This window comes from Saccopteryx bilineata, chromosome 4, assembly GCF_036850765.1.
Source record: "Saccopteryx bilineata isolate mSacBil1 chromosome 4, mSacBil1_pri_phased_curated, whole genome shotgun sequence".
Taxonomy (NCBI): domain Eukaryota; kingdom Metazoa; phylum Chordata; class Mammalia; order Chiroptera; family Emballonuridae; genus Saccopteryx; species Saccopteryx bilineata.
The window spans coordinates 262,066,668-262,188,563 of NC_089493.1; the positions used below are offsets into that span (position 1 = coordinate 262,066,668).

Here is a 121,896-nt window from a genome sequence, read left to right on the forward strand (position 1 = left end):
TTTATGAATTTGACTCCAAAGGCAAGAGAAGTGAAGGCAAAGATAAATGAATGGGACTACATCAGACTAAAAAGTTTTTGCTCTGCAAGAGAAATTGACAACAAAATAAACAGACAGCCAACTAAATGGGAGATGATATTTTCAAACAACAGCTCAGATAAGGGCCTAATATCCAAAATATACAAAGAACTCACAAAACTCAACAACAAACAAACAACCCAAATAAAAAATGGAAAGAGAACATGAACAGACACTTCTCCCAGGAAGAAATACAAATAGCCAACAGATATATGAAAAGATGCTCATCTTCATTAGTTATTAGAGAAATGCAAATCAAAACTACAATGAGATACCACCTCACACCTGTTAGATTAGCTATTATCAACAAGACAGGTAATAGCAAATGTTGGAGAGGCTGTGGAGAAAAAGGAACCCTCATTCACTTTGGTGGGAATGTAAAGTAGTACAACCATTATGTAATAAAGTATGGTGATTCCTCAAAAAACTGAAAATAGAACTACCTTATGACCCAGCAATCCCTCTACTGGGTATATACCCCAAAAACTCAGAAACATTGATACGTAAAGACACATGCAACTCCATGTTCATTGCAGAATTGTTCACAGTGGCCAAGACATGGAAACAACCAAAAAACCTTTCAATAGATGACTGGATAAAGAAGATGTGGCTCATATACACCATGGAATACTATTCAGCCATAAGAAATGATGACATTGAATCATTTACAACAAAATGGTGGGATCTTGATAACATTATACGGAGTGAAATAAGTAAATCAGAAAAAAACAAGAACTGCATGATTCCATACATAGGTGGGACATAAAAATGAGACTAAGAGACATGGACAAGAGTGTGGTGGTTATGGGAGGGGGAAAGGGGGGGAGGCAGGGAGGAGAAAGGGAGAGGGGAAGGCAGAGGGGAAGGGGCACAAAGAAAACTAGATAGAAGGTGATGGAGGACAATCTGACTTTGGGTGATGGGTATGCAACATAATTGATTGACAAGATAACCTGGACATGTTTTCTATGAACATATGTACCCTGATTTATTGATGTCACCCCATTAAAATTAATAAAAATTTATAAAAAAAATTTCAACAAATTGAACAGCTATAATGCAGAGAAAAAAATCTCAACTGGGCTCACAGTTCTCCTTAAAAGATCTGCGCATGGACTGACTAAAGGTAATAAGGGTTGAGAAGGGTGGGGTTGTAGGGTGGAAGATAGACACACTCACAGTCAGCTCTGGAGAGGAGAGAAACCCAGACTGTCTGTGTTTTAATCTGCCAGGGCTCCAGAGAGGAGAATCCCAGAGTGTCTGAGTCATCTTTTTTTTTTTTTTTTTAAGTTTTGTATTCTTTTTTTTTAATTGATTTTAATTTATTATATTTACATGGATTCTAGTGTTGCTCCAAATGCATCCCCCTCCCCCGGATTCCCCTCAGCATCTCCCTTGCACCCCTCTCCCTGGCGCCTTCCCTCCTTCCCTTCAGGTTTATCTCATCCTATCATCCCCTTTCCCTCTGTCCTCTTTTGATCTGGTCCCTTTGATCTCTCCACTGTCTCAATTCCTTTTCTCAGTTCACATTGTTCATTGGAGTCCTCAAATGAGTGAGGTCATATGATATTTTTCTTTTTCTGCCTGGCTTATTTCACTTAACATAATAGTTTCCAGGTCCATCCACATTGTTGTAAAAGGTAAGATTTCCTTCTTTTTCATGGCCCCATTGTATTCCATTGTATATATGTACCAAAGCTTTTTAATCCACTCATCCACTGATGGACACTTGGGCTGTTTCCACATGTTCGCTAATGTGAACAATGCTGCCATAAACATGGGGGTGCATTTCTCTTTTTCAAACAGTGCTATGGTGTTCTTGGGGTATATTTCTAACAGTGGGATAGCTGGGTCAAAAGGCAGTTTGATTTTTAATTTTTTGAGGAATCTCCATACTGTTTTCCACAGTGGCTGCAACCAGTCTGCATTCCCACCAGCAGTGCAGGAGGGTTCCCCTTTCTCCACATCCTCACCAACACTTATTCTGTGTTCTTTTGTTGATGAGCGCCATTCTGACTGGTGTAAGGTGATATCTCATTGTGGTTTTAATTTGCATTTCTCTAATGATTAGTGATGTTGAGCATTTTTTCATATGCCTATTGGCCATCTGTATGTCCTCTTTGGAGAAGTGTCTATTCATTCTTTGGCCCATTTTTTTTTATTGGATTGTTTATCTTCCTGATGTTAAGTTTTACAATTTCTTTATAAATTTTGGTTATTAACCCCTTATCAGACGTATTGTCGAATATGTTCTCCCATTGTGTAGCTTCTTTTTTTATTCTATTCTTATTGTCTTTAGCTGTGTATAAGCTTTTTAGTTTGATATAGTCCCATTTGTTTATCCTGTCTTTTATTTCCCTTGCCCGTGGGGATAAATCAGCAAATTTATTGCTGCGAGAGATGTCGGAGAGCTTACTGCCTATGTTTTTTTCTAAGATGCTTATGGTTTCACGGCTTACATTTAAGTCTTTTATCCATTTTGAGTTTATTTTTGTAAATGGTGTAAGTTGGTGGTCCAGTTTCCTTTATTTTGCAGGTAGTTGTTCAAGTTTCCCAACACCATTTGTTAAACAGTCTGTCTGTACTCCATTGTATGCCCTTACCTCCTTTGTCAAATATCAGTTGTCCATAGAGCTGTGGGTTTATTTCTGGGTTCTCTGTTCTGTTCCATTTATTTATATGCCTGTTCTTGTGCCAGTACCAACCTGTTTTGAGTCAGTGGTCTTGTAGTATAACTTGATATCAGGAAATGTGATGCCTCCCACTTTATTCTTCCTTTTCAAGATTGCTGAGGTTATTTGTGTTCTTTATTGGTTCTATATAAATTTTTGGAGTATGTGTTCTATATCTTTGAAATATGTCATTGGTATTTTAATTGCTATTGCATTGAATTTATAAATTGCTTTGGGTAATATAGACATTTTAATGATGTTTATTCTTCATAATCATGAACACAGTATATGCTTCCACTTGTTTGTATCTTCCTTGATTTCTTTTATCAGTGTTTTATGATTTTCAGATACAAGTCTTTAATCTCCTTGGTTGAATTTACTCCTAGGTACTTTATTTTTTTGCTTGCAATAGTGAAGGGTATTGTTTCCTTAATTTCTCTTTCTTACAGTTCATTGTTGGTGTATAAAAATGCCTGATTTCTGAGTATTAATTTTATATCCTGCCACCTTGCTGAATTTATTTATCAGATCCAGTAGGTTTTTGACTGAGACTTTAGGGTTTTCTATATACAATATCATATCATCTGCAAATAATGATAGTTTTACTTTTTCTTTTCCAATTTGGATGCCTTTTATTTCTTCTTCTTGTCTGATTACTGTGGCTAGGACTTCTAGAACTATGTTAAATAAGAGTGGTGAAAAGAGGCACCCCTGCCTTGTTCCTGATCTTAAGGGGATTGCTTTTAATTTTTGCCCATTGAGTATGATGTTGGCTGTGGGTTTGTCATAGATGGCCTTTATCATGTTGAGGTATGTTCCCTGTATTCCAACTTTGCTGAGAGTTTTGATCATAAATGAGTGCTGGAATTTATCAAATGATTTTTCTGCATTTATTGAAATTATCATGTGGTATTTCTCCTTCCTTTTGTTTATGTGATGAATCACACTGATTGATTTGCGAATATTCTACCAGCCTTGCCTCCCCAGAATAAACTCCATTTGATTATGGTGTATGATTATTTTCATATATTGCTGGATCCAGTTGGCTAATTTTTTGTTCAGGATTTTAGCATCTAAATTCATCAGGGATATTGGCCTATAAATTTCTTTCTTTGTGTTGTCTTTGCCTGGTTTTGGAATCAGAATTATGCTTGCCTCATAAAAGGAGCTTGAAAGTCTACCTTCCTCTTGAATTTTTTGAAATAGCTTGAGAAGGATAGGAATTAGTTCTTTTTTGAATATTTGGTGGAATTCACTTGTGAAGCCATCAGGCCCAAGACTTTTCTTTGTTGGAAGTTTTTGATAACTGTTTCTATCTCATTTGTTGTAGTCGGCCTATTTAGGTTTTCTGATTCTTCCAGATTGATTTCTGGAAGATTATATGTTTCAAGAAATTTGTCCATTTCATCTAGGTTGTCTACTTTTTTAGCATACAGTTCTTCATAGTATTTTTTTATGATCTTTTGTATTTCTGTTGTTATTTCTTCATTCTCATTTCTATTTCTTCATTCTCATTTCTATTTTATTTGATTCCTCTCTCTTTTTTCTTGGTGAACCTAGCTAAAGGTTCATTGATCTTGTTTACCTTTTCAAAGAACTAGCTACTTGTTTCATTAATCCTCCGTATTGTTTCTTTAGCCTCTATGTCATTTATTTCTGCTCTGATCTTTATTATTTTCTTCCTTCTACTACTTCTGGGCTTTACTTGCTGTTCTTTTTCTAGTTCTTTTAGATGCAGGGTTAAGTTGTTTATTTGAGCTTTTTCTAGCATCTAAAGGTATGCCTGTAATGCTATGAACTTCCCTCTCAGTACTGCTTTTACTATGTTCCATAAATTTTGAGTTGTTGTATGCTCATTATCATTTGTTTCTAGGAATTTTTTTATTTCTTCTTTGATCTCATTGTTAACCCATTTATTATTTAATAACATGCTATTTAGTTTCCAGGTGTTTGAGTATTTTTCAGTTTTTCTGTTGTGGTTGATTTTTAGTTTCATGCCATTGTGATCAGAGAAAATACTTGATATGATTTCAATCTTCTTAAATTTGTTGAGACTGATTTTGTGCCCTAACATTAACACCTGAAAAGAATGTATATTCTGCTGCTTTAGGGCGAAATGTTCTAAAGATATCTATTAACTCCACTTAATCTAGTGTGTCCTTTAATCTTCTGTTTCTTTGTTAATTTTCTTTTTGAGGATCTATCTAGTGATGTTAGTGGGGTATTGAAATCCCCTACTATTATAGTATTGCTGGTGATCTTGCCCTTTAAATCCATCAAAGTCTGTTTTATATATTTAGGTGCTCCTATATTAGGTGCATAGATATTTATAATGGTTATATATATATATCTTCCTGTTGGATTGCTCCCTTTTTCATTATGTAGTGACCTTCTTTATCTCTTACTATAACCTTTGTTTTATTTTATTTTATTTTTTTAAATAAATTTTTATTAATGGTAATGGGATGACATTAATAAATCAGGGTACATATATTCAAAGAAAACATGTCTAGGTTATTTTGTCATTAAATTATGTTGCATACCCCTCGCCCAAAGTCAGATTGCCCTCCGCCACCCTCTATCTAGTTCTCTGTGCCCCTCCCCCTCCCCCTAACTCTCTCCCTCCCTCCCTCCCACGCCCTCCCTCCCCCCACCCCTGGTAACCACCACACTCTTGTCCATGTCTCTTAGTCTCGTTTTTATGTCCCACCAATGTATGGAATCATGTAGTTCTTGTTTTTTCTGATTTACTTATTTCACTCCGTATAATGTTATCAAGATCCCACCATTTTGCTGTAAATGATCTGATGTCATCATTTCTTATGGCTGAGTAGTATTTCATAGTGTATATGTGCCACATCTTCTTTATCCAGTCTTCTATCGAAGGGCTTTTTGGTTGTTTCCATGTCTTGGCCACTGTGAACAGTGCTGCAATGAACATGGGGCTACATGTGTCTTTACGTATCAATGTTTCTGAGTTTTTGGGGTATATACCCAGTAGAGGAATTGCTGGGTCATAAGGTAGTTCTATTTGCAGCTCTTTGAGGAACCACCATACTTTCCTCCATAATGGTTGTACTACTTTACAGTCCCACCAACAGTGAATGAGGGTTCCTTTTTCTCCACAGCCTCTCCAACATTTGCTATTACCCGTCTTATTGATAATAGCTAATCTAACAGGAGTGAGGTGGTATCTTATTGTAGTTTTGATTTGCATTTCTCTGATAACTAATGAAGCTGAGCATCTTTTCATATATCTGTTGGCCATTTGTATCTCTTCCTGAGAGAAGTGTCTGTTCATGTCCTCTTCCCATTTTTTTATTGGATTGTTTGTTTGTTGTTGAGTTTTATGAGTTCTTTGTAAATTTTGGATATTAGGCCCTTATCTGAGCTGTTGTTTGAAAATATCATTTCCCATTTAGTTGGCTGTCTGTTTATTTTGATATCAGTTTCTCTTGCTGAGCAAAAACTTTTAATTCTGATGTAGTCCCATTCATTTATCTTTGCCTTCACTTCTCTTGCCATTGGAGTCAAGTTCATAAAATGTTCTTTAAAACCCAGGTCCATGAGATTAGTACCTATGTCTTCTTCTATGTACTTTATTGTTTCAGGTCTTATATTTAGGTCTTTGATCCATTTTGAATTAATTTTAGTACACGGGGACAGGCTGTAGTCGAGTTTCATTCTTTTGCATGTGGCTTTCCAGTTTTCCCAACACCATTTGTTGAAGAGGCTTTCTTTTCTCCATTGTGTGTTGTTGGCCCCTTTATCAAAGATTATTTGACCATATATATGTGGTTTTATTTCTGGGCTTTCTATTCTGTTCCATTGGTCTGAGTGTCTATTTTTCTGCCAATACCATGCTGTTTTGATTGTCGTGGCTCTATAATATAGTTTGAAGTCAGGTATTGTAATGCCCCCAGCTTCATTCTTTTTCCTTAGGATTGTTTTGGCTATTCGGGGTTTTTTATAGTTCCATATAAATCTGATGAGTTTTTGTTCCATTTCTTTAAAAAATCTCATAGGGATTTTGATGGGAATTGCATTAAATTTGTATATTGCTTTGGGTAATATGGCCATTTTGATTATATTTATTCTTCCTATCCAAGAACAAGGAATATTTTTCCATCTCATTGTATCTTTTTCGATTTCCCTTAACAATGCTTTGTAATTTTCATTATAAAGGTCCTTTACATTCTTTGTTATGTTTATTCCTAGGTATTTTATTTTTTTTGTTGCAATCGGGAAGGGGATTATTTTTTTGAGTTCGTTTTTTTTTTTTTTTTTTAAATAATTTTATTTTTTTTTAATGGGGTGACATCAATAAATCAGGATACATATATTCAAAGATAACAAGTCCAGGGTATCTTGTCGTTCAATCATGTTGCATACCCATCACCCAAAGTCAGATTGTCCTCCGTCACCCTCTATCTTGTTCTCTCTGTGCCCCTCCCCCTCCCCCTTTCCCTCTCCCATTCCCCCCTTTCCCCCGTAACCACCACACCCTTATCAATGTCTCTCAGTTTCACTTTTATGTCCCAACTACGTATGGAATAATGCAGTTCCTGTTTTTTTTCTGATTTACTTATTTCGCTTCGTATCATGTTATCAAGATCCCACCATTTTGCTGTAAATGTTCCGATGTCATCATTTCTTATGGCTGAGTAGTATTCCATAGTGTATATGTGCCACATCTTCTTTATCCAGTCATCTATTGACGGGCTTTTTGGTTGTTTCCATGTCCTGGCCACTGTGAACAATGCTGCAATAAACATGGGGCTGCATGTGTCTTGACGTATCAATTTTTCTGAGTTTTGGGGGTATATACCCAGTAGAGGGATTGCTGGGTCATAAGGTAGTTCTATTTGCAGTTTTTTGAGGAACCACCATACTTTCTTCCATAATGGTTGTACTATTTTACATTCCCACCAACAGTGGATGAGGGTTCCTTTTTCTCCCCAGCCTCTCCAACATTTGCTATTACCTGTCTTGCTAATAATAGCTAATCGAACAGGTGCGAGGTGGTATCTCATTGCCGTTTTGATTTGCATTTCTCTAATAGCTAAAGAAGATGAGCATCTTTTCATATATCTGTTGGCCATTTGTATTTCTTCCTGGGAGAAGTGTCTGTTCATATCCTCTTCCCATTTTTTTATGGGATTGTTTGTTTGTTTGTTGTTGAGTTTTATGAGTTCTTTGTAAATTTTGGATATTAGGCCCTTATCTGAGCTGTTGTTTGAAAATATCATTTCCCATTTAGTTGGCTGTCTGTTTATTTTGTTATCAGTTTCTCTTGCTAAGCAAAAACTTCTTAGTCTGATGTAGTCCCATTCATTAATTTTTGCCTTCACTTCTCTTGCCATTGGAGTCAAGTTCATAAAATGCTCTTTAAAACCCAGGTCCATGAGTTGAGTACCTATGTCTTCTTCTATGTACTTTATTGTTTCAGGTCTTATGTTTAGATCTTTGATCCATTTTGAGTTAATTTTTGTACAGGGGGAGAGACTGTAGTCCAGTTTCATTCTTTTGCATGTGGCTTTCCAGTTTTCCCAGCACCATTTATTGAAGAGGCTTTCTTTTCTCCATTGTGTGTTGTTGGCCCCTTTATCAAAAATTATTTGACTATATATATGTGGTTTTATTTCTGGACTTTCTATTCTGTTCCATTGGTCTGAGTGTCTATTTTTCTGCCAATACCATGCTGTTTTGATTGTCGTGGCCCTATAATATAGTTTGAAGTCAGGTATTGTAATGCCCCCAGCTTCATTCTTTTTCTTTAGGATTGCTTTGGATATTCGGGGTTTTTTATAGTTCCATATAAATCTGATGATTTTTTGCTCTATTTCTTTAAAAAACGTCATTGGAAGTTTGATGGGAATTGCATTAAATTTGTATATTGCTTTGGGTAATATAGCCATCTTGATTATATTTATTCTTCCTAGCCAAGAACAAGGTATATTCTTCCATCTCATTATATCTTTTTCAATTTCCCTTAAAAATGGTTTATAGTTTTCATTATATAAGTCCTTTACATCCTTTGTTATGTTTATTCCTAAGTATTTTATTTTTTTTGTTGCAATCATGAAGGGGATTATTCTTTTGAGTTCGTTCTGAATTGTTTCATTGTTGGCATATAGAAAGGCTATTGACTTCTGTATGTTAATTTTGTATCCTGCGACCTTACTGTATTGGCTTATTGTTTCTAGTAGTCTTTTTGTGGATTCTTTGGGGTTTTCGATGTATAGTATCATATCATCTGCAAAAAGTGATACCTTTACTTCTTCTTTTCTGATATGGATGCCTTTTATTTCTTTGTCTTGTCTGATTGCGCTGGCGAGAACCTCTAGTACCACATTAAATAAGAGTGGAGAGAGTGGACAACCCTGTCTTGTTCCTGATTTAAGGGGGAAAGCCTTCAGTTTAGTGCCATTTAATATGATGTTAGCTGATGGTTTATCATATATGGCCTTTATCATGTTGAGATATTTTCCTTCTATACCCATTTTGTTGAGAGTCTTAAACATAAAATTGTGTTGTATTTTATCGAAAGCCTTTTCTGCGTCTATTGATAAGATCATGTGGTTTTTGTTCTTTGTTTTGTTGATATGGTGTATTACGTTAACCGGTTTACGTATGTTGAACCATCCTTGAGATTCTGGGATGAATCCCACTTGATCATGATGTATTATTTTTTTAATATGTTGTTGTATTCGATTTGCTAGTATTTTGTTTAGTATTTTAGCATCTGTATTCATTAGAGATATTGGTCTGTAGTTTTCTTTTTTTGTGCCATCCTTGCCTGGTTTTGGTATGAGGGTTATGTTGGCCTCATAAAATGTGTTTGGAAGTATTGCTTCTTCTTCAATTTTTTGGAAGATTTTGAGTAGAATAGGAACCAAGTCTTCTTTGAATGTTTGATAAAATTCACTGGTATAGCCGTCAGGGCCTGGACTTTTATTTTTGGGGAGGTTTTTCATGGTTTTTTCTATTTCTTCTCTACTGATAGGTCTGTTTAGGCTTTCTGCTTCTTCTTGACTCAGTCTAGGAAGGTTGTATTGTTCTAGGAATTTATCCATTTCTTCTAGGTTGTTGAATTTAGTGGCATAAAGTTTTTCATAGTATTCTACAATAATTCTTTGTATACCTACGGTGTCCGTGGTGATTTCCCCTCTTTCATTTTGGATTTTGTTTATATGAGTTCTTTCTCTTTTTTCCTTGGTAAGTCTTGCCAAGGGTTTGTCAATTTTGTTGACCTTTTCAAAGAACCAGCTCCTTGTTCTATTAATTTTTTCTATAGTTTTTCTGTTTTCTAATTCATTTATTTCTGCTCTGATTTTTATTATCTCCTTTCTTCGGCTAGTTTTGGGTTGTCTTTGTTCTTCCTTTTCTAGTTCCTTAAGGTGGGAGGTTAAGTGGTTCACTTGGGCTCTCTCTTGTTTGTTCATATATGCCTGAAGTGATATGAACTTTCCTCTTATCACTGCTTTTGCTGCATCCCATAGATTCTGATGTCATATTGTCATTTTCATTAGTCTGTATATATCTTTTGATCTCTGCACTTATTTCTTCTTTGACCCATTCATTTTTTAAAAGTATGTTGTTTAGTTTCCACATTTTTGTGGGATTTTTTTCCTCTTTTTTGCAGTTGAATTCTAGTTTCAAGGCTTTATGATCAGAAAATATGCTTGGTACAACTTCAATTTTTCTGAATTTGCTGATGTTATTTTTGTGGCCCAACATATGGTTAATTCTTGAGAATGATCCATGTACACTGGAGAAAAATGTATACTCAGTCACTTTGGGATGAAATGTCCTGTAGATGTCTATCATATCCAGGTGCTCTAGTGTTTTGTTTAAGGCCACTATGTCTTTGTTGATTCTCTGTTTGGATGACCGATCTAGAGCCGTCAGCGGTGTATTGAGGTCTCCAAGTATGATTGTGTTTTTGTCAGTTTTTGTTTTAAGATCAATAAGTAGCTGTCTTATATATTTTGGTGCTCCTTGGTTTGGTGCATATATATTAAGAATTGTTATGTCTTCTTGATTCAGTGTCCCCTTAGCCATTATGAAATGGCCATTTTTATATCTGAGTGCTTTTCCTGTCTTGTAGTCAGCATTATCCGATATGAGTATTGCTACACTTGCTTTTTTTTGGATGTTATTTGCTTGGAGTATTGTTTTCCAGCCTTTCACTTTGAATTTGTTTTTATCATTGTTACTTAGATGAGTTTCCTGTAGGCAGCATACAGTTGGATTTTCTTTTTTAATCCATTCTGCTACTCTGTGTCTTTTTATTGGTGAGTTTAATCCATTTACATTTAGTGTAATTATTGATACTTGTGTGTTCCCTATTGCCATTTTATATCTTGCTTTCTGTTAGTTTTGTGTCTTGTTTGATCCTTCTCTTTCATTTTTCTATCTTTTGTTTTTATTTGGTTGTATTCCATACATCTTTCCTCTGTTGCAATCTTTTTTATCTCATGTGCTTCTGTGGTGGTTTTTTCAATGGTGGTTACCTCTGAGTAATGAAAAGGGTCCCTACCCTGTTCATTGTAGCGAACTATTTTGTGAGTACTTTTGCACTCCATCGTCCTTTGCTACTGTTAATCTTCATCTTCTCCCCCTCTTTCTTTTTGTTGTTGTCACAGTTTAAATTTGGTTTTATTGTGTTCTTCTTGGAGCTTTTACTTGTGGCTGGTTTTTTTTTTCTTTGTATCTGATTGGAGAACCCCCTTTAGTAATTCCTGGAGTGGGGGTTTTCTGATGATAAATTCCCTCATCTTTTCTGTATCTGTGAATGTTTTTATTTCTCCTTCATATTTGAAGGATAGCTTTGATGGGTATAGTATTCATGGCTGAAAGTTCCTCTCTTTCAGGACTTTAAATATTGGGGTCCACTCTCTTCTAGCTTGTAGAGTTTCTGCTGAGAAATCTGATGATAATCTAATGGGCCTTCCTTTATATGTTGTATTCTTCTTTTCCCTGGCTGCCTTGAGAATTTTTTCTTTGCTGTTGGTTTATGTCAATTTCATTATGATATGCCTTGGAGTAGGTTTGTTGGGGTTAAGAAAACTCGGTGTTCTGTTTGCTTCTTGAATTTGGGGCTTTAGTTCTTTCCACAGGCTTGGGAAGTTCTCATCTATTATTTGTTTTAGTATGTTCTCCATTCCATTTTCTCTCTCTTCTCCCTCTGATATACCTATTATTCTTATGTTATTCTTTTTGATGGAGTCAGATAATTCTTGTAGGGCTATCTCATTTTTTTAAATTTTTGAGTCTCTTTCTTCTTCTCTCTGTTGTGCCTCAAGTTGCTTGTCTTCTATTTCACTAATCCTCTCTTCTATCTGACCTGTTCTATTAGCTAAGCTTGTTACTTTGTTTTTCAGCTCGTGAATTGAGTTTTTCATCTCTGTTTGATTTGTTTTTATAGTTTCAATTTCTTTGGACATATATTCTTTGTGTTCTTTGAGTTGTTTTCTGAGCTCCCTAAATTGCCTTTCTGTGTTTTCTTGTATATCTCGGAGGATTTTTAGGATTTCTATCTTGAATTCTCTGTCATTTTGCTCCAAGGTTTCCAATATATTAAATTTTTTCTCCATAGATTTTTCCTCATCTAGCTGTGTTACCTCTCTTTCTTTTGTATCCATAATATTCGATTTTCTCTTCCTTAATGGCATCTGAGGGTGGTTTTGTTGATAGTATTAATGAGATTTAATAAAGAATAAAAAGTTAAAAAAATAAATAATCAAAAAGAGTTGTTTTTTTTAAAAAAATTAATAATGAAATAAAAATAAAATGAAATAATAATTTTTTAAAAAAGGAAATTATTCCCCCCCTCCTTTTTTCCTCTCCTCTTCCCTTTTTTTTGAGAAAATCTTGTGGTGAACTGTGAATTATAACAAACAATGCCTGTGATGGAGGGCCTGAATTGGGGAAAAGTAATAAAGGGGCAAAAAAAAAAAAAAAAGGGGGGGGTATGGACCCACAAAAAGCATATAAGGAAAAAATTTGGGTCAAGAATAAAATGATTTACTTTTAGGTGTTGGTTGTCTAAGAGTTATGATGAGAGGAATAAGAGGAAAATGGAAAAATGGGGGGACAAATTAAAAAAATACTATTATATTTAGTGGAACAAGAACTAGATAAAATGGAGAGCCAGGGATGGGAGCACTGCTAGTGAGTTAAAAAGGTGAAGGAAAAACCCCCCAAAATGCCACAAACATAAGTTTGAGTCCCAGATAAGAGAATTTGTTTGTTATTGAGGTTTGAATGAGAGGAGATGTAAAGGAGAAAGGAAGAAACTAATATAGAGGGAGAAAAGAAAGAGAGAGAGAGAAAAAAAGAAGGAACCTTAAAAGAAGAAAAAAGAAAGGAGAGAGAGAGAGAGTTAAGGATTTTGGAGTACAACCCTCATAGACAGAAAGGAAGAGGAGAAAAAAGATAATGGGAGATGTAACACTTAGGGGTAGTGTAGTTCAAGGAGAGGAGAGAGTAAGACCAGCAGAGAGTTAATTGGCCAAATTGGAGGAGGAAAAAACGTATCAAGAATGAAGATAAGAGAAACAAACGAACAAATATAATAAAATGGGATAGGTTATAAAGTCAGCAGATTATTCTTGATTTTGAGAGGTTATCTTCTTGCTTTTTCTTTTCTCTCCCTCTTCCTGGTCGGTGACTCTGTACCCCAGGTTCTGCCCCTTTGGCACGCTCAGGTAGAGGTTTGCAGTTGATAAGTCTCTATGGCAATGTCATGTATTGTGCTTTAGTCTCGTTGGGAGTCGAGGCTCACTAGCATTTATAGGCTCCGACAGTGAGAAAGTCCGTGTTCCTGGAGCCTTTCTCCTAGTCTTTCCTTCCTCAATTAGTAGCCTGATAATCCAGCTATGGGGTTGCTGCTGCCTCTGCCTGGATAGTAAGAGGCTCAAAGAGCTGGCAACTCCCCAGTCTATTTCCACTCAGCACAGGGCTCTGGGTAAGGCCCATCAGGTTATCATCAGAATTCTCAGCAAGAACTCTACAAGCCAAACTCTCCAAACATTCAAAGTACTGAAAAAGAGGAATTACCAGCCAAGAATACTATATGCCTATCTACTCTTATTGATCAATGTCACTCCATTAAATTAAATTTTCTAAATAAAATTATTTTTAAAAACTTACCCCTTAAAACAAAACGAGCCCTTGCTGGATAGCTTAGTTGGTTAGAATATCATCCTGAAACACAGAGGTTACTGGTTCAATCCCTGATCAGGGTACATACAAGAATGGCTGGATGTTTCTTTCTCTCTCACTCTCTCTCTATCCTCCTCTCTTGCTGAAATAAATTAATTTTTTTAAATGTTTAAAAAACAAAACAAAACAAAAAAATTAAGCATTTAAATGCCATATGATCTAGCAATTCATTTTCTAAGGATTTACCCCCCAAATAGGGAAACACTTATTTGTAACAATGTATGTACCCTTATTAACTGCAGCATTATTTCCCAAGTGAAGACATAGAAACGACCTTAGTGCCCATGATTGAAAAAATAAATAGCGGTGCACCTATACAATGGTATTCCAGCTATAAAGAAGATAAAATATTATTATTTGTGACAATATAAATGGATCTGGAGGGTCTTATGCTGTGAAATAAGTTAGAAAAGGACAATAACAATAAAATTTTATTCATATGTGAAATATAAGACAAAAAGTAACAAAATATCAAAACAATCAAAACCAGACTCATAGCATGGTGGTTACCAGAAGGGAAAGGGTCAGGATAAAGAGGTTCCAATATAGGTAATGGAACAAAACTAGACTTCAGATGTGGAATATGAAACAGAGTACACAGATATCTGGTAGACCTGAAAATTATATAATGTTATTGATCCATTTTACCACAACAAATTTAATAAAAAAATTAAATAAATGGTTCTTTTTACTAGTTTCTGTATGAATAGCCTCTGAACTCATAAAAGTTTAGAGCTGTAATTTCCTGGATATCTAATTAAGGCAGGTGGTGTCTGTCCAGCTGTGTCAGCACAGAACCTGCAGCAGGCCTACCTTTCCCTGCCCTTGTGGAATCTTAAAGTTCCCATCAGATAAAATACCTCTTCCCGTCCTCCTTAGGTGGGGCAGAATTTGTTTCTAAACAGTTCCCAAAGTTTTACACTCTGTAGGCCGAAAAAGGGCAAAACCCAGAAGAACCATAAAAAGGAGTAGGGAGAGAGCTCATTCCCTTCTGGCAGACACAGGAAATTTATAAAATTCAATGAAACTTCCAAGCAAAAACAGAATGAGAGTGAGGAGAGGGAGACATTTTACTTGAGCACAAATTTGCCAAATGTCCCAGTAATCATTATTAATATATTCTAATGCAATATTTAAGAAATCAACAGTAATGCAAAAAAGTGAGAAACAAAATGTCAAAATTTGAAATAAAGGCAGGGTCTGCAGGTTAATTTTATTTAAGCATCAAGATTCACCTAGGTAATTACACACCTCTTGCAAGGAGGAGGTGTTCTCATTTTGCAGCGTACACTGAGGAAGAGTTCACATTTTGCAGCTTACACTGAAATGCATCAAAAAATTAAACAAGTCAATGGGTAGATGGATAGATGATAAAGAAATGCTAATCATAAAATCTGGATGGCATACACACAAGTGCTTATATAACATTTTTTCATTATTTTGTACTATTTTTCTGTATTTGAAAACCATTGTTATAAAATTGAAGGTACTGTTAGCAGTATTTATTAAGTTTAAACATTATTCAAAGTTCTCCCATCTCACTTCCCATACCCCTACTCAAGTCAAACTCTCATCATCTCTGATGGAGACAAACCAGAGCTTCCTGGTTGATGTCTTTCAGAGGGCAACCTTTGCACATTTAATCAGGGTGTGCCCAGGATTGACTCTCCCACACCAGGCACTGCCAGTACTTCATCCAGGTGACAGGTGACTGCCCCAGGTGTGGTCCCAGTTCCCCTCCTCAGACCTCCTGCTGTAGCACACTGGAGTCTTTGCAGGACCTGCACACTCCCGGCTACCTCATACATTCTCACTTTTACTCATGCTGCTCTGCTTGCTTTATTCCCTCCCAATTGCTTCATATTTAATATTTCTCTCAGAAAATTGAACATGGTGATTGAACACGTACATTTACCTTTGAAGCATCCAGGAGCCCCACAAAATGCACTAAAGGTCTTTCTTTTTTTTTTTTTTTCTACTACTAAATGGTTGAAAGTGGACACTGGAGAGAAAATCTAGACTGGGGGTCAGGCAAGGCAAGGTGCCAAGGTGTTTGTTATAAATCTTATAGGACTGTCTCTCTTCTTAAAGTATGTTCATCTGTAAATTTAATTGTTTTTAAATGAATTTTGAAAAGCCCCAGATCAGGAGTCACCTTCTCCCAACCTCCTTTGGGATCAATGGCCTTCTCTGTGCTCCCAGACCACCAACCAGGCTGACCTCCACGTTGAATCAATCTGTTCAGGGTGTTGATGTTTTTCCACCGGGAAAATAGGAGCCTCTTCGTTTGCCCAGAGTGTTGTTCAGAAAATGTGGATCTAGACAGAAGCCTGGACAAAACTTTCATGTTCCCAGGCATGCGTGAGATTCAGATGAACATTTTTTTTCTTAATTGAATTTATTGACATGGGTTAACATCATTATACAAGTTTAGGGTGCTCAATACTACAACACATCTCTGTATACTGTATTGTATGTTTACCCCCCCAAGGCAAGTCTTCACCCATCACCATTTATCCACCCCCCCCGTACCCTCCTCCAACTCCCCCAACACATCACCACACTGTTGTCTGTGGTCACAAGTTTTTCTTTTCTTTCTTTCTTTATTTAATTTTAATGCAGTTACATTGATAAATCAGGGTACATATGTTCAGAGACAACATCTCCAGATTATTTTGACATTTGATTATGTTGCATACCCCTCACCCAAAGTCAAATTGTCTTTCATCACCTTCTATCTGGTTTTCTTTGTGCCCCTTCTTTACCCCTACCCCTCTCTCTCCTTTTTCACCTTCTCCCCACCCTCTCATCCCTCCACTTCATTACCATCACATTCTTGTCCATGTCTCTGAGTCTCATTTTTATGTCCCATCTATGTATGGATTCATATAGTTCTTAGTTTTTTCTGATTTACTTATTTCACTCTGTATAATGTTATCAAGGTCCATCCATGTTATTGTAAATAATCCTATGTCATCATTTTTTATGGCTGAGTAGTATTCCATAGTATATATGTACCAAAGCTTTTTAATCCAATTGTCCACTGACGGACACTTGGGCTGTTTCCAGGTCTTCGCTATTGTGAACAATGCTGCCATAAACATGGGGGTGCATTTCTCCTTTTGGAACAGTTCTGTGGTATTCTTAGGGTATATTCCTAAAAGTGGGATAACAAATTATAAAACATTGATAAAAGAAATCAAGAAAGATACAAATAAGTGGAAGCATATACCGTGCTCATGGTTAGGAAGAATAAACATCATTAAAATGTCTATATTACCCAAAGCAATTTACAAATTCAATGCAATACCAATTAAAATATCAATGATATACTTTAAAGATATAGATCACATATTCCAAAAATTTATATGAAACCAAAGAAGAACACGAATAGCCTCGGCAATCTTAAAAAGAAGAATAAAGGGGGAGGTATCACACTTTCTGATATCATGTTATACTACAAGGCCATTGTACTCAAAACAGCCTGGTACTGGCATAAGAACAGGCATCTATTAATAGATCAATGGAACAGAACAGAGAACCCAGAAATAAACCCACAGGTCTATGGATAATAGATATTTGACAAAGAAGGTAAGGGCATACAATGGAGTAAAGACAGCCTCTTTAATAAATGATGTTGGGAAAATTGGACAGTTACCTGCAAAAAAATGAAACTAGACCACCAACTTACACCATTCACAAAAATAAACTCAAAATGGATAAAAGACTTAAATGTAGGCCGTGAAACCATAAGCATCTTAGAAGAAAACATAAGCAGTAAGCTCTCTGACATCTCTTACAGCAATATATTTGCTGATTTATCTCCACAGGCAAGTGAAATAAAAGACAGGATAAACAAATGGGACTATATCAAACTAAAAAGCTTTTGCACAGCTAAAGACAATAAGAACACAATAAAAAGACAAACTACACAATGGGAGAACATATTTGACAATATGTCTGATGAGGAGTTAATAACCAAAATTTATAAAGAACTTGTAATTCTCAACACCAGGAAGACAAACAATCCAATCCAAAAATGGGCAAAAGAGATGAATAGACACTTCTCGTCTACGGCCATACCACCCTGAACGCTCCCGATCGCGTCTGAATAGACACTTCTCCAAAGAGGACATACAGATGGCCAATAGGCATATGAAAAAATGCTCAACATCACTAATTGTTAGAGAAATGCAAATTAAAACCACAATGAGATATCACCTCACACCAGCCAGAATGGCGCTCATCAATAAAACAACACAGAATAAGTGCTGGTGGGGATGTGGAGAAAAGGGAACCCTCCTGCACTGTTCGTGGGAATGCAGACTGGTGCAGTCACTGTGGAAAACAGTACGGAGATTCCTCAAAGAATTAAAAATCGAACGAGTTTTTTTTTATTTGTCCTTTTTTGTTCAATCCCTCCACCTCCTTCACTGAGCCTCCCTACCCCCGATAGCTGTCAGCCTGCTCTCTCTATATGTCTGTCTCTATGTTGCTTGTTAGTTCATTTTGTTCATTAGATTTCATATATGAATGAAATCATATGGCACTTGTCCTTCTTTTTAATGTTGTGAGAAACTTTCATAATATTTTTCATAGTTGCTGCACCAATCTGCATTCCCAGCAACAGTGCACACGGCTTTCCACATCCTCGCCAAGTTGTCGCTTCTTAATTGACGGTAGCCATTCTGACAGGCATGAAGTGATATTGTGATTGTATTTTGCATCCTCTGATGATTAGTGATGGTGAGCATTTTCATGTTTATTGGCCATCTGTCTGTCCTCTCTAGAGAAGTGTCTATTCAGGTCCTCTACCCATTTTTATTTAATTTTATTTTTCAATGAAGTTATTGGGCTGATCCTGGTTAACAGAATGACACACGTTTCAGGTGTACAATTCTACAGCATATCTTACGTACACTGTATTGTGTGTTCACCAGCACCCCTGAGGCAAGTCTCCTTCCGTCATCATTTATCCCCTTTATACCCTCCTCCACCTCCCCCTTGGCCCAGCAATCATCACACTGTTGTTCGTGTACATAAGTTTTGGGTTTTCTTTTTGGTTCTTTTTTGCTCAATCCCTTCACCACTCTCACCCAATACCCATGACTGCTCTTTATCTGTGAGTCTGTATTTTGCCTATTAGTTCATTTTGTTCTTTAGATTCCATATATGAGTGAAATCATATGGTGTTTGCTGTCTCTGACTGGCTTTTTTCACTTAGCATAACCCTCTCCAGGTCCTTTCATGCTGTCACAAAAGGTAAAATTATTTTTTATGGCTGAGTAGTATTCCATTGTGTAAATGTACCACAGGTCTTTTATCCACTCATCTACTGATGGACACTTGAGCTAGTTCCAAATCTTGACTACTTTAAATAACACTGCACTGAACATAGGGGTGCATATATTATTTTAAATTAGTGTTTTGGGTTTCTTTGGAAAAATTCCCAGAAGTGGAATTTTTGAGTCATAAGACAGTTTCTTTGTGTATGTGTGTGTGTGACAGATAGAAAGACAGAGGAAAATAGAAAGGGAGAGAGATAAGAAGCATTAACTCTTCATTGTGGCTCTTTGGTTGTTCATTGATTGCTTTCTCATAAGTGCCTTGACTTGGGGGTTCCAGCTGAGCCAGAGATTCGTTGCTTAAGTTGGTGATATTAGGGTCATTCCAGTGACTTGGGCTTCAAGCCAGTGACCTTTGGGCTCAAGCCAGCTAACATGGGGCCATGTCTATGATCCCACGTTCAAGTTGGTGAGCCTGTGCTCAAGTCAGATGAGCCCATGCTGAAGCCAGCAACCTCAGGTTTTGAACCTGTGTCCTCAGCATCCCAGTTTGACACTCTATCTACTGTGCCACCACCACCTGATCAGGCAAAACAGTTTTATTTTTAATTATCTGAGTTAGCTTCATACTCCTTCCACAGTGGCTCTATTAATCTGCATTGTCACCAACAATGCAGAGAGATTTTCTTTTCTCCACACCCTTGACATCACTTGTTTGTTGATTTACTGATGAAAGCCATTCAGATAAGCATGAATGGCTTTTTTAATGGGCTTTTCATTGTGGTGTTAAGTTGTATGTGTTCTTTATATATTTTGGATAGTGATACCTTGTCATTGGCAAACATGTTCTTTCATTCAGTAGGTTGTCTTTTCATTTTGTCAATGGTTTCTTTTGCTGTGCAACTTTTGTTTAGTTTGATATATATACAGTGTGTCCGTAAGGTCATGGTGCACTTTTGACCAGTCACAGGAAAGCAACAAAAGACAATAGAAATGTGAAATCTGCACCAAATAAAAGACAAACACTCCCAGTTTCTGTAGGATGATGTGGCAGCATGTGCGCATGCACAGATGATGACGTAACACCGGGTATACAGCGGAGCAGCCCACAGCCATGCCAGTCGAAATGTGGACAGTACAGAGGAAAGTTCAGTGTGTTTTGTGGCTCGCTAAATTCAAATCTATGACCAAAGTGCAACATGGATGTTGGCACATTTATAACGAAGCGCCACCACATAGGAATAACATTACTCGGTGGGATAAGCAGTTGAAGGAAACCGGCAGTTTGGTGGAGAAACCCCGTTCTGGTAGGCCATCAGTCAGTGACGAGTCTGTAGAGGCTATTTGGGATAGCTACCTAAGGAGCCCTAAAAAATTTGTGCGTGAGCCCATATCAAACTGCATTGAATAGGTATGAAACTGGGGGAGTTTTCCTTTTATTAGGTGCAGATTTCACATTTCTATCATCTTTTGTTGCTTTCCATGACTGGTCAAAAGTGCACCATGACTTTACGAACACACTGTAGTCCCATTTATTTATTTTTTCTTTTGTTTCTCTTGCCCACAAAGTTGTGTCAGTAAAAATATTACTAAGAGATATGCAGAGATATTACTGCCTATATTTTCTTTTCTTTTTTTTTTTTTGAAGCTGGAAACGGGGAGAGACAGTCAGACAGACTCCCGCATGCGCCCGACCGGGATCCACTCGGCACGCCCACCAGGGGCAAAGCTCTGCCCACCAGGGGGCGATGCTCTGCCACTCTGGGGCATCGCTCTGCTGCGACCAGAGCCACTCTAGCGCCTGGGGCAGAGGCCAAGGAGCCAGCCATCCCCAGCGCCCGGGCCATCTTTGCTCCAATGGAGCCTTGGCTGCGGGAGGGGAAGAGAGAGACAGAGAGGAAGGGGGGGGGTGGAGAAGCAAATGGGCACTTCTCCTATGTGCCCTGGCCGGGAATTGAACCTGGGTCCCCTGCACGCCAGGCCGACGCTCTACGGCTGAGCCAACCGGCCAGGGCCTGCCTATATTTTCTTTTAGGATTTTTATGATTTCAAGTCTTACATTTAACTCTGTGATCCATTTTGAATTTATTTTTCTATATGGTGCTTGAATCTGTCCAGTTTTTCCAATGCCATTTAGTGAATAGACGATCTTTACCCACGTTATGTTCTTGCTTTCTTTGTCATATATTAATTGAACATAGAGGCATGAATTTATATCAGGGTTCGCTATTCTGTCCATTGATCTATCTGTCTGTTTTTCTATGCCAGTATCATGCTGCTTCGATCACTATAGTCCTGTGGTATGTTTTGATATTAGGTAACATGATGCCTTCAGCTTTGCTCTTTCTCAAGATTGCTGTGGCTATTTGGGGTCTTTATGGTTCCATATAAATTTCTTGATTATTTATTCTAGTGTCTGAGAAATGTCATTGATACTTTCAGAGGAATTGTGTTGAATCTATAGATTGTTTTGGCTAGAATGAACTTTTTAACCATGTTCATGCTTCCTATCCATGAACTCAGTATATGATTCCATTTATTTGTATCTTCTTCAATTTTTTTCTTCAATGTCGTATAATTTTCTGAGTACTGGTCTTCTAGCTCCTTGGTTAAGTTTTTTAGTTATGTTATTTTTTAAATAAAATTCTAAATGGGATTGTTTTCTGTTTCTCCTTCTTATAGTTCCTTTTTGGTGTATAAAATGCAACTTATTATTGAATGTTTATTTAGTATTCTGCTGCTTTACTGAATCCATTTGTCAGTTTTAGTAGCTTTTTGGTGGAATCTTTAGTTTTCTCATATATAGTATCATGTCATCTGCAAATAATGACAATTTTATTATTTCCTTTCCGATTTGGATGCCTTTTATTTCTTCTTCTAGTCTTATTGCTGTGGCTAGGACTTCCAGTACTATGTTGAATAAGAGTGGTGAAAGTGGACATCCCTGTCTTGTTCCTGATCTAAAAGAAACACTTTTACGTTTTCATTGTAAGGTATGATGTTAGCTGTGGTTTGTCATAGATGGCCATTTTGTTGAGGTATGCTCCCTCTATTCCTACTTTGCAGAGAGTTTTTAATAATAAATGTGTGCTTGATTTTTCAAATATTTTTTCTACATCTATCAATATTATCATATAATTTTACTCTTCATTTTGTTTATGGGGTTTATTACTTAATTGATTTGTGTATATTGAAACCCTTGCATTCCAGGAATAAATCCCACTTGATCATCGTTAATCATTTATTGTTTAGTAGCATGTGGTTTAACCTCCTTTAACATGTGTTTGTGTGTTTTTCAGTTTTTTTTTCTTATACTTGATATCTCGTTTCATACCACTGTGGTGAGAAGACATGCTCGATAAATTTTATCTTCTTAAATTTATTGAGACTTGTTCTGTGGCCTAACATGTGGTCTATCCTTCAAAATATTCAGGTGCACTTAAGAAGAATATATATTCTATGCTTTGGGGTCAAATGCTCTATAAGTATTAATTAATTCCATCTAGTCCAATGTGTCATTTAAGGCTGCTGTTTTCTTATTGATTTTCTGCCAGGAAGATCTATCGATTGTTGTCAATGAGGTGTTAAAGTTTCCTACTAAGATTGTATTATTACCGATCACTTCATTTATGTCTATCAACATTAGCTTTATGTATTTAGGCACTCCTATTTTGGGTGCATAAATGTTTACAAGGATTTTATCTGCTTGTTGGATTGATCTCTTTATCATCGTGTAGTGTTTTTTTTTTTGTCTTTTAATGTAGCCTTTGTTTTAAAACCTATTTTGCCCTGGCCGGTTGGCTCAGCGGTAGAGCGTCGGCCTAGCGTGCGGAGGACCCGGGTTCGATTCCTGGCCAGGGCACATAGGAGAAGCGCCCATTTGCTTCTCCACCCCTCCGCCGCGCTTTCCTCTCTGTCTCTCTCTTCCCCTCCCGCAGCCAAGGCTCCATTGGAGCCAAGATGGCCCGGGCGCTGGGCATGGCTCTGTGGCCTCTGCCTCAGGCGCTAGAGTGGCTCTGGTCGCAATATGGCGACGCCCAGGATGGGCAGAGCATCGCCCCCTGGGGGGCAGAGCACCGCCCCTGGTGGGCGTGCCGGGTGGATCCCGGTCGGGCGCATGCAGGAGTCTGTCTGACTGTCTCTCCCTGTTTCCAGCTTCAGAAAAATGAAAAATAAATAAATAAATAAAGCCTATTTTATTTAAGTGTTGTTACCCCAGAGTTTTTGTTTGTTTGTTGTTATCTGCATGAAATATCTTTTCCATCTCTTTACTTTCAGTCCATGTCTTTCCATCTGAAGTGGGACTCTTGTTGATAGCATATATATGTCTTATTTTCTTATCTATTCAACTACTCTATGTCTGTTGATTGCAGCATAATTTATTTACACTAAAGTGATTAATAAGTACTTATTTCTTGACATTTTATTATTCATATTTATGTTTCTCTTTTTCTTCCTTATTTTTTTAAAGATTTTATTTATTCATTTTAGATAGAAGAGAGAAAAAGAGAGCGAGAAGTGGGGGAGGAGCAGGAAGCATTAACTGCCATATGAGCCTTGACCAGGGAAGCCAGGATTTCGAACTGGTAACCTCAGGGTTCCAGGTCAACACTTTATCTACTGTGCCACCACAGGTCAGGCTAAATACTTTTTTAAAAAAGATTTTATTTATTCATTTTAGAGAGAGAGGAAGAGAGAGAAGTTGGGGTCTTTCTTTTTCTTAAATAGTCCCTCTAACATTTCTTGTATTACATATTTGGTGTTGATAAATTCTTTCTGCTTTTTCTTGTCTGGGAAGCTGTTTATTTCACCTTCAATAATAAATGATAGCCTTGATGGGTAGAGTAGATGTGGTTGCAGTTCTTTTCATTTGTGCCAACCCCTTCTGGCCTGAAAAGTTTCTGTTTAGAAATCAGCTGACAATCTTATGGGAGCTCCCTTACTGATAATCAGCTATCTTTTTCTTAATGCTTTTAAGATTCTCTCTTTGTCTTAACCTTTGCCATTTTAATTATGATGTATCTTAGTATGGGTCTCAGTTTGTTTGAGACTATGTGCTTATTGGACTTGCATGTATATATTTTTCACCGAATTAGGAAAATTTTCAGTCATTATTTCTTCAATTAGGTTCTCGGTCCTTTGGTCTCTCTGTTCTCCTTCTGGTACCCCTATAATGTGGATATAATTATGCTTGATGCTGTCCTAGAGGTTCTCTTAACCTATATTTCTATTTTTAATTTTTTATGTTTTTTTGCTGTTCTGACTGGGAGTTTTGTTTTGCTTTTTGCTACCTTTTCTTCCAAATTGCTGATTCGATCCTCAGCTTCAGCTTACCTGTTTTTTTTGTTGTTGTTGTATTTTTTTTTCTGAAGTTGGAAACGGGGATGCAGTCAGACAGACTCCCGCATGCGCCCAACTGGGATCCACCCTGCGGGCCTACTAAGGGGTGATGCTCTGCCCATATGGAGCGTTGCTCTGTTGCAACCAGAGCCATTCTAGCACCTGAGGCAGAGGCCACAGAGCCATCCTCAGCGCCCGGGCCAACTTTGCTCCAATGGAGCCTTGGCTGCGGGAGGGGAAGAGAGAGACAGAGAGGAAGGAGAGGGGGAGGGGTGGAGAAGCAGATGGGCACTTCTCCTGTGTGCCCTGGCTGGGAATTGAACTTGGGACTCCTGCACGCCAGGCCAACGTTCTACCACTGATCAAACCAGCCAGGGCACAGCTTACCTGTTTTTGATTCCTTCTATCATATTGCTCATTTCAGATATTGTATTCTTTATTTTCAACTGATTCCTTTTCTGTGTGTGTATGCGTGTTTTCAATAAAAATTTATTTTTCTTTTTTTTATAAATTTTTATTAATTTTAATGGGGTAACATCAATAAATCAGGGTATATATGTTCAAAGAAAACATGTACAGATTATCTTGTCATTCAATTATGTTGCATATCCATCACCCAAAGTCAGATTGTCCTCCGTCACCTTCTATCTAGTTTTCTTTGTGCCCCTTCCCCTCCTCCTTCCCTTCTCTCCCCCTCTCCTCCCCCCCGCACCGTAACCACCACACTCTTGTCCATGTCTCTTAGTCTCGTTTTTATATTCCACCAATGTATGGAATCATGCAGTTCTTGTTTTTTTTCTGATTTACTTATTTCACTCCGTATAATGTTATCAAGATCAAACCATTTTGTTGTAAATGATCCGATGTCATCATTTCTTATGGCTGAGTAGTATTCCATAGTGTATATGTGCCACATCTTCTTTATCGAGTCATCTATTGAAGGGCTTTTTGATTGTTTCCATGTCTTGGCCACTGTGAACAAAAACCAATTCCTTTTTATAATGTCTTTGTGCTTTTTTATGCTTATCATTTTTTTTAAGTTTCCAGTAATTTCATCTATTCTTCCCCTAAGTTTCTTCAACATTCTCATAACCATTGTTTTGAACTCTGTGTTTGGTAGATTGTTTGTCTTCATTTCATTTAGTTCTTTTTCTGGAGATTTCTCTTATTTTTTTCATTTGGAGCACGTGTTGTGTTTGTTTGTTTTTCTTCATTTTAGCTGCTTCTCTGTGTTTTTCTGTGCATTAGGTAGATCTACTATGTTCCTAGTCATGGTAGGGTGGCCTTACACTGTAGATGTTTAGTGGTGTTCAGTGGCACAGTCTCCATGATCACTCTGATCTAGGTGCTCTAGCATTATCCTTAGTATGGATTATGTGCACCTTTTTATTATACTTAAATATTTATTGCTGTTGGCATATCCATGGGTGAAACTGACCCTCAGACTTGTTGGCTGTGAGGATTGGCCCTGACTACATTACACAGGCTGCTGTATGGAGGCTGATCCCATGAAGTAGAATTTTTCCCAAAAGGGACTGATGCCCAAGGAGATCTGTCTTTGGGTTTATCACTTTTGGAGCCAATCAGGTTATGTTCTGTTGTGGTCTCAAGCCAGGCACCAGGTATGTTGTTTCTGAAGTTTTTGGGGATGCACTTCAGTGAAAATTAATGTCATATTTGGCTTGTGTCTGGCCCTTGCAATCTGTTAGGAGTTACAAAGCAATCCATGTTTGGTATCTGTCTATAATATGTCTGGATGAATGCAGGATGAGCCCAGCTGTGTTCCAAGGCTGGTTGTCAAATGTTCCACCTCTGGAACAGGTCAACAAAAGACTGAAGGCAACCCAAGACCCACCACCACCTGCTGGTTGCCCATTCATTTTGGCCATTTAAAGAGCCTCAGTTGTCACATGAATTGTGTGAGGCAGGTTCTCAATGAGTCACCAGGTAGGGGTGAGTGGTGGTCATCAGGTTAATACAGATTAAAATTAAGCACCAGTGCTAGGTCTAAGGCCACTTAGCAGAAGTCTCAGGGAACACCAAAGACAGTCACCACCTTCCTGGGGACAGTGAACCCTTGATGTGGGGCAGGACCTTGCTGAGTCTTCAGGGTGGAATCAGTAGTATTCATCAGGTTAAAGCAGATAAATATTTGACCATGTGTAAGGAGGGCTCTTCACAATTATGGTGGCTCCTGTTGAGTGCACTGGAAGATGACCCTCACCTTAAAGCCACATAACTTTGTCATTCCCTGTGTTTCTCTGGCATCCCTGAGCTTGCCTGGAATTCCTTGAGAGATTTTCAAGCAATACTGCAGTACAGTCCAGGCTTCCACCATTGACAGAACCCATAGTGGTGTCTGAGTTTGGCAGGGCCAAACTTCAGGGCATCATCAGGGTGAGGATAGTGTAGCTCCCAGGCTAATGCAGTGTGGAGGGTGTGCTCAATCTTGGAAAGATGGCCTCCATGGGTAGTAGGGAAATGAGACACAAAGCCGGGACATTGGCAGCTGTTTATCCAGCCCTCTGCAAAGCCACACAATTCAGTCTCTCCTTGGATGACTCTGGCACTCTCCAAACTGCCATCCTTCTGCTGGAGCCCAAAATGAGTGCCCTTTAGTGAGATTTTGTGTGCAAGTCCTTTAGGTGGATGCCTAGGTTTCTAGCTGCCTACTGTCTCACCTGGTTGGACTGAATCCCTGATGATTTTCACAACTAGATGTTTTGTGGGCTCCTCTTTCTGGCCCTGGTACTGCAGGTTGAGGAGAATGGCATCAACCTGGGGCTTCTTGCTCCTCATGGGGACCTCTGTAGCTGAGATATCCCTCCAGATTCTTAACCACTGCATGTGCGTGTAGGACCAGCCCATTTTGCATCTCTGCCCCTCCTACTGGTCTCAACATGACTTTTTATATCTTTAGTTAGAAGACTTCTGTTCAGCTAGTCTCCAGATTATTATCCAGACTGATGGTTCTATAATTTAGTTGTAATTTTGATGTGGTCATAGGAGGTGAATGCAACTTTTACCTGCTCTGCCATCTTGGATCTTCTACCCTCATTTTATCTTTGTTCATTAATCATGTTATGGTACTAATTGTAGAAATAAGACATATAGCAGTTTTGAAAATGCACACAGATGCTCAAAGAAATGTAGCTTTTTAACTTTTCATGAATAAGATCATCATCCCCATGAGACCTTACCTGGAATAAAAGAATTATTTGTTTCCATAAACCAACTTCTTGGTTTCATTTGGGTAAAAATTTCTCTGAGTTTGGTCTTGCTGACCACCACTTTTCCTGCTCCTCCCAGGATAAGATTGGGATATTTATAGATAGGACTAATGAAGGGTGGGTCTCAGACCATCACCTTGCCCTGTACTTGGCAGGGGATGTCTCCTCCCTGTCCTGGTTCTGCAGAAAGTCTTCAAATGTCCATGTTACATTCATGGTTCTATGAAACCTGAGAGTCTCCCCTGCTGACTTAGGGGCTTCTCACTGGCATTGAGGGCCCAGCCCCACCCTCCACCCTTGATGAGAGGGTTTTCTCACTACTCTGTGTGTGGGGGAACCCCTTAGCCATCCTGTGACATCCATGTGCAGGACCACAGGCTCTCCTAAGATCCTGTTAAAGGCTGCATTGTGTCCCCCACATTCAAAATTTATATGTTGAAATCCTAACTTCCAGCACCTCAGAATATGATTGGAGTTGGAGGTAGGGCTTCTAAGTGCTAATTAACTTTAAATGAGAACATATCAGTAGGTACCAATTAATATGACTGGTATCCTTTTAAGAAAAGGGAATTCAGATAGACAGATACAGAGGAATTACCATGTGAAGACATAGGGAGAACATGGCTATCTAGTAGCCAAGGAGAGAGACCCCAGAAAGAACCAAACCTGCCGACACTTTGATCTTGGACTTGAAGTTTGCATAACTGTGAGAAAATTAATTTCTGCTGTTTAAGCCACCATTCTATTGTAGTTTGCTATGTTAGCCGTAGCAGACTAATATAGACCTAATCTTTTTCCCTTGTGGACCAAAAAGAGGGTGTCTGTGGGCTCAGTGATTGTACAATACTTATGTTTCTATCTCTCCAATTAAATTATGAAATCTTCCTTTGTAGGAAGAACAATTTATTCACTTCTATATTCCTCAGGCCTAAGAATTCTATACCTGACATGGAGGTTTTGAATAAATACGTGATTGAAGGAATCAATTTTGCAAAACCACCCTCAAAGTTAATAAGATGGAGAGTGCTGCAGTCACGTCACTCTGTATAGTCCAATTAATTATTAGTACCTGTTTTTAGGGCATAACATGAAGGGTCAGAGGTACAATGATGTAAGCCACTTGCAAATCACTGAAATAGGGAAGGTTGAGCTTTCAGTAAACGAGGCCAGGATCCAGGGACCATTGAAACCTGGTGCAGCTAGCCTGAAACCCAGTGCCTATTTATGGCAAATGCACATAAGTCAAGTCAAGATAAGTCAATTCATCAAAACCATAAGACAGTAAGACCTAGACTACTCTGTTATTTCCATAAATCTACAAAAATAGAGAAAACAGTAAAGTTTGTTGAGGGATAGAACACCACTACACCAATGTGGCCATAGGATGGGGACAGTAAAGTGGGCCAAAGAAAGGGACAATGCAGGTAATAGAGCTGATGTCAGGAAGAATATGAGTCCAGTAATAATAATAATAATTAATAATAATAATAATGTGTTTATAGAAAACCCACTTCTTCACACCACAGTGCAGCATCACAGAGGCCAAGGGTGGAGAATAAACAAGACCTCAAAGAGTATCTTCCAGAATTCAGTGACTGAGTCATTCAGCAAATTGGATCTTCTGCAAATTCAGGGGTCCCCAAACTACGGCCCACAGGCTACATGCGGCCCCTGTAGGCCATTTATCTGGCCCCTACCGCACCTCCAGAAGGGGCACTTCTTTCATTGGTGGTCAGTGAGAGGAGCACTGTTTTCTTACTTTAAAATAAGATATGTGCAGTGTGCATAGGGATTTGTTCATAGTTTTTTTTATAGTCCGGCCCTCCAATGGTCTGAGGGACGGTGAACTGGCCTCCTGTGGAAAAAGTTTGGGGACCCCTGTGCAAATTGTTTTTTAGAAAATTGGGTTGCTTCCATGACTTCTGCATCTCAGAGAGTGCTGGTCTAAATGTGTGAATCTTAACAATGACCGGCACTGTTGTTGGTTCACTATACCTGGAATCAGTTTAGAATCTCATCTGTATTAACTTCCATAATCCTCATAATTACTCCATAAGGTAAGTGCTATTATCATTCTTGCTTCACAGATGAGGAATCTGAGATTTCACAAGTTAAATAACTAGGTCATCAGCTTGTAAGTGGCAGATCTGGTTTATGAATGCAGGGAGAGACTTCCATGTCAACCACCACACCCTACTGGCAGTGGTCATCTTTACCTTCTCATCAGGACAACTGCTGGGACCCTACTCCTTTACATGTGTACACACACACACACACACACACACACACACACACACACACACACCTAGCTATCATCTATCAATATAGAAAAGCATGAATTTACACAACACATTCAGTTCCAATCTCTGAGCCTACAAGATTTATTCTTCTGGTTTTCTCTTTCTGAATCAGTGACATTCTTCTCCAGTAGTGAGAAGACTGACTTGCATTATCCAAAATACATTTACTTATTTAATGAACCCTTCTTTATGTAGCCAAACCTGTGCCATCCCTTTCTACTCACCTATCTTATTATATCAAATTGGAATTCTGAAAAAGGCCCCATCCAGCCAGTGATGGCCAAAAACTTTGAGTCATTTGTTTCTATAGGTTCCTTGTACTGTGCACTAAAGCATTAGTTAATACTATTGTGAAGAGATTTTTATTGAGTTGCTCAATATAATATATGATATAGAATATTTAAAATAAAATATGTAATACAAATGTTGTTACCACAATAATTCTTGTCTTCATTAAAGTTTGTTGATGAAATTGTTGAGAAATTTGTATTCTTCATTAGTCCTTTGTAAGAGTAGATGGAGTAGATGGAGACAGTACTATAAAAACCCAATAAGCTGAGTCCACATATCTGGCACTTATTCAGTCACCTTTATTATATTATAAAATATATGTATAACATTCTGTATAGATACCAAAAAGGCTAAATGAATGTACAGATTCCTAGTCATTCATCAAGCTCAGTAGGGTAAGTTTATCTTCATTTCTGGGTTTTATTCACAAAGTACATTGAGATTTCTGGTGTTGGAAGATACAACTCCCTTGAGGAACAAAGTGTTAAGTCCTCAGGGAAAGTCAGGCTTTACTTACAGTCCCTCAAGTCAGCCATTGGAATAATGTTTTTTTATTTTTATTTTTATAAATAAATCTTTATTAATGTTAATGGGTGACATCAATAAATCCGGGTACATATATTCAAAGAAAACATGTCCAGATTATCTTGTCATTCAATTATGTTGCATACCCACCACCCAAAGTCAGATTGTCCTCTGTCACCTTATATCTAGTTTTCTTTGTGCCCTTCCCCCTCCCCCTCTCCTTCCTTCCCTCCCGTGCCCCCACCCCACCCCCCATAACCACCACACTCTTGTCCATGTCTCTTAGTCTCACTTTTATGTCCCACCTACGTATGGAATAATGCAGTTCTTGTTTTTTTCTGATTTACTTATTTCACTTCGTATAATGTTATCAAGATCCCACCATTTTGTTGTAAACGATCCGATGTCATAATTTCTTATGGCTGAGTAGTATTCTATAGTGTATATGTGCCACATCTTCTGTATCCAGTCTTCTATTGAAGGGCTTTTTGGTTGTTTCCATGTCTTGGCCACTGTGAACAATGCTGCAATGAACATGGGGCTACATGTGTCTTTACCTATCAATGTTTCTGAGTTTTGGGGGTATATACCCAGTAGAGGGATTGCTGGGTCATAAGGTAGTTCTATTTTCAGTTTTTTGAGGAACCACCATACTTTCTTCCATAATGGTTGTACTACTTTACATTCCCACCAACAGTGAATGAGGGTTCCTTTTTCTCCACAGCCTCTCCAACATTTGCTATTACCTGTCTTGTTAATAATAGCTAGCTAATCTAACAGGTGTGAGGTGGTATCTCATTGCAGTTTTGATTTACATTTCTCTAATAACTAATGAAGATGCACATCTTTTCATATATCTTTTGGCCATTTGTATTTCTTCCTGGGAGAAGTGTCTAATCATGTCCTCTTCCCATTTTTTTTATTGGATTGTTTTTTTTTTCTGTTCTTTTTTTTAAAATTAATTTTACTAGGGTGACATCAATAAATCAGGGTATATATGGTCAAAGAAAACATGTTCAGGTTATCTTGTCAATCAATTATGTTGCTTACCCACCACCCAAAGTCAGATTGTCCTCCGTCACCTTCTATCTAGTTTTCTTTGTGCCCCTCCCCTTCCCCCTTTTCCTCTCCCTCCCCCTCCATAACCACCACACTCTTATCAATGTCTCTTAGTCTCGTTTTTATGTCCCACCTACATATGGAATAATGCAGTTCTTGTTTTTTTCTGATTTACTTATTTCACTTCGTATAATGTTATCAAGATCCCACCATTTTGTTGTAAATGATCCAATGTCATCATTTCTTATGGCTGAGTAGTATTCCATAGTGTATATGTGCCACATCTTCTTTATCCAGTCTTCTATTGAAAGGCTCTTTGGTTGTTTTCATGTCTTGGCCACTGTAAACAATGCTGCAATGAACATGGAGCTACATGTGTCTTTACGTAACAATGTTTCTGAGTTTTTGGGGTATATACCTAGTAGAGGGATTGCTGGGTCATAAAAGTAGCCTTCCTTTATATGTTGTATTCTTCTTTTCCCTGGCTGCCTTGAGAATTTTTTCTTTGTCGTTAGTTTGTGCCAATTTTATTATGATGTGCCTTGGAGTAGGTTTGTTGGGGTTAAGATAACTCAGTGTTCTGTTTGCTTCTTGAATTTGAGGCTTTAATTCTTTCCACAGGCTCAGGAAGTTCTCATCTATTATTTGTTTGAATATGTTCTCCATTCCATTTTCTCTCTCTTCTCCCTCTGATATACCTATTATGTTACTCTTTTTGATGTAGTCAGACAATTCCTGTAGGGCTTTCTCATTTTTTTAAAATTTTTGAGTCTCTCTCTTCTTCTCTCTGTTGTGCCTCAAGTTGCCTGTGTTCTATGTCACTAATCCTCTCTTCTACCTGGCCTGTTCTATTAGCTAAGCTTGTTACCTTGTTTTTCAGTTCATGAATTGAGGTTTTCATCTCTTTTTTGATTTGTTTTCATAGTTTAATTTCCTTGGTAATAGGTTCTTTGTGTTCATTGAGTTGTTTTTTGAGCTCCCTAAATTGCCTTTTTGTGTTTTCTTGTATATCTCAAAATTTTTAGGACTTCTATTTTAAATTCTCTGTAATTTAACTCCAAAGTTTCCAATCTATTAAAAAATTTTTTCTATAGACTTTTCCTCATCTATCTGTGCTATATCTCTGTCTTTTGTATCCATAATATTCTATTTCCTTTTCCTTAATGGCATCTGAGGGTGGTTTTGTTAATAACACTAATGAGAATTAATAAAGAGTAAAAAGTAAAAAAAAATAGACAATAAAAAATAATTTAAAAATTATTACTATTTCTCTTTTTTTCTTTGAGAAAATACCATGAAAAACAGAATTATATAGTGTTAACGAAACAAAAACTACCTAGAACAGAGGACCTGAGTTGGAGAGAAGTGACAAAGGGGCAAAAAACGAGGTAGGGACCCACAAAATGCAAAAAAGGAAAAAATTTGGATCAAGAATAAAATAATTTGCTTAACAATGATGGTTGAATGAGAGATATAGTGAAAGAGATATGAAGGAAACAAGAAAAAGAAAAAAATTACTATTGTATTAAGTGGAACAAAAACTACATAGAATGGAGAGCCGGGGTTGGGGGGAATGCTAATGAGTTAAAAAGCAAAGGAAAATTTGAATCCAAAATAAAATAATTTGCTTGTGAGTGAGGATTGAATGAGAGGAAAAGTAAAAGAGAAAAGAAGAAACTAAGAGAGAGGGAGAAAGAAGAAAAATAAAAAAAAGAAGTAAAGAAATAAAAGGAGAGAGTTAAGGGTTTTGGAGTGTAACCCTCATAGAGAGAAAGAAAAAAGAAAATAAAATAAATGGGAAATGTAACACTTATGGGTAATGTGGTTCAAGATGAAGAGAAAAGAATAAGATGAGCAGAGGATAAAAAGACCAAGGTGGAAGAAGAAGAAAAAAATAAAGGTAAAAAATGAAAGAAACAAAAAAAGTGGAAAAAGTTATAAAGACTGTGGATTATTTTTGATTTTGAGAGGTTATCTTCTTCATTTTTCTTTCCTCTCCCTCTTCCTGGTTGGTGGCTCTGTACCCTAGGCTCTGCTCCTGTAGCACGCTTAGGTAGAGATTTGCAGTTGATGAGTCTCTATGGCAATGTCAGGGCTCAGTCTCGTTGGTAGTTGGGGCTTGTTAGCATTTGCAGGCTCCAACAACGAGAGAGTCCATTTTCCCGGAGCCTCTATCCTAGTCTCTCCTTCCTGAATTAGCAGCCTGGTGATCCAGCTATGAGGTTGCCCCTGCCACTTCCTGGAGAGCAAGAGGCTTAAAGAGCTGGCAAATCCCCACTCTATCCCCACTCAGCTCAGGGCTCTGGGTATGGCTCTGTCAGTCAGAGCCGCCAGCATAATCAAGCAGGGCTTGGAGCCAATTGCTCTCAAGGTGTCTTTCTAAGAGCCTCCAGGCATGTCCAGTATGCTTCAGCACTCAGTGGGACCACTCTCCCCAGGCTTTTTGCACTTTGGAACCTGTTTTGGCTGGGAAGAAGATGCCCTAGGTACTACCTGAAGAACAGGAGGTCTTAAAAGCTGACAAGTCCCTCTTTTTAATATATAGCCCTGAGTATGAAAGCTCTACCAATCAGAGCCACCAGCTTAAGCAGGTAGGGGGGCGTGTTAACTTCTGTTCAGTTCCCCAGCTATATCTACTTAAATTTGCCTTAGCGTTCCATGGAATTGTTTCCTGCAGGCTTCTTCCTTCTTAAAAGGCCTACAGCCTATCCTGCCTAACTTCTGCAATGTTCTCTGAGGTTTGTTCCATAGGAATGTGTTTTTCACCCTGTATTGGCTGACAGGAAGTTGCCCCTGCCCCTATGTGCATCGCAAGAGGCACGAAGTTTCTTATCTTAGATCGCTGATCTGAGAAAGACCTTGTCAATTAGAGCCACGTAAGTCAGTTGAGAGGTGAGCAGACTGTTGGTTAAGCTAATTTCAGCAATTGAATCCGCAGATCTGCTCCAGAGACAGACTGCAAGCTGCTTGCATGCCCCTCCCACTAGCACTTCCATATTTTTTCTTCCCCAGGATGTTAACCTGAATGGCTGGGTGAGGCGCCCCACCCACCTGGAGAAGTCTGGGTGTAGGGAAGTTTGTTTTCATGCACTCCCCGTGCAGTGCCACTGTTTGGGGAGCAGGGATTACACTGAGACTCTGGTTGCAGCCCACACAGAGGCCTCTCACTCTGTCCCTCTGCCCAGCAACATGGATGCCCACTCCCAGGGTGCTAGGAAGAACCTCTTGCACACTATTCATACTTGCTGACCCAGATATCAGGGATAATGGTGGCTGCTGCTCGCCTGCCTTTGCTGGGGTCTGGCACGGGCGTTAGCTCACGTGGGCTGAGTCACTGTGGGCACACTCTTTCCTTGGCTTGTACGTCTGTGCCACAGCCCGGCTCCCTCTGCGCTCTCACTCTCTCTCAGTTCCAAGTGAAAGCAGCCCTTGCTCAGGTTAGTGAGGAAGGTGGAGTGTTCTGTTCTCTGTCTTTTTTTTTTTCCAGGTTGATTATATATTTAGTCAATTTTTTGCTCAATCATACCTTCGTGTTCAGTGTGTGGGACTTCCAGACACTCCAAGGATAGAATTTTCTGTCACTGGTTGTAAAACTTGTTGAAATTTTGGGGAGAGGTATTGGGAGTGCTCCTCATGGTGCCATTTCTCTGACGTCACTCCCTTGAGCTTGACAAATCTTTAATAAAAAAATAATAATGTTAAAAATATAAAACATTCTCATGTATTACAATCCATTCATTTCCTACTGCTCATGTTCATGGTTGTGGATGACTGGAGCCAATCACAGTTGTCCTCTGGGACAATACCAAATTTTTATTGGATAATGTGTAATGTACACAGGTCATTGTATGGCTCTCACGGGATTATATTTTAAAATATGTGGCATTCATGGCTCTCCCAACCCCTGGCTTAAAGGATAAGGGAATAAGCTGACAATGCTAAGGGATGTCCTAGTTTCTAATCTAGTTCCTGAATATCTGAACCCCCAGCATGACCTTACTTGAAAATTTCTCTGCAGAGGCTTGTATGTAGGCAGAACAAACATGTAAGTGAAATGAAAACCACCGGATAGGCTTACACTGACTCACATGTTGGCTAGTGATGAGGAAGTAAGAACAATTCTTCCTTCTCTGACCCTAGGAATCTCCATTTACTGGAGAAATGGCATAGGAGATATTGTCCCAGGATTCCAAGATGGCTGCAGAGTAGGTGGAAGCTACACTCAACTGCTCTCAGCCCTAAACCAGATTGACAGCTCAAACATAGGGCAAACAACCTGGATAACCAACTGAAAGCTAGTTGAAGTGAAATATAACCAAAGATTTACAGAAGAAGCCACATACAGACTGGTAAGAAGGGCAGAGACACAGAAAGAGTTAACCTCCATACCCAGGTGCTGCCGCTGAGATGCTGGAGGGATACTGTGGTGGCACAACTCCCTCTCCTAAGGAGCATGGGGTTTCAACCCCATGCAGGAATCCCCAACACAGAGCAACAGAGATGGGAAGAGGAGCCCACATAGCATCTGGTGGTGAAAATCAGTGAGGATTCGGTCTGAGACACCAAAATTCTACCTTCCCAGGGAAGAGCGCTCCTATTGTTAAGCACTAACCTGAGGAGTTCACTGCCCATCCCAGAGGATGGCAGGACCACTCTGCAATGCTTGGTCCTAGGGAGGGGTCTGCTAGCAGCATCCAGCAGTGTCTTCTGGGGCACTGTTTTTTTCTGGGAAGGTTCTTGGCAGAGACTCAGATAGTGTAAACTGTGTAGCTTTGGAAACAGGGCTGGTCTCCTTCATCTTGAGGGCAGAGTTGGTACCCTCCCCCAACTTGTTAAATCACTTGGTTCACCCTCTAGCTGAGTTCAGCCACCCTGGGAGATCAGGGTGCCATGCGCAGAGCCATGACTTTCTTGGAGCATGTCTCCCAGGAAAGCTTTTGTCCAGAATCTGATGGGCAGGTGCTGGGGTGTGTGGTTACTTTGTGTGGGGGGCAACTCTTATCTCCACTGCAAGCTCAGCCTGTGCTACCCCAGAGGACTTGAAATAAGTATCTCAAAGAGATAACCACTCTCCATGTTTATTGCAGCATAATTCACAATAGCCAGTACGTGGAAGAACCTAAATGTCCATCATTAGATGAATGGATAAAGAAAATGTATGTATATACAGTGGAATAGTATTCAGCCTTTAAAAAAAAGAAAATGCGAACAGACACTTCTCCCAGGAAGAAATACAAATGGCCAACAGATATATGAAAAGATGCTCATCTTCTTTAGTTATTAGAGAAATGCAAATCAAAATTGCAATGAGATACCACCTCACACCTGTTAGATTAGCTATTATTAACAAGACAGGTAATAGCAAATGTTGGAGAGGCTGTGGAGAAAAAGGAACCCTCATTCACTGTTTGTGGGAATTTTTTTTAATAAATTTTTATTAATGGTAATGGGATGACATTAATAAATCAGGGTACATATATTCAAAGAAAACATGTCTAGGTTATTTTGTCATTAAATTATGTTGCATACCCCTCGCCCAAAGTCAGATTGTCCTCTGCCACCCTCTATCTAGTTCTCTGTGCCCCTCCCCCTCCCCCTAACTCTCTCCCTCCCTCCCTCCCTCCCATGTCCTCCCTCCCCCCACCCCTGGTAACCACCACACTCTTGTCCATGTCTCTTAGTCTCGTTTTTATGTTCCACCAATGTATGGAATCATGTAGTTCTTGTTTTTTTCTGATTTACTTATTTCACTCCGTATAATGTTATCAAGATCCCACCATTTTGCTGTAAATGATCTGATGTCATCATTTCTTATGGCTGAGTAGTATTCCATAGTGTATATGTGCCACATCTTCTTTATACAGTCTTCTATTGAAGGGCTTTTTGGTTGTTTCCATGTCTTGGCCACTGTGAACAGTGCTGCAATGAACATGGGGCTACATGTGTCTTTACATATCAATGTTTCAGCTCAGATAAGGGCCTAATATCCAAAATTTACAAAAGAACTCATAAAACTCAACAAACAAACAAACAAACAAACAATCCAATAAAAAAATGGGAAGAGGACATGAACAGACACTTCTCCCAGGAAGAGATACAAATGGCCAACAGATATATGAAAAGATGCTCAGCTTCATTAGTTATTAGAGAAATGTTTGTGGGAATTTAAAGTAGTATAAATGGAAGAAAGTATGGTGGCTCCTCAAAAAACTGAAAATAGAACTACCTTATGACCCAGAAATCCCTCTACTGGGTATATTCCCCCAAAACTCAGAAACATTGATACGTAAAGACACATGCAGCCCCATGTTCATTGCAGCATTGTTCACAATGGCCAAGACATGGAAACAACCAAAAAGCCCATCAATAGATGACTGGATAAAGAAGATCTGGCACATATACACTCAGCCATAAGAAATGATGACATCGGATCATTTACAACAAAATGGTGGGATCTTGATAACATTATACGAAGTGAAATAAGTAAATCAGAAAAAAAACCAGGAACTGCATTATTCCATACGTAGGTGGGATATAAAAGCGAGACTAAGAGACATTGATAAGAGTGTGGTGGTTACGGGGGGTGGGGGGAGAGGGAGATGGAATGGGGGAGGGGGAGGGGCACAAAGAAAACTAGAAAGAAGGCGACAGAGGACAATCTGACTTTGGGTGATGGGTAAGCAACATAACTGATTGACAAGATAACCTGGATATGTTTTCTTTGAGCATATGTACCCTGATTTATTGATGTCACCCTAGTAAAATTAATAAAAAAAAAAGAAAATGCAGTCATTTGTGAAAACATGAATAAACCTAAAGGACATTAGCTAAGTAAAATAAGCCAGAAGCAAAAAGACAAATACTACATGATATCATTTATATAAGGAATTTAAAGTGGTCAAACTCAGAGAAGCAGAGATTAGAATGGTGGTTGCAAGGGGCTGGGGAGGGAGAAATGGGGCTGTATTAGTTAGAGTTTACAATGTTGTAGTTATAAAATATAAATATGTCCTAGAGATCTACTGTATAGCATAGATCCTATAGTTAACAATGTTTCATTGTGTACTTAATTTGCTTAGAGGAAGATCTTATGTCACACATTTTTATCACCAAAAAAACCCAACTTTATTTTTCTTTTAATTTTTCCTTTGATATGGAGTATATAGTTTCCAAATATTTAGGACTTTTCAGGAGATATTTTTTGTTACAATTTCTTCTTGTATTTTCTTCTGAGAAAATAGTTTGTATGACTTCAATTATTTTAAAATTTATTGATACTTTTATTATAACCCAGAATATGGTCAATCTTGATAAATGTTTCATATGCACTTTTGTTGAGTGACGTGTCCTGTAAGTGTTAAGTAGGTTTAGTTAGTTAATAGTAACTTATTATTTCTTCAAATATTTTTTCTGTACCTTTATTCTGCTTTTTCAGATTCTAATTATATGTTAGAATGTTTAAGGTTGTCCTAAAACTCACACATGCTTGGTTCATTCTCTTTTTTAAAACTATTTTATATCTGGTTTTATTTTGAATAGTTTCTATTGCTATGTCTTTATGCGCCTATTTTTTCTTTTACAGTGTCCAACCTGATGCTAATTTCTCCTGTAATTTTTTCTTTCAGACATTGTAGTATTCAATTCAAAAAACATGTTTGTGTGTATGTGTGTGTGTGTGTTATCTTCCTTGTCTCTACTAACATGTTTAATCTTCTAACATTTTAAATATATGGAATGCAGTTGTAATAAGTGTTTTAATGTCCTCATCTGCTAATTCTGTTCTAACCAACATAATCAATTTCAAATTGGTCTATTGAATATCATCAATTCTGGTTTGGTTTCAAGCCACAGATTTAAAAAAATTATTAGGAGCAATATTTTCCAGTTTCTTTACATACCTGGTAATTTTCTATTGGGTGTCAGACATTGTTGTGTGCTTGATGTTCTTATATTTCAACAAATATTCTTGAACTTTGTTCTGAAATATAGTTAAGTTATTGGGAATCTGATCCTTTTGGATTTGACTTTACACTTTGTATGCTGAATTATAACAGGATTTAATCTAGCTCTAATTATGCCTCTCAACTGAGGCAAGACCCTTTTGAGTTGCACCCAGTACTTCAAAACTAGTTTGACTTGTGGAAACAGACACTACTTCTGGCTTGGTTCAGATCCAAGTAGTGTTTCTTCAAAATTTTCAGGTAGTTCTTTATTGTCTCTTTTGGTAGTTTCATCAAGCAGATGTTCTGATCAATACTTTGCTAAATGCCTAAAGGAGAGCTCCTGTACAATTTTGCATTTCTTAATATGTGAAATTTTCTTCTGTCCAGTACTTTGCTCTGCAAATTCCAGTAAGCTTGGAATTTTTAGACTCTTAAGTCTATCTTTACAATTTAATGAATTGGTTTAGTTTTACCTGGTTTCTTCCTCCCAGCACTACAACCTGAAAATTCTCAAGGAATAGGTCATATATGTTATATCGTTTTTGGTTTTTTTGTTTGTTTTATTTTGTCTGATGTCCAGTGTCTTAAACTGTTGTTTCATACATTTTGTGAAGTTTTTCAGTTGTTTCAGGCAGAAGAGAAGGTCCCACCCATGTTACTCCATTTTGGTCAGAAGCAGAAGTCCCTTTAAGTATGTATTAAGCAATTATAAAAGGATTTATTTCTCATATTTAAATAATCTCTTTCCTTCTTATTTAAAAAAATTATTTTTCAATTACAATTTACATTTAATATTATTGTGTATTAGTTTTAAGTGTGCAACACAGTGGTCAGATAATCATACACTTCACAAAGTGTTCCCCTGATATTCCAGTACCCACTCGGCCCAACAGTTGTTAAAATATTATTGACTATATTCCCTATACGGTATTTTCCATCCCCATGACTCTTTCATAACTATCAATTTGAACTTCTCAATGCCTTTATCTTTTTCACCAGTCTGTCAAACCCCTCCCTTCTGGCAACCATCAGTCTATTTTCTATGTATACAAGATTGTTTTAAAATCTGTTCATTTATTTATTTTGTTCTTTGTATTCCACATATAAATGAAATCATATGGTATTTGTCTTTCTCTTAAAGCAGTCCTGCTAGGAAAGTTCATAATATTACAGACCTACTTCAACAAGCAAAAGACAAAAATCTTAAACACTTTAACACTACACCTAAAAGAACTAAAAAATAAAAGAACAAAAAAAGTCCAGAGTAAATAGAAGGAAGAAAATAATAAAGATTAAACCTGAAATAAATGACACAGAGACTAAAATAATTACAAAAGATCAATAAAACCAAGAGCTGGTTCTTTGAAAAGATAAACAAGATTGACAAACCTTTAAGTAAACTCATCAACAAACAAAGAGAAAGATGATCCAAATAAATAAAATCAGAAATGGAAGAGAAGAAGGAAAAACTGACAACAGAAAAATACAAAGGATTGTAAGAAAATACTATGAACAACTATGTGCCAACAAATTGGACAACCTGGGCAAAATGGATACATTCCTAGAAACACACAACCCTCCAAAACTGAATTAGGAAGAATCACAAAACTTGAGAAGATCTACTACAACTAATGAAATTGAAGCAGAAATAAAAAAGTCCCAGAAAAAAAAGAAAGAAAGAAAATTCTGGACCAGAAGTCTTCAGAGGCAAATTTTACCAAACTTTCAAACAACTAACACCTATCCTCAAACTATTCCAAAAAATTCAAGAGGAGGGAAGACTTCCAAGATCATTTTATGAGGCCAGAATTATCCTAATTCCCAAGCCAGATAAAGACACTACAAAGATAAAAAAACTATAGGCCAATATCCATGATGAACATAGATGCTAAAATTTTCAACAAAATATTAGCAAACCAGATCCAGCATTATACTAAATAGATCATGTCATGATCAAGTGGGATTTGTTCTAGGGATTCAAGGTTGTTACAGTATACACAAATCAGTAAACATGATAGACAACATAAACAAAATGAATGGTAAAATCATATAATAATATCTACAGATACAAAAAATACATTTGACCAATCCAGCACTCATTTATGATGAAATATATGGTGTTGGAAAATGATTTGACTTTGGGTGATGTGCACACAACACAATCAATAGTTCAAATGCTATAGAGATGTTCACCTGAAACTTATGTTCTCTAATCTAACTGATCAATGTCACCCTATTAAATTTAATTTAAAATAAAAAAATTATATGATCTTGAAAAACTCTCAGCAAAGTGGAAATGGAGGGAACATAACTCAATGTAATGAAGGCCATAATATGACAAACCTACCTCAACATTATATTCAATCAAATCTAAAACTAAATGCATTTCTCTTAAGATCAAAAACAAGACAAGGATATCTGCTTTCACTACTTTTATTCAACTAAGTACTGGCAACCTTAGCCATAGAAGTGAGACAAGAAGAAAAAAATAAAAGGCATCTAAATTGGAAAGGAGGAACTAAAACTGTCATTAGCCACAGATTATATGATTTTGTATATAGAAGACACTAAATACCCCACTGAAAAACTATTAGATCTAATAAATGAATTTGGCAAAGTAGCAGGATATAAAATTTATATTTAAAAACCTGTGACATTTTTTATACACCAATAATGAAAGATCAGAAAGAGAAATTAAGAAAGAAGTCCCATTTACTATTGCAACAACAAAAAATAAGTTAACTAGAAATAAATTTAACCAAGAAGGTAAAAGACCTGTACATGGAAAATTATAAGGTAATAAAGAAAAAAAATTGAGGAAGATACAAATAATAGAAGTATATACCGTGTTCATGGATAAGAAAATTTACATCATTAAAATGTTCATACTACCCCAAGTAATCTCTAGATGCAATGCAATTCCTATTAAAATACCAGTGACATCTTTCACAAAACTAAAACAAATACTTCAAAATTTATATGAAACCAAGAAAAGTCTCAGCAATCTTGAGAAAGAAAAACAAAGTTGGAAGTATCACACTGCCTGATATCAAGCTATATGACAAGGCCATTATATTCAAAATAGCATGGTACTGGCATAGAAACAGACATATAGATCAATGAAACAAAAGAGACTATAGAAATAAACCTTTACATTTATGATCAATTAAATTTCACAAAGGGGGGTGACGTCACGGAAATGGCGCCGTGAGCAGCGCGTCCGACAGCTCTCCCCTAAATCACAACAAATTTATCAACTAGAAACAGAAAAATTTATCCTCGGAGCATTCCGGAGTTCCACACAAACTGATAGCGAAAGGACTGTTATCACTTGAATCTGAGAGACGAGGGTGTGGAGGAATCTACCGCAGGGACGTTCATTTAAGCTGCGAGGAAGTGCGCCTGTGGTGAGTCAGCCCACACTTGGGAGCCGCGAGCCACCGCCGCGAGCCGCCGCCGAGAGCAGCCGCACGCGCGCCCGTCTGGTTGGGCACCGCTAACGTTCCCAGCGGCCCGCACACTGCGAGTGAGAGTCGCCAGCCACCGGTGCCCGGAGCACCCCATTCACGCGCCCAGAGCGCCCTACTGGCCCGCACATCCAGGGTGCTCCATTATCCTGTGCCTGGTGCGATCCAGCCGCCAGCGGCAGGGCGAGCGGGAGAGGCTTGGGAGATTCTCTCTGTGGGCGGGGCACCTCACCCAGCCATTCAAGCTAACAATCAAGCGTTGGGGGAGGGGCGCGCGCAGGCAGCCTAAAATACCTTCGGAAGCACAGCTGCGACCCAATCACTGAAACTAGCTTAACCCATGAAATCTGCGCACCCTCGGTTCTAATTGATAAGATCTCTCTCAGTTCAGCGATCCAAGACAAGAGGCGTGATATTTTTTAGTGCCTCTCGCTAAAGGGGCGGGGGCAACTTCTGATTGATAGAGCCTCCATATTCAGGGATAAACGCTAACAAGAAGGACTTGGCAGATAATAAGATCTATACTACACTAGTCGCAAGAAGAGACTAGTGCCTCTTCTTCCCTGCAAAAACAGGCTACAAAGTGTGGAAAGCCTGGGTTGAGAGGTCCAACTAAATGATAGGCGCTGAACAGTCACCTTGACAACAATTGACTCCCACCCCCGCCTGATTACACTGGAGGCCCTGACTCTCAGAGCCTTTCCCAAAGCCTTGAGCTGAGTGGGGATAGAGTGGGGATTTCCCAGCTCTTTGAGCCTCTTACTCCCCAGGCAGAAGCAGTTGCAGCCTTATAGCTGGATCACCAGGCTGCTAATTCAGAAAGGGGGGACTAGGAGAGAGAATCCAGGAAAGCAAACTCTCTCATCGTTGGACCCTGCAAATGCCAACAAGCCTTGACTACCAACAAGACTAAAGCCAATTATATGACATTGCCATAGAATCCCATCAACTGCAATCCCTACCTAAGTGTGACACAGGGGCAGAGCCTGGGGTACAGAGTCACCGACCAGGAAGAGGGAGAGAAAAGAAAAAGGAAGAAGTTAACCTCTCAAAATCAAGAAAAATCCACAGACTTTACAACTTGATCCACTAATTTTTTTTTTGTTGTTGTTTGTTTCTTCTATCTTATTGCCTTTATTTCCTCCACCTTGGTCCTTCTATTCTCTGCCCATCTTATGCTTCCCCTTTCTTGAACTACACTACCCATGAGTGTTGCATTTTATTTCTCTTCTTCATCCTCACCCTCCTTTAAGGTTACACTCCAAAACACTTAACTCTCACTCTCTCCTCTTTTGTTTTTTTTTGTCTTGCTTTATTTTGTTTTTTTCTCTTCCTATTTTATTTCTTCCTTCGTTTTTCTCTTTTTCGTATTTTTTCCTTTCTATTCGTTTTTTTCTTTTCTCATTTTACTTTCCTCCCATTAAATCCTCAATCACGAACAAATTAGTTAATTTGGGACTCAAGGCTTTTTTTTGGCTTTATTTCTCTTTTTTGCTTTTGTTTTTATTTTTTTTTCTTGTTTGTTTATTTTTGTGGCATTTTGGGTCCTCCCAACCCAAGGTCTCCATTGTATTTAATCTTCGCTCCACTTAATACAACAGATTTTTACTTATTATTTTTATTTTTTTTCTTCTTTATTCTTCTTTTTTGTTCCTTTTTTCTGGTTCCCTCTTATCCCTCTCATTATTTCTCTTAGTTGACCATCACTTACAAGCAAATCATCTTATGCTTGTCTAAGATTTTCTTCCTTTTTTTTTTTGCATTTAGTAGGTCCCTACTCCCTTTTTTTGCCCCTTGAACTCTTCACCCCAAATCAGGCCCTCCATTATAGGCACGATATTTCCCTGAGGAGGGAAGAGGAGGGAAAGAGAAGAAAGAAAAAAGGGGGAAATAATAAATTATTACTGTTTTTTTTTTGTGGGGTGTTTTACCCTTTTTTTTTCTTTTTTTTTACTTTTTACTCATTATTAATTCTAATTAGTGCTATCAACAAGACCACACTCAGATGCCAATAAGAAAGAGGAAATTGAATATTATGGATACAGAAGAAAGAGAGGTAACACAAATAGATGTGGAAAAATCTATGGAGAAAAGACTTAACATATTGGAAGCCTTGGAGCTAAATGACAGAGAATTTAAACTAGAAATCTTAAAAATACTCAGAGATATGCAAGAAAACACAGAAAGGCAATATAGGGAGATCAGAAAACAACTCCATGAACACAAAGAATATATGTCCAAGGAAATTGAAACTATAAAAACAAATCAAACAGAGATGAAAAACTCAATTCACGAGCTGAAAAACGAGGTAACAAGCTTAGCTAACAGAACAGCCCAGATTGAAGATAGGATTAGTGAAATAGAAGACAAACAACTTGAGGCACAACAGAGAGAAGAAGAAAGAGACTCAAAAATAATAAAAAATGAGAAAGCCCTACAGGAACTGTCTGACTCCATCAGAAAGAATAACATAAGAATAATAGGTATATCAGAGGGAGAAGAGAAAGAAAATGGAATGGAGAATATACTCAAACAAATAGTAGATGAGAACTTCCCAAGCCTGTGGAAAGAACTAAAGCCTCAAATTCAAGAAGCAAACAGAACACCGAGTTTTCTTAACCCCAACAAACCCACTCCAAGGCACATCATAATAAAGATGACACAAACCAATGACAAAGAAAAAATTCTCAAGGCAGCCAGGGAAAAGAAGAGTACAACATATAAAGGAAGGCCTATTAGATTATCATCAGATTTCTCAGCAGAAACTCTACAAGCTAGAAGAGAGTGGACCCCAATATTTAAAGCCCTGAAAGAGAGGAACTTTCAGCCAAGAATACTATACCCATCAAAGCTATCCTTCAAGTATGAAGGAGATATAAAAACATTCACAAATACAGAAAAGATGAGAGAATTTATCAACAGAAAGCCCCCACTCCAGGAAATACTAAAGGGGGTTTTCCAACCAGATTCAAAGAACAAAAGAAAACACCACCACAAGTAACAGCTCCACCAAGAACACAATAAAACCAAACTTAAACTGTGACAACAAAGGAAAAAAACGGGGGAGAGGATGGAGATTAACAGTAGCAAAGGACAATGAAGTGCAGAAATACTTATAAGATAGGGTACTACAATGAATATGGTAGGTACCCTTTACATTACTTAATGGTAACCACCCTTGAAAAAACCACCACAAAAACACTGGACTTAAAAAAGGTAGCAACAGAGGAAAGAAGTATGGAACACAAACAAACAAAAACAAATGATAGAAAAACAAAAGAGAAGAATCAAACTAGATACAAAACTAACAGAAAGCAATTTATAAAATGGCAGTAGGGAACCCACAAGTGTCAATAATTACACTAAATGTAAATGGATTAAACTTACCAATAAAAAGACACAGAGTAGCAGAATGGATTAAAAAAGAAAATCCAACTATATGCTGCCTACAAGAAACACATCTAAGCAACAAGGATAAAAACAAATTCAAAGTGAAAGGCTGGAAAACAATACTCCAAGCAAACAACACCCAAAAAAAGGCAGGTGTAACAATTCTCATATCTAATAATGCTGACTACAAGACAGAAAAAGTACTCAGAGACAAAAATGGTCATTTCATAATGAAGACATAACAATCCTTAATATATATGCACCAAACCAAGGAGCACCAAAATATATAAGACAGCTACTTATTGACCTTAAAACAAAAACTAACAAAAATACAATCATACTTGGAGACCTCAATACACCGCTGACGGCTCTAGATCGGTCATCCAAACAGAGAATCAACAAAGACATAGTGGCCTTAAACAAAATACTAAAACACCTGGATATGATAGACATCTACAGGACACTTCATCCCAAAGCAACAGAGTATACATTTTTCTCTAGTGTACATGGAACATTCTCAAGAATTGACCATATGTTGGGCCACAAAGACAATATCAGCAAATTTAGAAAAATTGAAATTGTACCAAGCATATTTTCTGATCATAAAGCCTTGAAACTAGAATTCAACTGCAAAAAAGAGGGGGAAAAACCCACAAAAATGTGGAAACTAAACAATATACTTCTAAAAAATGAATGGGTCAAAGAAGAAATAAGCGCAGAGATCAAAAGATATATACAGACAAATGAAAATGAAAATACGACATATCAGAATCTCTGGGATGCAGCAAAAGCAGTAATAAGAGGAAAGCTCATATCACTTCAGGCCTATATGAACAAACAAGAGAGAGCCAAAGTAAACCACTTAACTTCACACCTTAAGGAACTAGAAAAAGAAGAACAAAGACAACCCAAAACTAGCCGAAGAAAGGAGATAATAAAAATCAGAGCAGAAATAAATGAAATAGAGAACAGAAAAACTATAGAAAAAATCAATAAAACAAGGAGCTGGTTCTTTGAAAAGATCAACAAAATTGACAAACCCTTGGCAAGACTCACCAAGGAAAAAAGGCACAGGACTCAAATAAATAAAATCCAAAATGAAAGAGGAGAGATCACCACAGACATCATAGATATACAAAGAATTATTGTAGAATACTATGAAAAATTATATGCCACCAAATACAACAATCTAGAAGAAATGGATAAATTCCTAGAACAATACAACCTTCCTAGACTGAGTCATGAAGAAGCAGAAAGCCTAAACAGACCAATCAGCAGGGAAGAAATAGAAAAAACTATTAAAAACCTCCCCAAAAATAAAAGTCCAGGCCCAGACGGTTATACTAATGAATTCTATCAAACATTCAAAGAAGACTTGGTTCCTATTCTACTCAAAGTCTTCCAAAAAATTGAAGAAGAAGCAATACTTCCAAACACATTCTATGAGGCCAACATAACCCTCATACCAAAACCTGGCAAGGACTGCACAAAAAAAGAAAACTACAGACCAATATCTCTAATGAATACAGATGCTAAAATACTAAACAAAATACTGGCAAACCGAATACAACAACATATTAAAAAAATAATACATCATGATCAAGTGGGATTCATCCCAGAATCTCAAGGATGGTTCAACATACGCAAAACGGTTAACGTAATACACCATATCAACAAAACAAAGAACAAAAACCACATGATCTTATCAATAGATGCAGAAAAGGCTTTTGATAAAATACAACACAATTTTATGTTTAAGACTCTCAACAAAATGGGTATAGAAGGAAAATATCTCAACATGATAAAGGCCATATATGATAAACCATCAGCCAACATCTACGCATAAAACTGAGGACTTTCTACCTTAAATCAGGAACAAGACAGGGTTGTCCACTCTCTCCACTCTTATTTAACGTGGTGCTAGAAGTTCTGGCCAGAGCAATCAGACAAGACAAAGAAATAAAAGGCATCCATATCGGAAAAGAAGAAGTAAAGGTATCACTTTTTGCTGATGATATGATGCCTATACATCGAAAACCCGAAGGACTCCACAAAAAGATTATTAGAAACAATAAACCAATACAGTAAGGTCGCAGGATACAAAATTAACATACAAAAGTCCATAGCCTTTCTATATGCCAACAATGAAATACTAGAAAACGAACTAAAAAAAATAATCCCCTTCACGATTGCAACAAAAAAAATAAAATACCTAGGAATAAACATAACAAAGAACGTAAAGGACCTATATAATGAAAATTACAAAGCATTGTTAAGGGAAATCGAAAAAGATACAATGAGATGGAAAAATATTCCTTGTTCTTGGATAGGAAGAATAAATATAATCAAAATGGCCATATTACCCAAAGCAATATACAAATTTAATGCAATTCCCATCAAAATCCCTATGAGATTTTTTAAAGAAATGGAACAAAAAATCATCAGATTTATATGGAACTATAAAAAATCCCGAATAGCCAAAACAATCCTAAGGAAAAAGAATGAAGCTGGGGGCATTACAATACCTGACTTTAAACTATATTATAGGGCCACGATAATCAAAACAGCATGGTATTGGCAGAAAAATAGACACTCAGACCAATGGAACAGAATAGAAAGTCCAGAAATAAAACCACATATATATGGTCAAATAATCTTTGATAAAGGGGCCAACAACACACAATGGAGAAAAGAAAGCCTCTTCAACAAATGGTGTTGGGAAAACTGGAAAGCCACATGCAAAAGAATGAAACTCGACTACAGCCTGTCCCCGTGTACTAAAATTAATTCAAAATGGATCAAAGACCTAAATATAAGACCTGAAACAATAAAGTACATAGAAGAAGACATAGGTACTAAACTCATGGACCTGGGTTTTAAAGAACATTTTATGAACTTGACTCCAATGGCAAGAGAAGTGAAGGCAAAGATAAATGAATGGGACTACATCAGAATAAAAAGTTTTTGCTCAGCAAGAGAAACTGATATCAAATTAAACAGACAGCCAACTAAATGGGAAATGATATTTTCAAACAACAGCTCAGATAAGGGCCTAATATCCAAAATTTACAAAGAACTCATAAAACTCAACAACAAACAAACAAACAATCCAATTAAAAAATGGGGAGAGGACATGAACAGACACTTCTCCCAGGAAGAGATACAAATGGCCAACAGATATATGAAAAGATGCTCAGCTTCATTAGTTATCAGAGAAATGCAAATCAAAACTACAATGAGATACCATCTCACTCCTGTTAGATTAGCTATTATCAACAAGACGGGTAATAGCAAATGTTGGAGAGGCTGTGGAGAAAAAGGAACCCTCATTCACTGTTGGTGGGACTGTAAAGTAGTACAACCATTATGGAGAAAAGCATGGTGGTTCCTCAAAAAACTGCAAATAGAACTACCTATGACCCAGCAATCCCTCTCCTGGGTATATACCCCAAAACCTCAGAAACATTGATACGTGAAGACACATGTAGCCCCATGTTCGTTGCAGCACTGTTCACAGTGGCCAAGACATGGAAACAACCAAAAAGCCCTTCAATAGAAGACTGGATAAAGAAGATGTGGCACATATACACTATGGAATACTACTCAGCCATAAGAAATGATGACATCAGATCATTTACAGCAAAATGGTGGGATCTTGATAACATTATAAGGAGTGAAATAAGTAAATCAGAAAAAAACAAGAACTACATGATTCCATACATTGGTGGAATATAAAAATGAGACTAAGAGACATGGACAAGAGTGTGGTGGTTACCAAGGGTGGGGCGAGGGAGGACATGGGAGGGAGGGAGGGAGAGAGTTAGGGGGAGGGGGAGGGGCACAGAGAACTAGATAGAGGGTGGCGGAAGACAATCTGACTTTGGGCGAGGGGTTTGCAACATAATTTAATGACAAAATAACCTAGACATGTTTTCTTTGAATATATGTACCCTGATTTATTAATGTCATCCCATTACCATTAATAAAAATTTATTATAAAATAAAAAAAATTTCACAAAGAAGGCAAGAACATACAATAGGGAAAAAACAGAATCTTCAATAAATGGAGTTGGAAAAATTGGACAGATACATGCAAAAAAATGAAACTAAGCCACCAACTTACACCATACACATGAATAAACTGAAAATGGATAAAAGACTTAAATGTAAGTTTTGAAATTATAGAAATGCTACAAGAAAATATAGGCAGTAAAATTTCAGACATTTCTTTTATCAATGTTTTTTCAGATATATTTCTTCAGGCAAGGAAAACAGGAAAAAATAAATAAATGGGTCTACATCAAACTAAATATCTTGCGCACAGCAAAAGAAACTCAACAAAAGGGAAAGACAACCCACTTAATGAGAGAACATATGTGCTGATGCATCTGATAAGGGGTATATATCCAAAATTTATAAAGAATTTATAGAACTCAACACCAGGAAGACAAACAATCCAATTAAAAAATGGGCAAAAACCTGAATAGACACTTCTCCAAAGTAGGCATACAGATGGTGACTGGATGTATAAAAAAATGCCCGATGCCACTAATCATTAGAGAGATGCAAATTAAAACCACAATAAGATATCACCTCACGTCTTTCAAAGTGGCTGTTATAAATAAATCAACAAACAAGTGCTGGTGGGAATGTAGAGAAAAGAAAACCCTGGTACATTTTTGGTGGTAATGCAGATTGGTACAGCCACTGAGGAAAACAGTATGGAGTTCCTTCGAAAAAATTAAAAATGAAATTGTCTTTTGACCCAGTAATCCCACTTCTGGAAATATATGCTAAGAATCTTAAAACACTAATTTGAAACACCATGTAAACCTCTATGTTTATTGCAGTGTTATTTACAATAGCCAAGAACTGGAGACAGCCCAAGCCCATCAGTAGATGAATGGATAAAAAAGCTGTGGTACATTTACACAGTGGAATACTACAGGGTCATAAAAAAGAAAGAAATATGAAGGGTAACATTAGAGTAATAGTGACATGAGAGATACCCTTGATCTCTCCCCTTGAATTTCAATGAATTGATTAGCTGTAACAGAGTAAAAGAACACCAGCTTGGATCACAGGCTTGCCTAAAAAGATATGCACATGGAATCAGCTAAAGGTGAGAAGGGTTGGGAAGTGAGGAAAAAGGTAAGATACACTCAGACTCATCTCCAGAGAGGGGAGAAACCAGAAGTGACTGGGTTTCCTTCTGCTGGGAGAAGCTGTGAGGTGTAGGGGCAGTGCAGAGAATACTAAATTAAAGCACGGCAGAATGAAATCTTGGCCAGAGTTACCACAGGCAGCCTGTACTCAGGACAGAAAAACAAAGTGTGCCCCCTCAGCCTCCCAGATCCCTCTCCCTCATCTCGCGGGTACAGAGAGGGATAGAGACTTACCCCACAGCTAGTTCTACAGAGCCACTCTATCTCCTGAAGGACAGAGGTGTGCTGTGTCTAGTCCCCTTGTCTGTTGAGATGTGGGGAAGAGCTCCCAGAAGACTGAGATCACCATTACAAAAGTTGTAAAGCCTTCACAACATGACTCATGCACCATAAGAATGTAGCCGCACCCACATCATTATGACAACAACATCTTAACGAACGTCAGCTCAGGAATTTCACCAAGCTAAAACTTGTAATACAGTGCTGCCTACTGGAAGAAAACAAAAACCTCTTAAAACTGAAATCTCATTTTTCTTTTGAACTTCATTTTCTTTCATTTTTATATTTTTTATTCTTATTTTTTTGTAGATATTTTGTGATTTTTTAAAATTATGTTTTTGGTTTTCATTCTTTTTTTTTGTGGTTTTCTTTTTTAATTTTCATTATTTTTAAACTTTTTCAATTTTTCATTGTATTTTTATTTTAATTTTTTAGTTTTTTTTGTTAGATTTCTTAATAATACTATCTTCAAATGTCATCAAGGAAGAAGAAAACAAATACTATGGCTACACAAGAAAGAGATGTAGTTCAGAAAGAAATGAAAAATCTCAAGAAAGCAATCTCAATCACATGGAAACCTTGGAGTTAAACAATAGAGAATTCAAAATTGAAGTTCTCAAAATGCTCAATGAAATGTGCAAAAATAGTAATAGAAAATTTAATGAGCTCAAAAAACAAAGTAATGAATAAAATGAGTACTTCACCAAGGAGATTAAAACTTGAAAGACAGGGATGAAGAACTCAATACATGAGTTGAAAAATGAAGTAGTAAGTTTAGCTAATAGAACAGGCTAGATAGAGGAGAGAAGCCATGACATCAAAGACAGGCAACTAGAGATGCTACAAAGAGAAGAAAAGAGAAGCTCATAAATTTGAAAGAAGTTATAGAGCTCTATAAGAATTATCTGACTCCATCAGAAATAACAATATAAGTAAGAAAAATGGGTGTATCTGAAGAAGAAGAGAGGGAGAAGAGAATGGAGAGCCTATTCAAACAAGTAATTGATGAGAACTTCCTATGCCTATAGAAAGAGTTAAATTCTTATAGCCAAGAAACAAACAGAATACTGAGTTACCTCAACCCAAGCAGACCTTCTCTTAGGTACATCATAATAAAATTGTCAAAAATCAATGACAAAAACAAAATCCTCAAAGCTCCTAAGGAAAGAAGAACCTATTATATATAGAAGAAAACCCTATATATAAAGGAAGGTCTATTAGGTTATTATCAAACTTCTCTGAAGAAACTCTACAAGCTAGAAGATAGTGGACCCAAATGTTCATAGTACCTAAAGGGAGGAATTACCAGCCAATCATACTATATCCATTGAAGTATCCTTTAAATATGAAGGAGAAATAATTTTTGCAGACATCCAGAAGCTGAGGAAATTTATCACTAGAAAACCACCACTACAAAAAATACTCAAGGAGGTTATAACAGGATACAAGAACAAAACAAAACTACAAGTAAAAGCTCCAACAAGGTTAAAATAAAAACAGAGATAATCTGTGACAACAATAACATAAAAAGGGAGAGGATAAAAATCTGCAGTAGCAAAAAAGAATGGAGTGCAGAAGCACTCATAAGACAAAAGACTCTTGTATATAGAAAAATGTTTCTCTTAATAATCTTATGGTAACCCCCATGAAAAAACCAATACTGAGACTCATAGGTATAAAAAGTATGGAATACCACCAAACAAAACAACCGAAAGAAGCACAAAAGAGAAGAACCAAAGGAGACACAGAGTTCCAGAAAACAAAACATAAAATGACTATAGGAAATCCTCAACCATCAATAATTACCCTAAATGTAATGAACTGAACTCACCAATAAGGAGGCACAGAGTAGCAGATTGGATAAAAAAAGCAAAAACCAATTATATACTTCCTTCAAGAGGTGTATCTAAACTGCAGGGACATAAGTAGACTCAAAGTGAAAGGTTGAAAATGATTCTCCAAGAAAATAATACCCAAAGAAAAGCAGATGTAGCCATAATAATATTTGGCAATGCTGACTTCAAGACAAGAAAGGTAACGAGAGACAAAGATGGACATTTCATAATGATAGAGGGAACATTGTAGCAAGAAGATATAACACTGATTTATATATTTCCTGATTCATACACTGAATCAGGAAGCACCAAAATACAATCATACTTGGACATCTCAACACACCATTGACGGCTTTAGATAGATCATCCAAACAGAAAATCAATAAAGGAATATTGGCCTTAAATGGCACAGTCGACCAAATGGACATAATAGACATTTACAGAACATTCCATCCCAGAACATCAGATTATACATTTTTTTCCAGTGTGCATGGAACATTATCAAGGATAGACCACATGTTTGACCACAAAACTAATATCAACAAATTTAAAGGATTAAAATTATACCAAGCATATTCTCTGACCTTAGAAATTTGAAATTATAATTCAACTGCAACAAGTAAGTAAAGAAACTCACAAAAATGTAAAAATTAAACAACATACTTTAAAAAAAGTGACTGGGTCAATGGAAAAATAAAACAGAGATCATAAGAGATATACAGACAAATGAGAATGACAACATGGCATAGCAAAACATCTGGGATGCAGTGAAAGCAATATTAAGAGTTTATATCATTACAAGCTTATATCAAGAAACAAGAGAGATCCTAAGTAAACAATTTAACATCACATCTTAAAGAACTAAAAAAAGAAGAAGAAAGGCAACCCATAGCTAGCAGAAGAAAGGAAATAGTAAAAATTAGAGCAGAACTAAATGAAATAGAGAACAAAATTGGCAGAAAAACAACAAAAATACCTAACAATAAACTTAGCAATGTATGTGAAGGACCTATATACTGAAAACTACAAAACATTATTAAAAGAAATTGAGGCCTGACCTATGGTGGTGCAGTGGATAAAAAAAGCATTGACCTGGAACTCTGAGGTCGCCCGTTCAAAACCCTAGGCTTCCCTGATCAAGGCACAATGAAAGTTGATGCTTCCTGCTCCTCCCCTGCCCTTCTTTCTCTATTACCCCTCTCTCTTTGCACCCACTTCTCTTTAAAAAATGAATAAATAAAAAATTTTTAAAAGAAATTGAAAAAGACACAATGAAATGGAAAAATATTTCATGCTTGTGGATTGGAAGAATCAACATAGTTAAAATGACCATATTACCCAAAGTAATACACAAATTTAATGCAATCCTCATTAAAATATCAATGTTATTTTTTAAAGAAATAGAACAAAAAATTACCTGGTTTGTATAGAACCATATAAAACCCTGAATAGTCAAATCAATCCTGAGAAAAAAGAACGAAGCTGGAGTGTCACAATACCTGACTTCCAATTTATAGTGCAGAACCCCTGTAACCAAAACTGCATAGTATTGGCAGGAGAACAGACATTCAGACCAGTGGAACAGAATCAAGATCCTAGGAATAAAACTACATATATATATGGATAAGTAATCTTTGGCAAAGGAGCCAAAGACATACAACGGAGAAAAGAAAGTCTCTTCAACAAATGGTGCTGAGAAAATTGGAAAGCCACGTGCAAAAGAATGAAACTTGACTACAATTTGTCCCCATGAACAAAAATTAATTCAGAAGTAGAACAAAAACCTGAACATAAGAGCTGAAACAATAAGTTACATAGAAGAAAACATAAGTACTAAACTTACAGACTTTGGCCATAAAGAACATTTTATAAATTTGACCCCAAAGGCAAGGAAGTAAAGGCAAAAATAAATGAATGGGACTATATCAAACCTAAAAGCTTATGCATATCAAAAGAAACCGACAGCAAAACAAAAAGGCAGCCAACCAAATGGGAGATAATATTTACAAACAACAGCTCCAATAAGGGGTTAATATCCAAAATATATTAAAAAAACTCACAAAGCTCAGCAACAAATAAGCAAACAAACCAATTAAAAATTGGGGAGATGACCTGAGCAGACACTTCTCCCAAGAAGACATACAAATGGCCAACAGATATAAAAAAAGATGCTTGTCTTCACTAGCTGTTAGAGAAATGTAAATGAAAGCTAAAATGAAATACTACCTCATGCCTGTTAGATCAGCTGTTATCAACAAGACAGGTAATATCAAGTGTTGGAGAGGTTGTGGATAAAAAGGAACCCTCATTCACTGATGGTGGGAATGTAAACTGGGACAGCCATTATGAAAGAAAGTATGGTGGGCCTGACCAGGCGGTGGCTCAGTGGATAGAGTGTTGGACTGGGATGTGGAAAGTATGGTGGTTCCTCAAAAAATTAATAATAGAATTACCATATGACCATCAATTCCTCTACTGGGTATCTACCAAAAATAACTCAAAAACGTTGTACATGAAGACACATGCAACTCCATGTTCATTGCTGCATTATTCACAATGGCCAAGACATGAAAACAACCAGTGTCCCTCCATAGAGGACTGAACAAAGAAGAAATGATAATTATATACAATGCGATACTACTCAGTCATTCAAAATGATGACATATTGTCATTTACGACAACATGGATAGACCTTGAGAACATTATACTAACTGAAGTAAGTAAATCAGAAAAATTTATGAACTTGTCATTTCACACATAGGTGGGATATAAAAATGAGACTCATGGAGATAGACAAAAGTGAAAAGGTTACCAAGGGGAGGAAGTTGTGGGGGAGGGATCTGGAGGAGAGGAGTAAAGAGGGACAAATACACAGTGATAGAAAATGACTTGACTTGGGGTGATGGGCACATAACCCAATCAATAGTTCAAATGCTATAAAAATATTTACCTGAAATCTATAGACTCTTATTGATCAATGTCATCCCATTAAATTTAATTTTCTAAATAAATTTAAAAAGAAATAAAGAAATCTTACCATTTGTGACAGCATGGATGAACCTAGATATTATTAGGCTATGAAATAAGCCAGGCAGAGAAAGAGATTTTAGATCACTCAAGGCTCTGTCTTCTTAGTTCTTTACCTCCTTCTCCATTTAATAAATATGAATTTGGATCCAGCACTGTTATTTTTAAATTAATCCCCTTCCTGAATGTTTTCTCAGCAGCAATGAGAAATATTAGAGTGGGGATACATTTGGCCTGATATAAGCAATCATGAAGGAAGAGGAGCATCATCTGTGAGAAATAAAACAATTCTAACCCTAACCCTTAGAATCTAAGATTTCTAAATTGAGGACACTACCTATGTGACATCAGGCATTCCAACCTGAAGGACTCATCCTGAATCTCTTCTGGAAACCATTTCTCAAAATGCGTAGTTAGCTGTGTTGTATGCCTTGAGATTGGAATTCCCAAAGGTCTTTGTTTGGAGTTTACTTGAGGGAGTCAGGAGAATGAGATATTTTGGAGAGTGTGGCTTTAAAGATAACATGGGATTATTATTTTCCCAGGGCCAATTAACTGTGGAGCAAAACAATTCCTAGGGGCTTCTGGCTTATTCTTCATCTTGGAATCCACATTTCTTTTTAAAATAATTGATGCTTTATTCTGTAGCTTTTTCCTTTTAATTTATTTATTCATTTTTATTAGAAAAAGAGAGAGGAGAGAGAGAGGATAGAGATACAGACAACAGGTGGAGGAGCAGGAAGCATCAACTTCCATAGGTGGCTTGACCAGGCAAACCTGGCGTTCCGAACTGGCAACCTCAGCATACTTCATCAACTCTGCCACCACAGGTCAGGCAGAATCCACATTTCTTTAGCCCCTTTCTATTCAACCCTTTTGAGAACAAAGTCTGATAAACATCTAGTCTTGAATGTCCACACAATGCTGTTGAGGGTTTCCCATGTGCCATAGTCATAAAAAGAAGTCAAAGAATGGAGGCAGGAAATCACCACTAGTATATCCCACCCATATTCCAGTTTTATAAATGATATTAATATAACATTAATGTAATAATATACTATTACATATAATTATAGTATATTATATATATCAGTCTAATATATTATTATAGTATTACATTAAAAATGTCAAGAGAAAAAAAAATGTCAAGAGATTTCAGTTACAGGAGTAAAATAAGAAAATGGCATATTCCTATATCACTTTCTTATTTACTATCATGTCATTCTTATATACCCTGTGCTTCCTCACCATAGTAAGGATATGTTGAACTTCTTTGTTTCCCTATCTCAGTGCAGATACTAAAATTTTTTATTTCACTGAGTTTATTTTGGCTCCATATTGTTGCTTAGTTTTAGAATAGATTCTGTGTATCATCACTTTCTTCAAAACCTACTATGTAATGCTTTCACCTGGTGCTCTCCTCACCAGAATATGATATCTCTAAATTACATTTATATAATTTGTTTGACAAATATTTGATGAGTATGTCTTAAGCAACATTGTAGGGTAGCAGGTATATAGTGCCCACATGTAAAACAAATATGAATGGATAACAAAGCATGAGCCATATATATGCTGTCTATAAGAGACTTACCTCATGATAAAAGGTACACACAGACTGAAAGTGAAGGAATGGGAAAAAATATTCCATGTAAATATAAATGAAAACATAGCTGGGTTAGCAATACTTATATCAGACAAAATAGACTACAAAACAAGGCATTTAAAAGAAAGAAAGAAAGATATTACATAGTACTAAAGGGATTGATCTAACAAAAGGATGTAACACTCGAAAACACAAATGCACCCAACATAGGAGCACATACATAAAAAGAAAATTTTGTTGGACATTAAGGGAGAGAGTAATACAGTCATAGTAGGAGATTTTAACATTCTACTGAGGCCCTGGCCCATGGCTCAGTGGTAGAGCATTGGCCCAGCGTGTGGAAGTGCCGGGTGTGATTCCTGGTCAGGGCACACAGAGTGATCGTCAGCTTCTCCAACCCTCCTCTTCCCCCTTCTCTCTCTCTCCCTCTCCCTTTCTCTTCTCCTCTTGCAGCCATGGCTCTAATGGTTTAAAAAAGTTGGCCCTGGGTGAGGATGGCTCCATGGCCTCACCTCAGCAGTAGCCTCAGATGGGCAAAGTATCCGCTGGTAGGGAGCTTGCTGGGTGTATCACAGTCAGGGCACATGCGGGAGCCTGTTTCTCTGCCTCCCTGCCTCTCAGTTAAAAAACAAAAACAAAAAACAACAAACCAACACTTCACTGACATCAATAAATAGATATTCCAGACAAAAAAATATCAACGAGGCAACAGCAACCTAAAATAACACACTGGAGCAGATAGATTTATAATTTATATTTACAGAACATTTTATCCCAAAGCAGCAGAATATACATTCTTTTCAAGTGCACATGGAACATTCTCTGGACCACATTTTAGGGCACTAAGGTTTTTTTAGTTCTCTTTCATTGCTCTGTCTTTTCAGACCTCTTCAGGGCCATGGAAAATGGCTTTTGTTCCCTGAGAAAATAGATGTCTTCACTGTGTCAGGGGACCAATTCCATGGGGGAATGTGGTGAGCAATGGGGTTCCAAATCTGTGAAATCCCAGTGTTGTCCCCTGAAGTCAGACACGGCTAGCAGAGCAGCTGTGATGTGTAGGGATGGGGTGAACTCAGGGAAGCTGCCTCCTGCCTTTGTGGCTTTGCTCTCCCAGTAATGGTGACTGGCAGATCTCTGCAGCCTCCCTCTGTGTCTTCAACCTACCCTACGATTAATCGCAGATTGTGCCTGTTGCTCAGGGAAAACCTGTTTCTGTAGTACTAGCTCTTGGGTTTGCAGATAATGTGCTCTGCAACCCAACACTCACTGCTACACCTTCTCCTGGACCTGCTGCCAGCTATGGGAGTGTGAAGAAAGGCAGCCAGCTTCCATGGTTTTATTTCTCTGTCTGCAATATCAATTGCCAGACAAGTGTGGCTACATCTCTCTGCATGTCCCTGCCCAGGTCACTGGATTCAGTAGAAGCTCATATGACCACTCCTGCAGGGAGTGCCAGCAGCAACCTGATTCCTGCCCTCTCCAGGATGAGACCTACAGAGAGCTCTGGGCTGTGAGCTCTGAGCTGCATCCCTGGCACCCTCTCAGCTCTTCTTTCTTCCCACCTGTCACTTGCCCACCTTCAGATGTTTCAATGTGGAGATCACTTGGACATGTTTGTACATTGAGCAGTGAATCCTTTGTGGAATTGTAGCTGTTAAAATTGTTAAAACTTCAAGGGGAGAGACAAAGGGGACTTCTCATGCTTCTATTCTTCTGACATTACTCCAAAACATCATTATTTTCAATAGAAGCAATTAAGCTTTTACTGTATTGAACTATGCCTCCATTTACTAACCGTGGATCAAAAGAAGCAGGAGTCAAATGAATGGGGGCATCCAGTAATTTTCTTAAAAGGTGAGATATTATAAGTTCCAAAGATGGATTTAAAAGGACCAATGGCAATCCTTATGGCCAAAGTACTGGATGGTCTCTACAAATTTTGCCAATTGAATTTTAATAATGCCATTAGTACGTATGACTAAAACTGAGGCTTGAGGATGGTAAGCACAACAAAAATATAAGATCAGCCAACTGCACAGATTTGTTGAAGTACCTGACTAGTTAAATGTGTTCCTCAATCACTATGGAGTTTGAGAGGAGTTCTCCAGGCAGGGATAATCTTTCCTAACAGGACTTTAGCCACAAAAGGGGAAGTAGCTTGTCTACAAGGGAAAGCTTCAGTTCACTGAGAAAACATACAGATTATGACTAACACATATGCATATCCATGAGATGAGGGAAGTTGTATATGATCTATTGCAGAGGCAAGGCTGAGTTCTTCTCACTGTGTCAGTCAGGTGATGCATGGTCAATTCATCTCTTATCTGATGATACTTACCTGGTCAATTGATTAAGGGAGTGTCTCCCAGGGTCCTCCACTGTGAAGTTGTCCTTCCTCTTTGCAATTAAATGATATTTTGAGCAGTATTATTTGAAACTGTGTAAATATACTCACCCAGTTGCAATTTATCCATTTATTTGTAGATGTCTGCATGCACTCATCTTTCCTACTTCATTCAATGTGTTATAATTTCTTGCCACCATTATTTATTATGAGGCTCAAAGTATCCATGGTTTGGTCAGGGGAAGCCCCTTAGCCTGGCTTCTATGTGTTTTTGACATGTCCCCCTCTTGCTTTCTAGCACAAGATGTTTCAGGCTCATCTTGTATCTTCTCAGCCCTGGCCCTCAAATCAGCAATTTCTCCAAGGAGCCTGGGTCCCTTTAGGTGGAAATGGTTTTTATAAACCAAGATTTGGGCATGACGTGTGCTCATTGTTATAAAGTTTTTAAGCCCTCTCAGTGGAGAGAAATAGAGAATGTGTGCTTTTAAACACAAAATGCACACGAATATCTATCTTTCTATGTATGTAGTATGTATGTATCTATCCATTCATCTATCTATCATCTATTTATCTATCAATCTATCTATCATCTAATTTATCTATCTTGAAAAGCATAAATTTACATAATCTGTTCATCTCCAATCTCTGAGTCCATTGGGTTCATTCTGTTTTCCTCTTTTTCTGAGCCAGAGACTCCCTTCTCCAACAGTTGGAAAACTGACTTTCATTATCCTTAATATGTTTACTTCTTTGATCAATCCTCCTCTACATAACCAATCCTTGCTCCATCCCTTTCCACTCATGAATGCCCTCCTTATCCTACTTGGATTCTCCACACCCTATTTAAGTTCTGGCTGCTTTCACCAGGCCACCCCTCTGCATGGGCACTTTGATCACCTTATGTGGGCTCCCACACCCATACTGGGCTACCCCCAATGTGGACACCTTACCACCCTATTTGATCTCCAAGTTCAAACCACTATGACTCCTTTTTCTGCCCTGCATGTCTGCCCATAAAGCTGTGCTGTGCCTATTGGCTTTAGGAGTGAATTATCCCAAAAGGAAAGGAAAAGGAAGGGAGGGGAAAGGAAGAGAAGGGGAAGCAAGGAAAGGGAAGGGGAAGCAAAGGAAAGAAAGGAAAGGGAAGGGAAGGGAGGGGATAGGAAAGGAAGGGAAAGAGAAGGGAAAGGGGAGGGAAGGGGAAGCAAGAGAAAGGAAAGGGGGAAAACGGGAAAGGATGGGAGGAAAAATAAAGGGGAGGGGAGGGGCAGAGAAGAAAAAGGAGAACCCTGTGCAGCTTCTGAAACTGATGAATGCTTATACATTTCTGCTCAATCAATTGACCAATCAATTATCTTTCTTCAATGTTCATTGTGTTAAGAGAGTTAGGAGTTGAGGATAACATACAAAGAATATAAGAAAACATGTTTCCTGTTTTCCAGAAGCATCAGGCAAGATGAGGTAAAACATTAAATCAAAACTAATAACATAATAAATCCTACAGCTGAGTGTTCAAAAAAAGATAGAATAAAATTATGAATGTATTTTCTAAACAATGGGAAAATCACACACGGATAACTCTCATCTATCTTAATATATCAAATTGGAGTTCTGAAAAAGGCCCCACCCAACCAGTGATTGTGATGGCCAAAGACATTTAGTCAGTGGTTCCCACTGATTTTATTCTACAGATTTTCCCCTACTGTACATGAAAGCAATAGATAATACTATTGTGAAGATGTTTATTGAGTAGCTCAATATAATATACAATAAAGTATTCAAAATAAAACATGTGATAACAAATGTTACTACTGCCATTTCCACAATAATTCTTATTGTCATTAAAGTTTTTTGACAAAATTGAAGAGAAATTTGTATTCTTGACTAGTGGTAAGGAAGAGTACATAGTACTAAGTGAGGGTGGATGGAGACAGAAGTGTAAGAGCCCATTTAGCTGGGTTTTCATATCAGGCACTTATACACTGCTCACAAAAATTAGGAGTTCAGGAAATGTGCAGATACTCCAGTACTTTCAGCCTTTTATATAGTGTATTTTCACCAATAAAATAAAATTGGTTTTGCATTTCATTTGCATAATCAAACAACTTTCTTTGACTTGTCATTTGCTTTTATGATGTTCTTGTTTAATAAAAAAATCAAATGCTTCTTTTTTATCTTCATATTCATTTTGATATATCCCCTAATTTTTGTGAACAGTATATTACACAATATATAACAATCTGTACAGACACTGAAAAGGCTAAATAAATGTACAGAATCTTTAGTCATTTATCAAGTGCAGTAGGGTAAGCCCATCTTCATTTTTGGGTTTTCTCCACAAAGATCTCTGGTGTCAGTGGATAGACACTTTGTTCTTCTCCCTTGAAGAACAAAGCGTTAAGTCCTTAGGGAAAGTCAGGCTCCACATACGGTACCTTCTCTCAACTCAGCCTTAAGAACAATGGGTTTTTTTGGTTGAATAAGTCCTGTAAAGGTTACTTCCAGAGGAATCTGCAAATATTAAAAAAGCTTGTGACTACCAACTTTAATGAAATACTGTCAACAACAGAAGCAAAGGAGATGAGATACATTGAGAACAATGATGTTTTATATACTAATAAAAATTACTTTTAGCATAATATATCTTTACTTCTTTACACATATTTAATAAGCTGCCTCAAGACTGGTCTGTGAAAGCATTCATCAAAACATTCATTCAAGAAAATATCAATAAACACCTTTTCTGTACCATGCCAGAGACCAAATGATGTTGGTTTGTGTTTGTTTTTTGTTTAAATTTTAAGCAAAACAATGAATTTTTAAAATTTAAATCAGATTTGTAGGCATTGTGGCAAACTATTTGGAAAAGCCATAGAGAATTAATTTTGTCTATGCTTGAACTTGCAAGGTGATCCTAGTACGTGTTATACATTTTAATTATTTGAAACATCCTTGCCTTCTTAAAAGTGCAGTTACCTCTCCTAGTAGAAACCTTCCAGTTTCATTATGGAAAAGGTCTTTGTGAAGCATTGTGCCTGTTTTCTAATATGTTCCCATGTGGAGTGTAAATGGTGAACTTCTGAAGACCTATACAGTGTTTTGACCAACTTTAGTTCTATTCTCAACAATTTAGTGTTGGGAGAGCCACCAACAGAGTAACCTTCTGATCTCAGTTGACTTAAGGGCAGAAAACTGTCTGTAGAGTGAGAAGCACCAATCATGGGTGATGAGGAGCTTTTGGGTAGTGTCTGCCCCACAGTAGGTGTGCTGGAGGCCCACTACTTCTCAGGGCTGAGTCCTCTGTTTGTACACACTTACAGGGCTGCTACATAGCTGCCCAAAGCCACAACTAAGATGGAAATCATCCTCATCCTCCACCTCTTCTCTGATAAAGTCTACTTAAGAAAAAGAGCTGCATAATACATGCATGAGTCCTAGAAATAGGCTTTATTAAAGGGCCTCGCTTGACATGAATCAATGGCAACTATTGTTCATGTTCTTCAGAAGACAGATTCCAGATCTTTCTATTAATGTAAAACCTTTTAAATTTCAAATTGCATGCATAGATTTCCCCTGTACACAGACCAACATACATAGAAAAAGCACATTGCAAACATTGTTTGTTAAATTTTTTGAATTAAATAATTTAAAATTTGTATCCAATATCGCCAAATCAACTGCAAAATCTCTACAAGCAATTCCTGGATGACTGCCAGGTACCATTGCGAACAAATGAAAGGAATAAAATGAGGTGATAGAGTAAAAGACATTCATAGGTACAAATAAAGCAGAGAACCAACTGGATGGTTTAATGAAAAAGTATTAAATTAAGTGGTATGAGTGATGATACCAGCCTGCAGTAGCAAAACCAGATCAGAGGAAAAATTGGGCTCTGGACTACATGTGGAAGACTTTTGGAGACACTTTGGGAGTAAACTAGGAGTTAAAGGATGAGAACATATTGAGAAAGATTTTTATTAGGATGTAAGAAACCCAATTTAATTGCAGCATGACTCCCAGAAGCAGAGTTAAAGTAGCCAGGATGGCCATGGACTGTGGGACTTCTTCACATCAGGCAGAAATGTTGTAATCAATGATTCTCAACCTTAGCTTCAAATGGAAACATAAGGGGGTGCTCTTAAAGCTGCACAGGATAAATTATTTTAGAATCTGAGATAACCTAGGAATAGAGTTTTTAAAAGTATCCCACTGATTTAATTGTGTAGCCAGTCATCGAGAACCACTATCACAAGAGCTTCTGTCACTTCTGGTGGAGAAGAGCATCATTCAAATTGACGACCTTGTTATTATCAATGTACTGCAGGACTGTGCACAGTGCTTTTCCTTTTCTTCCTTCCAGTGGGTGTAAAACCAAATTTGAAACTTTGCTCAAAGGATTCTGCATCATCATGTCATGCTAACTGCATTGATTCTAGATGGCCTTTATAGTTTGGCTATTTATAAAGCCAAAGGTTTAGCACTCCAGACTAATGGGACCTTAAAGGTCACAGGTGGCTCCAAATTGATTCTCTGGCCAACAGAACAAAGTACTAGACAATGAATGAGCACATTCATGCATATATGTGTGTGTATACACAAACACCTCAGTTTAAGAAAAACTCTCAATCAATCATTATTTATGCAGGCAGAGTGGTAACATGTTAAGTGGCTGACCTGTGTTTCTTTGCAAGGTTTCATGGAGAAGTTCTGCAGAACTCTGATGATAGCAAGTTTCATGTTCATGAGAGCGAACCTCATGCCAATACAGTTTCTGGGTCCAGTTCCAAAGGGCATGTATACGTAAGGATTTATGCTGTCCTTGTTTTTCTTACTGAACCTGGTTTCACAAAAGTATATAAAAACATGTTAATGAAACAAAAAAGTCATGATAGCTACATATTGGGGTTGTTCTCACTTAGGCTCCTCAATCAGTCAAATCTGTATACTTCTGTGGGCTAGTCAGTGAGATCCTGCTATGGTTATTTTGCTGTGCGAATTGTAAGCTGTAGATTCTTTCCATTCCATTTACCCTATAGGAGCTTTTAGTCTCAAGAAACAAGATGAATGCTGTTTAAAGGAAAATTTATCTTTAAACACTGAAATTACATTTGGTTGTTGAGATGTTCACACTTTGAAAGGCAAGTAGGAAATGAGACTGATTAAAGGAAAGATAGGTTCCAGCTTTCATCAAACTCATGTTGGTCACATGCTCACGCAGGAAGAAAGTAAGACTCCTATCTCTCGTTAGTCACATTGTTATTTTTTTCCTTCCCTTCTCTTTCTTTTCCTTACTTTTCCCCTTCTTCCCTTCCCTCTCCTCCACTCACCTCTTCCCTTCTGTCTCTCTCCCTCCCACTGAATAGCTTAAGTCAGATAACTTACATGGGCATATCCTGCTCCTCTAGTATCAATATAATCACTGGTTTCCTTGTCTCTCTGTTCCACTACGCTATAAATTCCTTGAAGGTTAAGCCTATGTTTTGTTCAAGTTTGATTCCTCAATATTTGATTATATTAAGGAAAAATGTGGGTTTGGGAATGTAATAATGGCATTGTGGTTATGTATTTAAAAAGGCTCTTATATTTTGGAAAACACTGGAATATTTACAAATAGTATGCCTTAAAATAATATGGAAGTCAGGAGGATGGTAGTACAGGCATGTGGATGGGGCGGGGACATGGGTTGATGGCTATAAGGCTGGTGCTGAGTACACATAGACGCATTAAAATTATTTCATAAACTTGTCATAGAAAATGCTTTTTTGCCCTGGCCGGTTGGCTCAGCGGTAAAGCGTCGGCCTGGCGTGTGGGGGATCCGGGTTCGATTCCCGGCCAGGGCACATAGGAGAAGCGCCCATTTGCTTCTCCATCCCCCACCCCCTCCTTCCTCTCTGTCTCTCTCTTCCCCTCCTGCAGCCAAGGCTCCATTGGAGCAAAGATGGCCCAGGCACTGGGGATGGCTCCTTGGCCTCTGCCCCAGGCGCTAGAGTGGCTCTGGTCGCGGCAGAGCGACCCCCCGGAGGGGCAAAGCATCGCCCCCTGGTGGGCAGAGCATCGCCCCTGGTGGGCGTGCCGGGTGGATCCCGGTAGGGCGCATGCGGGAGTCTGTCTGACTGTCTCTCCCCGTTTCCAGCTTCAGAAAAATACAAAAAAAAAAAAAACAAAAAAAAAAAAAAGAAAGAAAATGCTTTTTTTTATATGTCAAATACACATACATTTGTGTAAATGTCAAAAATTCCTCATAGTAGCCATTTTAAAAATATTTAGATTTCTCATGCCTTGCCCACTTCCTGACACTGATCTTTGTTGATCAAAGAGAAATAGAGTCAGTGGTTCTGGTTTCATGAAGCTACAGTAGGGAAAACTACTGAGCTTGGAGGAGCCATAGAGATCCCTTGGTCCAGAAAACAGACGGTTTGGTCATCTCTGACTTATTCTTTTAATAAGCATTATGTGTAGATACTAATCTACTACAAAGAACACCATGGCAAATGAGGTAAGGTTCTTCCTATTAGAGATCTTAGAAAAATCTAGATCCCAGTTAGTGCCCTCAATAGTTCATTCCACTTTTTCGCACCAATACAATAAATGGGAACAACAGCTCTCTCGAGAGTTTAAGCTGTGCCCAAAGCTGGACGTGGCTCTGAACACTCAGAAGAACATGTTAAATATCACCCTAGGGAGTTTGTCTCAGACTCTAGAGAGCAGATGACTTCCCTTTGGAAGAGTCACCATATACTGAGAGTAGGAGGAAGTATACTGAAGTATACTGACACAGGACTGCAGTCATAGACAGCACCAAAGGATCTCTGTTTTCCTCTGTGCTCAAAGAGGCTGTTTAAGCTATTACGGATGAGGACCTCTCAGGCTGTCAGCCTGCACTGCAATAAATGCTAGGGACACGGCAGCCGATGTAAAAAAACAGAATGTGGGAACACTGGTAGTAAATTTAGAGAGCTAAAGAAAACAACATAGAAAAACTTAAAGAAATGAAAAAGCCTATGTTTCTAAAATCAGATAATGATTAATTTCTGGTATTTGCATATAGACACACACATAAACATTTATACATATGTATGTTTATATATAATGGTTATATATAATAGACATTGTTTATATAATTTACAGTTAAATAAGCAGTATAAAATAAAATACATCACTCTTTTAGTTTGAAAAATCTATATATGCTTAGAAAAATGTTAATAATGATGTATATCACATTATTAATGAAGTTTATCTTAAAATATTAAGACTATCAACAGATGCAATTTTCTGTAGTCTAGAGTTTGTAAAATATTGTCAACGAACAATGATCACTTTCATAATAAGAAAAACAAAATTCTAAAAAATGTACATATAAATTATTGTACAACCACAGTTTCTCATCTGTACTAACAGATATCAGAATACGCCCCAGCCAGCCTGGATCATGGGGGTTCCCTTTCCCAGAGGCCCAGTACCTTTCAGGACGGAATTCCTCAGGCTCTGACCAGTGTGCTGGGTCATTGTGAAGAACATAGGTTGGCACCATCACCACTGTCCCTTTGGGAATGAACACACCATTGATTTCCACATCCTTCTTACAGAGCCTCTCGATTCTGCCAGCAAGTGGATATATCCTGAGAGATTCATTCAACACCATGTCAAGATATTCCATCTGTACCACAGCATCATAGGTGGGAGGTGCCTGGGAAGAGAGAAACAGATTTTGAAAATTGAGATTTGAGATCAACTTTCAACTCAATACGGTTTATAGAAATGTTAGGAGCTCCAAAGAATAATGTGTTTCGGTAAAAGACCTTAGGACTTAATAGACATTTTAACATCTATCATGTCCTTTCACCTGATTATTGGCCCATTGAAATGTGTGAAGTAGTTATGACTATGGGAGACCTTTGGGACAATTCCCTAAGCAAGACCTGAAATCCTTACATTATCATGTAGTGATTTTCTTCTCATGTAAACAAATGTGACTAATAGACTAGGACCCCTACTTTTAACTGAAGTATGCCAAACTCACTGTTTCCTTTCAAAAGGGAAGCCATAATTCTGTACCAAAGAAAGAGAATGTGTAAAAGAGCAAAATCCCTATTTGGCATACTGATTTTTAGTTGAAAATCCTGCTTGCTAACTCTTTAAATGATATATAAAATCTGGAGAGAAACACTGTATTATATAGAAACTCTACAAATAAGTTAAAGAGAAACGAGTTCCTTTCTAAATCAAATTTGGCAAAAGACCAGTATGGCAGTATTCCAGCTAGTAGGGCACATAATTTCATTCTAGTGGAAGTTATAAAGAGGGGGGACCTCACTCGGTCCCTACTGCCTTGCTGGAACAGTCTCCAGGCTGTGGCTTCAGGCCTTGACTACAAACTGTGAAGATCTAAAACAAGCATCTTCAACCCCAAAGCCCAATCTTTTCATGCCAGGAAGAATTCCAGTTTTGTCAGCTATCTGAAAACAGTATGGGTAATATATAGTATCACTTGGTGTTATATTGAAGAGGCAATATTGTAGAAGTTAAGGCTTTGGATAGTGGCATCTTACCACTACCATATGACTTGTGTATAAAAGTTATTTCACATCTCTGTAGCTCAGTTTTCTGACATTTACATGAAGATAATTAGAGATGACACTTCATAGGGCTGTGTGGCAGACAATCACTACTCACCCAATATCCATGTAGTCGCCACATCTCCCAGCCCACTGGAGGCTAGGGGAGATCAGCTTTGAGAATGGACTGTGAGCTGAGGTGACATATGTCAGTTCAGGGCCAAAACATTAAAAAAACCAGTGAGCAACACTCTAGTTCTTTATTGCCCAACCAATATGAAGGCTGTATGTTCCAGAGAGTGCACTACTAGAAGGTGGGGCCCTTTTAGCTTATATTTCCAAGAAATTATGTGAAGCAGAGACTCCCATCCCATCCTCTTCTAACAATCCATTTGGACATGTGAGTGTGGAAATAATCCTTTGCTATGTAAAACCACTGAGAATAGAGGGCTAATTAGTAGCTGTGGCATAACTTAGTCTAGTGGTTCTCAAAATATTTGAAGTCGGGGCACACTTAAAATCCTACAAATAACTGTAGGCGCACTATATAAAATTTCTGAGAAATATGTTATAATAATTAAGTCAAATATTAAGAAAAAATATAAAGTCCAAGCGTGCTTTTATGGTAATTAAATTAAATAAATATGACAAAATTAAATTTAGTCTGACATTAAAAAACATGTTTATGTTACATTTTTTGAGTTATGCTTTTTAGAATTTGTAAGAAAGTGGGGTTAAAAAATTTTAAAAACTGACAAAAAGTTATCTTTTTATATATATACATACATTCTTAGTAAGATTTAGTAAATTTGGCAGGTCCTGGCACAAATGTGTTAAGTGTTTCCATTCTTGTGTTTATGAGAAACATGAGCCTGATGTGTCCTAGTGATTTCTTCAATATTTGGGCATATATTTGAAAGGCAAACTCTCATTTCCTCATCAATACATTGAAGAATTCTTCTCTTTTTACTCTTAATTGTGTTGAGTGCAGAAAACGCCCACCATACATATCATCTTAACTTTACACCAAACAAAGGCTAGAAGAAACTTGCCTCCAGTCTTTCTGGGGAACATGGGGGGAGGTAGTGTAAACAATCCAGCACACAGCTTAACAGCCTTTTGCAATGTAATCAGGCAAGTGAAGTGGGTGGGGGGTTTGACAGACTGTCAGTTTACAGCCAAGTCCCCACACCTCTGTCCCCCAAAAATCTAAACTCCAAAAACCCTGTTGGTTTTTTGATCCCCAACAGGAGCATATTTCTCTGGAATACCATAGGCTCACCTGGAAATCTTCTAGGGCGCACCAGTGTGCCCTGACACACACTTTGAGAACCACTGACTTAGCCTATCCTGACTAATACATAATTTTTCAATTGAATTTATTTGGTGACGTTGGTTAGAAAGGTTTCAGGTGTACAATTCTATAATATATCATCAGTATATTTTATTTTATGTTCATCACCCCAACTCATGTCTTTTCCATCACATTTATCCTCCCTTTACCTTCTTCTCCCTTCCCCTCAGATAATCACCATGCTATTGCCTATGTTTATGAGGGATTTTTTTGCTTAAAACCTTTACATTTTTTATGCAGGCCCTCACCCAACCTCCCCTATGACAGCTGTCAGTCTGTTCTCTATCTGTGATTCTGTTTCTATTTTTGATGTACATTTTTAAAAAATATTAAATTCATTTATATATATAAGGCATTTAGAACAGATGTATATATGTAGTAAGGAGCATATGTTAGCTATCAGTGTTGTTGTCATTGTAGTTATTATAAGAAAGGGAAAACATAATGCTTTAGCTAGTCTGTCTCTTAGTGACCTTCCCATCTTACTACAATCAAATGAATCCCAGTATAAGCTTACCCAGAGAAGAAAGATAATCTCTAATTTAGTGGGATGTTAAAATGTATCTTTACCTTATATCTGAAGGACCTATGACACAGAAAGGTCTTAACTCTTGTCCAAAACCACAATCTGGACTCAAACTCATGTCTCCTATTTTCTACCCTATGTTCTTTCCTGCATACCAGACTTGTACTAGACCACAAAGTTTTTCCAACGTAGTAGATTACAATGATGGTGCCAATTCTCCACCCCTTCCAATATCAGTGCCCTTAATCATCTAACTTCTAGCCCTCCCATTATGATGCTGGGGTTGGCCATGTGCCATGCTTTAAACCAATGTAATGTTGGCTAAGTGTGGTGCAAGTAGAGTTTGAAAGGCACCCGTATAATGGGATACTTGTCTGGAGTATCAGAAACAGGTGGAGTTACCCCACCAGTTTAGCCAAGGCCATACTATCGAGACAAGAGCCAGATCAAAGCAAGTCCAGTCAAATATCAATGTGTAACTACCCAGACACTTGCACAATAAATTGCTATTGTTAATTGCCACTGAGGTTTGTTTGGTTTTTTTCACTGACACAACAGGACACTTTTTTCAAAGATCTTATATATCTGTAAATAACACACATTACATATATTTCTTTGTTTTAGTCTTTTTACATCTTCCTAAGTAGCACAGGTAAAGGAACTGATGCTTATGCTCTTGAAAAAAATTCTCCTAAGAAGTGGTGAGGAGGCATGCTTGCTAAAGCTTTACTTTCTCCCTCTCTCTTCAGGTATCACCCACTCACCTTATTGGGAAACGTTGCATCAATCTCCTCCTGCAGTTTCTGCTGCACATCAGGATGAGTGGCCAAAAAGTACATAAGGAAGGAAAGGGAGCTGCTAGTGGTCTCATAGCCAGCAAAAATAAAGATAATAGATTGGGCCACAATCTCCAGATCAGACAGCGCTAAAGGAGAAGAAAGGTATTTTATAAGGCAGGTCAATGTACAACATCACAGAGTAAATGATAAGAAATCCAAATGAAACTCCCAAACCTCTATGGGAAAAACTGAAAAAGCAATTCAGCTTAAATTGGAATGTGTATGTTTCAGAGCCATAAAAAGACAAAAATTTGTCTTAATCTAGTTTTTCCCCAAGGTTTATACTGTTCTTGACCTTCTCCTTCCAGTTATACCAACCTACCCACAACATAGCTGTGTAATTTCAAAAGATAGAATAACTGTGTTACATGCTCAGTGTTATCAGTATGTTCCTTGGAGAATCCTAAAAGTAGTTTAAGTACAAGTAATAAAGGATAGTATTCTACTCCCTGGAAAAAGTTATATTATTCTAGATAAAATATACCCAGAAAATTCTTGACTTTGCACTATGGCTTATGCAAGGAAAAATTAAAGGATCTTTCCTCTAAACATGTTTTCAGAAAGTTAAGAGAATAATATTGGGATATACATGAAATATGGTTACTCTAAATATGTCCAAAGACCAGTATCATCAGCAGTATCTGGAAGGTTATTCGAAATGTGGAATCTCAAATTCCATACTAGAACTATTGATTCACAATATGAACTGTCAAGAGATGTGATGATTTTCAGAACAAAAACAAATAAATCCAAAAATTTATATGAAACAACAAAAGACCCTAAATAGCTACAGCAATCTTGGGGAAAAGTTGTTGAGGGTATCACACTACCTAATATTAAAGTATACTATAATACTATAGTAATCAAAACAGCATGGTACTGACATAAAAACAGACATATAAATCAATAGAACAGAATAGAAAGCCCAGAAATGAACCCATCATTTAGTTTATATATGGTGTCAGGTGGGTACTTGAAATATTAGAGATATCATTCTGTAAAGTATATGATTGTCTAACCAACAATCTAACTGTACACCTGAAACTAATACAAGATAATATTAAATGTAAACTCTAATTAAAGAATAGTATTTACAAAAGAGATGTGATTTGTGTGTACAATCTAGCTTGGTAAGCATGGATTATACCTTTAAGAGACATCAGGTAATTGAAGACCTGGGACACATTTCTTCAAAATGAATGGTCTCAGATATGTGCAAAAATGACAGATAGAAAAAAAAAGAATAGAAGATTGGTGACTGGTCTTAGTCTGTTTTGTATGTGTGTGTTTGTGGCATTAAAATAGCAGAAGAATGTGCCAATAGAAGGGCATTGGACAGTATGAAATATAAAAATGTAGGGTTCAGTGACTGGAATTAGCAATGTTTATTCAATCACAACCTGAATATCATCTTTCTCAGCACGTAGCCCTTCTCTCTGCTCTATTTTATGCTCAGCAAATAGCTCCTGTGTTCAAATCAACCTCATTTTATATTTTACCCTTAGAGATACAAAGCATGGTTAAGCTCTACTCTGTTTGCAGCATATTAGGACCTTTAGACATCTAGGGCATTAAAATAAACACGGTGCTCACCCAACCATGTAATTTACAACTCAAAATAAGTGTACAAAGGTCGACATAAAGTTCTGATTTTCTAATGGGATTTCTGTGATGTTTTGGGGGGGATAAATTCAACTATCAAATTCTTTCCCACAGTTAGCATATACCCCATAATATTCATAGCTTAAGGTTGTGCTGTCTAATATGGTAGCCACAAGCCACAAGTGATCATTTAAATTTGCATTTTAACTAATTAAAACTAAATACAATTTAAGATTATGTTTTTGGTTGCACTAGCTACAAAACTAATGCTCAATAGCCACATGTGTCTAGTAGTTACTGTATTGAGTAATGCATATAACCATATTTTTTGTTCCATAAGACGCACCTGACCATAAGACACAGCTAGGGTTTTAAGGAGGAAAATAAGAAAAAGTATTCTGAATGAAATGGTGTGTTAAAATATTTAATAATATACTGTATTTTTCATTTCATAAGACACATGGGCATTTTTTCCTCCACTTTTAGGAGGGAAAAGTGCGTCTCATGGAGTGAAAAATACAGTACAGGTATACAATTTCCTTCATCATGAAGGTTGTATTGGACACTGTAGATAGATATATGGGTGAACAGATAATAAAAGAAATAGAAAGGAAGATAGGATGGATGGGTGGATGGGTGGATGGAAGGAAGGAAGGAAAGAAGGAAGGAAGGAAGAAAAGGAGGGAGGGAGGGAGGGAGGAAGGAAGGAAGGAAGGAAGGAAGGAAGGAAGGAAGGAAGGAAGGAAAGAAGGAAAGAAATAATTCTAAACTGATATCCATGTATAGTGCTGTGTTAGAGTCATCTCATACCTGCGTTCTAGAAACAAATGTTAAATATTTAGATAGCCATTTTGTGAGATGCTTGTCAAACTATTGGTACTTTAAAATTAACCATGATGGCATTATTTATATTATGGAAATAAACTTTAAATCAAAGCATTTTGAGAGGCAGAGATGGAGAGAGATTATGTTTACATCACTGGTCTACTTATAGGTATATATGGAAATATTTGTTAGCCAGATCTATGTAAATATATTTGATGTTCTTAGGTTTGTTCACCAAGGAGAGCTAGAAACAAAAACACCCTGGTAGGAATGAACACGCCCAGATCACAGAGTTTGGTTTCTAAATATCACTTCTAACTAAAATGAACCAGAGCTCCTTTGAGAAGTGACTGATTTGAGGGCTGATCTGGGGAAATAAAGAGAAACCAAGAATGTACAACACCAAGAGTGAACCCTAACAGAAACTCATGTGTGAATATAGGTTCACTGATTGTGCCAAATGATCCACACCTGTGAGGGATTTGTCATCAGGGAAGCTGTGTATAGGTAGGGAGAAGTAGTGTACTGGAAATCTCTGCACTTTCCACTCAATTTTGCTGTGAACCTAAAAGTGTCCTAAAAAATAACATCTTTTGGAAAAATTAAAAATTAAAAGGGAGGAAGGAACCCAGAGCCCACTTAAAAAAACTCCAGTGAACAAACCTGTGAGAATTTGGCCATCAAAAAAAAAAAAAAAAAAAGAATGATGTAAGAGTGTAAATTTATAATATATTAGTTCATATTGATATAAATAAAAAATAAGAATGAAAAGGTTTTCCTTACAATGAAGCAGTAATTCATGAATGTAAAAGAAATGAAAAGAAAGCTATCATTTTACCATTAAAATAATAATGATTTCAGTTAAAATCCAATAATGGATTATAAAAGTAGTAGGTGAAAGTTTGAAGAGGAACAGAATATTTACTTAGTCTCAACAGCTTCCCAAAAGTTGCTTATTAATATAAGAGGAAAATTAAACTTCACAATTAATCTAGTGAACACAATTTTAACCAAGAGTTCCAGGTTAAGGTTACCAACACTGGGGCAATGTGCCTCCTAACATGATGAAAGCTTAATGCAAATTTCCAAACAGAGGTTCTGAGTCAGTGGGACTAGGTGAGGCCAGTAAAGGACACTGAAAACAAGCTCTCCAGAGGTTCTGATGAAGGTGATTCACAGACCACTGCTGACTTTTGGGCATAAAATTATTGTTTATGGCCCTGGCTGGTTGGCTCAGTGGTAGAGTGTCAGCCTGGTGTGTGGAAGTCCTGGGTTCAATTTCTAGCCAGAGCACACAGGAGAAGTGCCCATCTGCTTCTCCACCTTTGCCCCTCTCCTTTCTCTCTATCTCTCTCTCCCCCTCCCGCAGTCAAGCGGCTCTATTGAAGCAAAGTTCCCCGGGTGCTGAGGACAGTTCCATAGCTTCCACCTCAGGCGCTAGAATGGCTTCGGGCTCAACAGAGCAATGCCCCAGAGGAGCGGAGCATCACCCCCTAGTGGGCATGCCTGGTGAATCCCAGTCAGGCGTATGTGAGAGTCTTTCTCTCTGCCTCCCTGCTTCCCACTTCAGAAAAATACAAAAATAAAATAAATTCTTGTTTATGGTGCCCTTTAAGCTTGGAACAAAATTGTCTCTGCATGCCTGTAGAAAGTGGCTACTATTTATATCTAAACATGTAGGAAATAACTCTGCACCAGTAAAAACAGCAGTTAACTGCAAAGCAAGGGTTAATTAGAGACAGGAGATCTTGCAGTGTGTTGGCCATAGAGAGACACTGTCCTGGGTTACTCAAGTGCATGTACGCAGAATTCTTGGAGGAATGCCTGCAAGAACCAGATGTCCTTTGTGATTGATAAGCTCTGAGACTCGGACTCTTCTTGTGCCCCTCTTCATGAAAAGAAACAGTAGATATGCAGGGGTGGGAATGAAACGAATGGGAAAAAAGGCTTGTGTAATTTTCTAGTTTTAACTGCTGAGTTATGGCTTTTGGAACTCAATGAATATGCAGTGGTGCTGTTTCTTGGGGCTAGACCCACCTAAGAGTTTCAGTCCTCTGCCCGTTGTATATATAATCTGGTGTGTCTTTTGCCTTGCGAGTCCAAACCGTAAAGAAATTCTTAACATAAACATGTCTTTCTAAATTTGGCTGAAATTCTTATCTGCCAGGAAAACTTCATGCACATTTTCAGAACCAGCTCCCACTTCGGAGCTTCCCAACAATGGCCCTCTGAAGAACACCTTGTTTACCTTTGTGGGAGTCTGTTTCTTTGGACTTCTGGGAGTTCATCATCAGCTGAAGCAAATCCACCCGGTGCTGAAAGCAGAAGGAGAAATTTCAATGTTAGAAATAAGTCAAGAGTGCAATATTCAATTTCTTTCCTGATAATATGGTCCCATTAAGTCCAGAAGTGTGACCAGTGCTGCCTGAGTCATTGCGAATAAAAACATCCAACTACTAATCTTAGAGAGCAGGATGTTTCCCTGAGACAGGCGTCCCCAAACTACGGCCCGCGGCCGCAATGCGGCCCCCTAAGGCCATTTATCCAGCCCCCACTGCACTTCTGGAAGGGGAACCTCTTTCATTGGTGGTCAGTGAGAGGACCACTGTATTTGGCAGCCCTCCAGTGGTCTGAGGGACAGTGAACTGGACCCCTGTGTAAAAAGTTTGGAGACCCTGCGAGAAATGCAACCATTATATCCAGGTGCTTTTTGGTCCCCATCTCTCTGATCTTCAGCTTCTCTGGCTTTTGAACAAGGCTTCCTGGTTAAAGAGTTGCCTGCTCCGTCTCTTGTCAGACCTGCTAGTTCACAAAAAAGTCTCTGACCTCAATCATTTTTTTTCTCTAACCTTAATTCTTAATAAATGGCCACACAGATTAATCTCTTGACATTTGAAGACTTTATTGGAAGTTTTTCTGTGAGCAGTTTCAAATGTCTCCCTATCCCAGAACTCTCCACAACATTCAGTGCAATCCTGGGTACCTGGCCCTATCCCCATGGCCTGCAGACATTTGCGTGCTGGCCCCCAGGCCTGTGAAGGCAACCTCAATGCCCAGAGAAGACACCTGCCCTCTCAGTCTCTGAGCAGGCTTCAATTTAGGATCAAGTGTGCTCCACCAGCTTCCGGATGGAAACTGTCATTGCAGAATAGATCAAAGAGGCTTGGAATTGATGTGATTATTTTCCAGTTTAAAATCTAGGGAATTATGATACCAGGAAAATAATTTTTAAACAGTAATTTTTATACTTTGATTATTTACTGAAGGTTAGTGCTAAACTTCTATCTTAATAATATTCATGCAGTAATATAATCTTTGTGCCTATTATTACATTTTAAACAATGTCTCTCTGACTTAGTTTTACTTCCTTTCTTAACCTTCACCTTCTTCATTCTCCACAAAATGTTTTAACTTTCCTCCTGTAAACCTAGAGTTCTGTGCCTACCTTAAGAAAAAGAGGCCTGACCTGTGGTGGCGCAGTGGGATAAAGCATCGACCTGGAGCACAGAGGTCGCCTGTTTGAAAACCTGGGCTTGCCTGATCAAGACACATATGAGAGTTGATGCTTCCTGCTCCTTCCCCTTCCTCTCTCTCTCTCTCTCCTCTCTAAAAATTGAATAAGTAAAGTCTTTTTAAAAATGCAGGAAAAAAAAACCCCTAATATAAAACAGTGCCTGGCCTGTGGTAGCGCAGTGGATAAATCATTGACCTGGAGCACTGAGGTCACTGGTTCAAAACCCAGGGCTTGCCTGTTTAGAGCACAAATGGGGGGTAATGTTTCCTGCTTCTCCCCCTTCTCTCTCTCTTCTCTAAAATAAATTTTTAAAATGTTGAAAAGAAAAAGAGAAGTGTGCATATCATATGTATACAGTTCAATAAATTATCAAAAGGTGAATACACACATGTAACTACAGACAGATTTTACCTTTTCTTTATCATGAAGGCGACTTTCTTTCATCCTTTTTACAGATTTTTTGAAAAAATCAGTAACACTTTTTGGAAACATACAAATATTTAATGCTTCAAAAACTGGGTTAAGGAATGGAAAGAGCGCTGTAAGAAAAAAGAAAGCCAATAAAAATATGAAATGTACCCAGAGCTATTATAATTTTCTCTACCAAACAGAAGAGTAAAAGACACCAGGCTCCTTAACCAGAAGCCATTCCCTCTATGACCTTTGCTCAGACACAAGGCCATGACTGAGCAAGGGCATGTCCACACATGCGGGGCACCACTATACCAGTGAGGTCAGTAGCCCCTTCTCATCTTTTGGGTGACTAAAGGAACAGGATTACATTCTGGAATGGCTTTGCCTTTTATCTATTAAACTAGACTGTCTTTGAATAAACCAGACTAGATTCTGATACTTTAATTAATGACATTGTTCAAGAGATAGCAGTCAGGTGCACATGCATTAACAATGTGAAACACTATTATATCAAAATATCAACAATTATTGTATCTAAGAGTTTAATTATAGGTGAGTCTTATGTAGATTTAACACATTTGCTATTAGACTTAACGTGTTTATTTATAGAAATAGACAACTTAACTTTAAAATTTTTATAAAATTGCAAAGGATACACCCAGTATGGCCAAATGGGAGGGAGAATAAACTTATAGAACTCAAACTTCCTGATTTTCTTTTTTTTTTTTCTCTTTTCTTTCTGAGTAGGGGAAGATGTGGGAAGACTCTCACATGTGCTCAGACTGGGATCTATTTGACAACCCCGTCTGAGGCTGATGTTTGAATCAACTGAGCTATTTTTAGCACCTGAGGCTGATATGCTCAGACCAGCTGAGCCATTTTCAGTGCCAGGGTGATGCTCAAACCAATCGAGCCGCTGGCTGCAGGAGAAGAAGAGGGAGGGAAAGGATAGCGGGCATAGGGAGAGCAGCAGATGGTCACTTCTCTTGTGTGCCCTGACCACGAATCGAACCTGGAATGTCTATATGCTGGGCCAGTGCTCTCTCCACTGAGCCAGCCAGACAGGGTCCATCCTGATGTTCAAAACTTACCACAAAGCTATTATAATTAAGGCACTGTGGTACTGGCATAGGACAGACATATAGATCAACAGAATAGAATTCAGAGTCCAAAATAAACTCATGTGTCTAAGGTCAACTAAATTTTCTTTCAATTACATTTAAATTATTAAATTATTTTTAAATTACAGTTGATATATAATATTATACTAGTTTCAGGTGATCAATATACTTAGTAGACATTTCTATACCTTATGAATGATCACCCTAATGAGTCTATTACCCATCTGACACCACAAAAATTATTACAATATTATTGACTATATTTTCTATTTGATACTATACATCCCTATGACTATAGTTTATAACTGACAATTTTTACTTCTTAATTTGTCATACCTTCTTCACACATCCTCCCAATACCCCTCCTATCTGGCAGCCATCAGTTTGTTTTCTGTATCCTTGAGTTTGTTTCTGTCTTGTTTGTTTGCTTGTTTTGATTCATCTTGTTTTAGATTCTGCATAGAAGTGGAGTCATATGGTATTTGTCTTTCTCTGTCTGACTTATTTCACTTAGCATATACCTCATAGGTCCATCCGTGTAGTCAAAAGTGGCAGAATTTACTTCCTTTTTATGGATGAATAGTATTCTATTGTGTGTGGGTATGCATGCCTGTGTGTATATTATATTTTCTTTATTTATTTATCTGTCAATGGAAACTAGATAGTAAACTAGGTGTACATTTTAAATAGATGAGTTATATAGTGTGTGAATTATATCTCCAATAAATCTTTTAAAAGAAAGAAAGAAGAAAGGTAGATGGGGAGAGAGAGATGGTAGGAGGGTGGAAGGAAGAGACAAAGGGAGGGTGGAGTGAGGGAGAAAGAAAGAGGAACATAGCAGTCTACATACTTATTAAGAGAAGAAATGGATCAAGGAAGTTAAATTTTAAGAGCTTCTTGGTATTTTCCACAAAGGGATCTTGTGGATTGCTGAGGGAATCGATGTTCACTCCAAATGATGTGCTAGTAATTACGTCCATGCTGTAGGCCCCAAAGAAGCTGGGTAGAGAAAGAAAGACATGGACAATTAGAGTAAGCACCTCTTTAATATCCTCATCCAACACATACAACAAGAACGGCATGTAAACTCATGTCCAAGTAAAGAGTCACACAACTGTCCAAAGCACCTGCTGGAGCATCTGGAAAATCTATGCTCTTGTCACACTCATCATGACGTGTTTTCAGGTGCCAATGATGCAGCTGGCCCTGTGCTGGGGTTATGGTGGCACTAAGGCAAGTTAGACCCAGGTATGGGTGCAGGGAGATCAGTCAGAGGATTGGAGACCCATAACCAGACAAATTACAGTGGTGTGCTTTGAGTCTGGACAATAGTAGCTGTACTGTGCTCAAGCAGGACAGAGGGTAGATAACTAACTCTTTAGTGGGATCAAGAAAGCTGACATTGGTCTGAGTCTTGCCTCACCACAGTCTCTATACTCAGAGCTGATTCCTCTTCAGCCCATCACAGAACAGCGGCACCCGGCTCGGAGTTGCCAGGAATGTCATCCCTCCTTCTCTATATTCCTGCTAAAGCTCCTGAAAGACCCCCTCTCCTCAATTCCAGTGATCTGAGATCACCCCGAGGGCAGACTCATTTCTGTAAAGTGTAAGAAGAATGTCCCTGGTTTAAAAATAATAAAAATAAATCAGTCTAAAATTGACCTGAGGGAATCCCATAGGTAAGTGATCTTATGTCCCCAGTTTTGCTAGTTTACATCAGCTGCTCCTGCATAATTAAAAATACCTTACTCTAGACAATAAGTGATATGGTCACCCAACCCCTAGTCTGTACTGGACCTTCTCTCTTTTGGGAATAAAGAAAGGAGGAATGCTGGTAAGATTTAATATTTAGTATTTTGCTGGTACCCTCACCAAAATCATGAAGGGATTTAAGTTGTTCCAAGTTTCATGTTGTAGCATCCTTGCCCTATCCACTGCCCATAAATATGCACCAGTGCCTTCCTCTGCCACTATCTCATACTCTACATTAAACACTTTATAGTATGATTGTGTTTCTTGTTTTTAAACTATGTATTTTTGTCTTCCAGAGTATCCAAGGTAACAATTAAGTGGACAAATTAATCCTCGGTTATATACCCAAGAGAAGGCATTTCTCTCCTAGCTGCCCTCCTTTTCTGGGTGAGCCACATCTTGGTGGGTAGCCCATTGGAGTTCAAACACCACACACCTACTTCTGTTTGGTCACAAGAGTGACTCAACAGTGGGAATTGCAGCTCTGTGATGGCAGCTGCAGGTTCTCAAGGCAGAGCTCAGAATCCCAGCATCTGGGCTCCTACTTACTCTTTCAAGTTGACAGGTTTGCCTTGTTCTGTTTCCTTCCTCAAGTTGTTCACCAACACATCTGCATACTGGTGAATGATGGGGAACATCTAGACACAAAATATAACATTATCCAAAGTTAATTGTGAAGAATCAAGTCTTGGAAGGACCTGGCTTTCACAAGCATGGAGAAGTAAGTGATATTTTATAGTGAATCTTAAAATGTCACTGCTCAGACATAAACTAAAAGACCACTTTTAGGAAGCTCAAATTCAGCAGCTACCCTTGGAAAGAAACTATCATATTTTCTACCTGTCCTCAGATGCTTTATTTAAGTACCTGATTAAATGTCCTCTTATATTCCTACCTCCTTGAGCTTTCCACTGGTGAAGGTTGGAGACAGCAGTGTTCGTACTCTCTTCCAGGTTTCATCCTCAGCCACAGAGATGGCACTTTTCATAAACCCAACTGGACCAAAAGGCTAGAATTAAAAGCAAAAGACATTTTTCCCTTCATAACTTGTGCAGGTCAGAACAGTTGTAGAAATTTTGTTAAAGGGGCATAAATTATTCAACAAATATTTAGTAACTGTCTACATAGTATCATGCCTTGTGCTAGAAACTCTATAAATACCTATCCTCAATGTCTAGCACCCTGTGAGAATGGAGGAGACCTTCAGCTCTCTGATATGGTTTCTAGTCTTTATTCTAATCACTTTTTTAATGCAAATGAATCATGTGATAGGGAAACTGCTTTTCCAGGGGAATAGATAAGAATAAGACCTATTACATTCTTCAGGGTTATGCACAATAGGAAGGGATTCTTGTCAGATAGCCAGATAGTCTTGGCAAACAGTATATTGCCTCAGACCAATTCCATTTTTACTTATATGTGCAACATAACCAACTTTAAAAAGGATGTCTTAATATGGTGATTTTAAAAAGTGATTAATACTTAAAGATTAGAAACCTATTTGCTATTATTAAAAAATTATAAAATTACACAGAAATCTTTTTCTCTTACATTTTCCTACCAGGAATAAAAGAAAAAAGGAAGAGGTAATTTTATTTCTCGGGATGGGACTGGTCTATCAAACCAACCTATTTGAGTCTTTCTTCCACCTTTTAACACTACATTTTGTTTTAAAATGTATTTCTCCAATAAGCACTCCTGATAAAAACTTACCCAGTAGGAAGAGAGGAAAACTTTCTCAACTTGATAAAGAGCATCTACTAACAAATGTGCAGCTAACATCACATTTGATCATGAAAGCCCAGAGCAACAGCACCAAGATGGCAGAGAATCCAGCTTCTCTTCCCCACAAAGAACAATTAGACAGCTATCCACACACAGAAATAGGTCTAGGAGAGTTCAGTAGTTCACTCAAGAGGCTAAAGCAAGAGAATGACGCAAACACCCTGAGAATAACTGCACAAAATGGAGGAGAATAGTTTCATACTGCCTGCATCATCTCATCCCCAGGCTGGCACTGCTCAGTGCCAGGAGGGAAATCCTCAGCCTGGGAGACTCCCCTTCCTACAGAAAACAAACAAACAAGGTAAATAGTAATGTTCTGTAACCTTTTAGGATGCTGTATAAATGGCCTGCTTTGGTTTCACTATAGCAGCATAGATGAAAAATCTAGTGACAGCAAAACAAAGAAGAGCAAGAACTGCCAGTATCAGTCATTTGTCAGAAGCTGTCATGCTTTTCCATGTGCTACTCTGCAGAAGACCCCAAAAGGCTGATGCTGAGGAAACCAATAGCCATCACAGCCACTGTGAATTCCCTGCTGAATTTGCTGCTGAAGCTCCACAGAATTTCACATTTTCAGATTCTAGCAGCCTGAATTCTGCCTTACTACATCCCACACCCACCAGTACTGCCGTAAGTTGTGCTACCACCTTGAGACATTGGATCCATTCCAGCAGCAAGTCCTGGCATATGTGGCTGACCATGTGCTTAACACTAGCCTAGCTCCCTGAAGCTGTTCAGGGACCTGATAGCCCTGACTCTTGTTAGTGGACTAAACCACATTTGTCCACAGCTAACCCTTGCAGCTGCACACATGCACACTGTCAGCCTCAACTCCAGTCCCCAGTATTCACTGCAGTGCATGTGCTTGCAGCCAGCCCATGCAGCCACATGAGTGCACACTCACAGCTCATGCACTCTAAGCAAACTGTGCCCACAGTTGGCCTCAGTTCCTGACACTGGTTCAGGCCATTACCATTGGGCATACATATGCAGTTAGCACCCACCAGTGAATGCTTTATATGAGCAACTTTGGCTACTACTACTGCCTGACAGTCTCTTGCTTCTGGACCTGTTGTTGCTGTGATGACCCCAGAAGCTCCTGCAGCTACGGTGGAGACTGAACAGCTCATGCTGCCAAGAATCGTGCAGTTGACGATGTTGTGAATTCCAGCTGCCTAAGCAACCATGCTCTACTGACCTAGAGTCACAACACATGCCCAAACTAGCACTGAGGACCAAAGAACACTCCGATATGTCCCAAACCCCAAGTAAAGGTCTTTCTGTAAGTCATTTCATAAAGTCTGAAGAGTTGATGGGTTCTTCAAATACACAGACACTATTGAAGAATGACAAGAATCATGAAGAATCAGGGAATTATGACACCACCAAAGGCACATAATAAACTTGCGGTAACTGACCTTATAGAAATGAAGATCACAAATTCTGTGACAAGGGATTCAAAATAATTGTTCTAAAGAAGCTCAGAGAGCTACAAAAGAAAATTTAACAAGATCATTTGTATTTCTTCTTGGGAGAAGTGTCTGTTCATGGGAGGGGGTTGGGGGAAAGGTATAAAGAGGGACAAATATAAGGTGACAGAGGATGATTTGACTTTGGATGATGGGTATACAACATAATCAACTGTCCAAATGATGTGAAGATATTTACCCAAAATCTATGTACTCTTGTTGATCAATGTCATACTGTTAAATTTAATTTCAAAAAAAAAAAAGGTCATTTACTGTAATGTTTTCCAAAATTTTCATAATCCCTGTAGTCTTGCAATGGTGTCAGTGTGTTGTTGTTAACCAATTTAATTTTAAAAGTTTAACTACATGGACAAAACTACAATAACAAAATAAGAAGTTGAACAAAGATATGCAAAATACAAAAAAATGAAAGCTGAAGAGTACATGGCTGAACTAAAAAATGCAACAGAGCTACATGAGCAGACTCAGTAAAGCAGTTGAAGAATCAGTGAACCTGGAGACAGATTATTTAAAATCATCCAGTCACAGGAGGGAAAAAAGAATGAATAGAAATAAAGAAAGTCTAGAGAACTTATGGGATACTATCAGATAGAATTTGCATTATGGGGGCCCTAGAAGTTGAGGAGAACAAAAGGGCAGAAATGTTATTTTAAAAAATGTCTGAAAACTTCCAAAATCTGTGGAAATACATGGAAACTCCAGCACATGAAGCTCAAAGGTCCCCACCAGATTGATCTAAAAGTACTTCATCAAAATACATCATAATAAAGTGGTCTAAAATCAAAAACAAAGAGAAAAATCTTAAAAGCAACAAATGAAAAGTTTTTATCACATATAAAAGAACCCTTCTAAGGCTATCAGCAGATTTCTTAACAAAAATCTTGAAGACCAGAAGACTGGGATGATATATTCAAAGTATTGAAAGAAAAAAAAACCTACCAATCAAGAATAATTTATTGAGAGAAATGATTCTTCAGAAATAAGGGTGCAACAAAGACATTTTCAGACAAACAAAAGCAGACAGAGTTCATTATCACTATAACTACCTTACAAGAAATGCTAAAGGGAGGTCTTCAAGATAAAATATAAGTATACTAACCAGTAACATGCAATCATATAAAAGTATAAAACTTGGTAAATGTAAATATATAGTTAAATTCAAAATACAGTAATATTGTAATGGTGGTGTGCAAAAACACTTATAATTCTAGTGTAAAAGTTAAAAGACAAAATAATTAAAATAACTATAGATAAAATAATTTATTATTGACTATATAATACAATATAAAATGTAAATAACATCAAAAACTTAAAATAGGTGGATAGTAAAAGCATTGAACTTCTGATTGAGAACAAAGTTAAGTTGTTATCAGCTTAAATAGACTATTATATCTATAAACTATTTCATGTAAACCTACTGGTAACCACAAAGCAGAAACCTATAAGAGGCACAGGAAATAGAAAGGAAAAGAAATCAAAGCATATGACTATAAAATTTTATCAAATCCAAAAAAAAATGACAAGAAGAAGAGAGGGATAAGGAACAAAGGATTTATCACACCTGGATTAACAAAATGACACTAGTAAGTCCTTATACACACACACACACACACACACACACACACACACACATATATATATATATATATATATATATAATGAGTTTTATTCAGGCTTGAAAAATTAGAAAATTCTGTTATTTGCAATAACATACATGAACCTGGAGAAAAAACATGCTAAGTAAATGAAGTTAGGCACAAAAGGACATATATTGTGTGATCTCACTTGTACATGAATCAATAAAAAAGTCAAACTAAGAGTAACAAAATAGAATGATAGTTATCAAAGCCTAGGAGTGTGGAACTAAAATACTAATCAAAGGGTACAAAATTAGTTATAAGAAAATAAGTATGGAGACCTAATGTACAGCATGGTGACTATAGTTAATAATACTGTATTGTATACTTGAAATTCACTGAGGAAGTAGATCTTGAGTGTTTTTACCACACACTGAGAATATGTCAACTCATTTATAGAAATTATTTTATAATATATGCATATATAAAAATATCACATTGTATGCCTTAAATATGTACATTTTATTTGTTGCAAATAACTATAAAATTTTTTTTCCTAAATGAGAAGTAGGGAGGAAGAGAGGCAGACTTCCACATTCACTGCAACTGGGATCCACCAGCAAGCCCCCTATAGAGCAATGCTCTACCCATGTGGAGCCGTTGCTCCATTGCTTGGCAACCAACTTATTTTTAGCACCTGAGATAAGGATATACTCAGCTCTCAGGACGAACTTGTTCCAACCAAGCTATAGCTGTGGAAGGGGAAGAGAGAGAGAGAAGAGAGAGGGAGAAAGGTAGAGAAACAGATAGTCACTCACCTGTGTGCTCTGACCAAGAATTGAACCCGGGAATCAAACCCAGGACATCCACACGCAGGGCTAACATTCTACTACTGAGCTAATCAGCCAGGGAAAATATACAAATTAAAATGGCAAAACCCAGAATACTTTCTTCTAAGATCAGGAATGATACAAAAATGTCCACTCACACCACTCTTATAGAACATCATACTGGAAGTCCTAGCCAGTACAGTAAGACAAAAAGAAGTGAAAGGCATACAGATTGGAAAGGAAAATATTAAGTGTCCTTCTTTTCAGGTGACACAATTGTCTGTGTGGAAAATTTAAAGGAATATTAAAAGAAAACTCTAGAGCTAATAAATGAGCTCAGCAATGTTGTAAAAATACATGCTCAACAAACAAAAATCAAGCCTGCCCATGTGGTGGTGCAATGGATAGAGCATCTACCTGGGATGCTGAGTACCCAGGTTCAAAACCCCAAGGTGGCTGGCTTGAACACGGGCTCATCCAGCTTGAGCATAGGGTCACCAGCTTGAGCAAGGGGTCGCCAGCTTGAGCATCATATCATAGATCTGACATCATGGTCACTAGTTTGAACCCAAAGTTGCTAGCTTGAGCAAGGTGTCAGAGGCTCAGCTGGAGCCCCCAAGTCAAGGCACATATGAGAAATGATCAATGAACAACTAAATTGTCACAACTATGAATTGACATTTCTCATCTCTCTCCCTGTCTGTCTGTCTCGATGGCAATAAAATAAAATAAAATAAAATAAACCACATTTTAATATAATAACAATGAATATTTGAAAACACAATACTATTTATCATCCATCACGTCAAAGAAAATGAAATTCTTTAGGTGAAAATTTCACAAAACATGCATAGGATTTCTATGCTGAAAACTACAAAAACTGGTGAAAGGAATCAAAGAAAACCTAATAAAATGAAGAGATATACTATGTTAATGGATTGAAAGGCTTGACTTAGTAACAATATAGATTTTCCCCAAATTGATCTATATGGTTATTTTAAACGCTTATCAAAATCTTAACAGGAAGACAATTTGACTTTGAGTGAGGGGTATGCAAAATAATCTGGAGATGTTTTCTCTGAACATATGTACCCTGATTTATCAGTCACCCATTAAAATTAATTTAAAATTTTTTTAAAACTCTAATAAATATTACACAAAATACTAAAAAAAAATCTTAACATCTTTTTGTAATATAGACAAACTTATTTTAACTTTGAGTGGAAAGTTGAAGGACATAGAATATCTAAGACAATTCTCAAACAAAAAGTGGAAGGAACCATTCTACATGCTAAGAATTATTATATAGTTACAGTAATAAGATTGTGTGGTACTACTGGTGGAGGACAGACACATAGATCAATGAACAGAACAGAGAATGAGAAATAACCTACACAAATTGGCCCAAATGATTTTTGACAATGGTGCAAAAGCTATTCAAGGAGGAAGGAAAGTCTTTTCTTTCTTTTCTTTTTCTGGTCACTCCTTTATTGCACATTCCAGAGCCCTTCTGTATGTGCTCTGCGCCGTATTACAGCTCTATTTGCAGAGTCTATGCCTGGCATTAGTTCTTGGTTTATTATGTATGTGTCTTGTCTCTAATTCTTTGGGACTGGAAAATGGCTTCCATTTCTTTTGTATTTCCTCTGTCCCCTGTGGTGCCTAGCACAGTGTGGTGTGTGGAATAGGAGTTCAGTTAGTGCTCAGTATCAGAATGGCTGCCTGTGGGTCCCAACCACACACATCTGGAGAGAACAAAACCCAGCCTCTCCTCTAATGTTCTCTAACCCAGCACCTCTTTAGCAGGACCTGCCCTTGTTTCCAACAGTTCCTGCAGTCCACTTCTTCTCAAGATTCATATTGCTAGGGAGTAGGCAGATCTCATCTGTCAGTACATGAGACCAAGCTCAAACGACAATCTTTTTGGCCAGTTCAAGCTTCCACTAGAAACACTAACTTTGCTTCTCAGATATATGAGCCTCACAAGCATATGAGGTATGTGCCCAAGAATCTTGGGGTCCAGTTGTGCATGCAGGTGTGGCTTCCTTAGGTCCAGCTGTGTGTGCAGGTGTGGCTGCCTTAGGTCTGGCTGTGTGGCAATATTCAAAGATATAGTTGTTTAGGAAAACAATACAGGGGCTATTAGGAGAGGAGGCCTTGCATTTTTGTGCTGGTCTCCCCTCCCTGTTTTCCTTCCCCCTATCATTCCCCACACTGCAGCCTGAGACTCTTGTCTTCTAGGCAAGGCCGCCAGACACTCCTGGTGTCTCTGTGGGCTGGTTCCTGACTACCTTCTGTGGGAAGAGTGGGGGAAGGGTATGGAGGGGGCTGGAGGAAGGATAGCCTTTTCACACATGGTTCTACAACAATTACACATCCATAGCAAAAAAGAACTTTAACCTATACTTCCCTATACAACAATTAATAGATCATATACTTAAATGTAAAACACAAACCTATATACTGTGTAGAAAAAGAGAAGAGAATTTGGGACCTAGGGCTAGGTGAAGAGTTTTCGGACTTGGCACAAAAGGCCTAACTCATAAAAGGAAAAATTGATAAATTAGCTTCACTAAAAACAAAAAAAAATTTGCACTGCTAAAAACTCTGATAAAAGGAAAAGACAAGGTACGCATTGTGACTACAAAAGAATAGTAAGAAGGAGAGTTGTGATGGAACAGTTCTGTATATTGATTGTGGTAGTATTATACTTACACAAATCTAATACATGATAAATTTTTATAAGCAACACACACGTAAATGAGAGCACATAAAACGGATGAACTCTGAATAAGTTTTGTGGATAGTACTAATGTTGATTTCTTGCTTTAATATTGTACTACAATTATACAAGATATTACTATTGGTTGAAACTGAATGAAAGGTACATGACATAGGACCTACCTGGATATTTTGGGGACAACTTCCTGTTAATCTATTATTAATTCAAATTAAAATTAAATAAATAAAAATTTAAATTAAAAACAGAATGGGTGCCTACCCGCCGGTTTGTGAAGACAGTATAGCATTCTTTCACTAGAACTGTTTTGATCATGTCTGGATCAGTGATAGCCAACACAGGCCGGCGACCATCATAGAACCTGTGTGGGGAAAGCAGAGCTGATTAACATAACAAGCCAGTTTCTGCAGCTGGAGCCACTCCTGGAAGTCCAAACTCCATTCTGGTATTACATAATCCATATTCCTAGAGATTGTGGTTAGAAATAACATTAGAAAATTCAAGTCTAGGTGGTGTGTACATGAGTATTTCCTATGCCATTCTTTATAATTTTGCATGTTTAAAATGCTTCATATCAAAAGGAAGTTAGTAAATAAATAATGCCAAGTCAATTATCTGAGAACAGAAAACAAATAAGGCCAGTCCATCCATTCATTCAGTCACTTAAAAATATACTTTTGAAAAAAATATATATATACACTTTTGAATTTATATCAAGAACATAAAAATGCATATTATATGATATTAGATAAAAGTGTAGACATAGTGATCATAAATATGCAAAAATGTGCCTGCAAATAAAAAAGACTTATTTTCAAAAAGATTTAGTAAGAATATGAATGATTTCTTTGCCCTATTAGCTAAATTTTGTTCACTAGTTCACAATTGCTTAAAAGAAATATTTAACTATTAAAGAGAAGTCCTTTGTAGAATCAAATTTAGAAATATTTAAAATAAAAGGACAAAGAGAATTAAAAAATACAAAGGAGCACATATAATTAGTTTTAAAAATACTTTTTTATTAGTTATATTTATTCTGTAAGTGGTCCTGAGTGGGAATCCAGCCCCATGAGGGTGACATCTGTTAGCAGCAGGGCCAGCCCACTTTTGACTGACATACCACACAAAGCTGACTCTTTCTGTGTGATATATCCCAATTTCTCTTGATATCCTGACTGGTTTACTACAAGTTTAATTACATGAGGTTTACGCTAAGTTTAATAACACTGTCTTCTGCAATTTTATTTTTTATTATAAATAATTTGCGTTAGCTAGAACAAAATGGAAGATTTTCTATAAGTGTTACCTACTTTGATTCCTCAGAGGAATTTCAAATGGCTTTGTGATCACACATAAAAATGGAGGAAAACCACCTGACCTGTGGTGGCACAGTGGATAAAGCATCAACCAGGAATGCTGAGGTCACCGGTTCAAAACGCAGGGCTAGAGGTCAAGGCACATATGAGAAGCAACTACGAGTTGATGCTTCCCACTCTTCTACCCTGCCTTTCTCTCTCTCTCTCTCTCTCTCTCTCTTTCTCTCTCTCTCTCTCTCCCATCCTCTCTCTTTAAGGTCAATAAATAAAATTCTTAAAACTTTTTTTTAATGGATGAAAACTTCTGCACTAATTCTGCCCATTTCCCCAAAAATCTAAAACTCAGAGAAGATTTAAGTAGGCGTCAAGTACATTTAGTGTTAAAGTAGTGATGTAAGCACCTATGGTGGCTCTCAGGCTGATCAGATTGATCATATTTCTTGGATGATTCCTCTCTCCCCATTGTGTTTTTCAAAAACACCTGGGTGGAAAGACCTAAGGCTTTGGGTAACACTTTGCATGTATGATCTCACAGAGTCCTTGGGTTTGTTGCACTACCAGGTAACATTCATATTCTTGGATCCTGATTCAGATTCTCCAGATTTGATGTTGCTGGGGCGGGGGTGGGGGTAGGTCCCAAGACTCTGTATTTAACAATCTTTCCAAGGTGGTTCTTGCACACACCTGAGCATGACAACCATTTTCTAAAAAAAGAAACTGCATCCAGAGCTCACAAGTAGGGACTGTAGAAAGCTCAGTGGAATCTAGGCCACTGGTGACCCACGTTGTGTGGTATTTCTATTTCACGGTATAGCCTTTCTGGACCATGCAGACTCAGTGGACCTTATGGTTTTTCAGGATTATAAAGAAGATGAAAAAGTACTGGGAAGTAAAGCGTTTTTCCCATGTGCTTCTAGGACACAAGCACCACGTCACACCTCTCCTGCTTCCCTCAACACACTGCCAGCGCTCCCCCTGGGAACAGCTGCTGCAACTGGCTGAGGTCACTTTACAAAATCCTCAAGTCCATTGACCTGCCAGGAAACAGTGTGGTTCAGAAATATCCTGCCTCTCTTCAGAGTTATAGATTAGGGTAGATAAAGCAATACTTGTACAAATTAAACCTCTAGTGAGAAGTCTTGGTTTAAACATTTTTTAAAACCCAAACTCCAGACCCCGGCTGGTTGGCTCAGCGGTAGAGCCTCGGCTTGGTGTGTGGATGTCCCAAGTTTGATTCCAGTCAAGGCACACAGGAGAAACGACCATCTGCTTCTCCACCCTTCCTCCTCTCCTTTGTTTCTCTCTAGCTTTCTCTTCTCCTCTTGTAGCCAAGTTGGCCCTGGGCTCTGAGGATGGCTCCATGGCCTTGCCTCAGGTGCTTAAATAGCTTGGCTGCCAATCAACAGAACAATAGACCCAGATGAGCAGAGCATTGCTTCATAGGGAGCTGGCTGGGTGAATCTTGGTTAGGGCACATGAGGGAGTCTGTCTCTCTGCCTCCCTGCTTCTCACTTAAGAAACAATAAAATAAAATAAAATAAAACTCCATACTTGCAAAGAAAGTTTTTAAAAAGCTGAGCAGATGTGGTTTCCCATTCTGCTTTTCTATACCTACAGTCCTTTTTCAAAAGGATGCAACAAATCCAAATATAAAATTATGGATTTGGGCTTCTAATTAATAGTCAATCATGTGAGAAGGGTTATGATATGCATTTATGATCATATAGTAGAAGGGTCTGAAATAATGCATTTTATCCAAGTAAAGCAGACCTAAGGAAGGAAAACTGGAGAAGAGGGAATAATGAGACACTGGCCAGAAAGGAACACCACAAGTCCAGGGCCATCAACATCTAGAGTAATAAGAGCCTGCAACTCCCCAGCTTGATTCTGAATGCAGACCTGGACACCTGGTGACATCGGGGATCCCTGCTAGGACAAGTCTACAACAGCTTTACAATAGCTGACTTCCTACCAAGAGGCTCTGGGCTGAGACTGTCCTCCAAACCTTTGCAGCCCTTGTTGTAACAGCAACTCTATCCAATGGAAGTTTCCCAAATACTTACCCCCACATATTTCCATACTTTTTAAAAGATGCCATGTCAAAGTTCCCAAAACCCTGAAGGAGAAAGAAAATTAGATTATTAATCTAAGTGTACTGAACTCTAACTCTAATTCCAACCAAAATGACCTGAATCCAATGATATCAGGCTGTCTTTCACTGAGAGATAGAGGGAAGCCCTTATTCAGACATGTCTTGAGGAACATGGAGAAATTGAAAAGAGAATTGAAATGGAAAATCTAAAATCACACTTGATATTTCTCCAAATAGTGTTGATACTCAGCTTACCCTTGTCTAGGATACTGAGTAACTCCTTGTCTTTCTGAAGGGTTTTTGTTGTGCATGAGCTGCCTCAAATTCTCATAACCTCCTGAATTATTACCTCCACAGACATTCCAGAACTGAAGCTGAGGAAGAGGATGAGAGACAGCACACTCTTTCATCTCCTCGTTAAGCATCCTTTTCATTGATATGATGGGCCCTCTCTAGAACTCTAGCAGAATTAGGAAGTTCAAGACACCAGTGACCCCTTTAGTCTAGAACAGTGGTTCTCAACCTTTCTAATGCCGTGACCCCGCAATACAGTTCCTCATGTTGCAGTGACCCCAAAGCAAAAAATAATTTTGGTGGCTACTTCATAACTGTAATTTTGCTACAGTTATGATTCGGAATGTAAATACCTGATATGCATTATGTATTTTCCGATGGCTTTAGGCGACCACGCTGGGGTCGCGACCCACAGGTTGAGAACTGCTGGCCTAGAAGATTTAAGCAAGTCCAAGACATCTTGGTTGAGTGAGAAAGTGAGTGTGTGAATGAATGAATGGCAGTGACTCGCTTCCCAGTTTTCCAGCTCAACATGGGAATGAGGGAGATGCCACCACTCCACAAGGACAGAGGAAACTAAAACTCTCTGAGTTTTCACTTCTATAACTTACTAAAGAAATCTTCCCATTGATAAGTTTCAGCTGAGATATTAGATATTTTAACTCTGCAAAAGAAGGTCCCAGAAATGTGGGTATTGGGGTCTATCTATGAGAAGGTGATCTGGGAAGGTGTAAAGGAAATGATTGTTTTTTAGAGGCAAGAAAGTATGGGAAGTTCTCAGACAAATGAAGCATTGAGACCTGAGCTGAGAGAATTAGAATCTGAGAATCAAGCCTGTCCCTTGCAGGAAAGGAAACCTGAGGCAGAGAGCAGTGGGCACACAAGACTCTGCCTGCGGGCCCAATAAAGAGAGCTCATCACTTTCCGTCCAAGGGTCAGGCCCTGGGTGCAGCATCAGGGCTGGATGAACCACAAAGACTTCACCCAAGTTCACAGTCCATGTGTCTGTCAACTAGTACATTTCATTCAGGTAATTTAATTTAAAAATAATTTTGTCAAATCCTTTCCTGTTAGTAATTACATTTTAAGTAACTGCGTGTTTTTTTTTGTTTGTTTGTTTTTTACAAAAAACCCCTCCACAATTCATTTAGAAGTTAAATATCTGAAGTTGATGTACAAATATCATCTTGTCTCAGTTTCACCCACTCCCACTTAGATTCAGCCACAGGGCAGAGAGGTAAAGTAGAAAGCTCTTGTTCCGTCTCTCAAATACCCTCAATGATGTCAGGAGAGCGAGGGGTGAGTTGGAGCCATGGAAATAAATGCAGGGATTGAGTTCAGGTACGGATATGCAAATTACCCAATGACAAATTCATGGGCTTCCTATTATAGTGAAGTTTCAAAGAAAAACAAAACAAAACAGGCTAACAGCCTAACAACCTAAGAACAGGAAAGTCTGACTCCTGAGTATCCAACTTCATGAGGCGCTACCAGGACCCCTCCATGCTTTTCTCCTAATACTGAGTACGATGATGTCTTCCTGGGAATCTGCACTGGCAGGAAGAAAATGCTGCTCGTGACGCTCACAGCTGGAACGTGAAGTCCTGTGCTGAATCAGCCAGAGAGCTCTGCTGCCCATGGAGGCAAAATCTGAGGCTCCTAACAGCGGACAGAGCCCTGGGGTAAACCCCGCCCTGCACTGGGCGGGGCCTCTGATGCCCTTTCTGGACAGTGTGAAACCTCAGAACCCAGGAGTCCCTTTTACTATGGAGCTAAACTGGGATTTGTAACCACAGAGAAGCAAAAGAGGAAACTCAAACAACACTCACCTTCCGGTAGGACAGAACAGTTCCAAAAAAGGGCAGGGGTGTGGGCCCAGGAATTCCCAGCTTCTTAAAAACTCCATGTGGATATGTCCCATATCTTTAAAGTGAAAGAGAAAGCCAGGTTATGGGAATTGTGGAATGGGTGCTGAGGCTGCCCAGTCATTGATGCAGAACCGGAACACTAAGCTAGACAGGTCACATAAAGACGATAAATAATAACAGTAACAATAGCAGTAATCACATTCACTGATCATCTCTTTTTCTACTTCTGCTGTGAAACCCACAGAAAGTAATGAGATTACATAAAGCAGCTGAAAACTGCATGGACCCAACGCCAGAGTGAATACTTGATCAGTGTTTCCATTGACAGTGCTCCTGAGAGGTTCAGGCTGGAATATTTTCAGATAATTCAGTTATGATTTTTAATAAGTTGACTCACCCATGACTTTGGAGATTCTAATTCTATGTGTGTCCACGCACGCGCGCGCGCGTGCGCGCGCACGCACGCGCACACACACACACACACACACACACACAATCTGCTCCAATGATGAGATTTGGCTTAATGTGTCCACTTAATAACAGATGAGCTCATAATAACTATGAGCCAACTGAGACATCGTCCTAACAATTTGCTCAGTGACTTTTAACCTTCCCTTTCCCTCTCTGCCCTGACCTAGTTTCAGGATCTGGTTCTTCTTAAATATATTACTGTTGGTCAAATAAGTTTTTAAATATGACATATATGTTTGCTCACTTTGGCTGTGGGAGACAAGCTGTAAACTGGCAAAGTCATTATAGCCTAAGGCTTAATTTTAAACACTAAGCTTTTCCCCACACCCTTGACTGATGCATGATAGGGGGTGGTGCACAATCATGAGGAATCTCATTATGTCTCAGATAAGTGACTTTTTATAAGAGACTTCCTTGTTTGTATATTAGATTAAAGGTTTTAATTTCTATACTATAAAATGGGGCAGAGGAGCCCATGCTGGAGGAGAGCAGAGAAAGGCCACGTGGAGGAGAGGAGAAGCATCCAAGACGGCGGAGTGCTGAAGGAGAAGCCAGTTTGTACAGAGAGAAGCAGATGGGGAAACAGATGAATAAGGCTGGTGAGGTAGAAATTTTTGATTCTAGGAAACTCGGATAAGTCAGTGGCTTTGGGAGCCCTGAATGAAAAGGGAAGTGTTCTCCCACTGTGTATATTTCTTGCCTGCCAGGTGCAAGCTAGGATTAAAACTAATGGCCCACCAGTTCTTGGCTCTGTTGTTTCATTACTGTCTGTTCGAATCAAATGCAAACCTGCATGCGCCAGGCTGCTGTGATGGTGGCTGTGGATACTGGCTTTACAATTACCATAAAAAGGCTTTTGAATAGCCACAGTGTACTTATTTCTATACAATTAAACCAGTGTTCAGGGCTTAAAATCGGAGAAACAAGCCTGTCCTTTGCAGAATGGAAAATCTGAGGCAGAGAGTAGTGGGCACACAAAACTTTGCCTGCTGGCCCAATAAAACTTCTGGTCCAATAAAAAACTTCCATTGCAGTGCTTTTCAGCTACATCAATTCTCTGTTGCAAGGCAAATGAAGGAGCTAACAATAAAGCCAATTATTTCTATTGTGTTTACATTGTGTTGTCATACGAGAACTTTGTCTGCTCTACAGCAACTGATGCCTGGCTGTCCCAGTGTCTTCTAATGCTACAGTGTTGTTTATTCAGGGGTGACAGTATCTAGTGACAGACCCACTGCCACACAGTGTGATTTAGATAGTGCTGCTACCGCAGATTTCAAGCAGAGGAGATGCCTACCCTGCTGCCCTCTGAAAGACCTCCAGTGGGGCCAGGACCAGGAGTATCTGGGAGAAATATTCTCCCACTCCATCCAGACTGCTACCTGGATGCCTCTCTTATCATCACAGCCTCACAGTTTCACTTAAATACCTGCACTGTGAGATTAAAGTAACCAGCTGGGCACTTATATTTAAAAACACATATACAATCTATGCCACAGAAGTATATGCTTGTTCACTGAACTCATATTCCTGACATTATTCTAGTAGTGGGAGGATATTTACACACCTTTTTAGCCACAAATTCTGTACCAACGTTTTCTTTTATCCTACAGAAAGAACATGATAGAAAGAGTCCTATCTCAGTAAAAAATCTAGCATTAAACTAAATGAAATTAAATACTATCAATTAGTTTTAAAACATCATCAGATAGTAAATATGTTGCCACAATATCCTGTGTTTATAATATTTCTTTCATAGAACTGAAACAAAGTTCATATTTTCTGTATTCATGTTATCATGATTCCCTACCCTTATTGAAAATCAAATTGAGGTAGAGGTCAAGTGGGACATGAAGGGGCTGTCCCTACCCACATGTCCAAAATAACTCCTCTCGCAACCTGTTTCATGATGCTAGAAATCTCACTCTTGAAAGGAATTCCTCTGCTAGATGTTTGATTCATCCTCCTACACTGTAACGTAATGAAAAAAAATATTTAAATCAAAATTGGCTTTTGGGCTCAAGTCTGTGCTGTCAGTTAGCCAATTTCATATTGGGGGAAAATAAATCTCTATAATGATGCCAACCCTCCCCAAAGATTAGTGAAAAAGGAGAAAGAAGAGAATATAATAATAAGATTTTTGTCAAGTTTTTCTGCTCTAAAGTTTTCTCATCCAGGAGGAATGGTTCTGCCTATTACAGGGATGGGAACTGAGTCTTAGGATGGGAGTATTTGGGGGAGGGGACACAGAATAGAGCTAGTGTGGAGCCTGACCAGGCTGTGGTGCAGTGGATAGAGCTTCAGCCTGGGACACAGAGGACCCAGGTTCAAAACCTGAAGTTGCTGTCTTGAGCGCAGGGTCGCTGGCTTGAGCTTGGGATCATAGACATGACCTCGAGGTCACTGGCTTGAACCCAAGGTCGCTGGCTTAAGCAAGGGGTCAATCACTCTGCTGTAGCCCCCCAGTCAAAGTACATGTGAGAAATAAATCAATGAACAATTAAGGTGCTGCAATGAATTGATGTTTCTCATATCTCTCCCTTCCTGTCTGTCTGTCCCTCTCTCTGTCTCTCTCAAAAACAAACAAACAAAAAAGAGCTGATGTGAAGAGAAGGGCAGCACTCTCTAGCCTCCCATGAAGCCTGGGGCTCATCCTGGCACACAGTGTAAGTTATGCCAGGCAGTGGGACGGAGGGAGCAGGAACAAACCTAGTCACACAAGGGCCGATCCTTACACACATCTCTTGCAGCAGACACAGATCTCAGGAGGTGAAGATAATGAGGCAAAACCCCAGGCCACTCCCTCCTGCCTCCAGGAACCCAGAGTGGAGAGGGCTCCACTGCACAGAGCCAGTTGTTTTTAATTTGCATCTGCTAAATTCTGGTTAGTCTATGTTTACCAAACCGGTAGTCAATCAAATGGGTAAACAACATAATTGACTGTCTAGATGATGTGGAGATGTTTGCCCAGAATCTATGTACTCTTGTTGATCAACTTTTCCCTGTTAAATTTAATTTTCCAAATAAAATAAATCATCCCCAGGATCAAATAATGTCACCAAACCCTCTGCACTACAGAAATTGGGAGTTGGGTGGACAAGGAGTCTACTCCCTCAATAGGTCAGGGAAGATCAATAATAACCCCTTTGGTGTTTGTAGCCCCCAATTCTTAAGCAACTACCCCTTTGTTAGCTGTTGGATCTTGAAAATAGATAAGGGAAAGGGGGGCTTGAGGAGCTCCCCAAATCCCAGATTACAGAGAGGTCATGAGCCTGAACAGTAACTCACATATACAGGAGCACAAGGCTGGTAACCAGGAGAACCCAGGTTTCCATGGAAAAGCTTGGGATCAAGTCCATGGCCACTTTCCTTCCAAGATTTTGCCGTCTGAGTTTTCCTTGTAGTTAGCGTGTGCTCTTAGCAGGCGGTGCTTGCGGAGTTTTAGTGGATATCAGTGAGACTGCAAGTTTATGTACTGGGAGTCAGGGTGGAGCTTGAGCTGCAGCCAGTAGAAAAGCTATTTGTGTTCGAACTGAGGTGACCTCTCCACCCTGGTAGTTGGCAAAGCATCATGGACACTCCCACTTTTATCTTCCTTGAGTTCATATTCTGTGGGAAATCAATGAACAACTCACTCCATTTTATCAGTAAGGCCAAAGGTTACTGAAACTCAAGTAAAGCCACTGGACTTAAATCACTAACCTGCCCTTGACTCCATGGCTGTCTGCATTAATAAATACTTGAAATCCTTCAAACAGGCTAGGTTCACAGATCTTTACTCATGCAGTTTTCTATGCCAAGACTGTTTCTGTGCCACAGAAAACCCCTACTCATCCTTCATACTCAGTTTAGCCAGAACCCTTTTTGTCTGAATCTTTCCTAACCAACCTCCTTTAACAGATATAACTGCTTCCACCTTTAAGGAACTTCTACTCTCTGCAGACAATTTTATTATTATCCTTGTAAACCCACCACCACCACCACCACCACCATTCTTTTAACGGTGTTTCTGTAAATGATGACTTGTAAATTCACATGTAGCTATGGATAAACAGTCTGTTTGCTTAAAGGATTCTAAGAAGAAAGAAAGCAGACTCCAGCCTTTAAGTTTTTGGCTCTAGGTGATTTGCTCACTTTGGACCGGAAAACAAGAATGATGAAACCAGACCATCACTTGAATGTGAGATGATTATTGATAGACTGTGTTGACTCCCACAGAGCATACTCAACGGGGAGCCCACAACCGCCTCCCTTTCTCCCGTTTCATTTGTTCTGCCTTCCCTTCCCCTCTCATCAAAACCCCTGCCTGCACTGACATGTAAAGATGGTCTTTGTAACCTTAGTCCACCATCTTCTTAGGCTGCTGGCTCTTGGATACACCGATGTTCCTTGCACCAGCTCTTGTCTCTAATTATTGAAGTTTCAGTGGCAGGCAGTCAAATCTGGAGTCAGTACCATCCTCTGTACCATCCAGCAGCACTCTTGGTCTCCACACCAATTACCTTTACCAGTAAGAGTTTCTCAAGGGCACAGTTTGGGTGTTAGTCACCATTATGTCATTATTCATTATTATTATGCATAAAGAACACTTTACATGATATATAGCAGGCATTGAGAAAGGTTGGTGGAGTTGAGCTGATAGAAGTGATATTGTAGGATCCCGTGTGCTTCCTTTCCCTGTGGCTCTTTGGTGACCACTCCGTCTTCCGGGATTGTTAACACAACAAGAGGGCCTGGCCATGCCTCTTCATTGCTGCACATTGATGCATCAGGACGGATCCATCAGGATTTTGTTGAACAGGGGACCCTGAAGGAAAGGCAGAACTTGGAGGAGATGATCATGTCTACACCAAGCTTATCAATTCATCCGGCTTACTATCTCACCCCTCGGAGGGCCCTGCAATAGACAGGGAGTTACACAGATTCATGGCTAAATAATAGCTCATTTCTCTGGAAAGACTACAAGTCCAAGAACAATGGATGTGAAGAGGACAGCAGCCCAGATGGCCAAGTGAACCCTGAGCTCCTAACCACCACTGACATGACACTCTGGGCAGCACACATCGCACACAAGACTCCAGAAACATGACATGAGCTCTTTTGGGGAAATGTGGCTGAGAGAAGAAAGCTTCCTTGTTTTTTGACTAGTGGGGGGTTTTCTAATGGGCTGTGAAGAGCTGGTAGGGGGGTTCTAATAGCAGTCAGTGTCCTGTGACCTTTCTGCCACATTCCTGATGGGAGAGATTCAAGTACTGAAAGTTTTGAAATTCCACTAACTCGTTGTCATCACTTGGACCCATGTTCTATGTCTGCTTGGCCTGAGAGACTGTGGATTATGTCAAAAAGAAACCTTAAATGTTCTTAAAACTCAAAGGACCAGGAAACATTTGAGCTGTGTTTATGTACTTCCTTCTCTCTTTATCCTTCCTCACTTTCAGCCCTTCTGCAGAAAGTGATACTCACTTGTCAATTCTTTAGGTCCCTGGGGCCTGAAATTCTCAAGGGTTACATGAAATGGACTGAGTAGGTGGATGTCACATTGGTTAAAATGCAGTAATTCCCGACTTCCTTTTATTTACTTAGAAGCTTGTCATGCAGCCTGAAAGTTCTACCATCAGAGTTTGTCATCTTTGCATTAAGGTTTTCTCCAGGAGGCACCTGTTAAATTCCATAGCTGCCACTGGAAAATGTAACACAAATACATTTATTTCTCTGTGCACTGATTCAAAGCCAAGTGCATGAATGTTATCATGCCAGGCTGTGGGCTACAAGACATACAGTTCCCATCCTCGGGAACAGCCTCTCAGTGGAGGGAGAGGGACATACAGATGTGCCATAATGTCGCACACCTCTAGAAGATCTTGAATAATGGAGTCTTGCAGTGAGGTCATTAAGAACGGGCTGCAAGCTGGAATATCAACAAAGGACAGGCATGAGGAGCTAGAAGTTGATCCACAGGAAAAGTAGCATAAAAAGTCCCAGGAATTTCAACTAGTCTGCCCCAATTTGCTGTCTATTACTGGGTAATGTTTAATAAGGTTATGCTACTATCCCCAGTTTATAAGTGTAAAGGCTGAGACTCAGCAACTGCAGTGGCTTCACAAAAGCTATGGATTGTGACAACATGTTAAAAATAAGGTAATATAAATGGAGACTGAAAAGTCTTCTGCTGCTCCTAAACACCAATATTCAATATTCAACGCTGTTCCCTAATAAAGGTCACTATGGGAACTGGTGAGACTCAAGGCTACAATGGCAACTGATTAAAATTCTGATTCTTCATGCCCCCCCCCCCCAGCAACACCCCCGTGGGTCTTCCTGTGAAAAGACTCCAACTCATCCGAACGGGAACAAAGACAGATGCCAGTCATGACTACTAAAGGTATTATTGGTTCGGATCTCCCCTCTGTGCTCCCAGCCGGAGAAGTACACATAATACATCAAACAAGGAAAGGGTAAGGTTAATCTGATAATTAGTGACAACTTAATTCACTCACCTAAACACAGAGTTTTTATTATTCTTTTTGGAATCAAAACTTCTGTGGAAATTAATGTGCTTTATTCTTCCTGTAAAATCACACTTAGCTGTCTTGACTTCATAACTAAGCCTAATAGACCACCGCTTGGCCCTATTCACCTTAAGGACTGGTCCAGCAGGTTGGAATGTAGCCCAACAGCCATAGGCTAGTCATTCCTTAGCACTAAAAGGTAGCCAGCACCACATCCTAAACAATGTAAATGGCCTTGATCCTCAAGGGGAAACAGTAGAAGGCATGATCTTTCTGCCCCTTCTTCCCACAGAAGAAAACATCTTTTTTTTTATGGTTTATTTTTATTTTTAATTTTATTTAGAAAATTAAATTGAACAGAGTGACATTGATTGAAAAGAATACATAGGTTTCAGGTAAACATTTTTGTAGCATCTGAACTGTTGATTATGTTGTATACCCATCACCCAAAGTCAAATCATTTTCTGTCACCTTATGTTTGTCCCTCTTTACACCCTTCTCCCCCTCCTCCTCTCCCATTCTTCTCCTCTACATACCCCTCCCCCTGGTAACCACTTCACTATTATCTATGTCATGAGTCTCAGTTTTATATCCCACCTATGTGTGAAATCATCCAGTTCTTAGCCATTTCTGATTTACTTATTACAGAAGGAAATGTCTAACAAGAAAAGACATACAAATTATGAGTAGTGCTGAAGTGTGAAAAAAATACACCCACCCAACCCGTGTCTCTCATCTACTTGCTCGTGTACTTGTGTGCTCCTCACCTACTTTCAGAACTCTGCTCTAAATGCTCAGGGTACAAATATGAATAAGACCCAGACATTATTCAGGTTGATATAGAGATAAATTAACAGATAATTATAGTACAACCAAGTTAAAGTAATTATGCAGGTATAAGAAACATAATGTCCTCATCACCAGACAGTGGCTTATCCGCTTGCTTGGTCTTCTTAGCAAATGGTCAAAGTTGAATCTCAGATAACATTCAGGAAAGCATTAGGCTCAGTTATCAGGTTGTCAGGGACTCAGTGATGTGAGGAGCACCATTAGTCTGATGCTCCTGTTCTTTTATAATGTTAACCCAAGTGGCACCTCTTCTGGGAAGCACATCCTGATGTCTACTGGCTGAGAGAATTGCGACAGTATGAGGAGGCACATTATTCTGAAGTGATTTATGCATTAAATTAAAATTTCACGGGTCATAATTTGAGTGCACAAAATATAAAAGCAAGATTATGTGTTTGGAACTCAGTTTTCAAGCTCCCATACTTCCCAGTAGGGTAAAACTTGATCTTGCCATTTCATAGTAAACAAGTTGGTACCTAAGTTTTTGTGGCTGAGCCTCTGGTTGATGGAGAAGTGAGAAACAATGTGGAGGAAGTGGGCATGTTGGTTGGGTTCTATGCCTGCTCTGTTCAGTCCATGTGCCGAAACTAAACATAAGAGTCAGGCTTCTTGCCCTCATGAAGGGAAGATAGGTATAGACACTAAACAGTTAGCCACACAAATAAATAATGAATTCTAAATCTGGACATGTGCTATGGAGTCTTTTCACAAAGCGTTTCTTTTGATATTTCCAGTGCCCAACTGGCATCATACATTGTTATCACAATATTATTTACAGATTTGTACTTCTTAATCCCTTCACCCCTCTCACCCAGTCCACCAAACTACCTCCCCTTCGGCAACCACAAATCTACTCTCTGTCTCTGTGAGGCTGTTTGAATATCGTTTGTTTGTTTATTTTGTCCTTTAGATTCCACATGTAAGTGAAATCATATGGTATTTGTCTCTGACTAATTTTACTTAGCATAATTCCCTCTAGGTCTATCCTTGCTGTGGCATATGGTAAAATGTCATTCTTTTTAATGGCCAAGCAATATTCCACTATATATCTGTACCAACAACTTAATATCCACTTGCTTTCATATCTTGGCTATTGTAAATATGCTGCAATGAATGCAGGAGTGCTTATATTCTTTTCTTCTTTTTCTTTTTATTCAGTGATAGGAGGGAAGGCAGAGATAGACTCCCTCATGTGACTCAACCAGGATCCTCCAGGCTAGCCCACTAGGTGGCTTGGTTCTGCCCATCTAGGGCACTGCTCCGTTGCTCAGCAACTGAGCTCTTTTTAGTGCCTGAGGTGCAGGTCCTGGAGCCATCCTCAGCGCCTGGGGCCAACTTGCTCTAATTGAGCCATGGCTGCAGGAAGGGAAGAGAGAGAGAGAGAAGTGAGAGGGGAATGGTTGGATAAACAGATGGACACTTCTCCTGTGTGCCCTGACCTGGAATTGAACCCAGGATATCCACACACTGGGCCAACACTCTACCACTGAGTCAACTGGCCAGGGCCCATATATTCTTTTGAATTAGTATTTTGGGGTTTTTTGGATGAATTCCCAGCAATGTAATTGCAGGATCATAAGGAAGTTCTATTTTTAATTTTTTCAGGAAACTCCATACTGTTTCCTACAGTGGCTGCACCAATGTGCATTCCCACCAACAGTGCATGAGGTTCCCTTTTCTCCAAATACTCGCCAATATCTGTTTATTCATTTACACACGGTAGCCATTCTGACAAGTATGAGATGATATCTCAATATGGTTTTAATATTAATTTCTCTGACAATTACTGGTGTTGAGCATCTTTACATATGTCCATTGGCCATCTGTATGTCCTCTTTGAAGTCTGCCCAGTTTTTAATTGAATTTTTTTTTTTGGTGTTGAGTTTTATGAGCTTTTTATACATTTTGGATATTAACCCCTTATCTGATATTTTATTAGTGAATATTTTCTCCTAACAAGTAGGTTTTCTCTTTGTTTTGTTGATGGTTTCCTTTGCTATGCAAAATCTTTAGTTTCATGTAGTCCCATTTGTTTGTTTTTATTTTTTAAATTGAATTTATTGGGGTGACACTAGTTAACAAAATCATGCATGTTTCAAGTGCCCCATTCTACAACACATATCTGTATGCTGTATTGTGTGCCCTTGCCCCCCACTGCAAGAATAGCCTTTGTCCATAATCACTTATTCTCCTTTACCCTCCTTCACCTCTGCTCTTCCCCAGAAACCACCACACTTTTGTCCATATCGATGAGTTTTCTCCCTCCTTCTCTCTCTTTCTCTCTCTCTCTCTCTCTCTCTCTCTCTCTCTCTCTCTCTCTCATTTTTTGTCCTTTTTTGCTCAATCCCTCCAATCACTCCCCCACCCCTGATAGCTGTCAGCCTACTCTCTCTCTATCTCTGAGTTTGTCTCTATTTTGCTTGTTAGTTAATTTTTGTTCATTAGATTTCACATATAAGTGAAATTATTTGATACTTGTCTTTTTTTCTGAATGGCTTATTTTGCTTAGGATAATGCTCTCCAGATCCATCCATGCTGTCACAAGAGGTAAGATTTCCTTCTTTTTTATGGCTACATAGTAATCTGTCATGTAAATGTACCACAGCTTTTTTATGCACTCATCTATTGATGAGCACTTGAGCTACTTCCATATCCTGGCTATTGTAAATAATGCTGCAGTGAACATAGGGGTGCATATAATCTTTCAAATTAGTGTTTTGAGTTTCTTTGGATAAATTCCCAGAAATGAAATTGTGAGGTCATAGATCCCCTCTTAATTATTTGAGTTCACTTCATACAACCACGCTGGTTGTACCAATCCATATTCCCACCAACAGTGCATAAGGATTCCCTTTTTTTCCATACCTTTGCCAACACTTATGGTTTGTTGATCTGTTGATGATAGCCATTCTGAAAGGTATGAGGTTATAGCTCCTTGTAGTTTTAATTTTTTATTTTCTTTTGTTTCACTTATTCAAGGAGATATATCAGAAAAAATATTAAGAGAAATGTCAGAGATTTAACTGCTTATATTTTCTTTTAAGATTTTTATGTTTTTAGTCTTACATTTAAGTCTTTCATTCATGAGTTTGTTCTTGCATATGGTGTAAGAAGGTGGTCTAGTTTAAATATTTTTATGTGTATCTCTTCAATTTTCCCAGCATCATTTATTGAATAGACTGTCTTTGCCCCATTGTATGTTTTTTCATCCTATATTAAACATTAATTGCCCATATAGGTGTGGGCTTATCTGGACTCTATGTGTTATGTTCTATTGATCAATATGTCTCTTTTTATGCTAGTATCATGCTGTTTTTATTACTCTGGTTTAATAATATAGTTTGATATCAGGTACTGTGATACCTCCAACTTTATTCTTCCTTCTCATATTGTTGAGGCTTTTCAGGGATTTCTGTGGTTCAATATAAATTTTTGGATTATTTGTTCTAGTTCTGTGAAATATAATGTTAGTGTTTTAATAGAAATTGTATAGACATTGTAAGGTATTTTTCCCCACCGAGAAGGAAGGAAGAGGGCTCGGAGCCACAGTGTGGAATAACAAAAGGCTTTATTGAGTACAGTGCATCCACCCAGAGAGGTTCCCTGGCCCTGAGGAAAGATGGAGGCCAGGGAATTTGCAAGGATTAAACCACGTGGGAGATATTTAAAGGGGTCCCTCTAGGGAAGTCGAGGTAATATGATGTGGTGAAATCTCACTGGCTGGCAGATGGTCGCTTTTTTCCAAATGGTTCCTGTGAAGCCTCTTTTGGAGTGCTTGGTTGTGGGTGGTCCTAGCCAAAGTTCACGGGTCTGAGTTCCCCACATAACCATCCCCCATTATCCACCAGCCTTATATTCTGACCTTTTATGTTAAATAGAAAAAGGAGCGCCATTTATTCATCTGGCTATTTCCTGCTGATTAGGGGTGTCGTGGGGAGGGGGAGATTGGAAGGTGGTGGCTTGGAGGGGTGTCAGGAGGAACATCTGTGTGGCTGTGAGTTGAGAAAATTCACAGATGTGGTCCTGTAAGAATTTTTAAAAAAGAGGAATAATAGGGGGATTTGTAGGGTCTAGTCTTTTGGTGAGCTGGAGATGGGTGGAGTCCAGTGGTTCCGACTGCCAGTGGTCCTGTAAGGAGGCAAGCTTGAGGCAGAACTGCATGTCAGGAGTGGCGTAAAAAAGGGAAAGGAAGGAGTCCCATCCATTCCCATAACCGAGACCTGTGAGGGAACTAGAGGTCCAGAGTGTGATGATAAAACAGAGAAGGTAGCTCCCGTGTCCACAAGAAATGAGATGGACTTACCCACTCATTGCAGCATACTCTGGGTTCTCTGAGTCCAGGCCATATCCTAGGAGTTCGAGCAATGCACCCACCTGGCTGGATTGGCCTTCCCATTCGGGCGGCTTGTCCTCCAAGTAGAGGTGCTGAGGCAAAAACCTGTTGCCCAAAGGGGCAATCGCTCCGCCAGTGACTGGGCTGCTTGCAGTCAGGGCAGGGCTCAGTGGGCAGCCGCCGGCAGGAGCCCTGCTGGGACCAGTGGTCCTGCTTGCCACACTTAAAGCAAGCTGCTGGTGGCTCTGCTGGTCTCAGGGTTGCCACAAGAGCCAGGGTTTGGAGCATTACCTTCTGCTGTATGCGGGCCTGGCGAACAGCCTTGGCTTGTTTCTACTAGTTGGGACCGTTAAAAACTTTAAATGCTGTGTTCACAGGTTCTGGATAGGGGTTTAGGGGTTGAGAATAAAAGGAGGAGGTCTCATGCGGAGCCCGGCACCCAGATCCCATAGGAAATGCTGGAGCCAAAGGAAGGACAGGGCCAGAACTTCCTGCAAGGAAATTGGGGTTGGACGTTCTGAAAACTGGTGTTAAGAGCCAATGCCAGGCTGAGAATGGCCTGATGAAGGAGGGACTTAAGAACACAGTGGAGAAGGGAGGGGCCCCTGGCCAGCAAGGGAGGAGAAAGAGAGATGGTAGTGGTGAATAAGAAACAGGTTTTTGCAAAAGGAGGGAAGGGGGCTCTCAGAGGGAAGAGACCCGAGCACAAAAGAGGTCCACAGAGGGACCAGAGAAAAGTCCTGAGAGAGGGGCACCCCCGGGGGTCAGACAGGAGGGAGAGAGAGTTGAGAGTCCATGGAGAAGGAAATATTAAGAGTGGAGGTTTTAGGTGAGGTTTCTCTGGCCAGAAAAAGGCTTGTGCGGTGGAACAGGCAGCACAGAGATTAAGGATGGTGTGTGAATAATTAGAAGCCGTATATGTAAGAGATCTCCAATCAGTTCCCAGCTTTTTTGGTGATAGTTAAATTTGTGAGGATGTTAACACCGAAAGTCCCTTCAGGAGGCTAATTCAGTGGGTTCTGTGGTCTGGCCACAGCGGAGAAGAAGAACACTTTCTTCTTCTTTAGGGAGGGAGATTCCTGTGCCCCCACGGCCGCCCTCAGTCCTCGGAGTGGTCAGATTTGAGTATTAGCGTCCTAAATCTCAAGGTCTGGCCACGGACAGAAAAGGTAAAGTGGATGTGCTCTGGACATTTCTGAAAGCACTCGCACTCAGACGAAAAAGAAGTCCCTGATGCAGCTACAGTTTCGGACAGGGAGTCTCGAAGGAAAGAACTCAAGGGTGGCTGGAGGCAGGGGACTTACTGCACCATGCACCGAAGTGGGTGGAAGGTCGGAGATCCTGGTTCTTTCTCAGAGGGGAAGGAAAGAGGAGTGGTCCTTGCGGACTTCTAACTCCTCCCGGGTTTTCGGCACCTAAATGTGAGGTATTTTTTCCTACCTAGAAGGAAGGAATGGGGCTCGGAGCCACGAAGTGTGGAATAACAAAAGGCTTTATTGAGTACAGAGTGCGCATCCCACCCAGTGAGGTTCCCTGGCCCCGAGGAAAGATGGAGGCCAAGGAAGTTGCAAGGATTAAACTGGGTGGGAGATATTTAAAGGGGTCCCTCTAGGGAAGTCAAGGTAATATAACATGGTGAAATCTCACTGGCTGGCAGATGGTCGTTTTTTTCCAAAAGGTTCCTGTGAAGCCTCTTTTGGCGTGCTTGGTTGTGGGTGGTCCTAGCCAAAGTTCCCCACGTGACCATCCCCCATTATCCACCAACCTTACAGACATTCTAATGTTGTTAATACTTCTTATCTATAAACACCTTATATGTTTCCATCTATTTGTATCTTCTTTGATTTCTTTCTTCAGTGCCTTATAATTTCTGAGTACAGGTCTTTTCGATTCTTGGTTAAATTTATTTCTAGGTATTTTACTATTTTTTGATGCAAATGTAAATGAGGTTCTTTTCTTAATTTCCCTTTCTGATACTTCATTATTGGTGTATAAAAATGCAACCAATTTCTGAATATAAATTTTTTTCCACTTTACTGAATTTATTTATCATCTAGTTGTTTTTTTTTTAAGATTTTATTTATTTATTTTAGAGAGGAGAGAGAGAGAGAGAAGGGGAGGAGGAGTAGGAAGCATCAACTCCCTTATGTGCCTTGACTAAGCAAACCCAGTGTTTCAAACTGGTGACCTCAGTGTTCCAGGTCGACGCTTTATCCACTGTGCCACCACAGGTCAGTCTATCATCTAGTTTTTTGATGGAGTTTTTATCATAATGCCCTTTAGGGTCTTTATAATCAGTATCATGTCATCAGTAAATAATGACAGTTTTACTTCTTCCTTTCCAATTTAGATACATTTTATTTCTTCTTGTCTGATTGTTATAGCTAGGACTTCAAGTACTAATATGATAAGAGTGATGAAAATGGAACATCTCTGTATTGTTCTTGATCTTAAGGGAAATGCTTTTAGCTTTTCCCTGTTGAATATAATGTTAGCGGTGGGTTTGTCATAATATGGCTTTTATTACATTGAGATATATTCAGTGGTGGGATTCAAATAATTTAACAACCAGTTCTCTTCCCTAATGACCATTTTAAGTATTAAAAAACCATATACCAAAAGGTGGTTTATTATTTCATGTATTTAATTCTTAAATAAGAACAATAGCCTGACCAGGCGGTGGCGCAGTAGATAGAGCATCGGACTGGGATGCCAAGGACCCAGGTTCGAAACCCCAAGGTTGCCAGTTTGAGCATGGGCTCATCTGGCTTGAGAAAAAGCTCACCAGCTTGGACCCAAAGTTGCTGGCTCGAGCAAGGGGTTAATTGGTCTGCTGAAGGCCCATGGTCAAGGCACATATGAGAAAGCAATCAATGAACAACTAAGGTGTCAAAAACAATAAACTGGCCCTGGCCAGTTGGCTTAGTGGTAGAGCATCGGCCTGGCATTCAGGAGTCCCGGGTTCAATTCCCGGCCAGGGCAAACAGGAGAAGCGCCCATCTGCTTCTCCACCTCTTTCCCTCTCCTTCCTCTCTGCCTCTCTCTTCCCCTCCTGCAGCCAAGGCTCCATTGGAACAAAGTTGGCCCGGGCACTGAGGATGGCTCTGTGGCCTCTGCCTCAGGCGCTAGAATGGCTCTGGCTGCAGCAGAGCCACACCCCAGATAGGCAGAGCATCACCCCCTGGTGGGCGTGCCGGGTGGATTCTGGTCAGGCGCAAGCGGGAGTCTGTCTGACTGCCTCCCCATTTCCAACTTCAGAAAAATACAAAAAAAAAAAAAAAATGAAAAACTGATAATTGATGCTTCTCATCTCTCTGTTCTTGTCTGTCTGTACCTATCTATCCCTCTCTCTGACTCTATCTCTGTCTCTGTATTTTTAAAAAAGCTTTAAATAAGAACAATAAAAGAGTTACACAAAACTAGATTATGTTATAAGAAAGTTTTAAAATATTAATGAAAAATATACAATAATATCTAACAAAAAACAATAAAACTGTTATTTAAGATATTTCCATATTGATTCTTATTGGTGTCCTCACTTGCAATTTTTTTCATCTGTAGACAGAATATACATTACTACAGGCACTTAGAATACGCAGTTGTGCAGATTAACTTTAAAATAGAGTAAGGAATGTAAATCTCTGATTTTCACATTGGGCAGCTGCCTACTTGCCCACCTTAGAAAGAACCCTGATTACAAGCGCCATTTTAACAACTGGTTTACCGAACTCAACAAAAATTAGGTATCGGTTCTGCCGAACCAGTGCAAACCGACTAAATCCCATCAATGGATATGTTCCATCTATTCCCACTTTGCTGAGAGTCTTTACCATAAATAAGTGCTGAAGTTTGTCAAATGTTTTTTCAGCATCAGTTGATATGATCATGTTTTTTGTTTGTTTGTTTGTTTGTTTTTGGTGGGTTTTTTTTTAATTTGTTTTGTGAGAGAGACAAAGAGAGGGACAGATAGGGACAGACAGACAGGAAGGGAAAGAAATGAGAAACATCAATTCTTCAATGAGGCACCTTAGTTGTTCCTTGATTGCTTTCTCATATGTGCCTTGCCCAGGGAGATACAGCAGAACGAATGACCCCTTGCTCAAGCCAGCGACCATGGGGTCATGTTATATGATCTCAGGCTCAAGCCAATGACCCTGCACTCAAGCCAGTGACCCCATGCTCAATCTGGTGAGCCCACGCTCAAGCTGAATGAGGCTGTACTCAAGCCAGCAACCTTGGGTTTCCAACCTCGGTCCTCTGCATTCCAGCCCAATGCTCTATCCACTGCACCATCTCCTGGTCAGGCTATCATGTGATTTTTTTTAGCCTTCATTTTGTTTATGTGTTGCATTATGTTAATTGATTTACTGATATTGTATCAAAGTTGCAACCAAGAAATAAATCCCACTTAATCATGATGTATGATCTTTTTTTTAAATTATATTTTGGAAAGAAGGGAAGAAAGACAGAGAGAGAAAGAGAAACATTGATTTGTAGTTCCACCTATTCATGCCATCATTTGTTGATTCTTGTATATGCTCTCTGGTCTACTGGAGATCAGAATCAACCTCGGCATGTTGGGATGATGCTCTAACCAACTGAGCTACCCTGTCAGGGCCATGGTTTATGATCTTTTTAATGTATTGTTGGATTCAGTTTGGTAATATTTTGTTGAGGATTTTTGCATCATGTTTATCAGGGATATTGGCCTATAGTTTTCTTTCTTTGTACTGTCTTCATCTGGTTTTGGAATCAAGATAATTCTGACCTTGTAAAATGAGTGTGGGAGTCTTTCCTCCTTTTGAATTTTTTAGAACAGTTGAGAAAAATAGGAGTTAGTTTTTCTTTGAATGTTTCATAAAATTCAACTCTAAAGTCATCTGGCCCAGAACTTTTGTTTCCTGAGAGTCTTTTGATTACTACTTTGATGTCATTAGTTGTAATTGGTCCATTCAGTTTTTTGTTGGGTTTTTTTTTTTTTTTCTGACAGAGGCAGAGAGTCAGAGAGAGGGACAGATAGAGACAGACAGACAGGAAGAGAGAGATGAGAAGCATCAATTCTTTTTTTTTTTTTTTTATTTTATAATTTTATTTTTTTAATGGGGTGACATCAATAAATCAGGATACATATATTCAAAGATAACAAGTCCAGGTTATCTTGTCGTTCAATTATGTTGCATACCCACCACCCAAAGTCAGATTGTCCTCTGTCACCTTCTATCTTGTTTTCTTTGTGCCCCTCCCACCCCCTATCCCTCTCCCATTCCCCCCTCTCCCCCGTAACCACCACACTCTTATCAATGTCTCTTAGTTTCACTATTATGTCCCACCTACGTATGGAATAATACAGTTCCTGTTTTTTTCTGATTTACTTATTTCGCTTCGTATCATGTTATCAAGATCCCACCATTTTGCTGTAAATGTTCCGATGTCATCATTTCTTATGGCTGAGTAGTATTCCATAGTGTATATGTGCCACATCTTCTTTATCCAGTCATCTATTGATGGGCTTTTTGGTTGTTTCCATGTCCTGGCCACTGTGAACAATGCTGCAATAAACATGGGGCTGCATGTGTCTTTACATATCAATGTTTCTGAGTTTTGGGGATATATACCCAGTAGAGGGATTGCTGGGTCATAAGGTAGTTCTATTTTCAGTTTTTTGAGGAACCACCATACTTTCTTCCATAATGGTTGTACTACTTTACATTCCCACCAACAGTGTATGAGGGTTCCTTTTTCTCCACAGCCTCTCCAACATTTGCTATTACCTGACTTGCTAATAACAGCTAATCGAACAGGTGTGAGGTGGTATCTCATTGCCGTTTTGATTTGCATTTCTCTAATAGCTAAAGAAGATGAGCATCTTTTCATATATCTGTTGGCCATTTGTATTTCTTCCTGGGAGAAGTGTCTATTCATATCCTCTTCCCATTTTTTTATTGGATTGTTTGTTTGTTTGTTGTTGAGTTTTATGAGTTCTTTGTATATTTTGGATTTTAGGCCCTTATCTGAGCTGTTGTTTGAAAATATCATTTCCCATTTAGTTGGCTTTCTGTTTATTTTGTTATCAGTTTCCCTTGCTGAGCAAAAACTTCTTAGTCTGATGTAGTCCCATTCATTAATTTTTGCCTTCACTTCTCTTGCCATTGGAGTCAAATTCATAAAATGCTCTTTAAAACCCAGGTCCATGAGTTGAGTACCTATGTCTTCTTCTATGTACTTAATTGTTTCAGGTCTTATGTTTAGATCTTTGATCCATTTTGAGTTAATTTTTGTACAGGGAGAGAGACTGTAGTCCAGTTTCATTCTTTTGCATGTGGCTTTCCAGTTTTCCCAGCACCATTTATTGAAGAGGCTTTCTTTTCTCCATTGTGTGTTGTTGGCCCCTTTATCAAAAATTATTTGACTATATATATGTGGTTTTATTTCTGGACTTTCTATTCTGTTCCATTGGTCTGAGTGTCTATTTTTCTGCCAATACCATGCTGTTTTGATTGTCGTGGCCCTATAATAGAGTTTGAAGTCAGGTATTGTTATGCCCCCAGCTTCATTCTTTTTCTTTAGGATTGCTTTGGCTATTCGGGGTTTTTTATAGTTCCATATAAATCTGATGATTTTTTGCTCTATTTCTTTAAAAAACGTCATTGGAAGTTTGATGGGAATTGCATTAAATTTGTATATTGCTTTGGGTAATATAGCCATCTTGATTATATTTATTCTTCCTAGCCAAGAACAAGGTATATTCTTCCATCTCATTATATCTTTTTCGATTTCCCTTAACAATGGTTTATAGTTTTCATTATATAAGTCCTTTACATTCTTTGTTATGTTTATTCCTAAGTATTTTATTTTTTTTGTTGCAATCGTGAAGGGGATTATTCTTTTGAGTTCCTTCTCAGTTGTTTCATTGTTGGCATATAGAAAGGCTATTGACTTCTGTATGTTAATTTTGTATCCTGCGACCTTACTGTATTGGCTTATTGTTTCTAGTAGTCTTTTTGTGGATTCTTTGGGGTTTTCGATGTATAGGATCATATCATCTGCAAAAAGTGATACCTTTACTTCTTCTTTTCCGATATGGATGCCTTTTATTTCTTTGTCTTGTCTGATTGCTCTGGCTAGAACCTCTAGTACCACATTAAATAAGAGTGGAGAGAGTGGACAACCCTGTCTTGTTCCTGATTTAAGGGGGAAAGCCTTCAGTTTAGTGCCATTTAATATGATGTTAGCTGATGGTTTATCATATATGGCCTTTATCATGTTGAGATATTTTCCTTCTATACCCATTTTGTTGAGAGTCTTAAACATAAAATTGTGTTGTATTTTATCGAAAGCCTTTTCTGCGTCTATTGATAAGATCATGTGGTTTTTGTTCTTTGTTTTGTTGATATGGTGTATTACATTAACCGTTTTACGTATGTTGAACCATCCTTGAGATTCTGGGATGAATCCTACTTGATCATGATGTATTATTTTTTTAATATGTTGTTGTATTCGTTTTGCTAGTATTTTGTTTAGTATTTTAGCATCTGTATTCATTAGAGATATTGGCCTATAGTTTTCTTTTTTTGTGCCATCCTTGCCTGGTTTTGGTATGAGGGTTATGTTGGCCTCATAAAATGTGTTTGGAAGTATTGCTTCTTCTTCAATTTTTTGGAAGACTTTGAGTAGAATAGGAACCAAGTCTTCTTTGAATGTTTGATAAAATTCGCTGGTATAGCCGTCAGGGCCTGGACTTTTATTTTTGGGGAGGTTTTTAATGGTTTTTTCTATTTCTTCTCTACTGATAGGTCTGTTTAGGCTTTCTGCTTCTTCTTGACTCAGTCTAGGAAGGTTGTATTTTTCTAGGAATTTATCCATTTCTTCTAGGTTGTTGAATTTAGTGGCATAAAGTTTTTCATAGTATTCTACAATAATTCTTTGTATATCTACGGTGTCCGTGGTGATTTCTCCTCTTTCATTTTGGATTTTGTTTATATGAGTTCTTTCTCTTTTTTCCTTGGTAAGTCTTGCCAAGGGTTTGTCAATTTTGTTGATCTTTTCAAAGAACCAGCTCCTTGTTCTATTAATTTTTTCTATAGTTTTTCTGTTCTCTAATTCATTTATTTCTGCTCTGATTTTTATTATCTCCTTTCTTCGGCTGGTTTTGGGTTGTCTTTGTTCTTCTTTTTCTAGTTCCTTAAGGTGGGAAGTTAAGTGGTTCACTTGGGCTCTCTCTTGTTTGTTCATATATGCCTGAAGCGATATGAACTTCCCTCTTATCACTGCTTTTGCTGCATCCCATAGATTCTGATATGTCGTATTGTCATTTTCATTAGTCTGTATATATCTTTTGATCTCTGCACTTATTTCTTCTTTGACCCATTCATTTTTTAAAAGTATGTTGTTTAGTTTCCACATTTTTGTGGGATTTTTTTCTTCTTTTTTGCAGTTGAATTCTAGTTTCAAGGCTTTATGATCAGAAAATATGCTTGGTACAACTTCAATTTTTCTGAATTTGCTGATATTGTTTTTGTGGCCCAACATATGGTCAATTCTTGAGAATGATCCATGTACACTGGAGAAAAATGTATACTCAGTCACTTTGGGATGAAATGTCCTGTAGATGTCTATCATATCCAGGTGCTCTAGTGTTTTGTTTAAGGCCACTATGTCTTTGTTGATTCTCTGTTTGGATGACCGATCTAGAGCCGTCAGCGGTGTATTGAGGTCTCCAAGTATGATTGTATTTTTGTCAGTTTTTGTTTTAAGATCAATAAGTAGCTGTCTTATATATTTTGGTGCTCCTTGGTTTGGTGCATATATATTAAGAATTGTTATGTCTTCTTGATTCAGTGTCCCCTTAGCCATTATGAAATGGCCATTTTTGTCTCTAAGTACTTTTCCTGTCTTGTAGTCAGCATTATCCGATATGAGTATTGCTACACCTGCTTTTTTTTGGATGTTATTTGCTTGGAGTATTGTTTTCCAGCCTTTCACTTTGAATTTGTTTTTATCCTTGTTACTTAGATGAGTTTCCTGTAGGCAGCATACAGTTGGATTTTCTTTTTTAATCCATTCTGCTACTCTGTGCCTTTTTATTGGTGAGTTTAATCCGTTCACATTTAGTGTAATTATTGATACTTGTGAGTTCCCTATTGCCATTTTATATCTTGCTTTCTGTTAGTTTTGTGTCTTGTTTGATCCTTCTCTTTCGTTTTTCTATCTTTTGTTTTTATTTGGTTGTATTCCATACATCTTTCCTCTGTTGCTATCTTTTTTATCTCATGTGCTTCTGTGGTGGTTTTTTCAATGGTGGTTACCTTTGAGTAATGAAAAGGGTCCCTACCCTGTTCATTGTAGCGAACTATTTTGTGAGTACTTTTGCACTCCATCGTCCTTTGCTACTGTTAATCTCCATCTTCTCCCCCTCTTTCTTTTTGTTGTTGTCACAGTTTAAATTTGGTTTTATTGTGTTCTTCTTGGAGCTTTTACTTGTGGGTCTGTTTTTTTTTTGTTCTTTGTATCTGATTGGAGAACCCCCTTTAGTAATTCCTGGAGTGGGGGTTTTCTGATGATAAATTCCCTCATCTTTTCTGTATCTGTGAATGTTTTTATTTCTCCTTCGTATTTGAAGGATAGCTTTGATGGGTATAGTATTCATGGCTGAAAGTTCCTCTCTTTCAGGACTTTAAATATTGGGGTCCACTCTCTTCTAGCTTGTAGAGTTTCTGCTGAGAAATCTGATGATAATCTAATGGGCCTTCCTTTATATGTTGTATTCTTCTTTTCCCTGGCTGCCTTGAGAATTTTTTCTTTGCTGTTGGTTTGTGTCAATTTCATTATGATATGCCTTGGAGTGGGTTTGTTGGGGTTAAGAAAACTTGGAGTTCTGTTTGCTTCTTGAACTTGAGGCTTTAGTTCTTTCCACAGGCTTGGGAAGTTCTCATCAATTATTTGTTTAAGTATGTTCTCCATTCCATTTTCTCTCTCTTCTCCCTCTGATATACCTATTATTCTTATGTTATTCTTTTTGATGGAGTCAGATAATTCTTGTAGGGCTATCTCATTTTTTTTAATTTTTGAGTCTCTTTCTTCTTCTCTCTGTTGTGCCTCAAGTTGCTTGTCTTCTATTTCACTAATCCTCTCTTCTATCTGACCTATTCTATTAGCTAAGCTTGTTACTTCGTTTTTCAGCTCGTGAATTGAGTTTTTCATCTCTGTTTGATTTGTTTTTATAGTTTCAATTTCCTTGGACATATATTCTTTGTGTTCATTGAGTTGTTTTCTGAGCTCCCTATATTGCCTTTCTGTGTTTTCTTGTATATCTCGGAGGATTTTTAGGATTTCTATCTTGAATTCTCTGTCATTTAGCTCCAAGGTTTCCAATATATTAAATTTTTTCTCCATAGATTTTTCCTCATCTAGCTGTGTTACCTCTCTTTCTTTTGTATCCATGATATTCGATTTTCTCTTCCTTAATGGCATTTGAGGGTGGTTTTGTTGATAGTATTAATGAGATTTAATAAAGAATAAAAAGTTAAAAAAAATAAAAAAATAACAAATCGAAAAGAGTTGTTTTTTTTTAAAAAAATTAATAATGAAATAAAGAAAAATAAAATAAAATAAAAATTTTTTAAAAAAGGAAATTATTCCCCCCCTCTTTTTTTCCTCTCCTCTCCTCTCCCCTCTTTCTTGAGAAAATCTTGTGGTGGACTGTGAGTTATAACAAACAATGCCTGTGATGGAGGGCCTGAATTGGGGAAAAGTAATAAAGGGGCAAAAAAGAGAGAAAGAAAAAAAAAAAAAAAAGGAAAAAAAAAAAAAAGAAAAAAGAAAAAAAAAAGAGCGTATGGACCCACAAAAAGAAAATAAGGAAAAAATTTGGGTCAAGAATAAAATGATTTGCTTTTAGGTGTTGGTTTTCTAAGAGTTATGATGAGAGGAATAAGAGGAAAATGGAAAAATGGGGGGACAAATTAAAAACTTACTATTGTATTTAGTGGAACAAGAACTAGATAATATGGAGAGCCAGGGATGGGAGCACTGCTAGTGAGTTAAAAAGGTGAAGTAAAAACCCCCCAAAATGCCACAAACATAGGTTTGAGTCCCAGATAAGATAATTTGTTTGTTATTGAGGTTTGAATGAGAGGAGATGTAAAGGAGAAAGGAAGAAACTAATATAGAGGGAGAAAAGAAAGAGAGAGAGAGAAAAAAAGAGGGAACCACTAAAAGAAGAAAAAAGAAAGGAGAGAGAGAGAGTTAAGGGTTTTGGAGTGCAACCCTCATAGAGAGAAAGGAAGAGAAGAGAAATGATAATGGGAGATGTAACACTTATGGGTAGTGTAGTTCAGGGAGAGGAGAGAGTAAGACCGGTAGAGAGTTAATCGGCCAAATTGGAGGAGGAAAAAAAAGTCTCAAGAATGAAGATAAGAGAAACAAACGAACAAATATAATAAAATGGGATAGGTTATAAAGTCTGCAGATTATTCTTGATTTTGAGAGGTTATCTTCTTGCTTTTTCTTTTCTCTCCCTCTTCCTGGTCGGTGACTCTGTACCCCGGGTTCTTCCCCTTTGGCACGCTCAGGTAGAGGTTTGCAGTTGATAAGTCTCTATGGCAATGTCATGTATTGTGCTTTATTCTCATTGGGAGTCGAGGCTCATTAGCATTTATAGGCTCCGACAGTGAGAGAGTCCGTGTTCCTGGAGCCTTTCTCCTAGTCTTTCCTTCCTCAATTAGTAGCCTGATAGTCCAGGTATGGGGTTGCTGCTGCCTCTGCCTTTGGGTGTATTGCGAAGAATCTGGAAGCTCCAAGTATAGGTTTTTCTGTTTCTGGTTGAAGATCTTGTTGAGTTTTGGGGGAGATTTATCGGTATCGCTTCCTACTCCGCCATTACTCTGACGTCATCTGAAGCATCAATTTTTCATTGCAGCACTTTAGTTGTTCACTGATTGCTTTCTCATATGTGCCTTGACAGAGGAGATATTGCAGAGCAAGTGACCCCTTGCTCAAACCAGCAAACTTTGGTTCAAGCCAGAGACTTTGGGCTCAAGCCAGTGACCATGGGGTCATGTCTATGATCTCATGCTCAAGCCAGAGACCCGGCACTAAAGCTGTTGAGCCCGTGCTCAAGCAGCAACCTCGGGTTTTGAATCTGGGTCTTCCATATCCCAGTCTGACGCTCTATCCACTGTGCCACCACCTGGTCAGGCTGTTCAGGTTTTTTTATAGTTCTTGATTCAGATTTGGAAGATTATATATTTCTACAAATGTATCCAATTTTTTCAGATTGTTCAATTTGATGGCATATAGTTTTTCATAATATTTTCTTATAATATTATACTTTATATTTCTGTGGTGTCAGTTGCTACTTCTCTTGTTTCACTTTTAATTTTATTTATTTGAATCCTCTCTCCTTTTTTTCTTGATGTGTCTGAAAGGTTTGTCAATCTTGTTTATCTTTTCAAAGAATCAGCTCTTGGTTTCATTCATCTTTGGTATTTTTTTTTTTTTTTTTAGTCTCTGTGTCATTTATTCCCACTTTGATCTTTATTCTTTCCTTCCATTTATTCACTTTGGGCTTTGTTCTTTTTCTAGTTCATTTAGGTGTAAGATTAGATTGTTTATTTGAGGGTTTTTTTTTTTTTTTTGTTATTGTTCTTGAGTTAGACCTGTATGCTATGAATTTCTTATTTAGGACTGCTTTTGCTGTATCCCATAGATTTTTGGGTTGTGTGATTTTTTACACTTTTTTCAAAGTAACTTTTGATTTCTTCTTTGATCTCATTGTTAACCCATTCATTGTTTAGCCTCCTTGTGTTTGGCCAGAGAAAATACTTGATATGATTTCAATCTTCTTAAATTTACTGAGATTTGTCTTGTGTCCTAACATGAGGTCAACCCTAGAAAATGTTCTATGTGTATTTGAAAAGAATGTATATTCTAGTGCTTTGGGGTGAAATCTTTGAAAATATCCATTAAATCCATCTGGTCTAGTTTGTCATTAAAGCTGATGTTTCCTTCTTTTTTCTTTTTTTTTTAATAGAGACAGAATCAGAGAGAGGGATAGATAGGGACAGACAGACAGGAACAAAGAGAGATGAGAAGCATCAATCATTAGTTTTTCGTTGCAACACCTTAGTTGTTCATTGATTGCTTTCTCATATGTGCCTTGACCATGGTGCTACAGCAGACCAAGTAACCCCTTGCTCAAGCCAGCGACCTTGGGTCCAAGCTGGTGAGCTTTGCTCAAGCCAGATGAGCCCATGCTCAAGCTGGCGACCTCGTGGTCTCGAACCTAGGTCCTCCACATCCCAGTCCGACACTCTATCCACTGCGCCACTGCCTGGTCAGGCTGATGTTTCCTTGTTAACTTTCTGTAACTAAAATATTTTCATTGATGTCAATAAGGTATTAAAATCCCCTGCTATTACTATATTACTGATAATCTCTCCTTTTATGTTCATCAGTATTTGCTTTAAATGTTTAGGTGTTCCTATGTTGGGTGACTAAATGTTTATAATTGTTATATCCTGATCTCTTTGTCATTATGTAGCATCCTCTTTATTTCTTAATGCAAACTTTGTTTTCAAAGCTATTTAATCTGATATAAGTATAGTTACCCCAGCTTTTTTTTTTTCATTTTCACTGGGAAGGAAATATTCTTATATCTCTTTACTTTCAGTCTGTGTGTATCTTTCATTCTGAGATGACTTTCTTATAAATAGCATATATATGGATCTTGATTTCTTAGCCATTCAGCTATCCTGTGTTTTTTGATTGGAGCACTGAATTTATTTACATTTAAAGTGATTATTGATAGATATCTATTTATTGTCATTTTATTGTTTATAACTAACTTCTCTCTTTTTTCTTTCTTCTTAAAAATGTCCTTTAACATTTCTTGTAATATTGTTTTGGTGGTAATGCATTTCCTTATGTTTCTTGCCTGGGAAGCTCTTTATCTCTCCTTCAATTTTAAATGATAGCCTTGCTAGGTAGAGTAGTCCTGTTTATAAGTTTTTGCTTTTTATCACTTTGAATATTTCATGCCATTACTTATGGTCTGATATGATTCTCTTGAGAAATCAGCTGACAGTCTTATGGAAGATCCCTTGTAGTTAACCATCTTTGGTGATTTTAAGCTTCTTTTTTTTTTCCTTTAACTTTTGCCATTTAATTATGATGTAC

General features: G+C 38.3%; 1 protein-coding gene across 1 annotated transcript; it reads right to left on the reverse strand.

The window, feature by feature from the left end:
* Positions 1-62,790: 62,790 nt before the first annotated feature.
* LOC136334283 (cytochrome P450 3A12-like) lies at positions 62,791-99,488 on the reverse strand. The gene is made up of 13 exons (XM_066274314.1): positions 99,319-99,488; positions 95,521-95,614; positions 93,369-93,421; positions 90,251-90,350; positions 82,463-82,576; positions 82,117-82,205; positions 80,666-80,814; positions 78,692-78,819; positions 77,015-77,081; positions 72,265-72,425; positions 68,526-68,752; positions 65,740-65,902; positions 62,791-63,576 (listed from the first exon to the last, which is right to left on the reverse strand). Exons 1-13 carry the CDS (start codon positions 99,387-99,389, stop codon positions 63,481-63,483), a joined length of 1,512 nt encoding a protein of 503 aa, XP_066130411.1. The 5' UTR covers positions 99,390-99,488; the 3' UTR covers positions 62,791-63,480.
* Positions 99,489-121,896: the final 22,408 nt, after the last annotated feature.

What these genes read in the sequence shown, in the direction of transcription:
- LOC136334283 (XM_066274314.1), bottom strand. Translation starts at nt 99,389, where the DNA reads ATGGACTTGATCCCAAGCTTTTCCATGGAAACCTGGGTTCTCCTGGTT. An exon ending in GCCTTCATGATAAAGAAAAG is followed by an intron (nt 77,082 to 78,691) that starts GTAAAATCTGTC and finishes TTCTGCTTTCAG; the next exon opens with CACCGGGTGGATTTGCTTCA. An exon ending in ATGCAACGTTTCCCAATAAG is followed by an intron (nt 68,753 to 72,264) that starts GTGAGTGGGTGA and finishes CTCTCTTCCCAG; the next exon opens with GCACCTCCCACCTATGATGC.